Here is a 131866-nt window from a genome sequence, read left to right on the forward strand (position 1 = left end):
AGTGCCACTTAGGCATTGGTGTTTATTGAACATTAAACCACTGTTTTGTTTAAATGTTTATCAAATAAACGTTAAAAAATAGAAACAATTGGATTTATGTGCATTAATTGTTAGGGAAAACTTTAAATTCCGATTTCTCCTACCGGCCCGATGTTTATTGAAATGCAATCCTTACCTACAGTCGATATGGCATCTTAAATGGAAGGGCTAAGAAATGATTTGGTGTTTCATTGATCCAGTGCATCGCGGATCCATCTTGCCCTATTCAATGTTATCATGCAATCAATGTTAAGATGTTGGTTATGAGTAATTGATGTGATTTGCCCACAAAATCTCTCATCAATTTCAGCCATTAAATATATGTGATGAAGGAAGATTTGGCCTGACCTCGTAACCACTCAACACGTGGCAAAGGCAACAGCTCGGCACAACAGCATGCCAAGGCGCGAGCTTCGAAAGGAGGAACCAGTGGTCTGAACTCCCGGCAAGGAGCCTGAACTCCCCGTAAGGAACCCGAGCTCTCCCTTAGGCCCCGAGCCTTACGAACACAAAGGGCAACAACCCAAACTGGCCTACCCCATGGTAGTTCAGGCCACACCTCTATCTGAACTCAAGACTTCACCTCGCACACCACTCCAGCACTTCGCCTCCAGGACGCCGAACCGAACAACTGTACCATACCTGACCGAAGGAGTCCGTACCCAGGGGCGACGCACCTGACTGACTCGAGATTTGACGCGTGACAGCCACACTTCAACGGCCACCTGCCACTGCCACCTGCCACCGCCATCTCCAGTTACAGAGACGACTCCGACAAAGAGAGCAGTGGCGGTTCTACCCCAGCAGAGGCAATCATACTTGACCCGACATAAGCTTAGGAGTGAGTGCGCGAAGTGGTTATAAAAGGCTCACTACCCCCCAAGAACAAGGTATGTGAACTTTGCATCATCTGGTTTTATCTTGCCTTTGAGAGAATACTAACTTGAGCTTCGGAGCAATCTCACCGGGTTCCTCCCCGAAGATTCCCCGCTTTCTTCTCCGTTTCAGGCCCCCTATTGCTCTAGTCAAAGGCAAGGTCGTTGACAGCTAGGACCGGCCGGATTGCGCACCATCAATTGGCGCCGTTTGTGGGAAAGCTTCTAAAAGCCTCCCTCTAAAACTCTCATAACCTCCTTTTTTCCAAAAACCCAAACACGCATGGCTTCTTCCAGCAATGCCGGACGTGGCACGGAGATGAACACCACCGGGGAACAACTTCAAGTCCCCGTGGTGTGCATCGGACAGTTCACCATCCCCCTTCGGTGGATGGGATACCCAGCCTGAATGCGCCACGAACAATGGCGCCCATAAACCATCCCGCCATGAACGTCCCCTTTCCTCTCCCTGTCGAAACAACCTTTACTGAGCCAATTGTTGTCCCCCTAGCGACCAGCCAAAACCAGTTGGACGACCTGATGCAATGCATGCTGGCAATGCAAGCCCAAATGCAACAATTCCAGCAACATCAACTCCAGCAGCACCAAGTACTGCACCACATCTCTCAGTATCACTATCAGCAGCAGTTCCCCAATTGCCTCTGAACCAACCACTGCTTCCACCTCGGCACCCTGCTCCAAACCCGGTTAAGCCCTCCCCTCAGGGTGGACGCCATCACCGAGGAGAATCCTCCCAACTTCAGAACCCCCACAAGAGCGAGGCCTCATCCCTGGGCAGAGGGGAAAGAAAAATCACCCCCGCCTCGCAACTCGCCAGCGGGTCGGGTCGGGAACCTCGCCCGCCAAGTCAGTATCTCGGCACTCCAAGTCTGAACTCCCGCTGACAGAGAATCAATTCAGTGTCCTGGCGGCAGACTACCAACAGTCCGGGCCCATCGAGCTCGGCAACTCAGAGGCCAGCAGCGCAAGTACCAGGCGCACTCAACAACGAAGACGCCAGCGAAGTTGCCGAACTGCCACCCGTGTCCTACTTGAGCTCAGAGGTAAAGAAGAGACAAGCTCGAATGAGGTAAAAGTTGCCCCAATTCTCTCAGTTCCTTCCCCCCTCGCATAAGAACTCCTTGCGGTCCCCATGCCCAGAGACTTCAAACTCCCACCTTTGGACAAGTATGATGGGTCCTTCGACCCCAACGACCACGTCGATGCTTTCCAGTCCCAAATGCACCTAGCTAGGGCCAGCGAATCGTGCATGTGTGTGGCTTTCACCACCACCTTCAGGGGGTGGCCCGCACTTGGTACAGGAACCTGGCCCTCGGATCGATAAGAAGCTGGACCCAGTTCGTGCAGGTTTTCACCGCACACTTTGTTACCAGCAAGCGATGCCCCAGAACCGAGGAAAGCATATTTGGAGTAGTCCAAAGGGAAGGAGAGTCCATCCGGGGCTACATCAAGTGGTTCAATGATGCGTGCTTGCAGATACCGCGATTGGACCCCGCGGTGCAGCTCGCGGCGGCCAAGAGAGGAGTAACACACAAGGAGTTCAAATGGCACATGGTAGCTAACCAGCCCGTGACCGTAGCCGAATTTCTCAAGCTCGCGGATAAGTTCATGAGAACAGAAGAAGAGATCAACCAAAGGACCGAAAGCGGGATCGAGAAAAGAAAGAGGGAAGGCGAGCCCTCCAACCCAGTCGACAGAAAAAAAAAACCCGGCCCAAGAGCCGAAGCCGAGCCAGCCGTTCCGAGCTCCCTTAGCAGTTCGGATGGACTACACACCGTTAAACACGAGGCGGATTGAGATCTTGATGACGATCAAAGGCACCCCATACGTAAAATGGCCACCTCGCCTAAAGGAGAACCCAAACGAGAGAAATAAAAACTTGTACTGTAGTTTCCATAGAGATCACGGTCATAGTACCGAGTAGTGTAATAATCTCCGGGACGAGATAGAGGGACTCATCCGTCGCGGATACTTGAGAAATTTTATACAACATAATAATAATAATAACAATAAGGCAGGTCAGCAAGGGGAGCACGGAAGGGATGCCCCCGAATCCAGCAGCAGGCCAGACGAACTGTTGCAACGACAGCCTCCGGAAGAGAGGCCAATTTGGGGAACCATCCATGTGATAGTGGGAAGTTCGGTGGTAGTAGGTTGTACTTCGGCAGCGGCCCGAACGTCGGTTCGCGAAGCAGCCCGAGAAGAACAGAACCCTCCAAAGAGGCCGAAGACTGAAGAACCAATTTTCTTCACGGAAGACGATGCGCGAGGGGTCCACTACCCCCACGATGACGCGCTTGTCATTAAACTAAGGATCAACGACTTCGAGGTCAGGCGCGTACTTGTGGATTCGGGCAGCTCGGCAGACATCCTCTTCAAGTCGGCATTTGACCAGCTGCAGTTGCAGAGAAGCGAGTTGAAGCCCGCGAACACTCATCTGGTGGGCTTCAACGGAGAGGAAGTCAGGCATCTCGGAAAAATAACAGTACTTGTGGAAGTCGACACATGGCCTTGTGCGGTCAGACTCAACCACGATTTCCTGGTGGTTGTGACCCCCACCCCATACAATGCCATAATAGGGCGGCCAAATACGCATATCCTGCGAGCAGTGGTCTCCACCTACTATTTGGCAATGAAGTTCCCTACAGACTTCAGTGTGGGGGTAGCATGGAGCGACCAGCTTGAGTCCCGCAAGTGTTATGTTGCCGCCCTGAAGGGAAAAAACTAAGGCGGCTGACGACCTCGAACTGGAGCGGCCCACGGAGCAGGGCGAGGAATGAGCTTCGCCCACAGAGGAAACGGTCGCAATTCCAACTTCGGCTACGGACCCGGCTCGAACGCTACAGATCGGTGCTTCTGTCAAGGAACCTCTACGAACCGAACTGATGAGTTTCTTACTTCAAAATTTAGATATTTTTGCAAGGTTCGCTTCCGATATGCCCAGAATTGACCCCAGCCTTATAACTCACAAACTTAATACTGACCCTGTAGTCAGACCCATTAGATAGAAGAAACGCAACTTAGCCCCAAAGCGCTAGAGGGCGGTTGACGAAGAAGTCGAAAACCTCCTCGCAACAGACTTCATAAGGGAAGTTCATTACCCGAGATAGGTAGCCAACATAGTGCTGGTGAAAAAGGCAAACGGCAAGTGGCGCATGTGCGTCGACTACACCGACCTGAACCGAGCTTGCCCGAAAGACTGCTTCCCCTTCCCCAGAATTGACCGCCTAGTGGACGCGACCTCGGGACATGAGTTGCTAAGCTTCTTGGACGCCTACTCAGGCTACAACCAAATCAGGATAGATCAGTCCGATGAGGATAAAACCAGCTTCATAACCGAGTTCGGCCTGTACTGATACAAGGTCATGCCTTTCGAATTGAAGAATGCTGGGGTGACTTTCCAAAGACTTGTGAACAAGCTGTTTCGGCCCTTAATTGACACGAAAATAGAATGTTATGTAGACGACATGGTCGTCAAGACGCAGTTTTCACAAGAATTAATACAAGACTTAGATTCTGTCTTCCAATTCCTGCGTCAATTTAGCATGAAACTAAACCCAAACAAGTGTGTCTTCGGTGTCACCTCGAGTAAGTTCCTAGTGTTCATCGTCAACCGGCGCGGTATTGAGGCCAACCCGGACGAGATAAAGGCCATCCTAGATATGAGACCACCCCGAAAAGTAAAAGAGGTTCAGAGGAGGTCGCTCTCGTCCTTGAAGCAGAGCCGAGCTGGATCGACCCACTCGCGAGCTTCTTGCTAGATGGAACCCTCCCTGCGGACCGCAATGTAGCCAAGAGGGTGCAGCGCCAGGTAGCCAAATACGCCATAACAGACGAACGGCTGTACCGACGGTCCTACACGCTGCCCAACCTGCGTTGCTTGCGCTCTACTGAAGCGAGCTCGTACTCCGCGACACTCATGAAGGTCTGTGCGGCGGACACTTGGGAGGCAGTGCCCTCGCTCAAAAGGCACTTTGACAAGGGTACTACTGGTCAACGATGAAGGCAGAGGCCGTCGTGCTCATCAAGAAATGCGACAAGTGTCAGAAGCATGCCAATATCCACTATCAGCCTGCCGCCGACCTCAAGTACCTCACCAGTCCATGGCCCATTGCGCAATGGGGCATCGACCTCCTGGGGCCATTCCCGCCAGCAACAGGTGGGAGGAAGTTCCTAGTGGCGGCGGTAGATTACTTCACAAAGTGGATAAAAGTTAAACCTTTGGCAACAGTTACAGCCTGAAATGTACAGAACTTCTTTTGGAAGAACATAGTATGTCGCTCCGGGTTACCTCGGGTACTGATCTCCGACAATGGCAAGCAGTTCGAGGATATCAAGTTATAGGAATGGTGCCAAGAAATGGAAATTTGACAGAACTTCACATCGGTCGCACACCAGCAGACAAATGGTCAGACAGAAGTAATGAACAGAGCTATCCTCTGCGGACTGAAAGCGCGACTAGACCGAGCTAAAGGGTTGTGGGCGGACGAGCTACCAAGTGTTCTATGGGCTCACCAAACTACGAAAAAAACCGCCATGAGAGAGGCCCCCTTTAACCTCACTTATGGCACTGAAGCGGTAATCCCGGCGGAGATCGAAGTACCTACACTGCGACTAGAAGCATATGACAATCAGACAAACAGAGACAAGTTACGTACCAACCTCGACCTACTGGACGAGGTAAGAGACCTCGCGTACATCCGGACAGCAACTTTCCAGCAAAAAGTAGCTCGGTAGTACAATGCCAGAGTAAAGAAGTAGAACTTCCGCGTCAGCGACTTGGTTTTCCGTAAGATCATGGCACCCGAACCCGGCGTGGGCAAACTTGGACCAAATTGGGAAGGGCCCTACAGAGTAAAGAGAACACTCGGGGGGGCATACGAGCTCGAAACCTTAGAGGGCAAACAAGTACCCCAAGCGTGGAACGTCATTAACTTAAGGCGATACTACCTATAGACCACCAAGCGAAGTGGACAAAGTCGTTACCAGAGCCTAGGGCTAGGATGCCGAGCTAACAAAGAACCTCGGCATAGGCAAGCAAAGGCAAAAAGTGCCAACCAAAGGCTCAGGCAAAGTGCTGACAACGAACTAATAGAGGCATCGGCATATGGTCAGTTCGGAGGAAAGAGCGACCAACACTTAATCAAATGAAAAATCATTCCATTGCAAAATACTTTGCGTACTTTTCACAAAAAAATAATAATAATAATACTGTGTACACTTAATCAAAAGAAAATCACAGGCTCGGAGGTCTTTCTTCACCATCAGAAGGCACTTCAACGATACCCGAAGGTCCTGCCTCGCCCTCAGAATCCGGCTCACCATCAGCGGCGTCGGCCATCTCCTTAGTAATGCGCGAAGTGGATATGACACTAATATCGAGCTCGGGGTACATATTCCGGATCATCCACCGGCTTAGTTTAAATCCCCTTCTGTACGAGTCCACCATTAGGTCATCAAAGTGCGATGAGGCGATGTATTCATCGACGACCTTCTTCTCGGCATCCTCAATGCCTTGAGAAAATATCTGTGTCATCTCCCTAATATCCTCTTGAAGGTATTCAACCTGATGCTGCAAATCCAGCCTCAGGTCCGCCATATGCTTCACCACAACTCTCATGGCCTCGGCATCTCTCTGAGACCTCGCTTGCCTGGCCTGTGTTGCGCGAGCAGCCGCCTCAGCAGCTCGGGAAGCCGCCTCGGCAGCACGGGAAGCCTCTTCGGCAGCTCGCGTCTGCCTCGAGCTCCTTTCCACTTGGGCCGCCAAGGCATGGATAGAAAAATTCACCTACCAAAAGGAAAGAACAAATGATCAAAAGAACGACAGCAAGAAAGATAAAAGCAAAGAGCCTGACAAGAAATCTGACTTACCACCATGGCATGAGTGGCAGCACGACAAGTTACCTGGTTCAAAGGAAGCTCGGTTCATGCCACGACCTCCTCAGGATAGATGGCCTCCCTACTCTTCTGAAGAGCGTGGTTCGGCAACAACACGCTCCTGAACTCGCCTTGGGCTCCCGAGTCTGAGGGCCCAGCTCGCGTATAAGCAGACTCAGAGTAAGCGGGAGCCCCCGTGTAAGTAGCCTCGGCATAAGGGGCCCCTGCCGCTTCATGTACCGGAGGGGCCATCTCGGGCTCCCTGGGCGGATCGACTGACGGGTAGTCTGGTACCTCGGGCTCCGCATCTTGGGGCAGCTCGGCACGAGTTCGTTAGGAGACTCGCTTCCTCCTCTTCAAGCCGTGAAACAGGTGCCCACCACGAGTCCTCTCTAAGTCCATCACACCTGCAAAATGAGCTTGGCATCAGGAAAAAACGAAAGAACAGAGAAAAAGAAAAGACAAACCTTTGAGTAAAGAACCTACCCGAACTAAGACCGGCCTCAATGAGCTTGGCCTCCATCAGATAATGATGGCATTTTAGCCCAAGCCGTGCCCATTGCCGGAGGCCCTTCGCCGTCTCCTTATCAAGCGTAACACCGGCGTCAGAGGCGGCCATCCCCCACCCGGTTTGGAACGGCCACCCCAATGCAGTTTGCACCCCGAAATAGTCTCGTTTCCACGCCGGGAACTTGTTGGGAAGTTCGTGTAAAAGCTTAAAACCCGGGCGAGGAGACAGGTAATACGCCCGCCTACACCCAGGAAGGGGACCCGCTTGTTTCTTAAGCATTAAAATGGAAGAGAAGATCTCCAGGTCTAAAGGCAAGACCTGTTCGCAAAATAGGGAGATTGTCCCCACCAAGTTACAAATGGAGTTCGGGTGAAGCTGACCGACAGTAACGCCGAAGTGGTTCATAACTTCGACAATGAGGGGGTGGAAAGGCAGGCGCAACCCCGCAATGAGTTGCTCCTGGAATATCACGATCTCATCAGGACCGTGTTCCCCAGGGAAACTGCCCAAGGGTATGAAGTCGGTGTACTCCCTAGGCAAGTTGAACTAGGTAATAAGGGAGTGAAACCCCTCAGGCATCATGGTCGAGGGCCCAAACTTGTCTAACGTCCGACCTTGACGAGAGGAGGACGCCAAACTACCCGAGGTGACTCGACTTACGGGTTCGAATTCTTCCTCGAGTTCTACCTCAGGTTCACTAGGACTGTCGGAGGATGCAACTCGGTTCGTAGAACTTGCATCCGACCCCCTTGAAGAACTGTATGAGCTATCCGAGCTAGACATCGAAAGGAGAAGAAGAATTCCAGGAAAGTACTCACTCGGAAAAAAGCAAACGGACTACGGGAATGTGAACGCGAGCTGAAGAAGCAAAACGCAGGATAATGACAACGACTGGGGTCCCCCACTATTTATACCCACAGTAACCGAGAATCAACGGTTCAGATCAAAGCCAAACCAACGGCCCGCAGTCGCGCTGACCGCACATCTCTTGAGACCGAGACGTGACTGGCACATGTCTCTTGGAACTGAAAAGAGCGTCAGCGCACGTCTCCTCGCATTAAAGGCGGTAGCGGCGCGATTTTAAATTTGAAAAGACGCCCGCTGTCACGTCTCCCAGCGGCGCGATTTTTGAATTTTAAAATAAAGCGCGCGCTGTCACGTCTATCAGCATTTATAGGGAGATTGGCGCGTTTCCTGTCTTTTTGGCGCTCGAGAAACCCGAAAAAATCCTGATGATGCGCATCTCACGCTATCAGTCAACCAATTCAAAGTACGGGAAAAATCCACCCGCCACCTCATAAACTCCCTGCGCCAGGGCAAGACCCTTAGCGCGAGTAGTGGGGAACAATTGATGAAGGAAGATTTGGCCCGACCTTGTAACCACTCAACACGTGGCAAATGCAACAGCTCGACACAACAGCACGCCAAGGCGCGAGCTCTGAAAGGAGGAACCAACAGTCCGAACTCCCTGCAAGGAGCCCGAACTCCCCGTAAGGTGCCCGAGCTCTCCCTTAGGCCCCGAGCCTTACGAACACAAATGGCAACAACCCGAACTGGCCTGCCCCATGGCAGTTCAGGCCTCACCTCTATCCAAACTCAAGACTTCGCCTCGCACACCACTCCAGCACTTCGCCTCTAGGACGCCGAACCAAACAATTGTACCATACCTGACACCGAAGGAGTCCGTATCCAGGGGCGGCGCACCTGACTGACTCGGGATCTAACGCGTGACAGCCGCACTTCAACAACCACCTGCCACCACCACCTGCCACTGCCATCTCTAGTTACAGAGACGGCTCCGACAAAGAGAGCAGTGGCGGTTCTGCCCCAGTAGAGGCAATCATACCCGACCCGACTGAAGCTTAGGAGTGAGTGCGTGAAGTGGTTATAAAAGGCTCTCTACCCCCCAAGAACAAGGTATGTGAACTTTGCGCCATCTGGTTTTATCTTGCCTTTGAGAGAATATTAACTTGAGCTTCGGAGTAATCTCACCGGGTTCCTCCCCGGAGATTCCCTGCTTTTTTCTCCGTTTCAGGCCCTCTATTGCTCCAGTCAGAGGCAAGGTTGTTGACAGTTAGGATCGGCCGGATTGCGCACCATCAATATATATGAGTACTTTAGACCATTAGATGAGCATGATGGTGCTCCAATATAGATAAGCAATGTCACATTGTATTGTTTTATGGGGTATTGCTTGAAATGCCCCAATCAAATAATAAAAATTAAAAACATTTATTGTAAATTGAGGTGGCAGATGGCATCATGAAGTGTTACTGGAAGCACTCAACCAAATAACAAAAAAATATATATGTTTAAAGTGACGTTTTTTAATAAAAGTAATTTTTCAAGAAACACCCATCCATAAAACGCCCACAAAACTAAACACATAGATAAATGTGATTCATTGGTGTAACCTTTGGAATCAACAGTTTTTTTCTTATATCGAAGCCAATGTTTTTTTTGGTATTTTTCCGGGGTTGAAAAACATTTTCATTTTTCATGCCACGTAATGGGTTGAACAGTTTGACCAGCCGGGTTAATAACGGATCACATTGTCATTATATGCATTTAGAGTTTATTTACATTGTACAACTAATTCAAACATGTGTATTTGCACTTAATATATTTGTATTTGCATTATTGAAAAACAGTGCAAATAAAATATATGTACAGTACAAATACAATGTTTATAAATACTGTATTCATGGTTTTGCATTATATATATTTGTAAATTATAGAGTTCGAATAAAAAGAATAGCTGCAAAAGAGGGAAAAAAAATTTATAACCCAATTTGTGTCGGATTAAGTATAAGTTGGGCTTGACCACTTGGGTTTGCAAATTTGAACTATACCATCTTATTGGATTGTTTTGGGCCATTGGTCTATACATTGATGTTGGAGTTGCTTGCCCCAAATTTGAGCAAATACAAATAAGGTAAAGCTTTTAGGGGTGAGCAAGAAAAACCGAAAATCGAATCTAACCAATTTGATGATATCAAACTAAAAATTCCAATTAATCGAATCGGTTAGTTCGATTTCGGTTAACAAATATAAAAAATGGCAGTTAATCAAACCAACCGGTATACATATATTTTTATATATTATATATTTTATATTATCTATATATTATAAATTAATAAATATGTATTATATATTTATAATATAATATTTTGCATGTATTTATAGTTGTTATTATATATTTTATAATATACATTACAAATATAAACATTTGAAAACCCGATAAACCGAATTAACGGTTAACCAAACTGGTAAATTAGTTAATGGATCGGCTTTGATTTGGTTTCATTTACTGGTTGTCCATAAATTGATAGTACCAACTCAGTTTAAAAAATAAGCCCACTGTTCGATTAATTGAGCCGTGAGCACTCCTAAAAAGGTGTATCATTTAAATGTTTATGAAATAAAGAAAAGGGTAAATTATAAAGACCCCCACCCCTGTACCAAGGGGTTTGTGTTGATTACCCCTCGTGAACTTTCAATTTACAACAAACCCCTTTGGCCATTAAGTTAGATGAAGGAATGCATTAAATTATCAAAATACCCACCTAGACTTTTCTTTAGTCTCTTTCCCTTGCCTTTTCTCTCAAACCCTAATCGACCCCAAAAGTACCTCAATTTTGTTTCTTTAGTCTCTTTTTTTTAATGTAAAAATTATCTACTCCATTCTACAATAAATTAATAAAAGAGCAAATTTGTTAATAAGGTTTAGGAAATTGACTAACTCTGCCCCTACTATTCCAATAGTCTTAAAATATCCCTACTATTTCTAACAATCGACTAGCTCTACTCTTACCGTTAGCACCTGCTAATATTCCGTCAAAACTTGTACACATGTGACATATAACTTTTTTATGACCCATTTTTACCCTCACAATCTTCTTCCTTTTAGTAGTCTCAAACCGAGCCAGCTCGGTCCTTACCTAGCTACGGGGATAGCCCCCTCCACTTCCAGTCTCTCTCTCTCTCATGTTTCATCACTCTTCTCTTCCTCACACCAAAGAAGATGTAGAGAGAAGAAGTATAGGTTTAAGGGTTCCAAGATTGGTTATGGATCTTCTCCTTGCTTTTCCCCGACAACTTCTGAAGTATGTCTGTTTCATATGTGTTCGATCTATCAACCGAATGGCAACGAAGACTCCTGATTTCGAGAACAAAAAGAGTGAATTGGGTGAAGACTTACCAGATGTTGTGTTTGCAAGAGAAAGTATCGTTTCTACATACCCTATTTAGGTTTGAACCAATCAAAGACCACTGGATTGGTGTGGTGGAAGAGAATTTGGTCAGTGGATGAAAGCATGGAAGAAGGTAAAAGGGAATGGTTTGAGATCATAGCGGGGCCTCGATGGAATAGAGTGAGAGAAATAGAGTGAGAGTACATAGCAATAGAGTGAGAGAAAAAGAGGTCAGAGGGGAGAAGGGAGTACTGCTGCTCCACTGTGTCAAGATTGAGAGGGTACAGAGCGCCAGAGCAAATCGAGAGAACACAGGTAGGGTACAAAGTGCCGTTGGGAATACCCCTAATTTGATTTTAAATAGATCGGCGGCCATCTCTTTGTGGAGACAGGTAGTGGTCGTCTGACGATGAGATTGATGGCGGGGCTAGATGATCCTGATCAGACTGAGATGTTCCTAATGATCCTACCCAGCGGTCAGCGACGGCCAACTCTTCTAGCTTTTCTCTTACAGGATGAACGCCTGACGGTGAGATTCATGGCGGGGGCACCGCCAACCGCTGCTGCTGGAAGTGAAGACCAAACTGAGTAAGACGAACGGGAGCTTCGGATTTCATTTAAGGGCAAAACGGACATTTCAGGCTTTTCATCAATATTTTAGCGGCAACAGTAATTTTCTAAAACAGTAGAGATAGTATTAGACAATAATCAAACAGCAGTGATATACTTAATCAATTAATTTAAATATAAGAGTAGTTTAAAAAAACTGCCCTTAATAAAAATCGAACTAAACCTTAAATTTATATCCATAAAAAATAAACCTCTATACCATTTTCATTTAAATACTAAATCCAAATAGAAATTAGTGAGGATTTATTGGAGAAACCAAGAAGATTTCATTATTATATTTAGAAAAATAATCAAACCATAAATTATTCAAATAAATAAAAAAATAATTTATGAATTAAAAAAATTAAATAGCTGAATAATCGTTTTTGAAGTTAAATAGCATAACTCTAAAAGAGGGGTATTTATCGCAAAGTGAAAATTGAGGTTCAGGGGTAAGTCATTGAGCCCGATATAGTGGTCGCGATTTACCTAAGATAAATATTTGTTTGTTCTTCGCGTCTGGATTTTCTTCATAAATAATCATTGAACACAGAATGATGCACCAATATCTCTTGACCCTCGAGGCCTTGATTACCAGCTGAATCATAGATTTTGATTGAAGACTTTAATTTTTATTTTTTAAAGTTCATGGGCCGGGCTCGGGTTTGTTTTTATTAAAATTTGAATGGACCCGAAGCCCCGAGCCCGAAGTAGCGTAAAATGTTCATGGGCCGAACCGCCCGGACCGTGAACAGGTCTCAAATTCTCAATTCGGTGTCCTGGTCGATATAATAATACGAATGGTACCCGAGGCACGGAGACACCGAGAGTAGGATATATCATATAACATCCTCTTCAGAAAAACCCTAAACCCCTCGTAAAACGACTGAGCATGTCATTACCTCCAAAACCCTAAAACAACCGGAGAGCAGGGGAAGACAACTTTTAACACCTATTTCTACCCCTCTGGAATCGCTGGTTGCTATCTGTTCTTCGCAATGGCGTTGTATGCACTATTTGAATCTTCCTCTGGGTACGCCCTCTTTCTGGCACACGGCATCGATGAAATCGGACAGAACACTGAAGCAGTTCGGAGTTCTGTTGTGGATCTAAATCGGTTCGGGAAAGTGGTCAAGCTTGCAGCATTCTATCCATTCGAGTCTGCACTTGACGCTCTAAACCAATGCAACGCTGTTTCTGAAGGTGGAAACTTTGAGCTATCTAGATTTTGTAAATTTTAGATATGCATGTTCAGAGCTTGCTACTATTTCTTTACTTGTTATTGGTTTTAGTTGGTGGCCTTGTATTTTTTTACATGTTGTCAAAGATTTTGTTTTTGGTAAAGTTCTTTTAGTTGAACGTCACATGGTTTTATTGATATCTGTATGCTTCACCTGAGCTTTACAGTGTTAAATGCAGTTGGTTTTCTTGGGACCTACAAGTGTGTTGTTTCAAAGTCTCCCATGCTCGGGATCAATGATCAATATATTGTTTTGGCGAATTTTCTAGGCTTTTTGAATATATAATTACATATCCATTGAAGTTTAATTGTCCAGGAGCCTTTGCTTCTTGTGTATTGCATCTTAGTGTGGTGTGTCTCCAGTGGCTCTAAAACAGCTGATATTTAGCCCACCTCAGCAATAAAAACAATAAACCGAAAAGTTATGGGTCTGTTTTCTATTTCCTTCATTTATTCTTTGATTTAGCTGTTGTGATTCAACGGATGTTATTGTTGTTTTTATTTGGTAAGGCAACATGCTTAGTTGCTTTTTTCCCTACTTTCGGTAATTAGTTGCTTGGAAATTTGGTGCTACTAGATTGTTAATGAGCCAATTGTTTATTCAATATCACTTTTGACTTTTGAGTACATTGCCCGTTATCCCTCTATTTTTAATAACCTTGACTCACATTGAAAAATTATGACATTTTGCTGGTTTGTCTAATAATGGTTTTCAGGACTTATGACCGAGGAGCTGAGGAACTTTTTAGAACTCAATCTCCCTAAAATTAAGGAAGGTAAACAGGTCAAATTCAAACTAGGAGTTGCTGAGCCAAAGATTGGGTCACATATTTCAGAAGTTACTAAAATTCCTTGCCTGAGCAATGAGTTTGTGCTTGAGATTCTTCGTGGTGTTCGATTGCATTTTGACAGGTTTATCAAGGACCTTAAGGTGATGCACTCTGTCACTCTCTCCAGATGCTGTATTGTAGGTGGTATTATATTCTCTGAATTGTTCAGCTTTCTGATATTTCTAGATGCCCTCTGTTCATACAGCCTGGTGACTTAGAAAAGGCTCAGCTTGGTTTGGGGCACAGTTACAGCAGGGCAAAGGTTAAGTTCAATGTGAACAGAGTTGACAATATGATTATTCAAGCAATCTTCCTCCTTGATACTCTTGATAAAGATATCAACTCCTTTTCTATGCGAGTCAGGTTTGTTGTCCATCTTTGTTTTCTAGTGGCCCTTTTTTGTTTGGTAGTAGTCTAAAGTAAACTTTAGTCTTAAATATACTTCAAATGATGTCACAAACAGTAGCTTGGTTCTGTCACTAACACTATCAGATCTTATTTGTCCTCTCCTTGTTCACATTGCCTAGTTTTGGAATGTTTTTTATGCTACGTTTAAAAAAAACACATAGTAAACTCAAGGCCATAAACTTTGCATCAAATTTGGATGACATTGAAATAGTTAATTGCCATTATTAGGGTTTATGGGTCTTGTGTCTGTTATCTGCTTATATGTTGTTTCTGGTATAGAAAGGATGCAGTTGATTTTTTTATCTTTAAATGATTAATTTACTGTGATGCTGTCCTGCAGAGAGTGGTATTCATGGCATTTCCCTGAATTAGTGAAGATTGTCAATGACAACTATCTTTATGCCAAAGTTGCAAAATATGTGGAGGACAAATCAGAACTATCTGAGGACAAAATCCCGGGCTTAGCTGAGATACTTGGGGATGAAGACAAGGCAAAAGAGATTGTTGAAGCAGCAAAAGCTTCAATGGGTAAACATAATGAAATTATTTTATATGGCAAGTCTATTTCTCATCTTTTATTCATATTTTGTTTTTAATTTATGCAGGACAAGATTTATCCCCAATTGACTTGATTAATGTCCAGCAATTCGCCCAGAGGGTTATGGACCTCTCTGAATATAGAAAGAAACTTTATGAGTATTTGGTGACTAAAATGAATGACATTGCACCAAATTTGGCTTCTCTAATTGGTGAAGTTGTAGCGGCTCGTTTGATTTCTCATGCTGGCAGTCTCACAAATTTGGCCAAATGCCCAGCTTCTACTCTTCAAATTCTTGGTGCTGAGAAGGCACTCTTCAGGTATTTTATCAGCACCTTCACTTCCAATAGAAAGTGGTAGTGCTTTAGTGGAAATAAAAAAGCCTCAATGGTAATACCCAATGTTCTGAAAATCACAATCGTATCGAAAATCGTAAAGGTGTTTGAATCGAGCTGTATCGTAAATCGTAAGATTTTTTCTTATTTTTTCAAAAGCTGTTAAAAACTCTAAAATATACCTAAATCTCTCAAAAAATAGAAAAAATGTCTTTGCACAAGCTTTCTAACCCATAAACATCTTATAAACATATAGTAATGACAGAGTTATAGTTACATTAGTGTCAATAAAAAGTAATATATTTAATTATCTTGATATGAAATATGAATTAACCACAATTTTTTAAAAGGAACCATAATGTTTTCTAGAGTCTATAATCTACAAGTATAGATTCTTGTTTCTATTGTTTTAAATTTTAACTTTCAACTGTCAAGTGTTCAACAAAGCAACAAACAACGCATATCAATTCATCAATTAATAATTATCCATACAATTTATACAATAGTGAGATAAACCCTACAAATGAAAGTTATACAACTAAAGAAATTAATTTCTCTGAAATTAATGAGTATAAAGAGATATCATGTGTATGGGGCGGAGCCACTGTTTTAATAAGAATATTGAAAGAAAGAAACAAATGAACCTTGTTTTCATGTTAGAAAAGAGTGAAAAAATAGAATATATCCCTGTTTTTCATAAAAACTGAGAGTGAAAATAATGGAATGGAACCTATTTTAACATTAGCAAAAAAAGGAAGCTATTTTTGCACAATAGAAAGCAACCTGTTTTAACCTACAAAGTGCGAATACACCTTTGTTTTTGCATAATACAGTTTTATTTTATGTGTAAAAAAGAATGAAGAATGGGGGTGAACCCCTGTTTTATGATTAGAAAAAGGGTGAGGGGAATATATCAGGGCTAAAGCCCTATTTTCATGCAAGAAAACAAGTAAAAATATTCGGGACAAGCCCCTGTTTGTGCATGGAAAGAGGGTTAATAGTAAAAGTGCGGAGCCCCTGTTTTTATGCAAAAAAATCAAGATAAAATATTATGAAACAAGGGGAAAATGTAATAGGGTGGAGCCCCTGTTTTTATTCAAAAAGAAAGAACAAAACTAGGTATCCTTAGCTTTCATGCAAAAATGAATGAAAAACATGGGACGGAGCCCCTGTTTTCAAGCCAAAAAATGATTGAAACAAATGGGGCGGAGCCCCTGTTTTTATGCCAAAACACCGATTGAAATAAATAGGGCGTAGCCCCTATTTTCATGCCAAAAAACTGACTAAAATAAAGGAGAAGACAAGAAGACAAGAAGAAAGGAGGAAGAGGAGGAGGAAGAAGAAAGAAAGAAAGAAAAAAAAAACAAACAAATTCTCTTACCTTTCAACACAAACAACTGAAACAAGTAGAGGAGATTTTGAGCTTCACTGAAACAATGGAGGAGGGTTTCTTCTCTTCCAGTCTCCCGCCGAAATCTTTTCCTTCAATGGTAAGTTGATCGACCAAAGTGGATATTCTATGTTTTATAACTAAAATGACGATTCTGCCTCTCTATGTAAAAGAGAAACTTTTAAAAGGAAGAGGGTTAAATGGTAACTTAATCTTAAGCTTTCAAACTCTAATCGCATGAATCGTCCAGGAATCATGAATTACGATTTACACTAGTGATTTGCTTACAAATCGTACAATATATATATGATTTGTATTGTTTTAGCCCCGATTTGATTTGAATCATACGATTCAAATCATGAATCTCATGATTTGGAATACCACTAATCCTCTGCAATGTCAGCTGTTGGTTTTAGAAATAAAAGAGTACCATTTCTCTGTTGCTTTTTGGAAACAAAGTAGTGTATGATATACTTTGTCCATATCATTGCAATGGAGTAATTACCAACAAAAGGCATTACTTCCCCCATAGTTTGGCGGTATTCTTTTGCCACTTCATGTTGTAATAGGCCAAATGAAATGATCAGAACACCTTTGAAGTTTCTTCTATATGTTCAAGAATGTATTGTTTATGACTTGAAAAAAGAATTCATTCTTAAATAAATTTTCTTGTTTCTTAGATGTTGCCACCACCATGGAATTAAATCCCCGTTCAGGAAACTTATATGTCCATTGATCAATTAGAAAGAGTGAACCCATTTGTAGTCATTTGTCATCTGATCACATTAATTGCAAATACTTTATTTCTTAAATCTAGTTTCCTTAATTCAAGTTTTTGCTATTGTTTTCAGGGCATTAAAAACACGAGGGAACACACCAAAGTATGGCCTCATATTCCATTCGTCTTTTATTGGCCGGGCATCTGCTAGAAATAAGGGTCGTATGGCTCGGTATCTTGCCAACAAATGTTCTATTGCATCTCGCATTGACTGTTTCTCAGGTAAATTTCCTATGATGTCAGATATGATGGCTTCATTCCCACTATCTGTGGAAGTATGTTTTTTGGATAACCCATAAAATATTTGTAAATACAGAGATGAACACTACTGTTTTTGGAGAGAAGCTCCGTGAACAGGTTGAGGAACGACTTGACTTTTATGACAAGGGGGTTGCACCTCGCAAGAATGTTGATGTGATGAAAGCAGCTATTGAAAGTGTTCAGAACAAAGGTGAGCATATCAGAAAGCTAATTAATTAATACACACACCAATTGGTTGTAAGCCATGGTTTGCATAGGATTTTGAATGCACTTATGATCTGTTATGAAAAAAGTATTGTGTATGTATATATATATATATATATATATCAATTATGTTGCAATTGTTTTTGGTGCCCGGGTGATCTCTCTTTCTTCAGATCTTTTTTCACTGTGTTTTCTTCTCTATGCAATGCATTCACAGATGATGAGGATACTGCGCCAAATACAGAAAATGCAGATGGTGAAGTTTCTCTAAAGAAAAGCAAGAAGAAGAAATCTAAAGATGAAGCTGCTGTGAATGGTGAGCCTATGGTGGTGGATGAGGCTATGGCTGTTACAAATGGAGATGCTTCACCAGGAACAGAAAAGAAAAAGAAAAAGGAGAAACGTAAGTTGGCACAGGAGCAGGATCATGTTCAGGCTCCTGAAAGTTTAGGTGCTGTGAATGGGTTCAACTCAGATCAGGAAGGAACAACCAAGAAGAAGAAAAAGAAGAAGAGCAAAGACGTAGACACGGAAGATCAAGATATCCAGAGTGCAAGTGAAGTGAAGAAAAAAAAGAAAAAGAAGTCGAAAGGTGACGATGAAGAGTGAATTCTTGATAAAGATGTTGCTTAGTTTAATTACGTATCCTTGTAGACTGCTGCTTTTATATTGGATTTTTCTGGGTAACTCCACCTTTATCCTTGATGATTTCTTCAATCAAATAGTCAGCCTGCAGCTAGGTTAACATGCATTCCTAGCAGTTTAGCTTTAAGTATTTGACCTTTTCCTTGGCTAGCAAGTGATAAAGCAGACGGTGAGTTATTCTCTAATTACTATCTCATGACATTTGTTTCATTATTTTATTCCCAACGGACGAACGTTAAATCCCCATGGTGTTGTATGATGTATCAGGTCGAAGTATAACGGTGTAAAACAGACGAGCAAAAATTCCTAATATGCTTGTGTGTATTTTTTTTCTGTTGTCTTTGTATAAAAAACAGAATGAAGTTCGCCATGTCTCAACTTTTTTAAATGCATTCATTCTTAGAGCAAATCCTCCAGTGTGTTTTGGGCGTACGGGGAAGGTGGCTTTTTTCGTGGGCCATTTGATGAATGGACATGCCACGACCGAACCCAAAAAATCAGGTGTTTTAAATTTAGAACGAACGAGGAGTCCTCTCTGTTTTACTGGGTATTGCAACAAATAGCTGCATTGAACTAATGCATGAGTCATCCATCTCGAACAGTTCAGTTAGGTCTCTTGAGGCGCAAGCGCAACCTCCCTCCGCTGAGTGCTGATATTATCGCTCGTGCCTACTTGTTCTTTTCGGCTTTCAGTAAAAGCCTAAAAGAGGGTCACCTACGTGGCACATCAAAGCTCAAGACAAGAAAAAAAGTTGACGCTTGGCACTACTATGCATCCAAACTAGTATAAAGCTAGAGGTCACATTGGACGAAATCTTCAATTCAACAACCAACAAGCTTGGTTTTAGCAGGGTGTCCTAATGGGAGGGCCGGAATCAGCAGTAGGGTATAAGGTCCGATGGACAATAGTTGTAATTCCAAGTCTTTAGGAGTGTTCGACAAGATGGTTGGTTTTGTAAACAACTGCTATATTTTTACACAACTTTGATGTTTTCAGACTCTGTTTTTGGCAAGAATAGACTTGTTTATGGGCTGGGCCTCTTTATCAACAGAAAATGTGCAGGCCCAAGCCCGAGTCCGGTCCAACCATCAGGCTTAGATCTTGAGTCCAAAGCTTGATTCCAAGCCCGAAGCTTGATTTGTACACAAAATGTCTTATTTTCAATGTATTTTTACAAACTAATATTATATTAATTTAGTAATAATTTAATAAATTAATAAATTAATTTGTATTTCCTAATAGTAAATTAATATTTATTAATAATTTAAGAAACAAATATATATTATAATTATATATAACATAAGTATTTTTTTATTATAATAATAGTATTGGGCTGGGTTTATTTGAGAAAGCCCGAGCCTAGAAGCTTGAAAGTTTGTCCAAGCTCGAAAAACAATAGGCCGATCCATCGGGCTACCCGGCCCATGAACAGGTCTATCTTGAATATACATACAGGCATGGGGTGAGCGGTGAGCCAATTATATTGGTGTGGTCCTTGCCCCCCAAACTTTTTTGTTAAAACCATTATTTACAGGGAGAATGACTGTTCAGCCCACCTCAGAATTTTTAGGCCCACCGTACAGGTGGGATGAATCATGACCATGATTTATGCCAAATCCACGGACAGGATGCGGTTTATAAGGGGGCTACTAGTAGACTATAGGGGGCTGTAATTTCAGAATTCTACAGTGGGCTGTAGTGTACTTCTCCGTTATTTATATGGTTACTTAATATAGGCTGGGTCAAAAACATAATAAAGTGGGTCCTTAGCCCCCTTCAAAACTTAAACTAAAATGTAAAAGATCACTCTCTAAGTTCCTAAAATGTCCAAAATAAAAAAAAAAAATCTTTAAAAATCTGTAATAAATCCAAACATTCTTAAGCTATTTTCCCCAAATCCTATTTGTTCTATTGCCTGTTTCATTTTTTTTTTGTTTAACTTGGCCCACCCTAAAGAATATTCCTGGCACATACGTGCATAAAAAGTCTAGTTTGGTTCACTATTAAAAAAGTCTTCTATATGATTTTTTTCCCGGTTTATATTTTAGGAGCATGAGGTCAACGGGTCAACATGTTTTCGACTTCAACTACTCTTCGCCTGTCTGGATCCAATCTGAATACCAACTTCTGTCGTGACAGAAGTCACGGAAAGAGATAGGGGGTAATAGGATGGCCCAACGTATTGACATTTGCAGATATGGAATTAGAAATCTATTCTGGTTTATGAGATTTAAGAATTTTATCCAAGACATAAAATCTTAGATAACATCTATAGCTAATTAGCTATGAGAGGGTGTTCGAAATTACTACCTTCCCAAAGTCCGAATGGATTTCAAATTTGCATGAATTGGCGGGATTTAACCGCTTTTGGAATTTACTAAATTAAAATTCCATGCTTCATCTAATGTCCACAAATTACAAATTCAAACTAAGGTAATGGAATCCATGCCATTTGAAATCCTTGGTGGTTCGTATTCTGCCTTCGAGCAGCCTTATATATTACATTAGACTTTTGAATTGATTGAGTGCCCATTGTGGGTTGTAATCGATTCCTGGTTACTTATGGCTGTAATCTTCATATATTTGTTCCCAAGTTTTGGATCGCTGTCACTTGATTCTCTGAAGAAAGAGAAAAGGTTATGACTTAAAAGGTGGGCTACCTGATTAAAAAGAGAAAAGAGAATCATGGAGATTATTCCAAATGACATAAAATCATATTTGCTTAAAGTCGGGGACTCTAATATACAAGCAAGAAGCAACATGAATGGTGGGGTTGGGAACATGGATCAATTATCGTCCGAAGAGAAATTCTTATTCTTTCTCTGTAACAAAGAGCCAACTCAGTTTTAAATTCATGGAAGCCACCTTAAGTAAATTGCAGAGACAAAAAGAGTTGATGACGACATACAAGTGTAGAGGCGCCTGAACAATTTAAAAACAACCAAGCTTCTTGCAGGGAGAACAGTTCTTTCCTTTTTTGTTTTCATAAAAAACAATTGTAAATTTGTTATCATCTGCATGGACCAGCTTTTGTATTTCTGATTTGCTTGGTGCTTCAGGTAGATTCGTGGTTTTAAAAGATTATAGCCCATGGGACCCTATTTGAAAAGCGGGGCTCATGTGTTGGAAATATGGAGGACAAATGGATTGAGCTCCACCCAATCTACAAAGCAGCTGGAACGAATATGTCCCATGCTCTGAAGGGTTTCCTTTTTTTCTCCTTTGATTTTGTATTTCAATTAGAAATTTTTTATATGAGTTGTTGTTTTTTTTTTTTTTTTTTATTTACTATTGAGATTGAACATATAAGTTTTTTCGAGTCGAGCCTAATTCGATCTAGTATTTTTAGATCGAAATGAGCTTGAGCCCAAATTCAAGCCTTATGCCCTTTCTTATCCAAACCGAGTTCAAATAGTTTAATATTTGGCTCATCACGGCCCATATCCACTCCTATTTGTAGTCAACCCAATATGGTCGGAGAGCGGATTAATTGGAGACAAAAACATTCACACCCGGCTGAACTATCTATCACGGTTGAACACTCTAGTGTTCAGTATAGCTGGGTCCCAGTTGGGGCCCGCAGTGAGTATTGGCGTGTTTAACTGTGATAGTAGAGGTGGATTTGAGCCGAGCCGAGCCGAATAGTATCAGGATCGAGCTCGGCTCGAGACTAGTTTACAAGGTTCGAGCTCGAGTTCGAGCTTGGTTCGAGCCAGAACCTTGAGCTTGAGCTCGGCTCGAGTCAAAAGTTTATAATAAAATAAAAAAATATTTTATTATAAAAATATTTAGAAAAAATATTTTATAAAAACAAAATTTATTTATTTTTATTTTATATTTAAAAAAGTTAAGAATTATAATAATTAATAATTATAATATTTTATTATATATATATATATAAAGGCTCGCGAACCGAGCTCTTGTAGGCTCGAGCTTGGCTCGTTTAATAATCGAGCCACTAAATTGGGCTTGATCTCGGTTGAAATCGAGCCAAGTCGAGCTTTTCACGAGCCGAGCTCAAGCAGCTCGTGAAAAGCTCGACTCATTGCCACCCCTATGTGATAGGTAGTTCAACTAGGTGTGTATGATTTTGTCTCCAACTCATTCGGACTGGTATAATTGGGATAAGGCTTTGATGATGATGGCAATGATTTCATGAAATCACAAGTTGACCTATTTTATTGAGAAGGAAATGTGATTTATGTTTAAAACATTGTTTTTTTTTAGTTGTCAGTGTTTTTAATCCCTTAGTCATGTCAACTAATTGGATTAGTTGACTTGTCATTATACTTGTTCATGGGTTGGGCTCGGGCCAAGCTTTCACTCTGTATTAATAGATTTTTCTAAGGCCCGAGCCCGAGCCCGATCTGAACAACGAGCCTACAACTTGGGCCCAAGCCTGGCCCTCATAAAAAGTCCGAAGCCCGGGCCTGGGCCCGAGCTCGAAATTTATCCCATGTTGTTACTACTGCTAAAGTGGCTGAATAGAGAGAGAGAGAGAGAGAGTGAGTGAGAGAGAAATTATAAAGAAAAAAAATAAAAAATGTATATATTAAATTATAAATATATATTTCAATAAATATTTCATTATTTATATATTTTATATATTATATAAAATACATATTATGTATTTTATAAAATATATAATGCTGAGTCGGGTCGGGCCAGGCTCGGTCTGGGCTTTATTGACAAATCCCGAGCCCGACCCGTAACATAGTCGGGCTTACTGTGTTAGGCCCGCGGGCCTAATTACATGACCAAGCCCGACCGGGGTGCAGGCCAGGCCGGGCCAGGCCATCGAGCTACCCAGCCCATGAACAAGTCTACTTGTCATCCAACTAAAAATTTGGGGCTATTTACAACTAAACTGATTGCGTATAAAAACACCAATGACTTGATCAACAACACAGATTTAATTAAACTTTCCAATCCAATTAGTAGGGTCAGAGGTTGGATGTTGTCTTTTTTTTTCCTAATTTTGTAGTTTATTTCCATCTTTCATAAAAATAATTTTTATTTATCACATTTATCTTCTAATATGCTTATATATTTTCAGGCATGTCCCCATGTTTTTTAGAAAACTTCTATATATTTTTAATTTATCACACTATCTATTTTGAAAATTTTATTATTTAATTATGAAATCCAGGGTTAACCCATTTGAGTTAGATAGTTGAATAGCTTAGTCATCACCTAAAGAGAAAATTTGTTTTTCTTTTTGGTTGATTTTAAACTTTGTATTTCATTTTCATCATTAATAAAAATAATTCTTATTTTTCACATAGATTTTTGTTTATTATGATGAATATATAATATTATAGACGTGCTTAATTGTTTTCTACATTTTTTCATGTTTTATTATTTATGACATCATAGGTTAATCCATTTTATGCAAAATGTTGGATTGGATTGAACCTGGTCCATCTACTGAATTTATATTAGATCGGGTTGGATTGAGTCAATATTTGGTCCATTGATAGAAGATAAGAATATAGGTGTCAATAGGCGGTCTAAACATTGAATTGGCCCAGTTCAAAATGGTCCAAAATATTCATTGGATTGGATTGAACCTGGTCCATTTGTAATGAATTCACATTGGACTAAATCAAATGCAGTCCAATTGACACCCCTACATGAAATATATGCATTATGTTATATTTAATTTATATTTTTAATGCACTTTAACCTTTTTATTTGTAACAAATATAAAAAAGTGGAATTTTTTGTAAAAACGTTTTTTTAATGAAAATAGTGGGACGATACACCTATAGCCCCTTTGGATGCATAGATCTTAAAAAATTATTTAAAATAAAAAAAACTTTTAAATTAAATATCAAAATGCAAAAATTATGATATCTAAAAATTTAGATGCACATTTAATGTATAACCTGTGACTCTTTCATCGAATCAAGAGGTCAATGGTCCAACAACCTGGATTAAACTATTTTTAACCAATTCTCAGGTCTTAGTAAAATCGGACCCAAAATCATGAATAGATGATGATTCGAACCATTTAACCGGTTGAATCAATGGCATATTGAAAATACTAATTAAAATTATTATTCTATCTTTACATTAGAGAAGGGTCAAGTTGAAAAAAAAAGGTATTTTAATCGAGGAAGAATCGAGGAACATAGTGTTTTTTTTTTTTTTGATATATAGGAAACATTGAATAGTTATTCTCATTTTTTTATAGCAGTATATCATAGATGTGTCATGGAGCTGTAGTTGGGCTTGGGCACATGGCGAAGTACTTAAGAAGGTTCACGCCATACACGTGTCCCTGCAACTGATGTTTTGGGCAATGAACCCTGGCCCTTCCAAGATTGTATATTCGATTGACAGAATGGGCACTGCTTGGAGCAGACAAAAAAAAAAACGCGTGTCAGCTTCAAAGAAGAATGACCTAAAGCTGAGAGGGTCTACGTACACACCAATACGCCGAGTCATGGCTTCTTGTCGTTGGTGGGAGATTGGGAGAGGGATTCATCATCATTCATCAAAGGCAGAGGTAGGGCATTAAGTCATTCAGTTAAGTTCGGTAATTCCAACTTCATCAGACGGCCTCATATCTCCACGCAAAGGAAGGGAAGATAGTCAGAGAGGTAGTTTCAATGTTCCACGCATCACATGAAAGTCACACAAACTACTGGACTTCGGCGGTTCGGCCTAGGGTTTGCGTATTCGACCCTCTCTGCTATTGTTCATCCTTGACGAGCTGTCAACCGTTAGATCGAAAAGAAGGCTAAAACTGATATTTTATTTTTAGCCGGCCCACGTTTCACTGGTAAGAAATTCTTTTGGGACGTAACATAAGTTCTTGAGTCTTGAGTTGACGAATGACGTCTCCCTAGTTTGTCACTCCGTCCCTTTGGATCATTTGCTCTCCTTCCCTTCTTATTGAGTCTTGACTTGCCGTCTAAGATATTGAATGGATTACACTGTTGACCCCTTACTCTGTTGTCTTCTTTATACTTAGCATTTACTTGTTTTATTTCTCTAAGTTCGGAGCTGACAGTGCCGGTGATGCTTTTAAGATGCATGGATTCATCTCTTTGTCTCAAAGAAATAATAATTGTAACAGCAAATACTAATCACCCCTTATTTTATAACAAAATTAATCGTAATAAGACGAGCGATTACTTCAAGATTCCGGACCTGTGTTTCTTCTCTTTTTGCTTTGAACGAGGCAACAATCTATCACACTGTAACGGGGGTTAATAAAGTAATTATATAAATTATAGAAGCCCGATATCCACATGTCCGTACACCACTCGTGTGAGTTGACTAGCTGACCCGATATCCACGGCCTATCTCGCAAGCTATTTCGCCTGCGACTCCGGCTTCGTTCCGCCTCAACTGCCTCGCGGAAGGGATACAATACACTAAGAAGGGTGTAGCGTGATGAATCCTGACCCTCAGATGAGGCCCCAGCCCATCTCGCACTTCGAAAGAAAATTCCTCTTTAAATAACAAAAAAAAGGTAAAATAAAAAAACACTTGCGTGCGAGTGGCGACTTGCGAAAGTTGGCCCACCTTGTCCAAAGCGTTTTCGGTTTTCTCTGATCACCCACCATTCGCTTTTTCTTTCTTCGACAGTTATCACCGTTGAAAAAGTTAGATATTTCGGTCAAATCTTGACTCATCTCAATCCCCACCTCCATGGACCCACCCAGTGGTGATTGGCTTCAATATCACTCATCCAGCGCTTTAAAACCTTTGACGGGCTTGATGCACGTGGGTACTCTCTTTGGATATCAATCAACCGGTCCATCAGGTGTCTGCACAATTACAATGAAACTACTGTTATGCCTTGCTGTTTTGTGATTTAGACCGTCTGATTGGGACTTCTGTTATGGGAGATTGATAATATGCATTGACACTCCACAAGCATGATGGTGTTTCTACTTGCTATAATCCTTAACCAAAGCTCTTTGTAGGACAGCCTAAGGAGGGCGGTGCGAGGACTCCGAATCCTAAAATTTTGCTGTATAGATAGATAGATAAACTGGTCGCCGTCTGATTCAATCTTTTTTCACAAGGATGATGGGACCCAGTGGGTTATACTGTTATGGATTCGATTGGCATGTGCTCTGCAAGGACTGTTACACTCTACCCTACACTGCAGAAGCACACAGTCAAAAAGACTAACCACATCGCTGCTTTTCTGTAGTCTATCTGTATATTTTAATTTTAACAATTCTTCCTCTCGTCAGTCAGATCAGGATCACTGAATCAGGTAGTGTATATACATATAACAAAAACTCCAGATTGGTGGGCCCCATTTCAGTATGGTGTATGGAGAAGAAGATAAAAAAGAAAAACCCTAACCCTCCGGGTTAATATTTTTTAACCATAGTCAAACATCACCAATAAAAGGCACGCCATTCCCTCCCCCTGGCTGGCGCTCACTGCTTTCAAGTTTTCCTCACTTTCTCTCCCAAGCCTCAACTCTGAACTCCCAAACCGGGAAACAGGGGCAAGACAGATATACACAGAATAGCCAAGAAAGTGCGGGAATCCATGCCAGCTCTCTGGACTTCCGGCGCCTGAAGTTGCTGCTTGATTAGCCGGAAAACTTGTCAATCCATCTCCAAAAGAATGACGGTCTTCGGTCACTCCAGTGGAGGTTTTCTCGCTGGGAAGCAAGTCTTTCCGGTCGATTACGAGACAGAAGTCTCTCAGCGTCTAGTTGAAGCCTCGCACTCTGGAGATCTAAAGTCAGCATTAGAATGCATCGCCGATTCTTACGTAGATGTGAACTTTATCGGTGCCGTTTGCCTCAAGTCGCGGAAGACGGAGGTTCTACTACATGATGAATCCGCCGATGAAGTTCGGATCGAGTACGAGGAGTTCAAGACTGACGTGACGGCGTTGTTTCTCGCAGTTCATGCTGGAAATCTGATACTGGTGCGGAAACTACTGGTAAGCCATTCGCATCTCTCAAGCTCGTTGCATCTGTTCGTTTATCACTTGTATTGTAAGCAGAGGACATTGGCGATGTTGGAGCATTCCATTCCTTTGCTACCTGTTTTTTTCTCTGCATTTTTCTTTGACATTTGTTCTCTGGACAGAATTTCATTTTTCACTTCTGCATGTTCTGCGGGAATTAGGATTTCTCTGGGGTTCTTTCTGTGCTTCCCTTGGTTTTTCGCATTTGGCCTTTTTAGTTGGGGTTTCAGCTCACTTTTCACGCGGAAAAGCATTTTCTGTTTGAATTCAGAAATTTTGAAACATGGTGATTTGTTCAAATTTTGAATTAAGGTAGGTTTTTTCTACTTAAATATTACAATCTTCTATTAAGCTTGAATGTTTGGACTCAATTGCCGGGACAAGATTTGCTAAAAGTAGGAGGTTTTCATGCGTACTTAATTCTCCTGTTTTGCTTTTAAAAGTTGAAAACGACGGAAACTTTTTGAGCTTAAGGTTTAAGTTCCCACGAACAATTTATTTGCATTTTGAAGGTCTTTATTCCTTCTTTTTTTTCGTTGTCGGGGTTCTATTGTTCCTTTTTTTTTCCTTGTTTCCTCGTCCTGTATTTTAGATTTGTCAGGCGATCATGTCTCTTGAGTTCTAAGATAAATCCCTCTCTCGCTGTCTCGCTCTCCGCTTTCCTCTTTAATCTCTCTTTAGCTCGTATTTGACTAGAAAGTTGGTTGTTTTAGTTTTATGTATGTTCACACAAATATTTCCTTAATTATACTCACACCACACACTCCGTTGCTGAATGCTGATACTGGCCTTGATGCTTGAAATTTTGTGTTTATCAGTTACATCGAGATTTTGGTGATAAAACTAGTTAAATTACCAATGTAAAGGAATCATCAATCTAATTTTCATAATCTTCTAAAAATATTATTCAAAAGTGTTTTCTATTGGGTCCTCTCGATTAGAACTTTGGGGGTTCCTCTTTAACTATCACGTGTCTCTTCCATGAACGTTGGGGGTCCACCTCCAATAGGTTCCATTTCAAGTGATTGCCTCCATAACTTCTTAACATCACAACTTTATTTTTCTAAATTTGTATTTTACCTCCTCTTTCTTTTAAATCATTTCTTGTTTAAATGTGGAATGTACTCGTCAAGATCCAGCCTACATTGCTGCAGATATGGTATTAAATGTTAAAATGTGGTCCTAAATGTTAAAATGCGTGACTTGACGCCTTTCATCAGTCTTAAGGCTTTTAGCATAGCATAGTGATGAAACATGTACTGAAGCCAAGAGAGGCTTCTGTTTGTTTCTTCTTGATTACAAAGTTACCTTTGATTAAAAAAAAAAGTGATGAAACATGTAACCCATGGTATCAAAGCCCATCACCAAGTCTGAAGTTCGGATCATGGAGAAGGCTACCTGCCGAAAGTGAGAGCTACCCAGAATGCAATGAGAGGTTGGCTGAGGAAGTGTCGTGGTTTGCTACTTCCTAAGTGTGGTGGTTTGACACGATTCATGGTCTTAACTCTTTACGCTTTTGACGTATTGGTCAAACAGGGAACAGCTGTGTGTTGAACATGGCAGAGTGAACTGTAACAGTAAGAAAACAATCTAATAATAATATGACAGCATCTCCTGATTCGGGTGACCTTTTGCTCTAACAGCTGTTCGATTCATAACATATGCATCCAGGAAAATATACGTCACCAGTGGGATACATACCATTTTGTTTTATTGTGGATCTATCATGTGTTTCTATGTGCAATACAGAAGCACCAGAGTTTCTAATTGCCGTTTTTGGGGGGTCGGTGGTGGGGCTAGGATCATCTCTAGCATGAGCATCGAGATCATTGTTTTGGACATTTTTCATAGACATGTTCCAGTGGCTAACTCAGTGTTTTGATTAAAGTTATCTGTGATTTTTTTAAAAAAAATGGACCATCAGTCTTGCTTCTAATTGCAAGCTTGATCTTTTGATTAAAAAATAAAAGAAAATAAAAAGCTATGTATAGTGAATCATGCACGGATGTCTTGGTTCTTTGCTATTTCTTTTTTACTCCATTTTCTATCATTAAATTATGTTATTTATTTTCTTTTTTAACTATTTTCATTAGACTTTGCCACATCGTGATATGAACCCTGATATTACTTTGCCGCGTAAAAGTTTGTCCTTGTTATTGGGTAACCTATATTTAAATTAGTGTTCAAGACTTTAGGCAATGGCTGCAAAGCATATATGTGTGATCGGCCAACTCTTTTGGCATTGCAATATCCCATCAGGCCGTCACTGATGTGCAAAAACCCCATTTCCTATCATCTCTGACCTGAGCCAACCAAATATTTGATGTCCTCTAAAGTGAATGGCAACATCCTATCCAAGTACTAGTATTTAATAAGACGTCTCCTTGCCACAATGCTTGCGTCACTAATCACTATCACTCCTTCCTCTTTTCGTCGTACATGAAAATGTCCTCTTGTACTCTTTAACAGTAATCCAACCTATCATCTTATGATGCTAGTTTTCCTCTTGTACTGTTGAGTGTTGACAGAATTCAAACTATCGTCTGTGATGCAAGTTTTGTATTCACCATCTACTTGAATTTTTTCATTACAGAGTGTGGGGGCCGATGTGAACCAAAAGCTATTTAGGGGCTATGCGACAACAGCGGCAGTGAGGGAGGGCCACCTTGAGATCTTGGAGATCTTGATCAAAGCTGGGGCATCGCAGCCGGCATGTGAGGAGGCATTGTTAGAAGCCAGTTGCCTTGGACGGGCAAGGCATGCTGAGCTTCTCATGCGTTCAGATCTGATCCGGCCCTCTGTTGCAGTCCATGCGCTAGTCATCGCATGCTGCAGAGGGTTTGTGGATGTAGTGGACACTCTCATGAAGGTAAACCATCCTTTCTTCCAGAACCATCGGTTCTATCATTGTTACTTCCGCTTTTACATTCAACTAGTCTTTACCACTCACCTAATTGATGTGTTATTCTTGATGTATTCCAGTAGTTTGATGTATTGCAGTGCATTGTTTTGGATTCAATATTGAATAATTCACTGCATTGGCTTTTTTTTTTTGTTTTGTTTTTTAATCGTATTCTCTACAGGGGGATACAGCCCCATGAATGTGGGCTTACCTAACATCTATGTGGGTACCTAATCTAAGGGCCATTTTGTACATTTAGAACCTCTGGCCATGTAAGACGTGTAATTTTGCTGTTTTATATTTGTGGATAGCTGTGGCTTGCACTGCCCCAACTGGGATGGGCCTCTCTTTCGGGGTTACATGTTATCTTTGCATAATTAACAGCTCAAGCCCCGAGATCTTTACACACGTCCCACCTCGGTGGGTCTCTCCATTTTTTATGCATTTTTTGTTTTGGGAAGCTTGTCTGTTTTGACACGTTTGTGTGATGATTAGGGCTCTATCCAAAGATGCCTAAATGATCTCCTTTTTGTTTTTTGTTTTAAGCTCCGGTAGAGATCTATTTTTTCTAATTTTAACTTTTATTTTGAGGATATTGTTTTAATAAAATTCTACTTTTTTTTTTCTCGGGCAAATGGCAGTGTGGAGTAGATGCGAATGCCACCGACCGTGTGCTGTTACAATCGTCAAGGCCTTCGCTGCATACTAACGTGGATTGTACCGCTCTTGTGGCGGCCATCGTCAGCAGACAGACATCCGTCGTTCGTTTGTTACTACAGGTAATTCTACCAGTGTTCTGTTGTAACGAGGCAAAAGATTTTGAGTCCAATGAAACTGGTGCTGGCTCCGGATCTGGTACAAACATGACGTGTAAAACAGGCTACGTAGCCCAATCATGAATAAACACGTCAATTGCTGTATTTCTGATAATTGTACGGTCGCTGATGTGTTTATTCGTGATTGTATTTGTACACGTCATGAGTGTCAAGCCGGTGGGGCTGCTGGGCTGGTGTGTTTTTTGAATAATAATGGGAGAATGACCAATCAGCCAGATCAATTTTATAGTCCCAATCAGGGGGAATGCATCTGACCTAGAATCGATGTTAAATTCACGGGCAGGATGTGATTTATAGGGGGAGGGCGAGTAGTAGGGGGGGACTGGATCAGCATTGCAGAATAACCATATTCCGATTTTGCGAATTTGGATTTTGGTAGCTGGACGATTTGCTGCAGAAAATTAACAGCACCGTCTGAGCACTCATTGTGAGAAAAGATTAAACTCCCCTTCAACGGGCTACATTCCCAAGCCTCACATGAACTGATTTGATCTCATTGGGACTTGGTACGCATTGAGTGGTCTGTCAGGATTGGCGTGTCTGATGATTGTTCGTACATTTTCGTCCAAATCACTCATTTGGACAGTGTCATAAAATTCCATAAAACTCCTCTAAAGCTCGAAAATAATAACGCCTATATCAGATGGTTAAATGACCAGAGTATCCTCTAAATAATATTTTTTAGGGTCAGCAATCTGCATTCTAATATCTTTTGGTTGCTAAAATGAAGGAAAAAAATAAATGGTTCTTCGGATATTGTTATTTTATGCGGTTTGGTTGTATTAAAACTTTAAAAGTTAAATTTATTCTATTTTTTGGCAAGTCTTTTGTTTGAATAAAGGTTGATTCTCCTAATTCATGTATTGCAATGTTATTATATTTTCTATTATATATTTATGTTCGTTTTTTCAATTGAAACAAAATATGTTAAAAATTAAAATATGATCGGTTGTTCCATTTGAAGAAAATCATTTGTTTTGTTTAGACTTGTGATATAATCTGATTTAGTGAATTTTCTTATTGCACGCTGGAAAAAAAAGGCGGGCATCAGAACGGACACCAAAGTGCGATTAGGAGCCTGGTCCTGGGACACCAATACGGGCGAGGAAATCCGGGTGGGGGCTGGACTAGCGGAGCCGTATGCTGTCACCTGGTGCGCAGTCGAGTACTTCGAATCCAGCGGTTCTATCCTTCGCATGCTTCTTCAGCACCACTCTCCCAACACTCCCCACTTTGGGAGGACCCTCGTTCATCACGCCATCCTCTGTGGTAATGCAGGGGCACTAGATGTTCTCTTAGAATGTGGCGCCGATATAGAGTTTCCCGTGCGAACAACCAGGAAGACTGAGTTCCGTCCGATACACATCGCTGCACGACTTGGGTTACCCAAGATCGTGCAGGTCTTAATAGAAGCTGGCTGCAACGTCAACTCCCAAACAGGTTCTGGCGACACAGCTTTAATGATTTGCGCAAGATACAGGCAAGAAGAGTGTCTCAAAGTACTGGCTTCAGCTGGTGCCGACTTTGGCCTGGTCAACTTAGTTGGTCAGTGTGCAAGTTCGATTGCTGGATCAAACAGGTGGTCGCTCGGTTTCCAGCGTGCATTACTAGATGTAGTTCCGGCTGGGAAGATTATTAGATCGAGCAATGTATCCGTGTTCTCGCCTCTACATTTTGTAGCTGCAACAGGGGATGTTCCGGCCTTGAACTCAGTAATTAATTGGTCAGATATCAGCTTAGACTTTCAGGATGACAATGGTTTCTCTGCTGTGATGGTTGCCGCCATGGAAGGCCACGTGGATGCCTTCCGGTCGCTTGTTTATGCCGGAGCTGATGTAAAACTGTGTAACAAGTCTGGTGAGACAGCACTGACGCTATCTGAACAGAACCAGAAACGTGATCTCTTTGAGAAGGTAATGCTTGAATTTGCCCTTGAAAAGGGTAACCTTGGGGCTGGCGGGTTCTGTGCCCTACATTGTGCAGCCCGCCGTGGAGACGTAAATGCAGTTCGCTTGCTAACAAGCAGGGGATATGATGTAAACGTTCCCGATGGGGATGGCTACACTCCACTCATGTTAGCCGCAAAAGAAGACCATGGGTGCATGTGCCAATTGTTGATCTCGTGTGGAGCTCGATGTGACATCAAGAATGTAAGAGGTGACTCTGCTCTCTCAATTGCACGAAAGAATGGTGGCGGAGACGCTGAGCGTGTGATATTGGATGAGCTTTCTCGGACACTTGTGTTATGCGGGGCTCATGTGCAGAAACACACCAAGGGTGGCAAGGGAGCTCCACATGAGAAATTGATGAGGATGGTGGGAAGTGCAGGTGTATTGAGTTGGGGAAGGTCGAGTAGGAGGAATGTGGTCTGCGTGGAAGCAGAGTTGGGGCCGAGTTTGGCCTTCCGTAAGAATCGCCAAAGGAAAGGTGATGCCGATGAGCCAGGAATGTTTCGAGTGGTAACAAGCAGGAATAAGGAGGTGCATTTCGTGTGTGAAGGTGGGGTCGAAATGGCTGAGCTGTGGGTGAGGGGGATTAAGCTTGTGACCAGGGAAGCTGATTTTGGCAAGAAACCGAGCCATAGGTGAAGACTAAGGTTTTGTGCTTGGGTGTATGTAGCGAGGTTTGGAGTAATACTTCCATCTCGAAGTATGCTTCTGTTATTTTTCTTTTACTTGTAAAGGTTTATGATCCTCCCCCTTTATGTAAAATGTTTTTGCCGGGTGAGCAGAAAACGGAAGTTGTAGGGTTGGTTTTCTTGTGGGAATGTGAGATGCGTTTCCTTACACTGCTTTTTTTAATGTTTTGGAGTTTAGACTTATGGGTGGGTATGGGGAGTTCGGCTTCCGTTGGGTAACCGCCCGTTCGAACGAGCCCGGATCTCCTGCCCATAGAGGGGCAGGGTTCTCGTGGGCAGGAGATCCGGAGTCAGTTCGAACAGCCTTTACAACCTTGCATTGTGAATATCTCTCTACTCGTGTGCTTTATTTCATGATGGGATCTGTTTCTCACAAATGGGTGCCTCACAGGCACATCCACCGTACATTGGGAACATCTTCCATGAATTATAATTAATAAGTATGGGAGATGTTCGCAATGCATGATAGGATGTGCGTGTGAGGTGCCTACGAGGCACTAGGTGTGAGGAGCAGATCTGGTCTCCTTTATTTCATAAGGAGATATTCCCGATGCAAGGTTATAAGAGGCTTTTGGGACAATGTAAGTATGGGCTTGCCTTGACCAAAGCCGATCTCGAGTATGGGTAATTACAAGGGCATTCTGTGACCAACTTGGATTTATTGGTTGCATTGGATCCTTGTTGCATTTGGAATTGGTGTAAATAAAAAATGGTGTAAAACTTTACACCGGTTCGATTTTGTCTACATTTGGAAGGCCAATGTAATCATGATCGATGCAAAGCTCCACTCTTGTTTAGTTTTGTATTCGTTTAGATGAAATGGAGTTTTACGTCAATAATCGATGTAAAACCTATTAAATATAAAGCTTTACATCGATTATTGATGGCAGATAATTTTGCCCGACTTATTATCACACAGACACGTGGAATGACCTGATGATTAAATGACAACTCAGCACATTCCAACACTCCTGTTGGCTAGGTCAACTCGGGCATCTCGGGAACCTCGACCAAGACGGAGGTTCGAGTAGCTCGTGGTGTCCCAACTTGTTGAGGTGCCATGTAGCCCACTTCGGGAAGCTAACTAGTTGTCTTTGACCTTTCCAGGATCATATTGCATGTTTGCGAACCTTATCTTTATCCCGCCCGATCGGACGAACTCAATAAGCCTTATTAGTTCACACGACGTCCATCTTCGGGTGCGAAACGGACTTCAGGTAATATAGGCCGGAGATCTCGGATACACTTCGTGAGGCCTAGGGTTGCTCGCCTATATAAAGGGCTCACCTCTAACCTTAGAAAGTATGTGCGATTTAGCTCTCTAATCTCTTACTCATAAATTTTCAAGCTCACAACTATATTCTTCGCTAACTTAAGCATCAAATGCCCACTTCGAATAAAACACCTCGAATCCTCTAATCGTATTTTCTTATAGTTCGACTAACCACATAAACAGATCGATGTCCAAACTATCATCCAAGAGGAACCTACGAGATCGTACATCATCAATTATCAATATAAATATTACATCGATAAAATTTTACAATCATTTTAACGGTTGGATGTAAAATGTAATGGGTTTAAAACGTTTTACACTGATTCCAAGCTTAGCCTTAGCTGCATCTCCGTCACATAGATTATTACGGTTTATATTTTACAGAATTACACAATCGAAGGTGTATGGTTTACCGAGGATCCAGCAACGGATCCCGCAAAACGGGGAACCAGCAGATACCGACGGTGCAGCCACAAGAGGAGATACCATCCGCGTGAAAAACTAAAAAGTACACAGAAGGACATAAACTGTACAGACTTGGTACGAAGCGGTGTTGATGCTACGGGCAGTGTCTAGGATCAGTGAGTCACTAGCAGGTAGCAGCTGGCAGCCTGGCACTAACTAGTCTAAGTCGATAACACTAATGCGTCGTATTAGGTGTCGTTTTCACGGATGGGGACGTGGGCAGTTCAACCATCCTGAGGGAAAATTACTTCAAATATCTTAAGTTTTAGGAAATGTAGTATCTCTATCCTCATTATTTAAAATTTACTTAAATATTAACTCAGCTAAAGATTTTGTTAAAATATGTAAACTCTAAAACTAGAGGCTAGAGATTTATGTGGGAGTAAGTGAGAACATAGATAAGAGAAGAGGGTAGCTGGATGAGGATGTTGACGAGAGTGCAAGTCATAGCATTTGATTATGTTTATGTTTTTCTAGAGAATATTGTTTTGAAAACTGATGAAAGGCTAGTTTTTGTTCTGATTTAATTACATTTCACATATTTGATGAATTCTAGCTAGTTTTTTTTATTATATCTATAATCCCTTATCTTGTAGACCGGATCCACCTTCACCGATTTTATTATCACCGGAGAAGTGATTTGTAGCTGCTATGACTGCATTCAAATTAAATTAAATTGGAGCGACTGCATATTTTTGGTTTCATTACCATCTAAAATTACTGATGGGAAAATGGTCTATCCGTCTATGTTGGAGATAATCTGTGCAAAAGACTTAAAACATATCCGACAACGGTCTCAACGTTATGAGACAATCGGACTTCCAATCAATTTCCGTTTTTTGGTTTTCATAGGTTATAAATACCATTTTGAAAATTTAAAATAGAATGAAGGATAAAATAATCTTTTCCATCTTTTCAGAAACAGTTAGCGACAATTATCCATTGTCATAAAATTTGAAGATGTTTAAAGCAATTTCTGAACAGTGTGGCTAGAGTTGATCCATTTTCTAAAACTTGGGGCTTTTAAGGGATTTCTCCTCATCTCTGCGGAGAAAGTATGGTTGTGTGGGCATTGAATCCAGCCACGGCGAATGGCGACAATCCTTTAAATGAGTCATTGAATTCAGCTAATGGCATAGTAGCAGAGTTAGGTGTGAAGGGACTGATGCCCATCATGCCCTGACCTGGCATCAACCGAATCGGAGAATCCACCATAAGCCATCTAATTCTATGTGCTAAGTGGTGGTCGGATCGGAAGATACAGTACAGAAATGCAGGGCCAGCTTCGTATGCATTTAACAAAGATTCGTCTGTTATAAGCGGGGCCTCTATTTCTCAGCTCACTTTTCAAGGTGTTGTCTCCCACAATTAGATTTTGCCTTGGGAGCCACACGTAACATTTTGATATCACTTCTCTGATGCTTTCAGAGGCTGCAATTTCCTCAGAAGTTCGTCTCTAGACGTTTTACCTTATTGTTGTTATTTGCGAGGAAAAATGGTTCCCGAAACGATTTCTGGCTTACATTAATTTCCAGTGGTATGCTTCTTGATCAGTTCAGCCTTCAGTGCTTCACAAACACAAAGTGGTGATCTGGTGGGTTTCATGACAGACGGAGTATTATTTTATCTCGGGTATCGCGTTTCATACTTTAATATCTAATGGCCTCCATAGTTTCAGATCGAGCTTGGAATTTGCTGTTAACGTCGTTGTTCTGCAATCACCGAGTGCCAGCTATTTAGACTCTCTTGAGTGTTGGTAAAGGCTAGAACTAGCAGAACATTACTCTAAAATAGCTGTGATTCGGGGGGATTTTAGCTTATGTGGACTCGAAAACACTCGCTTCATGATTCCGGGTTCGTCAAACTGTATCTACATACGCTTCCCTTGAACAACCAAATAAGGAGCTCGGGTTTGCTGCCCTCACAGCTCTATGCAACGGGCTCTGTAATACCCAACACCAGAGTGTCCAATAACACCTTTTCTGGTGTCAATACTCCTGTCACATTTTCATTTAAACACCCCCCTCGTTTCAACCCATTCACAGAGTTCGGATCTTATCCGCAGATCCGGTTTTCCATTCATACTTCTTTTAGAGTCCAGATCTGTGTAATTAACAGTACACCTGTTCATGGGCCGGGCCGGGCTTTTACTTTACATAAACAGGATTTTGTTAGGCCTGAGCCCAAGCCTGAACCCGGCCCGACCAGCGGGCCTACAATTTGGGCCTAAGCCTGACCCTGATAAAAAGCCCAAAACCCGGGCCCGAGCCCAAAGCTCGATCTATAGAAAATATTGATTATGGAAATTTTTCTAGTGGGTTTTGATCAAACCCAGGCCAGACTCTTCACCTAACAAATTTATTCTCTCCACTCCGTTACTTGCCACTTGATGTAATACAACAAAATGGCAAAGAGGAGTCATCGTTGGTGACTGTGTTCAGCGGTGCTGAATTTGTGATGAGCGACAGCGAAAAGTGAAGTTAGTTCACATCTGAGAGAGAGAGAGAAGACTCATCGTCACCACTGGTGCCTGTGTTCGTTGCCTCACCAGTGCCTAAGTTCACGTCTAAGATTTGAGAGAGAAGAAGTGAGAACTAAGAAGAGGAACGAGAGAGAGAGAGAGAGAGAGAGAGAGAGAGAGAGAGAGATCACATCGGTCTGTCGGAGTTTACTGGTTGTGCTGGTGAGTGTTCGCCGGTTCTATGTTTGCCTGAGAGTGTGAGGTTGTGAGTCACTCTGAAAATTAAGAAAGGTTCGGCTAACTGGCTTAGTCAAGAAAGAGATGAATGAAAAGAGGGGCTAGGATATTATGGATTTTTAGTTTAACCTATAGGTCGGGTTGGGCTGAGTTTTTTTAACAAATCCCAAGTCCGACTCATAACATAGTTGGGCTCGGGCTTTTAGGCCCGAGGTCAAGCCCACGGGCTCAAATGTGTGTTCAAGCCCATCCAGGAGCCAAGCTGGGCCGGGCTGCCCCGTCAGACTACCCGGCCCATGAACAAGTCTACTTCACAGCCCCATCTTATTATTCATGGGAGATGTTCCCAATACACAATGGAATGGAATTGGAATCTGCTCCTCGCACGGAACTCACAGTCACATCCCTATTGAAAACATCTCCCATGAATAATAACAGATGTTCCAATTACATGGTAGGATGGGGCTGTGAGGTGTATAATATATTAATATATTAAATATGAATATATAGCAGGTTTATTGTAATCGGTTCAGACCCGATTATTCTGAAATTCGATTCTGGGTCTAAAAAATACAGACCCTATGGGATCCAGTTCTGTTCCTGATCCTTACCCTAGCAGCCTTAGTTTAATCGGACCACAGTGACTCCCGATCTCCGTCGTAGGCTCGTAGCTTTGTGGCACTTCTAAGGCAACTTCTGCCACTGATTAGAGGGAGCTTAGATAAAAGATGTAGAGTTTTGGTTACCCGAGTTCTACAATTCGGAATTGTTGATGAAAAATAAGATCTGGTGACAAAAAATCAGAGGAGATAAAGCTACAGCCATGGCAGATTTCAACAGTTCAGTTTCTGTTGATATGGAGATGATATCTCTTGGTGGAAAGTTTGGGTTCTTCCCTGACCAGAGAGGGAGACAAAGATGCAGAGTTCCATTACCCAAGGTTTGCACTTCGGAATCATTGATGAAAAATCAGATTTGGTGATTAAAGAGACGAAGTGGAAGATGAGTTTGAGGGTTTGTTCCATTATCTCCAGAATTTGACCAGGAAAACCAATTCAGTTCTTTATTTTTGTTCCCTCTTTCTCCGGATATGTTGAACTCAAAATTTTCTATATGTAGTATTATGGATTGCAAGACACATGAGGATTCTATAATTGAACCAAGTTGCTACAGAAATCAAGACTGTTCATCTCGTAGATACCCCTCTTCACCCTGAATCTCAAAAGAAAGCAACTTATACCAAAACTCAACTATTAACTTCTGAATCTACTTCCGAAGTTGTAGGCTTAGCAAATGAAATCTGTCAACCGGAGCCAGGGGAGGAGAGAGATGAACAACCGTTTCACCAACCAAAACTGTTCCCTGGTTCAACAGAATTAATGCTCGCTCTCTCTCTCATATCCTGCATGCCTTGTTTACTCTTATATATCTGAAACTCTCATCTTGCATTCTTGCTTATTTCAACCTGCGCACACTTTTTTTTTGTAACAGCAATGGATGCAGAGATGGGTTTTGACGAACAAGGTTTAGCTGAACTCTCTTGCTGTTTGGTGGGCCGTGGAACCACCGATAAGATTCTATGTATTTAAAGTTTAGCTGAACACTTTAGTTATTCATCAGGCTGTGGTAATAATGATGCGGGTCTCATATATTTAAATACCGGCGTGGTATCTTATTATTGGTTCCACATCCCGTTGAACAGTTAATTTGAATTATTTTAACTTATCAATAATTCCACAACACGCTGAACAGCAAAAGCATTTAGCTAAAGCTCTCAACTCGGATTCAGATTAGTTGATCGCTTTGGCTGTTCAGCTGCCTGTGGAAGTGGAACTAATCGCAAAGTTTCATGTCAGTAATAAAATACAAGGGGCTCACACTGGGGTGGATAAATTTATTACTGACTTAGAATCTCATAATTGGTTTCACAGGGCACAAACATGGTTCTTTGCTCTTTTCGAGTCCCCCATCCGATCTATTTTAGATCCTTCGCTCGTAATTAAGTTGATTTTTCTCTATAGGCTTAATTTGAAAATAGGATAAATATAAATATATACAAAATACAACATTTTGCACTCTATAAATTTGTATTTATATTCCTTTCAAACTGAGGCATAGCTTCATTTTATTTTCTTACAAGTTTGTTATTGTCTCGTTTGATTTATTTTTGTTGCCACGTCCGTTTGTGTTTTAGGACATTTGTTGTGTTGTCAACTCACAATTCTTCGCTGAGCTTTAAGCTACGGTTTTGAGAAGTGTATGGGAGGTGTAGTGTAAGAGTCGGATGATTATGGATTGAGCCGAGCTTTTAGGCCTGAGGGTATGGGCGGGTTTAAATTATTGGTTATAAAATATTATAATAATTTATATAATTATGTATAAATTTTAATTTATACATTATATAATATAAAATAACGTATATGCATAAATATAAATTATAAAAAAATACTGATATGGCCATAACCAACCACAAGTCAGAAACTATCAAGTGCTAAAATGTTGGGGAGCAAAATTGCTAATTGATCAGGCCGAGCTGACTTGACTTGAAGAGATAATTTGATCGGGCCCATATGATCTAGTATCAGTTCATAACATGCACAAGCAATGCGTGTTGAGCTGATCAGCACATCAATCCCAACATATTTCATATAAGTCCATTACCTATTACATCCATAAAATGTGTACACAATATGCACACAACGTGTCAATCAAGGATATGTCAAGTGGACTGAACTCTATGTATTAGAGATGTATCAATTCTTGGATGAAGCTCCTCTTTTATGAGCCCCTCATTCGTTTGATACATAATACAACATTGCATTAGACTATTATATGCAAGACACGCTAGACATCTCCACGCACATATAACAAGCTCTCTAGCTCTCTCAGTAAACTCTCCAACTCACCTTTTTTTCCTTTGAGTTATTGACTTAATTATCAGAATCCACACCTCTGGGATATCAACCCGGGGCTTCTGATGTCTCTTATAATTGCAAGTGTCCCTTATCTGCCAAGGTGCCAAGCCGAAATAACACCCTACTCCAACAACTTCCCATCTCCGCCTCATGGCCAATTTTAACGTCAATAATTACAGATATAAAATAAATGCGAGTTGGACCAGAAGTATTATGCCCAATGCCCAAGTAAGGCCTGAACACCCCAAAAAAACCCTAACCCTAAGTAAGGTCTGCTTGATGTAAGTAGACAGGAGTGTCAATGGATCGGTTTCGGGTGTCCGTCCGATCGAAAGTATTATGGACAGATTTGGACAGTCCTAAAATTGATATGGATTCGGACCGGTCCAAACATGAATCGTCCATTCATAGAATAGACCAAAGTGGACAAGGCCAAAAGTTTCAGACGAGCCCATTGGTCTATTTATTTTCGTTTGAAGTTTGAATGTTGAAGGTTTGAAGCATGGAAACTTTCGAAGGCTAGTTTGCCACCTCTGTCATTCCATCTCAAAGTCTCGCCGGCGCTATTTCGTTTGAAGCTTCGAATGAACTCCGACGGTATTTCCCCCTCTCCGGCTATCTTCCTCTCACCCTTAATCTGTGCACCTCCCACCTCTCCATCTCTGCACTCCACCATCGACGTCTCCGCCACAAGCGCCTGACACGCCACCGACAGGCTGGCCTCCATCTCTTTTCCGACCACCGGCCCTTGTTTCTAGGATCTGGACTACATCTCTCTTCTGGCCACAAGTGTCAGTAAACTCATTACCGCAGCAGGCTTATCACCTGACTCTTTCACTCTTTCCCGGTTTCTGATGAATCTATGGGCATCACAAATAGGGCACCGATTTGATGTCGATAAACCAGAGAGAGAGAGAGAGAGAGTGCTCACTAACCTAACTCTTTCACTATTTCCTAGTTTCTAATGAAGCTACAGGCATCACAAACAGGGCACCGATTTTATGTCTAGAAACCAAAGAGAGAGAAGAGAAAGTAGTTGCTTTGTAGGGATGGAGTCATACAATTAATTAAGTACATTGGATCTTAGCATGCTACGTGGCAACTGGCGAGTGACAAGTGATGCCACCGGCTACGACTGAGATTTCTCCAAATTTGTAGGGACGGGCGGTGGGATATTATCGGGGGAGAGGGCGAAGTTTTTAGCCTTCTAGGGTCCGTATGTGGTAGAGGTATACATCAGGTCGTGTCGCCCACGTCCTGTGATAAGGCACGGTAAAACAGCCCACGGGCTGTGCCAGGCCTGGCATGATGGTCCATGTCGTGTTGGGCTGTGCCAATCCATGGGACGTGGCAGGACGACCCCCAAATTTTTCATCAGGGAGGGCGGTATGGCCTGTGATAGCCTGCGAGCCAGCATGGCATAACCCGCACTTTGCGCAAATTGCCTGCAGGCCATGTCATGCCGGCCCTACACAACCCACTTTACACCTCTAATATGTGGCTTGGAAGGAATGTTGCTTTACCAAAACTCTCAACCAATGAAAAAACGACACATACGCGTTGAGAGGTTGTCGTATGCTGATTTTTGTTGTTATTTCACCGTTGTGGACTCTTATGGACTGTGAATAGGGAAAATATTTTTTGAGGAAAACATTTAATTTGGACCAGATTGGGTCCAATCCAGTCTATTTGCATTTCAATTGGACTAGACTTAATTTAATTTGTATGAGATTTGGACTGAATTCGGTCCAATCCAATCCAATCCAATCTATCATTGGTCCATTTACAAATAAATTGGACCAAATCAGTCCAATTGACAGCCCTATAAGTAGTGGATGAGGGGCTGTCAAAGAGTTGATTCTGCCCGATTGTCCAAACCAAACCGAACCGATTATGTTAGTTTTATTTCTATGATTTAGTCTCAACTTAATATTGAGTCGGTTCTGGTTCTTGTTTGTCGTGAACTGATTATTTAATTAAATATATAATGTTTTTGTAATTTTATAATAAGTTTTATGATATTCTATGTTCGAATAAAGGGTAAATTTGATAAATAATATCAGTTAAAAACATTTAGTTTATTAATATGTAAATAATTTAGTATTTTACTATCATTTTTATTAAGATTATATTATCAAAATTTACATTTTAAGTCATTAAATAAATATATTTTTCAGAATAATTGGGTTTATCAGTAAGATTCAATAGAAGCTGACTATTGGCCAAAATGGCTTTGGGTCTGCTTTTTTCTCCGAATTAATATTCGGCTCAAAACTGGTTCTGCCTAGACTCGACTTGTTGATGACATAAATATAATAGGTATTACAAAACATGCGGATCCAAAGAGAAATTCCTTCCAAGTCCAAACCAATGTTTTGAAAACCAACCCATAGGCTGACCCACATTTCCCAGGTCACAGGTCATCAGTTTGACCATCTAAGTTGAACGAGTCATATCGTGCCACATCATTAAATCTATCTATGTGTGTATAATTATGTATTTTATCATTAAAAAATGTATAATTATTTTTATGATGTAATATATATATATATATATTATTTTATGTTTAATTTATATTTTTAATTTATTATTTGTAAAAATATAAAAAAGTGCAATTTAAGGCTCCAAAATTGAACATCAAAGTGCAAAGTTATGGCCTCTAGAAGTATACATACATTGACTGTACAACCCACAACCTTGTGATTGGGTCAAATGGGTCAATGGTTGAACCGCTTAGGTTAGATTATTTTTTACCATATCAATATTTTTAACCAACAATTGATTTTAACAAAAACAAACCCAAAATCAAAGCCAAGTGACGATTCAAATGGTTCAACTAGCTAGGTGAATGACAGGTTGAAAACATTGGTCCAAATGCAATGGATCCAGCGTTAATTGTAGGGTTGCAAATGGATCGGATCCTGATCCGAGATTCGATCCTATTTGGTCAAATTCATATCACCCCCTGTTCGTATCTTCAGATTGGATCGGATAATATGATCTCATCAGAAATCAAATCGGATTCGGATCACCCCTATCTAATCCAAGAAGATTCGATCTGATATATATTATATATTTATAAAAATATATAGAATTTATGTATGTGTGTATATATATATATATATGTTATTTATTTATAAATATCTTTTTTATATTATATTTTTATAAATTTGTTATATTATTTATTTTGTATAAAAACATGTATATATGATGAAAATACTTAAAAAATACTTATATTTTTTACTTTATTTAAATTTTCTTTTAATAATTTATTAATTAAAAAAAACAAGTTAGAGCGGATCAAATTCGAAGATCTAACTTACCATTCAAATTCAAATTGAAACATATCATATCCGATCGGATTGAATCCGATATGAACAGTGTCAGATCGGATTCGAACCCGAGCCGTTTGCATCCCAAGAATTTGTGTATGTCGTGGCTTCTAACCGTTGGGTTCGTATTTGACTGAATTATCAAAGATCACAAACTTTGCGTAAATTTCATTGCCCCACGTGCGATACGCACGTGAATGACTCGTCCTGTAGATATCTCAAGTCTGATATTAAACGGGAGACCGGAGCCAATACAGGACCATATCCAAGACTACACCACAAGGATATTCATTTATTTTTTATTTATAATTTTACAAAAAATGGGAAGGATCTGAAAATGGCGGTTCTTTTCCATTGTGGTATTTCATCTAAAGCCTGACAAGACAGTTCGCAGCTCAAAGAAGAAGAAGAGCAGAAGAAAAACTTGAAGCCTCCAAACCAGAAAGAACCACTGTAGAGAATGAGAGCTTTCTCTGCTATTTATTCCGTCGAGCCGACATCATTATCTAGGGGGTTTCTACCTGTCAGAAGGTAAACAACCTAACATCTACAATTTTCTTTTCTTTAATCTCTTTTGTTCTCCTTCAATTTATTTCGTGCTTTAGTTTGAATCTGATTTTTCGCTGGCAATAAACTGATCTCATTAGGAACTAGTTCTTGCCTGCTATCTTCAAATTATTACTTTTGGGCCTGGTTGCAGTATGGAAATGATAAACAGGGAGTGAAAGGATATTCTTCTCAATGCCATTGGTATCTGGGAAATGTTTGGGCAGGATTTTCTTCTAAATATGTTTAAGGGCATTTCTTTCTGATTCTATCTCTTTCCCTTGAAGAAATAGGTGGTTTATATGTTAACTGATCCTAGTATTTCCTACACAAGTTTAAAATTCAATTTCAATCTTCTATGCATAGTGATTGGTAGAACATTTTTTCACTGTATAAAACTACATACAAAAAGAAGATTTTGTTTCAGTTTTCATCCTTTCTTTTTACAGATATAATAAAAAGACTTCTAATCATATTCATAGCTATAGTTGGAATGACTTCAAGCGTAAATAATTTCTAAAAATTGAGTTTTTGACCCATTACAGATTTGACACAAACTTTTAGCAAGGAAAGTAAGGAAACACCTTTAAAAAATACCTACCAAAATAAGTCTTGAAGAGCTTTGATGGCAACAACATGTTTAATTCATGTCCAATTCCAAATACATGGTCCTTGGTTTGTTGGGTTGATTATTTGACAAGCTTTCTACTGACAATTATCCAACAAAAAAAAAAAAGAAGCTTTCTACTGACACCAAAGTCAAGCCAATCTAATGAGTTTTGATGCTCAAATTTTTGTCTGCAAGTAGAGTGATGGGCTTGAGATTTTTTATCTGCAGTTTCATTTGAAGTAGTTCATCTTCAACTTTGAATTTGGGACCAGTTACTTTTCTTGGCATTGGTTTTGTTTGTCACGGGCAACTACCTATTTGAGATTAGTTATTCAACTTTGGATATGAATTAATTGTCAACTCTTATTTGCATTAGTTTTTGAACTTGAGATGTTTTATCTATGATTTCAAAATTATGAGTGGCAAGGCATGAAGAATTTTGTGAGTTAATGTTATCAATTTATGTGTCCAGGATTTGTCTTAGTTTTCCCCAACGTGTCTTCTTCTGCAAAGCGAAGTCTGGTAAGCAATTTTTGTGGTCATTTTTTGTGACTATGGCTTCTATAATTCCGAACCCATCCTCAACCCAGAACATAAAAGCAAATAGGGTTGGCAATGAGCTAAGTGGAACTGAGCTTTGCGCAGCTAGGGTTGCCCAGCTGGTGACATCTCAGTTGGTCTTGGACTTCTAATGTAGTGAACTCATGCTAGGATTGGATCAGCTCACTTAGGTTCATTTTCAATATTCAGCCTATCCAAACCAAAAAGGTTTATAATACCACTAAGCCATAATCCTAAACTTGCTGCCCAAATTTATTAAAATAGAAAAGATGTATATGATATCTAAACAAGTCAAGCCCACAGGCTCAGTTCCAAACTCAAGCTTCCACAAACTTAAACAGTAAACTCAGACATTTTTTTCCTTTTTCTTTTTCTTGGTTGTCATTGTTTTGTTTCTTCTTGTACAAGAATAATCAACATGTTCTAATGTGATGGCAGCTGAATTTGGGCCAGATGGATCTCTCAGCTTTAGAACAGTCTCTCATACTCTGTTAGTAGCAGAAAAAGAGGAGGCCAAAGCTGTCCTAACCTTGTTCTTGAGGAAACAAGGTCTGAGCAATGCAGTTGCAGCAAGGATAATCAACAAGTCAGACCTTTTTATTAACCACCTTGTATCAAGACTCCATTCTGTTCATAAATCTCGATATCTAGTAGGTTCGACTTCAAAAGCATTGTCATTTTTTATTGATTGTATTGTCTAGCTGATAGCCCATATTTTGTGACCTGGCTGATCAAATCTTGGAACATTTGCAGGAAGAGAGCTTACCACCCTTGAGATCAGAGATGCTCTTATTCCATATCTTGAGTCTCTTCTTGAGGAACATGGAAACGTTCTGGTAGATGTGGTTGAAAACTTTCCTAACCCACCTGGGAAAGAAAGATCAATTGTTCCAGCTTCTCCAAGCACTTCAAATCTTAGCTCCAAGAAAGTGAAGGCTGTGGCCCGGGTAAGTGAGATAGGCCCTGATGGGCAGCTGCCTGCACATGTACTCTACCTCATAGACCTAGGGATCGAACTTGAACAGATTAAGGCAATGACTCGCAAGTTCCCAGCTTTTGCCTACTACAGCTTGGAGGGTAAAATAAAGCCAATTGTTGAATTTCTCCTTGAACTTGGAGTGCCCAAATCAGACATCCCTACGATCCTCATCAAAAGGCCTCAGTTGTGTGGTATCAGTATCTCTGAGAACCTCATCCCAACCATGGCATATTTGGAGAACTTTGGTGTTGACAAGAGACAGTGGGCGAAGGTGATACATCGCTTTCCTGCGTTGCTGACTTATAGCAGGCAGAAGGTGAAAGCATCTGTAGATTACCTGTATGAATTGGGCCTCTCAGCAGAGAGTGTAGGTAAGATCCTTACACGTTGTCCGCATATCATAAGTTATAATGTGGACGATAAATTACGGCCCACAGCCGGATACTTCCGATCAATGGGTGTTGATGTTGCTGTTCTTCTCCACCGATCCCCACAGACTTTTGGTCTCAGTATTGAGGCCAATCTGAAGCCTGTGACGGAGTTTTTCTTGGAGAGAGGATACACAGAGGCAGAGGTTGGGACCATGGTTTCAAGGTATGGAGCTCTATACACTTTTAGTCTGGGTGAGAACTTGATACCAAAATGGGATTTCTTTTTGACCATGGATTATCCTAATTCGGAGCTGGTAAAATTCCCACAGTATTTTGGTTACAGTTTGGAGGATAGGATTAAGCCAAGATATGCTCTTGTGAAAGAAAGTGGAGTGAAATTGTTGCTGAACCAGGTATTATCTCTTTCAGATATTGAATTTGGTAAGGTATTAAAGAGGAAAGTGAAGAAGATGCTTGATGATTAGACTTCACTTAGTGTAACAGACAGCGAAGATCATTGTTCAGACCTAGAAAGAAAGAGATAATAGTAATGTATAGATAACAAAACTCTGTATGCCCATCTTGAGGAAATAGTTGTAGATTGTCAGATCAGACACCAGTTATTGCTGCAGCAGTGGGCAAGAAAATTGTCCGATAATTGCATGTAATTTTTTTAGGGGTTGGAAAAATGTATACAGATTGTCATCCATTTTTCCATTTTAATTTAATATAAGCTAAGCCTGTTGTCTTTGATGATGGAAATTGTGCTTGGTTCATGAGCAACCATTGCCATCGGAATGTTTCATGTACATTGTGGCAGCCAGGGTTTCAACTAAAAGTTCTTTTCTTACTACTACAAGCCGCTGTAGCTATATTGTGGAGCATACTTAAACATGCAGAAATCAAAAGGACTTCAGCTTCAGAGATGTTATATGTTCAAAGAACGACTGTTCTTGCCTTACAATCTGATCACAGTGTCCCCATTGGCATCACAAACAACATCCATTGCATCAGAACACAAAATGATCAGTGAAACTGTTGTCAACAATGCCCACCGTAGCGCCTTGATCACAGCCCATATTTCAGCATCAGCGGCTCTGGTGGCTTTGCAAAGCTGTCGTCCGACAACTGCAATAAGAGAACTTTGTGATGTGATAGCAAAGCAAAACCAATAGTTGCATGTATTCGATTATGATTAAAAGAGCCATCAACAAACATAAAGCAATCCTTGTCTGACGCAGATGCGGATAAGGGATCGTGTGTGGGCTGCTACCTGTTGGTAGTAGATTTTGGTTCCCCACCACCACGTCGTAGATACTTCCATAGTTCCATACATCTTCAACTACACCTCCGGGATTAGGAGAGACATGATGGGAGAGTATTGCGTTCCTTTGGTCCCAGATTAAGCGTGTAAATTGTAATGATCACAAATTCACAATGCAGATTATCTATTTCCTCCTTATTAAGCATCAGATTCCTAAGCCAATCATGGACCACCAAAGGCTTTGAACACAATTTGTTCTTCCTAGGAATGGTCTCCCAATACTGTTTCCATAAAAATAATTGGAAACAGTACGGATTATGGAATGTCAAATTTCCACGATGACCCACTCGGCCTCCTTTTTTATAAGAGGAAGTGTGGGATCAGACGCGCAAATCCACAGGCTCTCTGGCAACCGGCAAGGTTTTTAAAGCCGGTCTGGGGACTGGTTTCCGGGTCGAACGGATGGTCTGTTCTGACTTAAAAAATATAAAAAGGGCTAAAAACTGTTATCTGAGTCAATGGTTTGACCACCCAGGTCAGTGGGTTGTTGACCAAATCAATGGTTTTTGGCCAAAAAAGCATTAGGGGTGCTCATAACAAACCGAAAAACCAAAAAATCAAACCAAACCGAAAAAATGCAGTTAACTGAACTGATCAATTTGGTATTTTTAAAAAACCAAGGGAATCGGTTTGGTTTTCGGTTAACCTAGAAAATAAACCGGTAGTTAACCGAACTGACTGATATATGTATTTATGTGTATATTTTATATATATTTTTAATATATCTCACATATTATTTATATATTATATATAAATATATACATATTATATTTATAATTATTTATTTATATTTATCTATTTAAAATATATAATATATTATAAATATATTACATATATTATATATATTTATTGTATTTATAATATAATATAGTATAATATAATATAATATTTATTTATTTATAATGTATGTTATAAATATAAAAAACCAAAACACCAAAGAATCGAACCATTCAAAATTCGAAACCAGTGATATCTGTTCAATTTCAGTTTGGGGATATGGAAAAATTGGTAGAACCACTTTGATTTCAAAAAAAAAAAAAACCCTTATGATTTGGTTAACTGAATCGTAAGCACCCCTAAAAAGCAGTTTTAGGGTGAAACATAACCCGTTACCTGACCAGTTCCTAGGTTTTCTGGTCCGATCCGGTTTTGAAAACCATTCTCTTTGTGGTATGGTTAGTGGCATCTTGCTCTATCCCTATCCCATGAGCCCCCTCTCATGTTTGTTATGTAAGACCCAAAAATGGCTACAAGTACAGAAAACCAACTTATAATGTTTTTCTGTCCATTTTCTTCATGCAGATCGATTTGCCTATACATAAACTACAAAATGGTTTAACTTGCTAAGCAATTCTCATGCTTTGCTACCTTGTCTAAACATGTGATTCAAATTTTCAAAAACCAATAAAAGAATGACCGAAAGTAAATTGATTTACATAAAAGGCTTTTATGTGAATTGGGGCTGAGTTAGAATTTCGTCTTTACTTATGTTTAAAATCAAAGTAGAAATATAGATGATAGTAAAGTTGATTATCCAAACAAACAAATAATGATATTCCAAATCCAAATAGGGCATAAATAAATCCATGTTTTAGGAAAAATTTTCTATTAGTATCATGTACTTTGGGCCTAGTGTGACTTTGTGTCCAATAATTCATTACCCGAACTACCAAAACATATCAATCTAGTACATGTTGTTAATCAGCCGCTAAATGGCATTTGAAAAGACACAAATGTCCATCGAGTGTCATCTAATTCTCTTTATCAACCTTCCAATGTTGAAAAAATTGAACAATCCCAAATCCTTGCTTCTTTTATTCAAGGTGGTTGGTTGCCTCTCTTATGCTAATACCTCCAAGGTGGGCCGAGACAAATTCGCCCCACGCTCTCGTAAATGTGTGTTTATTGGGTACTCTCAAGGACAAAAGCAGTATCGCCTTTATGATTTACAAACTGGGCAGATATTTGTATCACGGGATGTCATCTTTTTCGAAGACCAATTTCCATTTGCTGGACATTTATTTGAAAATGGTTACTCTTCAGATATTGTGATCCCATTACCAGCATGTGATGATGCTGATATGAGCTTACAACAACCTATGGCCCAACTATTGATATTGACTCACCTTGTGAGATTGATTCACATATTGATCTTGTAACAGTCTCAGATTTGTTCACACCTACCTTGGGCAGACCCACTTGCTCTCGTCATTCTCCATCCCATCTTAATGATTTTGTATGTCCTACATTATCATATACCAACACACGATACCCCATTTCCAATTATCTCACATATTCACCCTCAGCTTTCTAAATAAACCTTATGCAAATACCCACTGAACCAAAGTCATTTGCCCAAGCACATCAGTTCCCTTGTTGGCACCAAGCAATGGTTGATGAGCTTGCCGCTTTAGAAAGAACTAATACATGGACCCTCACCGATTCGCCGCTTGGAAAGAAGCCTATAGGTTGCAAGTGGGTTTATAAAGTCAAGCACAAGGTGGATGGCAGTGTTGAGTGGTTCAAAGCACACTTGGTAGCAAAAGGCTACACGTAAACCAAAGGCGTGGGTTACACTGACACATATGCTCTTGTCGCAAAGCTTGTCACTGTTCGATGTCTATTGTCCCTTGTTGCAACACATCACTGGGAGCTTCACCAAATGGACGTCAACAATGCTTTTCTACATGGAGCATTGCAAGAAGAAGTCTACATGCTACCACCACCAGGAGATGCACGTGTATGTCGTCTTAACAAGTCCATATATGGCCTGAAACAAGCTTCAAGAAATTGGTTTGATACCTTAGCGCGAGCATTAAAGCAATGGGGATTTGTGCAATCTCTTGCTAATAGTACACTCTTCACCATGACCAAGCTGGGATGCTTTCTTGTTGTGTTGGCTTATGTTGATGACCTTGTACTAGCTGGGAATGATCCTTCCGCCATCGCAGCCCTAAAGTAGTATCTTAGCGATTGCTTTCCCATCAAGGACCTTGGACCTTTACATTATTTCTTGGGCATTGAGGTATCTCGTGATGATCGCAACATATTTCTTAGCCAACGTACATACACGTTGGATATTCTAAAGGATGCTGGAATGCTTGCTTGTAAATCCAACCTATTTCCCATGGAACAACACCACCACCTTCAACATGATTCTGGACCACCCATTGATCATCCAACTCAATGTAGAAGACTAGTTGGTCACCTCATTTGTCTAACTATAACGCGACCCAATATCACTTACTCAGTGCACATCTTAAGCCAATTCATGGCTGCTCCGCACCAACACCATCTGGAAGTTGCAATGCATATACTGAAGGGATGAGAGATCCATCGTATGGACGCCCAAAGATTGCGGAATAAGGGGGCGAATTTCAAAAATTTTTCTCTCCCTTCAACTGGGAATCGCATTCCCTATTTTAGAAAATCATATTTTCAAGGATCATTCTTGAACCATAAATTAAATCAGATCTGAATCAAAAGGAGTAGGAGAGGATTATACCTGATACAGATAAATAGTATCTCCCAACGAAGGTGTTCACGCCCAATGAAGGATCCAAAGATTGCTCCCACTGAAGATGGCGCAGTGCAGGATGGAGCAGAATCAGCAGTGTTCTTCTCCAAGATCTGTCCTTCGCAAGAATCAACAGGATGGCACGTGAGCACAACTTCCTATCAATTCTTTCTCAAAGAACTGATGTCAAGATCGAATCTTGATTTCTCCCACAATTGGAGATCGAACTGGCAAACAGGGCGGCAAGAGAGTATTCGCAGGGTGCAGAATTCTCTCTTCTTGTAATTTCAGCACTGAAGAAAATCTGATTGTGTGTCTCCTAAAGGCTGCCGCCCCCTCCTTTTGTTAACCTAAAAGATCAGCTCCTAATCCAATTAGGAGCTGCTTATCCAAATCATATTTGGATAAGACCCCTTTTAAGTGATAGGGATAAACCCTCATCTTATCTGCAGATTAGATTAGCTTTCTCCTAATCTCATTAGGAGGTTTCTAGATCTGAATCACATTCAGATCTGGACTCTATGAGTGGATAGGGTCAAGACCCTATCCTGTCTGCTAATCCATCTCAGAATTCGCCCCATTATTAACTAATAAAATAGCCCAGTTCGAAATGGGCTTTAGGCCCATTAAGCTTATGTGCTCACTTAACCTTCCTAACTGCTGCCCAGTTGGGCTTCCTTGTATGGCGTGGGATCCAAGCATTGATCTACACATCAGCCACATGGGTTCGGCCCAGCCTTTGTTACAAGGCCTGACCGAATACACTGCTATGGACAGTGCACCCCCTGAAACCCATCAAATGGGCTCTATGGGCCCAACACTTACCCTAAGTGGTCCCTGGGCCAAGCCACCTTGTAACACCCATGGACTGTGGGCAGATGCAAGATTAGCCCATCAGGTATTATCCTCAATGGTCTTACACTCAACCTCTCAGTCCATAATGATCATACACTGCCCGACAAGAGAGGACATCTCCCTCAGCTGCAAGGAACAGTGTTGCACTCTCTACTTATATGGATCCCGGGAATTAAAACCTTATTGCAAACATTTTAGAAACCATAATATATATTTTTATATCTCATAAAATATACTTTGCAAAACAAATCTCAACGGTTGAAATCGGCTGCCGGCAGTTTTGGTTTCCATCAGTGAGAGTGCATCCCCGATAATTACCTTTGTCTGACAAAGGGGTTGATCCTGTCACTATGATCACCCACTCAGATGAATTCTCGGACTGTCCCAACATACCCAGATTTTGACCCCCGCTAAGGATCTCACTGAATGGTACATCAAAGACAGCCAAATCCGACACCTAGTGCAGTATCATAATCGAGTCTAGGGGTCGGGTGTAACTTTCCAGTTTTGCCCATCAATCTCCAAGGTCCAGGGCAATACTGAAAATCTGGTCCAGTTCATAGATTCAATTAATCCTACACTGTATGTGCCTAGGGTCTCACCCTGGCAGTTGAGACCGGCCACCCCAACCAACTTGGTGGCACCACAGTGTCAGCCTTGTCAAGATAGATTTCCCCAGACCGACCCACTGGCTGTGAACATTCTAAACTAACACGAACCTCAATAAGTGTCCAGTTTAAGGGTATTACACAGAAACATACCAAGAGAACATGAATCAAATATGCACTTTTATTCATTTACAATAAACTCATAAAGTACATCATGGCTGCTCCACGCCAACACTATCTGGAAGCTGCAATGCATATACTTCGTTATTTGAAATATTCCCCAAATCCTGGCCTTTTTTTGCCTTCACAAAATGATATTATCATACTGGCTGCTCGACTACTTGTCGATCCACCACAGGATACTTCACCACCCTTGGCTCTTCTCCTCTTTCTTGGAAGACAAAGAAGCAATCGACTGTATTTTGTTCCTTTGTATGGCTGCAACCACTGGCAAATTATTATGGCTGAAACGTCTCTTTCATGATTTGGGCCTCTATCATCTAGAGCCTATGCACACATCTCCTACAAGTTACCAGCAGATATTGATGGTCTTGGGGCGTGACCAGTTTCAAGCTTTAGTTCCTAAGTTGGGCATCACCCAAGTTCATGCTCCAACTTGAGGGAGCGTATAGCAGCATGTGTAAATCCGTTGGAACAAATTCTGTTAGTCCAGCTGTCTAATTGGACTGACAGGTTGCATTAGTTAGAACACTTGTCTCAAGTCGATTTATGTATCTATATATACGGGACTCTGTAATAAACACAAAATACTCTTTCTCTGTTTCTCAGTTGCATCTCGCAATTTTATAGTTGGTTCCGCAACAGTCCGCAGTTGAGCGAGGGAAGAAGCATCAGATATTCTTTTAATTCTTACTTGGTTATTTAGCTACGCTGCAAGTTCCATCTCTCCTTTGGGATATACGATGGCGGTTCTTCCAATTCTTCAGTTTGAAGAGAAGATCATTGAAACGGTGAAGCAAAACCCTGTCGTTGTTATAATCGGAGAGACTGGTTCAGGGAAGAGCACGCAGCTCTCGCAAATATTGCACAGAAATGGGTACACCAAATCTGGAATCATTGCTGTCACTCAGCCTCGCCGAGTTGCCGCAGTCTCGGTTGCGAGGTAATTTCGTCTAACTCCTTTCTCTTTTGCTTTCTTTTTTTTCCCTTCCTGCTATGACAGATCCTTTACTCCTCTAAATAGTTTCGAATTGAAACGTTGGAATAGCCAGAACTAGGTTTTCGAGTTGGATATCAGGTACAATTGGAGTTTATGTGTCTAACATTTGGAATCTTTTTTATGTTAGTTTATGAGTGTAAAAATCAATAAGTGCAACGGAGCTTCACTCATGGACTTCCAGATGGAATTAGCTTTCTTTAGCTTCTTTGCTACTTACTCTTGTAATTTATGTTCTCCTGTTATTGAATTCAAAACGATAAAATTTTTCAATTAACATCCTGCTTTAGTTGATCATTAACTAGTAAAGCTGATTTGCTACTCCTATGCCATTTTCTTCTTCTAAGTCAACCGAAGAAGCTGAAGGAGGATATCTGTTCAAGTCTGTAGATAGTAGATACAATGAGGACAGTTTTGGTTTCCTCATCTCAAAATAATTTCTCTATTTGATTTCCATTTTTGGCCTTTTCCACTCATTATAATAATAAATTTGGTTTGCTTGTCAATTACAATATTCAGTTATTCACCCGTGGGAGTGGTGAACGTAAATATCATGTTACACTGCAGATTTTTTAAATTAAACCATTTGACTTCTTTTCTCATTGGTGCACAGGCGTGTTGCACATGAACTTGGCGTTCAGCTTGGTGAGGAAGTTGGCTATGCCATTCGATTTGAAGACAGGACATCAGAGAAAACATGTATCAAGTAATGCCATAGATTCTTATTTGCAAAACTTAATATTATATTCTTTCCTTTTTTTTTGCCTTTTTAGTTGTTAAAATATTGGCATCTTATGCATTGTAACTTCAACTTGGATTTAAACTTGTGGAATCCCAGATATCTTACTGATGGTGTTCTCCTTCGTGAGAGCCTTTCTGGCCCAGAGCTAAATCAGTATTCAGTAATTATTTTGGATGAAGCTCACGAGAGGAGTCTAAACACGTAAGTTTCATTCTCTATATTTCTTTAATGTTTCCTGCTGATGGAATGCAGTGGAGTCCCTGTTGCTTCTTCATTTTCATCTTTGATACCCTAAACATTTAGGGGAAGAGTTGTATTGTATTTGCTTCTGAGATGTAACTCTTTTTTAAACCAGATTCATGCATTACTTTGGAGAGCATATAGAACATTCCATGCAATGCTGAATTATTGATGTGGTTATAATCAGGACCTCAACCTAATAAATTCAACACCCCAATACTCAAGACACTGTGTCAATACTTTGCACTTGGCATTTCTTTTAACATACTGAGGATGAAGTCATAAGTGTTAGGACCTAACAGTGGCATGAGAATGAAAAAATCCAATAAGGCAGCAATACTTTGATTTGCCAATTTTTTTGTTTATTATTTTTACTATAATTTTATATTGGTTATGTCATTTAATGTTTATGTATGGCCAAGTTGTTATGCCATAAGTTATGTATGGCCAAGTTGTTATGCCATAAGTTCCAGAGGTTTAATATGTTGGATGCCTAAATGCTTGTCACCCATGTCAGGTATGAAGGTAGAAGTGATATGAGATTTGTTTCTAGATCTGTTTATGCATTTATATTTTGCATGTATGTAAGGGTGCTAGACTGCTGGTTGGGTTGGGAATTTGTTAAATTTTTATTGGGTCTGAACCCTAATCTGAGCCCAGTTTAATTGAAATTCTTCAAGTTGAGCAATCTGCCTCACAGCCCCATGTATGAGGTTCAAATGCTATGCTAAATTTGTTTAGTATTATATTGAGTTTTTCATTTTGTGCTACTGTGTATTTAAAGTGAGCTAGATATTTAAATGCATTTATATGCAGTGATATATTGCTGGGATTGATGAAGCGCTTGGTTAAGATGCGTCTCTCTAATCTGAAGGTTTTGATCACTTCGGCAACTCTGGATGGTGAGAAAGTTTCAAGATTCTTCTCCAATTGTCCAATACTGACTGTCCCTGGAAAGTTGTTCCCTGTGGAAATCCTATACTGCAGTGAGCGTCCTACAAGCTATCTTGAGTCTTCTCTAAAAACTGCTCTTGGTATGACAATAACTTGGATCCATACCTTGCATTAGCAGTTTATGACATGACTTTTTTCACCCTTGTATAGATAGATTGGTAATTATTGTGTGATTTTGTATGATACTGCTTAGTTGTGCCTATCTCTTAGAAACCTGCATAGTTTTGTGAGCTTTTAATCTCTATTTTTGTGGTTTTGTTCCTTGTGTTCAATATTAGATTGTTCCTGGTATTCCAATGCATTAAAGATGATATACATGTTATTTGTTGAATATTAAAATAATGATCATTTTAAGGAGCTTCAATTAAAATAGCTTCACTGTCAATCTGTCCAATATAGTGGAAGAGAAAGAGAAACACATACATAACAGAAATGGAAGTAAATACACCTTACCAGTGAGGCTGCTGTCTTGTGATTATTACAACTGCCCATTTGATTTTCTAGAATTCAGTGTTAGGCCAGGTCTTGCTTTGTTAAGATGGTCCTATACCCTCAGATGCTTTGCTTATTCAGGTCTGCAACATGGAGCTTGGAGGGGCCTTTGATGGTAAAGCAAAAAGTTCTCCACTATTTACCTGTGATTCTCCCTTGAAGGCACACGGGTATAGGATCTGGTGAATTCAGACTTTTGAGGTTCGGATCTGAGATGGAGAATCAAGAAGGCAAAGTTGATAAAATTTTCTGATCTGAGTTACTTATAGAAAATGATGTAATAAACTAATTTTATTGTAAAATTTCTGCGTAGAAATTACAGTGTCTAGAAATGATACTTCAGAGAGAAAGGAGAAGCAATACCATACTGATATGCAGTATAGAGTAATTTCAGCAAAAAGGAGATGAAAGAAAGAGAAGAGAAGAAGAGAGGGAAGGACAGAAAGAGACTGATAAATTAGAAGGTACTTATAGACTCAAAAGTTAATTCAATTCCACATTTCAATTCTAAATTCCATAACAAAAAGAGGGTGCCTATTTATAGATTTAAATCTATGGGGTCAGCTCTTTACTTCTAAAATAAAATAAACCAACTAAACTACTAAAAGATTATTGATATAAAACTAAATAATTAAATGATTCCTAAGCATCTAACTACTTGACCCTTAAGGATACAATGCTGTTTCCAATTAAAACATTACAAATAAAATGGATGCAACTTTCAAAATCAACTTAGGTTCGCAATATCTTGGTAATTTTGGACTGGTTACTGACATATCATAATGATAGAATTAAATTATTTCAGTCGAATAAGTTTTGATGGATCAAAACTTAGAGCTGCAAGAAAAGTGATATGATCACAACCCTTTAAAAAACCCTAAGAACCCACCTATAGGATTCTTCTGACTGTTTTTGACTATTTAGACCATTAAAGCTATTCCTGCGATAGTTGTAAATAATATAATTACTCAAAAAGGGACCCATAATTGAAAAAATCCTAGAGTTACGAAACTGCCACTGGAGAAAGAGAAACCGGGAAAAGCTTGATTTTCTTCATTTTGCTGTATTGCATTATTCTCTGACAGAGCTGGATTGATGTCTTTATGGGGTTTGGTGGTTGAGAGGTTCCACAGGAAGCTGGTCTGATCTGATAGAAATTGAGATATTTTTGCTAGGTTGTAAAATTGTTTTGATTCTTAGTGCACCATCAACCTTCCTATCTTATACTGCCTTGTATCCAATTGGATCAGAATATACTAGAAGGGTTTTCCTGATTGCCCTGAATTTCCTAGAGAGCAGGCATCAAATTTAGCTTTGCTGCACCCAAGGAAGGTGGAAACCAGCTCTGAATTATGGATGGTTTTTCTTCTAGAGTTAGCTATAGAAACAAAATACCAGCCTCCAAGAATGTCTTCAACAAAGAACTCTCTGAACTTGTCATTGTATGCATCCAATGAGCCACTTCACTGTAATGATGTCATTCAATCTCTCTGGCTGTGCACCAAATTCCTGACAATTCTTGCATTGCTTTCCACCTAAACCATCCATAGAATCATTGCCGGGAAACATCTCTATAAAATCTTTCCTTGCTGATGAGGAGAAGAAACAAGTTTCAAAGAAACTTATGGAATTAACACCCTCTGGACCTGTGGTCCAGAAGTTTCTGGACCATCCAATATTTTTTGCCATATTTCTTGAAATTTTGCAAAGATAAAGAGTTTTGTGTTTTGAAATAAAATTTCAGGAAACATGGAGTCCACTTCTGGGTGGGAGTCCAGAGGATGTGAGCTCAACTTATGGGTGGGAGTCCACTTCTCCCCCAAGGTGAAGGTTTGATGAGTTCATCCAAGAAACATGTTCTCAGGCCAAGTAACCAAAACCTCTGAAGAAGTGTAAATTTTGTATTTTTCAAAGATCCTAGGAAGAAACTGAACTGTCATTTCTACTTCTGGTACTTCTGGGTATCTGGTAGATCTTCAAAGTTGGGTAACAAGTTTGTTATTTCATGCAGTAATACCATGATAGAAATTAACTGGCTGTTTTAATGTTAAAGCAGAAATGCTAGTTTTCTTTAATTGCAAAATCTCTACTCTAAGTTTGAGCGCAATGCAAAATATAAAGGCTAGGTTCTTCATTGAAGTGGATTGCATATATTCTCATTCTTTCTGAAACTGCTAGTTGTATGGAATTATTCTTCCATATGCACGCTTTGTGCTTTGAGATTCTGCACTTCTGGGAATCATATAGAACTCCTGTCATTCTAGTGGACAAGAAGGGAAGGCATTCTTTTTAAGTTTTCGTTTTCACTTGGAATTGTTTACAGTGCTAGATCTTAGGGTCTCTCTTCTATTACCTTGAAATATGTTCTTTTTTGGTTGTAGAGACTAATTTGTGAGGTTTATCCACTGAACCATTCGTTTCTTCATAGATATACATGTTAGGGAACCAGAAGGAGATGTCTTAATATTCATGACAGGACAGGTGAGAAATTTTAGTTTTCTTTATGAATGTACCTATTAAGTACTCAGGAATTTTGCATTTTGGTACTTGAGAAACTTTTAGCAACATTTTCCTGACAAAATTCATGGGGACCCTTACAGGATGATATAGAGAAGTTGGTAAGAAAGTTGGAGGAGAGAGTGCAAGGCCTGGATGAAGGGTCTTGTATGGATGCTATAATCCTTCCACTTCATGGCTCTTTACCACCTGAAATGCAGGCAAGCTTTCTCCATTTTTGTTTTTAATTAGCTAAAATTTGTAGATGAAACCCATTGTCGGTAGCTTTTGTTTTGCTTTTTTAAAGAAACCTACTTCTGTGGGATTGTTTCAGATCAAAACTCACTGCACACACATGCACCAGTTAAACGGTAAACCCTATTTGTGATAGGCACATGGAGAGCCTCATAACCTATTATCTATGCAATTAATCTAGTCATACTTCATATATTTCTTGAAACTTATTTATCTAATTAAAGTTATGCACTATAAAAGGGTGGGATGCCAAACTCAGGAGAAATCCAAGATGGAAAGATCATAAAGGCAGGACTGGAGCTAGCTTATATACCTTCCTTCTCTAGATCGGGTTCTGTAGTGGTGAGCCATAGGCTGGGAATCTGGGATAGTTGTATTTTGGAAGTACAGGCAACAATTGGAATAGTGGCTTGGGAATATAAGAGTTCAACGTGCTATTTAATGAGAGGGTAAAAGTTAGTTTTGAAAAATTAAGAGAACTCTAAAATGTAATTACTGAGACATCAGACATGGGAGATGGTGTTAGGCCAATGGCAGCAGCCTAAGCCCAGAAGGGCAAGCCTCCTTCCCTGGTGAATCATTTCCCATGCTACAACATTGTCTATGACAGAGGGCCCAGGCACCAGTTCATCAATTCAAGTCAGACCGTAGTTAGTTACAAATGAAAGAGTTTCCAAGTTCCTCTCCTTGTTCTAGAAAGAATTTTGGCATAGAAGGCTGTGCTAAGCTATCTTTATGGACCATTTTTAAATTAAAAAATTGAGGACTTAGAGGCCTCTTATCAATCAAACAAAATTCCATTCTGAAGTTTGAATAGGTGATGTAGGATTGGAGGAGAACATGCTATGGGGATTAATATGGTGGTTGAAGAAAGGGAAAATTAGGGATTTGAATTATGAGAAGAAGAGATTCAGATCTTCGATTATCAAAAAAAAAAAAAAGAGATTCAGATCTGAAATAGAAAAGAGAGAAAAGAAATAATGCTCTTTTAAAAGAAAAGAGAGAAAAGAAAAAGATCATGCCATTAGCCCCAGGAAACTTCAAAATAAAATATTATTCCATTAAATCATCTCTAGATTTCCAATTATAATGATTCTGTTTACAGACTAAATGTGAGAGAATGGGTCTCCCTTTGAAGAATCCAATTTCAATTATGAAACTGATACACAACAACTTCTAACTGCTATAAAACTAAAACCCATAGGTAACTGATTTTGATCAGAAAAGAACGGTGAAGGAAGGAGAAGAGGAAGGGAGAAGAGAAGAAGAGAAGAAGAGAGAAGAGAAGATTGGAGTCCAAAGAAAAAAACTTGGCTGGCAGTGCCAGTCCTTCTATTTATACATTAGGGCGACCATACAATAATAAAGAAAGATAAAAAGACAAAAGTGCCCTTGTGGCACATAACCAAGATTACATCACTCCCCCTCAAGTTGGGGCGTAGATATCAATCATCCCCAACTTGTCACAAAGATTATAGTGTCCCAAGGAGTTTAATCCTTTGGTAAGGATGCTTGCAAGTTGTTCCTCAGAGCTGATGTAGGGAGTGCATGCTTCTCCTTTTTCCAATTTTTCCCTGATGAAGTGTTTGTCAACCTCTATGTGTTTGGTTCTATCATGGAGAACAGGATTGGCTGCAATGCTGATAGCAGCCTTATTGTCACTATAAAGTGACATAGGATCACTGAGAGGAAAGCTCAATTCACCCAAGAGACTCTTTATCCATAGTAGTTCTGCCACACCATGAGACATGGCCCTGTATTCAGCTTCTGCACTAGATCTGGCCACCACACTATGTTTCTTATTCATCCAAGTAACAAGATTTCCCCCAACAAATGCACAATAGCCATTAGTGGATTTTCTATCGTCCACAAAACCTACCCAATTTGCATCGGCGTAAACGTCAATTCTCATATGCTCATGTTTTTCAATAGGAGTCTTGTCCCAGAGAATTTCTTCAGGTATCTAAGAACTCTGTTTGCTGCCTCTAAGTGTGTGGCCTTGGGAGCATGCATAAACTGGCTAAGAACTCCCACTGCATATGCAATGTCAAGTCTTGTCATAGATAGATAGAGAAGTCTGCCCACTAATCTTTGAGATTGCTTTGTGTCTGCTATGGCTCATCATTGCAGTCCCCAACCTGTGGTTTACATCTATAGGTGTGTCAATAGGTTTTGCTCTAAGCTTCCCCGTATCTTTCAAGAGATCCTGGATATATTTCCTCTAGGAGATGAAGATACCTGATTAGAACGGGCAACTTCAATCCCAAGAAATAATGTAAAGACCCCAGATCCTTCACTTCAAATTGAGTGGCTAAGAATCTCTTCAATCTCTGCATCTCTGAGTCCCAATCACCAATGATAATAATATCATCGACATAAACAATCAAGGTTGCCATTCTTCCTTGTTCTCTCTTCACAAAGAGTGTGTAATCAGACTAGCACTGCTTAAAGCCCATCTGTTGGACTGCCTTGTAGAACCTATTAAACCAACTCCATACATCTGTAAAAAACCTTTTACAACTGCCCGGGCCTTGTACTTCTCCACTGTGCCATCCGCCTTATGTTTCACAGAGAATACCCATTTGCACCCCACGTCCCTTTCCCTCAGGCAGATCTACTAACTCCCATGTGCCATTTTTGTGAAGGGCATTGATCTCCTCCTTCATTGCATCTGCCCACTCAAGAACAAGTAAAGCTTTTGCAACACTCTTAGGAAGGGGAACATTGTCAATAGCAGAGAGGAAAGCACAGAAAGAGGGTGAAACATTCTCATAGGATGAGGAATGAACCATTGGGTGGTGTGTAGTGCATGATCTGACACCCTTCCTCTTAGCAATAGGAAGATCCATATCACACTTGGAAGAGTCAATATCAATGGGTTTAGGAATATCAACTAGAATAATAGTACCTGGATGTGGTGATGGATTCAAGCCTTGAGAGTTCAATGGCTAGGTTGCACAGCTTCAGGATGCTCTGTGTCTATTGAACTTTGTTGACCCCGGCCTTGGCTTTTGTACTGCTGTCTACGAAAGACCCGAAATGGAGGAGGGTTAGGAGGAGAAGGCAACAAAACCTGTTTTTGTTTCTCCTCACTTGAACTCTCCCCCTGAGGAGAAGCAGAAAAGAAAGGAACATCTTTAAAGAAGGAGACACTAGACATCCATGGATACAAAGTACTTTTTGGAAATAGGATCAAAGCAACGATAGCCCTTTTGGGAGAGAGGGTAGCCAAGGAAAACACAAACGATGGCTTTGGGATCCAACTTACCACGGGTAGGAGACAAATCATGGACAAAACACTTACACCCTAAGACACACATAGGTATAGGAAACAATAGAGCTGTAGGGAAGATGAATTGATGAGGGGACATGTACTCCAAGAAACGAGATGGCATCTGGTTGATAACATAAACCGCAGTCATAACATCATCCACCCAGAACCTTTTGGGAACATTCATGTGTATCAGCTACCCCAAGCAACCTCTAGAAGATGACGATTTTTTCTCTCTGCAACCCATTCTGTTGAGGGGTTCTGGCACAAGAGCTACGATGAAGAGAGCCACAAGTTTCAAAAAAATCTGTGAGGTCACCATGAAAATATTCTTTAGCATTGTTTGATTGGAAAATTTGAATCTCTGTTTGAAAATGTGTGTATACTATATGTTGAAAAGCTTTCACAAGTTTAGGGACTTCTTCTCGAGAGTGCATAGGGTAAACCCACGTATATCGAGAGAAGTCATCAATGAAAGATATGAAATATTTGTAGTCATTTTTTCGTTGAAATATTTACAGGTCCCCAAACATCAGAATATATAATGGAAAAAGGAACTTCTGATCTTTTATTACGTAAAGAAAATGAAGTTCTACAATGCTTGCTTAGCTGACACACTTGATACTGAAAATTATTTACTGACACTGACTTAAACAATTTTGGAAACAAGTACTTCAAAGACTCAAAGGACATATGACTCAAATGATTGTGTCACAAAGTAACTTGACTCTTATTTGACTGACTCAAAGACTCAGAGGCTACAAGACCAACTTTATTCTCCAGCACATAGAGACCATTCACCATGTTCCCTTTACCAATCGTCCTCCTAGAGGCCAAATCCTGAAAGACACAGGATTGAGGAAAAAAGGTTATTGAGCAGTTCAAAGAGTGTGTAATGCTGCTAATAGATAACAAATTAATAGGCAACTTTGGAACATGTAAAACATTTGATAGAGGTAGGCCAAATGGAAAAAGATATAGATCCTCAACTAGCAATGGAGGAGAAGGATCCATCAACTAACTTCACTTTATCTTTGCCAGAAAGAAGGGTGTATGATTAGAAAAAGGTTGACTTACCAGTCATGTGATTGGAAGCACCATAATCAATAATCCATGGAGATTCGGAGGTATCAGTAGACACATGGAATGCAAAAGCTAAGTTACCTAAGGAAGAAGCAAAAGAGGTTGAAGGAGTTGGTCCAAAATCATCTTGTGTGAGAGCCCTACCATATTTCTCCAAATGGTCACAAAAGGCATTGATAATATTATCCTTGAGATCAGAACTAGGGGGGCAATCCTGGGAGTTCACAACAGTACATCCACTCTGTGGCTCATGAGAGGCCAAGTTAGCCGAGGTGAACTTCTGATTTGGTTTCTTTTTTGTTCTTGTGCTGATTTTTTACTTGGGTCTTGTGCCCACTTTGGCTTTCCATGCAATTCCCAACATGTCTCCCGTGTGTGTTGGGATTTCTAACAATGAGTGCACCATAATTTATCTTTATCATCAACCCTTTTCTGACCATCTCCCTTTCTTGCTGAATTGGTATTACCTCTTACGGCTAAAGCAATGGTCTCCCCCTCAAGGGGATTCATGGCAGATTTTCTACTTTCCTCAGATTGAACTAGTGCATACACCTATTGGACAAATGGAAGATCCTTGCTGCCCAAAACCTGAACTCGAATGGGTTTATACATGGGATTAAGCCCCAACAAAAAAGCAAACACTCGCTGCTGTGAAACTAACTGTTTGTAAGCTTTGGCATCCTTCTCACTCTCCCAATCAATGTTTTGATAGTAATCCAACTCTTTCCAAATAGATGTGAGGGCAGAATGGTAGGTGGATAAGCTTCTTTCCCCTTGTTTACATGTTGCAGACTCAACTTGCAATTGATAGATTCTAGCATAGTGTCTCTGCTTGGAGTAAGTTGACCTTGCTTGTTCCCATATTTCCTTGGCTGTCTCAGCCCACATAAAATTCTGCTTAACCGATGGTAGCATAGTAATCAAAAGCCATGACATAATCACACAGTTCTCCTAGTCCCACTTATCATATTCAGCAGTACCAGCCCTAGGCTCCTTCACTTTTCCATTGATATACCCCGCCTTACCTCGGGCTGTGATGTACAGCTGCATCTCCTTAGATCATGTCATATAATTTCTACCATCTAAGGGAGTAATAATTGTTGGAAAACTCATAGAGTCATGACTACTGTTCATTCCTCCTGGAGTGAAAGAGGTTCTAGAAGTTGCAGTCCTCAGAGGCCATAACAGAGGCTGCTATCAGAAGTTTCAGACCTACAACTCTTCTCCCGCAGTCCACGCACTCAAAAAACACACAGCCCTCACTGTAAGGTTTAAAAAAACTGTAAACACAGTAACACAGTGCCTGCTTTCACAGGTTCACAGGTCTAACCGACCTCACGAGGGCTAGGTTAAGCCACATAATATTCACAGGTCTAACCGACCTCACAAGGCTAGTTTAAGCCACACATAACATCTACAGCTATTCTGTTGTACCTTTCCATCTAAACCAGGTCACACATGACCTACACAGGTTCTTCACCCACATAGATTTGGATCACCGACCCACAGGAAGCAACTCAACAGGCTTACACCATTCAGCTAAGGCAGATTTTAGTATGTTCTTGGTGACAGTACCAAGAACCAATAATAAGAACACTTCAGTCTATGTTTCTGATCAGTTCGACTGACTTCTGGAAGTTACAGTCCAGAGAAGAATGGAAGAGAAGAAGAAAAACAACCACCGACCTCTAAGAAGACCTCAATCAATCATCTGCTGCTCTCTGAAAGTGTTTTTTCCAAGTTTCTGTTTAAAGATAATGGAACAGGATCAACTGAACAGTTCTCAGGGCAAGGTCGAACTTGTCTTCTTCATTCACAGTCCAGATATGTGATTGGAATAGTTTCAATCAGATAAGAATACTTTTACAGAGCACTGTCCCTCTCTGATACCATGATTTCGATCAGAAAAGAACGGTGAAGGAAGGAGAAGAGAAGATTGGAGTCCAAAGAAAAAAATAAACTTGGCTGGCGGTGCCAGTCCTATTTATATGTTAGGGTGACCATACAATAATAGAGAAAGATGAAAAGACAAAAGTGCCCTTGTGGCACATAACCAAGATTACATCAGTAACCTATAGGGACACTCAAATAAGGACTCTAACTCCTAAACGAGTCTGAATACCCATTATTAATCCTACTAAAACTAGCTTATATTGTAAAGACAGCAGACATTACTTAAAATAGTAAATCACAAATTTCCTATGAATAATAATTAGAGAATTATTAGAAATAGCATGTTTGACAATTACTGTAAATAGTAATTTTGATTTATCAGCAACAATAAATTTCTAGATGGTTACCAATAAACTAGAAAACAAATTTGAAGACTCAAAGATACCAAAATCAAAAACACCAAAAACTATGAAATTTCATTGGATGAGGAATTGGGACTTGGGAGAAAATTGATTTCTCTCTATTATGGTTCTTTCCTTGCTTCCGTGCACGCATCAATAGCACTGATGTGGATTGGGACATGAGAAGAGGAAGGAGGATCTCATCTTTTTTTTTAATTTTTTATTTTTGTTTCTTTATTTTTATGAAAGATGTATTATATTAAGAAGAACGAAGATGCATAACACCAGTTGAGGGGGGGGGGGGGGGGGGGGGTTGAGTGAAGAGGCTATTAGCATTGGTCACAAAAGAGATGGTTGGTCATGACCAGCCGAGCTGGGATTGGGTTTCGAGCTTGATCTTTGTTCCTAACTGTATCTGGAAGAAAAGAAATATGAAGTTACTGGTTATTAACCAGAACGGTTCTCAGGATTGTGGATTTTAGTATTTTTTTTTTGCTGTTTAGGTGTTAGTGCTAAAAGAGTCCAACAGGTTCTATGAAGTCTTGAGTGTTTATTATTGTTCTCTTTGAATTTTCTAATATTTTGGGAGAGCAGCCTTAGTCTCTTTGTGTAATTGGGGTTTTATCTTTTTTGTTTGTAATTAAACTTCTTTGACTACAAATCAATATATATATATATATATATATATATATATGACGAAGTTCCATTTCTTTCTTCATTTGCTTTCTTTGGTTTTATTTCTGAAATGGCATTTGTCATCTACTGCAATTGGTCAAGTGAATTTCTGCTTATTGCTTCAGTCTTGGTTCAAAATATATTATCAGGTTATGAATTGGGTACAGAAAGCACTACATAAAAAGAGGTTATTACCCAATGTTGGTCCCAACCATCTGGGGTCTTGGGAGGTGGACTTGATATGGACCTATCCATTGGCATTTTTTGGACAAAGTGGTTTCTCTTTTCTGGGTCCCTTCTTTTTTTTTCTTCATTATATTGATTTGTCTGGATAAAACCCAGTTATTTCTGTACAACCAACTTGGAGTTTTGATTTTAACACAATAATATGCCACTGTAATGACCTTAGAAGCTATTAGGTTTCATAATTATTTTTTATGTTGATTGTGCTTTGTTTATTTTGGTCCTAGGTACGTGTATTCTCTCCAGCACCTCCAAATTGTAGGCGTTTTATTGTTGCCACAAACATTGCAGAGACTTCCTTGACTGTGGATGGTGTTGTGTGAGGATTCGTTCTTCTTTTTCTTCTACTTAATTACAAGTTAGTTTATATGGTTTCTTCTCATAAAAAATGTTTCTGATTCACCTTCTTTTGAGCAATTTTGTAGAAATTGTAGTCATGTAATAAAATGCAGAGAGACTATAAAATAATAATAAATCATAGAGTTGAATTGAATTAATTTGTGTATTGTATTGTAGGTTGTAAGGTTATTTGAATTTTTCTAGAAAATTTTCAAACTATGATTTTACCACATTTTCAATCCACACTCACCATAAGTAGGGGTGTAAATGGAATTTGGTTATCCGATTTCGACTTCGAGATCCGATATAACTGAATCGAATTTGGATAATCCAATTAATTTAATGGTCAAATTTGAATGTATGCTGATTCAATTCTATAAATATTCAAATTTGATTAGGATATAAATATAATATATATTAATTAATATAACATATATTAATTAAACAACACACATATATAATATTAGTTACAAGTGCCCCATGGGTATCAAAAAAGTTACTGCAAAAGTCTGCAAAGTGCGAACATCTCATTTATTGATAATCCAAACTCTTTTGTCACTTTCGATAATCTTCCTTCTATCTCTTCTCTCCCGTTTTCCCTCCCTCTCTGCAACTCTTAGTCGATTTTGATTTTCATGTCATTCTGATGTTCACATCAATGTTCCAACTTCTCTACAACTTTAGAACTCTATTGTTCATGGTGTTTCAATGTGGTCTTAGTCAATGTTCATGGTGATGTTCTGATGTTCATGGGGATATTCTGTGTTGCAATTAGTGAATTGGCTGCTGATGTAATTTTTCTGTTGTGTGTTCTTGTTGATTATTGTTTGTTACTTATAAAAAATTTCCTCCCAGCGTTCTGATTTTCTGTTGTGTCTTGTTTTTGTTCTAATGGTATAAATAAAATTTTCTTATAACAAAATTTCCTCATGGTTACATCCAAAAATTGTAAGCATATTCACATAACTGTCCCTGACAATGGTGATTTGTGGGTCAAAGTGGTAGATGGGTATCAAACAACAATTCTAATATGTAAAGTGGCATTTCTAGCTTCTTTTCCTCTTCTCATTTTACTCAAGTATTCTCTTACCCAAAGGAGGAGTTTTCACAATAATGCCAATGTGGCATATTTTGGACTAATACTGCTTATTTCTTTTGACATGTCATATCCTTTCAAACCTTTTTCCCGTGTTATAAATGAAGCCTGTGCAATTCAATGATGATGTAACATATTGGAATGAAACAAGTTCTTGTTCTAATGAATTTAGAGTCCTTTGAAACCTTTTTCCTCTTCAAAAGAAAAGTTTATTATATACAAGTACGGAGTGCCATCTGCTTTGTTCACCATCTAATTTCCTGTTAAGTTAGATACTTTTCTAGTTTTTTTATGCCTTAATATTTGACCTATGACCTTCCAAAAAAATTTCACCTGTTGATCATGCTCAATCCAAGTTATTAATTTTGCTTTTTCAAATATGATAGGTATGTTATTGATTCTGGATATGTGAAGCAACGCCAATATAACCCATCAACCGGCATGTATTCCCTTGATGTAGTCCAAATCAGCAAGTAAGCAATTTCATTGACATTTAGGTTGATGCTCCAACAGACATTGTTCTTAACTCTCTATGTTATTATCCTTATTGCTTCTATTATGATGTCAACGTTTGAATGATTTTCTCATTTATTCTGTTTTCATTTAAAGCTTTTTTTCCTGTGTGAAAGGCATTCTCCTTTTCAGTAAGGTACAGCAGTCTATTTTATTAATCATTGGAATAAAGTTCAATGTGTTCAAGTATGATCCATATAGTCCTGTACAACAAGTTACTACAGATAAAGATTTCAATTGACTCACCATAAAAATACAAAACAAGAAGAATGTAGCTTAAAAGTCAAAACACATGATCACACAATATATGTCCTTTTTATCAAGATCCAAGTGTACATTGGTTCAATGATTCTTATCAAATTGCATCCTCTTGATTGGGATTTATTGAAGATATGGCTGTTTCTTTCCTTCGAATCTGGCCATACTTCGAATCTGGCCATCTGCTTTGGTTCAATGTGTTCCAAACTCTCCACAAGCTCCTTGATGGAAAAGGGATTGATGTTGGATGGGTGGGTTGAAGAGGCTGATTTATGAGTGAGAAAATTTAAGGTCTGATAATGGATTCATAGAGAGGGTATATATGGTTGTAGAGACAATGGAGGCATTTCAGATTTGTAAACTGAGAATTAAAATGATGTAATAGATGTTTAATGCAAAAAATTCTGGATGGCATTAGGCTAGAAAAGGTATGTAATTAGAAGAGGAAGAAATAATTTAGTTGCTGATGTTAGGGCCTGTTTGGCTAATTAAAGTGTTTTTTTATTTCGTTTTTTCTTTCTGTTATGTCTGTTATTGTACTCAGGGGCACAAGGGTCTTTTCCCTTGTTATTTCTGCCGCCCTATATATATTAAAATAAAGGCTGTCGCCGCCAGCACTGTTACATTGCAAAACCCTTCTTTCTTCCCTCCTTTCTTCTCTTTTCTTCTTCTCCTCTTCTCTTCTCTTCTCTTCCTCTTATTTCTGGCCGGCCTTACTGTCAAGATGGTATCAGAGCGGGAATACTGATTAAAGAGAGCAGATCGAACAACCTTACTGAGAGAACAGATCGAACAGACTAGCAGAACCTGGGCGGAACAGAAATCTGATTTGGGACTGAAAAACAGCTACAACTGGTACAGTTCTCCCTGTTTTTCTCTTCTTTACCCTCCTTGGTCATGTGCTGAGTGGAAACCCTATGAGTCTGGGCGGCTGAATGCTGTCGAATCTGTGTACCCCCTGTTTTTTTGGATCGTGTGATCCTGTTCATGTGTTAAGACAACTGTAGGTCAAGGATGACCTGTCTTCTCAATGGTTTGATTTGACTATAAGTAAGAAGGATCTCTCCTGCTGATTAGTGGCTGTTAGACATTCTGGAATTCTGGTAGGTTGGGACTATTAAAACTATACAGGTCTAAAATCTGCCAAATAGTACCTCTGTTTTGTGTTTGGGACTGATTTACTGTTTGACCATGTCGACTGAGAATTCTGCTACTTCAGAGATTTCAGGGAGCCACAATGGAGTGAGTGGGGGAATGGACATGAGCTTTCCCATGGCTGTTATTCCCTTTGATGGTCTGAATTACCTTGAGTGGTCTAGGGGAATAAAACTCTACATCACTGCTAGGGGGAAAATAGGAAACATCAATGGGAGAGTGAAGAAACCGAAGTATGTGTTAGACAGTTTTGTATGCCCTTAGCTTCAATCCGATTTGATGTACTTTTGTTATTTAGTGGAAATAAATAAAGTGCATGTTTGATTCATGTTGTTTGGTACAATTCTGTGTAAGACCCTTAAACTAGACACTTATAGAGACTCGTGTTAGTTTTAAATGTTCACAGCCATTGGATAAGTCTGGGGAGATTTATCCTGCCAAGGCTGATATTGGTGTGCCACCAAGTGTTGGGATGGCTTGTCTCGGCCATCAGGGTGAGACCCAAGGCACATGCAGTATGGGATTACTCGAATCCCTGAATCGGACCAGATTTCCAATATTGCCCTGGACCTTGGAGATAGATGGGCAAAATTGGAAAGTTACACCTGACCCCTAGACTCGATTATGACACTTCACTAGGTGTCGGATCGGGCTGTCTTTGATATGCCAATCAGTGAGATCCTTAGATGGGGATCAAAACCTGGGTATGTTGGGACAGTCTGAGAATTCATCTGAGTGGGTGATCATAGTGACAGGATCAGCCCCTTTGTCGGACAAAGGGTAATGATTGGGAATGCACTCTCTCTGATGGAAACCAAACTACCGACAGTTGATTTCAATCGTTGGAATTTTGTTTTGCAAAATCATATATATATATATATATATATATATATATATATATATATATATATATGTACGGTTTCGAAATGTTTGCAAATGGTTTTAATTCCCGGGATCCATGTGAGTGGAGAGTGCGGCACTGTTCCTTGCAGCCGAGGGAGAGGTCCTCTCTTGTCGGGCAATGCTTGATCATTAAGGGCTGAGAGGTTAAGTGTAAGACCATTTAGGATAGTACCTGATGGGCTAATCTTGCACCTGCCCACAGTCCCTGGGTTCTTATAAGATGGCTTGGCCCAGGGACCACTTAATGTAAGTGTTGGGCCCATAGGGTCCATGTGATGGGCTCAGGGGTTTACTGAGTTTTTCAGTGAATTCGGCTGGGCCTTGTAATAAAGGCTGGGCCGAACCCATGTGGTTGGTGTGTAGATCAAAGCTTGGGTCCCACGCCATACAAAGAAGCCCAACTGGGCAGCAGATTGGAGACTAGTTAAACACTGAACACTTAATGGGCCAAAAGCCCATTTCGAGCTGGGCTGATATGATCACCCATCTATGGGGCGAATCTGAGATTAATGTTAGTAAAAGGATAGGGCCTTTAACCTTATCCACTCTGGGAGACCAAATTCAAAACAGATTTGAATCTGGTAACCTCCTGATAAGATCAGGAGTAAGCTAACTTAATCTGCAGATAGGATTAAGATAATCCTATATCCAAATACTGATTTGGATTGGGATAACTCCAAAATAGGAGGTTTCTTAATCAAGAAGAAAAAGAGGAAAAACCCTAAGAGAAATATATCAGATTTCGAACCAAGGGTTTGTGGTGCAAGAAATTATCCTGCAAAACAGAGATTAGATCTCATACAAACTCCAGAGAGAAGAGAAGCAGTTCAGCCATCTTCGTCCCAGGAGTTCTCCTCTAGCCGTTGCCATTTCCCTCTTGCAAGATCTGATCTTTGCAGCAATAGGGAGTCAAGAAATCAGTTCTTGACATCAGTCTTGCGAAAAAGACTGAGATAGATTCAGTGTTCAGAGTTTCCAGAGGATTCTTGCGAAGGATCCAGTGTGTAGGACGCACCCTGTTGGTTCCGTTCCATCCACAGCTGTGTCATCTTCAGCAGGTGCGGATCTTGGTTTCTTCTTTGGGCGTGAACACCAACTTTGGGAGATACTGCTTCTCCGGATCAGGTATATTCCTCCCTTTTGCTTTTTGGTTCAGATCTGATTCGATTATGGTTCAAGTAGGATCCTTGAATATAGTATTCTAAATTCAGGGAATATGATTCCCAGTTGGAAGAAGGTAGGAAAATTTTTGAAATTCGCCCACCCATTCCGCAACCTTATTGGCATCCATTATATGGATCCTACCATTCTTTCAGTATGGAAGTGCTGAGCATGATAGGTGGAACCAAGAGAACAGTATGGTGATGTCTTGGCTCTTGGTTTCAATGCTGCCACAAGGAAGACTTTTATGTGGGCTGAAACTGCTTGTGAGATATGGGAACAAGCGAAGTCCACCTATTCAGAGTAGAGACACTATGCCAAGATATATCAACTACAAGCTGAATCCTCTACTTGCAAGCAACGGGAGAGGAGTCTCTAGATGTACTATTCTGATTTGACATCAATATGGAAAGAACTTGATCACTATCAGAATGTGAATTGGAAGTGTGATGAAGATGCAAAGACCTTTAAGTCACTTGTATCTCAGCAACGAGTGTTTGCCTTCCTCCTAGGGCTGAATCCGTCACACGAGTCCATCAAGGTGCAGATCTTGGGTAGTAAAGACTTGCCATCAGTTCAGGAGGTGTATGCCTTGGTGCAGTCAGAAGAAAGAAGAAGTGTGATGAATGGTGTAGAATTGGAGTCAGTTGCCCGAGCTGTCCGGGGAAATTCAGATACAAATGTCGGAGGTGGTTTTAAAAAGGGTGACACTCAAAAAAATCAGATGATAAGAGCAAGCTTTGGTGCACTCACTGCTAGAAGACACGATACACAAAAGATACATGTTGGGATCTCCATGGAAAACCTAAATGGGCACAGGATTTGGGTAAGAAGTCAGCACCTGATTAGGGCAAGAAACCAAGCCAGCAGAATAAAAAAAGGTATAACTCAGCTAATATGGCATCGACAGAGACTAGTCCTTCAATAACTTAGGAGAGACATCCCAGTTCTGACCCTAAGGAAGATATTATCAACTCCTTCCGTGAACATTTGGAATTGTATGGTAGGACTCTCTGCCAAATAGATATGGGCCTACTCCTTCTACCTCGTTTGCGTCTACATCAGGTAATGCCACAACCTTCCATGTGTCATCTCATACTACTGATTCTCCTTGGATTATTGACTCCGAAGCCTCAAATCACATGACCGGTAAGTCTAATTTGTTTCAGACATATAACCTTCTCTCTGGGAGAGATAAGGTAAGACTGACTGATGGTTCTTTTTCTACCATAGCTGGCCGAGGCACCATACCTCTCCCACTTGGTGTTACTCTTCCTAATGTACTACACATTCCGAAATTACCTATTAATTTGTTGTCTATTAGTAGTCTGACTCACTCCTTGAACTGCTTAGTCACTTTTTTTCCGTCTTCATGTGTGTTTTAGGATTTGACCTCAGGGAAGACGATTGGTAGAGGAAGCATGGTAGATGGTCTCTACGTGTTGGAGAATAATGCTGGTCTAGTGGCGACAAAGTCCACGAGTTCGTCAAGCGAGAGTCAAGCCTATTTATGGCATAGTCGTTTAGGTCATCTTTCTTTTGAGTCGTTAAAAGTTATGTTCCCAAAGTTGTTTGAGTCATTGTCAGTTACAGTGTCAAACTTGTTAGTTGAGTAAGCATTGTAGAAGTTCTTTACCTTTACGAAATAAAAGATTTGAATGTCCATTTCATATTGTTTATTCTGATGTTTGGGGCCCTGTTACTCTACCTACTGTGACTGGCTATAAGTACTTTGTTACTTTGATTGATGATTATTCTAGATACACTTGGGCTTACCCTATGCGATCTCGAGATGAAGTGCCACAAATTGTGAAAGATTTTCAACGCATGGTGTTCACTCAGTTCCAAACGGAAATCCATATCTTCCAGTCGGACAATGCAAAGGAATATTTCCATAGTGATCTCACGAAGTTTTTTGCTTCGAGTGGGTCACTTCAGCGAAGCTCTTGTGCCAGGACACCCCAACAAAATGGTGTGGCTGAACGGAAGAACCGTCACCTTCTCGAAGTTGCTCGTGGCTTGTTGATTCATATGAATGTGCCAAAACAGTTCTGGATGGATGTAGTCTTGTGTGCGACATATATCATCAATCGCATGCCCTCTCGACTACTAGAGTATAAGGCCCCACATCAGCTCTTGTTCCCTATAGCCCCGCTGTCCACCATTCCGATGCGTGTTTTTGGGTGTCGTTGTTTTGTCCATAACCTGTCCCCTACTCGTGGTAAGCTTGATCCTCAAACTATTCCTTGTGTTTTTCTTGGTTACCTTTTATCTCAAAAGGGGTATCGTTGCTATGATCCCATTGCTCGCAAGTACTATGTTTCCATTGATGTCTCATTCTTTGAGAATCAACTCTTTTTCTTGGTTTCTCCTCAGGGGGAGAGTAGGGTTGAGGAGAAACAGGCGACGACTCAAATTCAACTACCTCCTTTACCCGATCCTCCTCCATTCTGGGTTTTTCATCGTCGCCATAAGAGCCAGTAGAGTTCAAGAGCCGTGGAGCCTGACACTATGCAACCAACATCATCGGATTCACCCAATGCAGATCTGTCTCATCAACCAGGTACACTTGCTCCCATTGATATATCTGCTCCTTTAAACGTTGATTCACCTGTCACCAATGATCTTAATATTCCTATTGCTAAGAGAAAGGGTGTTAGGTCTTGTACCACTAATCATCCTATCTCTAATTTTGTGTCCTATGAGCATGTTTCGCCTTCGTACCGTGCCTTTCTCTCTTCTGTGGATAGTGTCTCCGTTCCTAAGACTGTGGCAGAAGCTTTGTCAAAACCTGAATGGACAGATGCAATGCAGGAAGAAATTGATGCATTACACAAAAATGGCACTTGGGAGTTGGTAGACCTTCCTGAAGGGAAGGAACCAGTGGGGTGCAAGTGGGTATTCACAGTGAAACACAAGGCTGATGGAATTGTTGAAAGGTACAAGGCTAGACTGGTAGCAAGAGGCTTCACACAGGTATATGGAGTGGACTATGCAGAGACTTTTGCTCCAGTAGCCAAGATAAACTCTATCAGGATTCTTCTTTCCTTGGCAGCAAATCTTGACTGGGATCTTCACCAACTGGACATCAAAAATGCCTTCTTGAATGGTGACTTGGAAGAGGAAGTGTACATGACCCAACCCCCAGGGTTCTGTACCAAAGGCAGTGAACAAAAGGTGTGCAGGTTAAAAAAATCCCTATATGGGTTGAAACAATCACCTCGGGCTTGGTTTAGTAAGTTCCATTTAGCAGTTCAACAGATGGGGTTCAAACAATGCCAGTCAGATCATACTCTGTTTGTGAAAAGAGGTGAAGGTAAAATTGCAGCTCTTATTGTGTATGTGGATGACATAGTGATCATAGGAGATTAGGAGGCTGAAATCCAGAGACTAAAAAAATTCTTAGCCACTAAATTTGAGGTGAAGGATCTAGGCCCCTTACGATACTTTCTTGGAATTGAAGTTGCCCGCTCTCACAAGGGCATCTTTATTTCCCAACGAAAGTATGTACTAGATCTCCTAGAAGATACAGGCAAGTTGGGGGTAAAACCATTTGATTCACCTATTGAACCTAATCACCATCTGGGAGACAGTCAGGGAGAGCTTCTGAAAGATGTAAAGATGTTCCAGAGACTTGTGGGGAGACTTTTGTATTTGTCTATGACCAGGCCTGATATTGCCTATGCAGTGGGTGTCCTTAGTCAAATCATGCACAGCCCTAGGACAACTCACTTTGAGGCTGCAGAGAGGATCTTGAGATATCTCAAGAAGTTTCCTGGAGCTGGTTTGTTGTTCTAGAAACACAGTCACTTAAAAGTGGAAGTATATACTGATGCAGATTGGACAGGAGCAGTCAATGACCGAAAGTCTACCAGAGGGTATTGTGCCTTTGTAGGAGGAAACCTTGTCACATGGAGAAGCAAAAAACAAAGTGTGGTGGCTAGATCCAGTGCTGAAGCAGAGTATAGAGCGATGGCTCATGGGGTTGCGAAAATCACGTGGATAAGAAATCTGTTAGGTGAACTGGGTTTCGCAGTAAGCAATCCTATGTCACTCTACTGTGACAATAAAGTTGCCATCAATATTGCTGCTAATCCAGTTCTGCATGACAGGACGAAACACATTGAAGTGGACAAGCATTTTATTAGAGAGAAACTTGAAAGTGGAGAAGTGTGTACACCATATGTCAGCTCAGAAGAACAACTTGTAGATATCTTCACCAAAGGTCTCCATCATGTGCGGCACAAAGATTTGTGTGACAAGTTGGGCATGACTGACATTTATGCTCCAACTTGAGGGGGAGTGTTAAAATAATGTAAAAATAATTTAGTTGCTGATGTTAGGGCCTGTTTGGCTAATTAAAGTGTTTTTTTATTTTGTTTTTTTTTTCTGTTATGTCTGTTATTGTACTCAGGGGCACAAGGGTCTTTTCCCTTGTTATTTCTGCCGCCCTATATATATTAAAATAAAGGCTGGTGCCGCCAGCACTGTTACATTGCAAAACCCTTCTTTCTTCCCTCCTCTCTTCTCTTTTCTTCTTCTCCTCTTCTCTTCTCTTCTCTTCCTCTTATTTTTGGCCGGCCATACTGTCAAGAGATAGGATGGGAAAAGTTTTAACTATGAGAAGAATTGGATTCCATGATGACACATGTCACTTGGCACAGTACTTATTGTAGTTTGATGGTGCTCTGAGCTGAAGTTTACAGAAAAACTTTTGCCATTGGCATCCATATACAGGGTGTCATGAGAAAGGTGACATCCAATGAGAAGTCCGTTCTTTGATTTACCTATTTTTACTACTACCAAATTATTTATGTAACTAAGTATTATTTATAGCTGTGTCACTGTGGAATGATTTTTTTTGACATGCTATTCACCTGTAAACACCTATTTCTTGGAATGTTTTCCACATACTTAGCGAACATTGGATAAAACTAAGTGAAGGATGATTTGATAGGAAAAGGAGAAGAAAAATAGAGAAGTTAGTTAGATATGGGCGGATAAATTGTGCACAACTGGTATCTAGAAGAAGAAATTTCAAACTAAACCTTTACTCAATTTCATTCATCACTAACTGAGGAAATCTACAAAACATTTTTTTAATCTATAACCTAGAATTGTATTAATTAAAAATGGAAACTTCTCAGCATCTGAAAGGATGGAGAGAATACAGTGCAAACAGTTTAAAAGTTTAGAAGAGTATAAAATGTTATAAGAGACTTCTGTATTCCCCAGAAAATATGGTTCCTGGTACTCCGCCTCTTGAAAGACTCCAATATAGTCTTATATAGACTTTAGTATTGTTGTTTTTTCATGACCAGTCGTCCACTTGTCACCAGTAATATGTTCTTGAAAGTACTACATTTTCTTATTATTATAAAGTTACTAATTTATGTATGTATAAGTGCAGAGTTCAAGCCAATCAGCGTGCAGGACGAGCTGGAAGAACATGCCGTGGAAAGTGTTACCGGCTTTATCCTTCCATAGTTTACCATGATGACTTTCTAGATGTGACAGTCCCCGAAATACAGCGGTCTTCTCTTGCTGGAAGTGTCCTTTATTTGAAATCATTAGACCTCCCTGACATGGATATTCTCAAATTTGATTTTCTTGACCCTCCTTCACGTAAGAACAAATCTTTGTTTTCTTTCTCTTGACTTTTTATTTCTAAGTAACTAGCATGCTTTATTTGAATCATATGTTGTCTGTAATTAGGAATGGCAACGAGGCAGGGAACATACTCCCCATCCCTGACCCCGACTTTGAAATAAATCCCCGTCCCCAACCCCGATCCCCGTTGGGGATAAAAGTGATCATCCATCCCTGATCCCCAATGAAAATGGGTTCCCCATTGAGGATCCAAATCCCCAAAGTTTTAAATTATTTTTTTAGAAAATAGATTTGCTTAAAATAAGGATTTTTTAAATATAAAAATATTTTGATATAAATAATATAAATATTTTTATATATGTATATATTTAATATAAATAGATTTAGAAAATATATATGTATATATTTGATATAAATAATATAAATATTGTTATATATATATATGTATATCTTTAATATATAATGGAGTCGAGGTGGGGTGGGGAATTCACTCCCCATCCCCGTCCCCATCCCTGGTTGGGTATCACTATCAATCCCTGTCCCCATCAAGGTAATTTCCATCCCTAATCCCATTGGGTCGAGGAAGCTGTGTACTGACGGGGACGGGGAAAATTGCCATCCCTATCTATAATGTTTCTCTTTGCTTTCAGTATGCTCCTATTTCTCTCTGTCATTGTTACTAAGCAGTCCTTAATATTGACCATTACTGCAGGTGAGTCACTGGAAGATGCTTTAAAACAATTATATCTTATTGATTCTATAGATGAAAATGGTTTAGTTACACAAATTGGGCGAAAAATGGCTGGTAATGGCTTAGCTTCCCACCAATATTTTTTTAGTGTTGCTATATACTTATAGCGGAATGTTATTATTTTCTGGTATGATTTTCAAAGCATCATGGGTTTTATGTATCATATCCTCGTTATCTTAAGGATTTCATTTTCATTATCTAAGATTGGTTAAATGAGTCACTTTGGCTTTCCTTTCCTTTTTTTTTTTAAATCTAGGGCCATAATCTTCAATCAAAGCGTGACTTTATTGCTTTTTAAATTTTAACACTTTTTGAATAATGGCTTTAAATTCTTGGAATTACCTTGATCACTGTTTTTTATTAACTATGTCGTTTTAGAGCCTTTAATTTTGCATCCTTCTCCACAATGATGTCAATGGTCAAATAAAAGAGTTTCTGTTTTATTAACTATGTTGGTTTAGGAGGGCTTTTGAGGAATTTGAAAGGAGGAGAGAAGAAAAGTTAAATAAAAGTTTTTGGGGAAGGAGGTGAGATTTGGGACGAGGATGATTCAAGCCAGGAGGATGGGTTTGTGGAAGAGGATTGAGGGTAGTTTTTTTTGCAAGGTGTGGCTTGGTTTTTTATCAGGTCTCCGGTTGGTGGATTTTTTTGATCTACGCATGAGTCTGGTCTATTGTGGCTGGATGCTCGTTGAGTCGGTTGTAGTCTTGATGTTATTAGGAGGATGATGAAGTTGTTTAGTGAATCCAGTGATTGTGTCTCTGATAAGCCCCCAATTATCCTCACGTATGCCAGGAGAGGGAAAGGGCAGTGCAAGCCAGGTCGGCAGTCGGTTGAGGGAAATGTGTAGATATGCCAGCTGGGCATGGCTGGAGGGAGTTAGTTATGATATCAAGAGGGAATATTTCTGGAGGGAATTAGTTAGGATGTCAGGAGGGAATATTTCTGGAGGGAGTTAGTTAGGATGTCAGGAGGGAATAATATATGGGAATTTCTGGATAGGGGGAAGGGGGGTGCGGTGAGAAACATTTTGAGTGTTTTGGGAGAGCCGGCGGTCTCTCGAAGAACCGACCACTGTTATTACTCTCCATTGAATGAATACAAGTTTCTTTTCATTTGAGCTGTGTATTTTCACTGAGTGCCTGTGAATTGTGTGTGAGATTTCTGGGATATATTAGTCTCTCTCTCAGGTGATATCTTTTGTACTCCTTTCGTCTATTTATGAAATTTTCTCTTTATTCTTCAAAGACAAAAAAAAAAGAAAGATGTCAATGGTCAGTCGTTGCTTATGAACAAAATCATCTTTGTTGAAGTATCCCATGTTGTTTGCTATCACCATGCTACAACTATAATATTAGTACAGTGGCTATATAAAACTGAAACTGAATCAGAAGAAGCCTAATCAGAAGCACCCTTCTCCATAATGATGCCAATGGGCAACTGTTGCTGTGGCTGGATCCATCAATATTCACAATTAGTGATATCTGGAGGGGGACTAAACTGACAGACTGACCTCATTTAAGGAACAAAAGCATTTCAGTTGACTACCATGAAAAAAATCTTCTCAATTTGGTCTTACTTATTTTCCTCTCATATATATTCCTTCTGTTGAATGCATGGTTTTGTGATTTTGTTCTTCCTATATTTGCTCATTTATATCGTCATCCTCATTTGGGTTATATGTACATAATTGATAATTCTTGATTTCCAAGATTATGCTGCATATGCAACATTTACAGCTATTGCTGTCTTACCAAGAGAAAAAGGCTTCCCACAACCATAGCCCAGAAAAAAACATATACATTAAATAACCTGCTTTATTGACAATGAAGGGCTGGGAAAAATCTTTGTGTCCACATTTCTCTTCACTAGGCTAGATCATTGGCTAGCTCAGTAGCTTAGTTTGGTTTCCAATTGAATGAGATATTACATATTAGACATGAAGAAACATGCCCCAACGAAATAATTGGATGAACACCACAGACATAAAGGTGACTCAATCACCCAATCAATGGTAAGATTGTAGAGACAATGAGCGCCAAAGGGTTATTTTGTCTTTTTATGCTTTCTTGTACATTAGATTATTTCTTATTCTTTTGTACATTATTTGTATATTGAGGACATAATGGTCCTTTCACTATTATAATATAAATACTCTTACCTGGGTGTCGACTGCCACTTTTGACACACCCAACAATTGTCTTCTTCTTTTCTCAGTCTCATTATCTGACTCTGACAAAGATAACCAAGGATATGAGAAACAATCTCATAATCAAGTTTGTTGGTAATTATCAAAAAAAAAATCAAGTTTGTTGGTATTCCTTTAAATTCATTGCTTTTCTAATGTGTTGTTCTAAATACATAAATAATGGAAACCTAAGGAAGTTTGATACTTGTCACCTCGCACATTGAATGGGATGAATACAATATGGGAAAGCATTAGGATTCCTCTCCTCCCATAAAATGCAAATAACAACCAGAAAGAGACTCCCCTTTGAAACTCTTTTCGTACCTCTGTGTAAGGTACAAAACGCAAGAAAAAACATTATTTCAATAATATCCTCTGCAAGGAGCAAACTAACTAAGTTGATAAAGTCTTAGGGGGTTGGAACCAGCTAGGATTGAATCCAGCCTTCATCATTCTAGCTACTGAGTACTGACTACTAACCACTGAACCATTGTTTAGCAAACAAATTCCAGGGGGGGGGGGGCTTGGAGAAATGAATAAAATTATTGATTACTCTTGCGGATCCAAAAATAAAAATAAAATAAAATTATTGAGACTGCATTATTGTGCCCATAAAGTAACTAGAAAAATCAGAGCTCCCATGTATTTATGAAATCATTTGGATCATAATCTTCTCATTCATTTTACAATCTTTGGGCAGTCAAAATGTCACTTCATAATTGTTTTTCTAGCCAATTTTCGCCTATCATGCCCTGGGGGTTATTTTGAGCTTTCTTGCTTGCTGCTTTTGTTGTCACTAGTCACTAAACTCTGGAAATTATGCTCTTTCCACTGAATGTCTATATCTATATTCTTACTTGAAATAGATCTGCAATGCAGTTTGAATATTAAATTTAATTAATACGTGGTGTTACAATTTTCTTTAGATATATAACCTTTTCTTTTCTCTGAGCCTTGGCATTGTTACTGAATCTTGTGCAGAGCTCCCATTAGAACCTTCACTTTCAAGAACATTGTTAGAGGCAAATGAATTAGGATGTCTGTCTGAGGCTTTGACTGTTGCTGCCATGTTATCTGCAGAAACCACATTGCTTCCTGGTCGAAGGTTAAACTTATTTTATATTGTTGTATTTCATTATTGATAAGTTGGTTTCATCTTTATGTATTCACTAGGAGAAAATATTTTTCACTGCTGAAATCCTATCCCCTAACTTCGACTATTTGCAGAATAACGGTAAAGTAGGACTAATCAACTTGGAATTTGAAATTGAAGTTATATGTGCTACCTTGTTCACAAGTTTCTATCACTAGGGAATAATATTTTATCAATATCTTTAACAGATGGTATATTTTCAGGAAGCACATTATATAAATAAATTACTTTATTTCATTATCTCCATAAATTTTACTATATGGAAATGAAGTCTTCAATCCAGGATCAGGATGTGCTGGACTTTATTTTCATTTCCTTCCAGAGATGGTTTAATTATCTTATCCTTATTTAACTGATAACATGATCTTGTAGTTACCATCCATTATCTGATTTTATTTACCAAGTTTTATATGCTCATCTGTTTTTGACATGCTTAGGTTATGTTGAAACCTTACGCCATATGCTCCACTTGCAGTAAAGGTACTGAGAAGAAAAGAAAACCCACTCCTTTGGACTTGCCAGATGGTTCTGGATGGGGTGATCACATTCAGTTACTCCAAATTTATGAGAGTTGGCATCGAGTTGACTATGATTCACGTTGGTGCAAAGATAATGACTTGCAGGTATCTTTCTGTAATCAATTTCAGATACACTTTTAAGAACCGTGCTGAGGTGACATAGAGGAGATGATATTCAAAATTTTTTGCAAGTTACTTGGGTCTAACTTCAAAGTGGAGAGAAAACTGTCTCAAGTTATATTACTTGACTTACAGTCTAAATTTGTGGAAAATTCCCATTTGTCTAGATTTGGGTGCTACTAGATAGGTCATTCACTTACTCATCAACAAGACTAAGATGGTGCTATTTGGGCATCAATAGTTATTACTGATTTACAGGAAATTGATGCCTCTGTCACAGTTTCTATTTTTCAATTTTGAGTTTTGAGTTAGAGCAATAGTAGTTTTAGGATTTATTTTAGTAGGTATTTGTATTTAGAAGTTATTTCCTTTTTAAAATTGTATGTCAAAATTTGTAATGGGTCAAAAGTCAATTTTTCTAACATTCTTAGGGTTCTATATTTTGGCACATTAGTTGTATTCCCTGTTTCTTCCTGTTTGTCTCTAATGATTTATTTTTTCTTGCAACATGCAAAACATTTGTTATGAAAAACACATCTTAAACTTGAGTCCATTTAAAAGATATGTGGCTGGCGGCACCTAGGTTAGTATTTATACTTGGGGTGACAACTTATAACAAATAGAGGAGGAAATGCCAAAAATACACCTACGCTAGTACAGAACATGTTACAACACTCCCCCTCAAGTTGGAGCATATATGTCAATCATGCCCAACTTGTCACACAACTCATTATGCCGCAAATAGTGAAGACCCTTTATAAGGACATCAGCTAATTGTCCCTTGGAACTGATGTAAGGGGTACAAACTTCTCCCTTTTCAAGTTTTTCCCTTATGAAATACTTGTCAACTTCAATATGCTTGGTCCTGTCATGAAGAACTAGGTTGGTCGCAATATTAATGGCAGTTTTGTTGTCACAGTAGAGAGACATTGGACCATCAACAAAGAAGCCCAACTCTCCAATTTAAATTCTTTACTCAAAACACTTCAGCAACTCCATGCGCCATGGCCCTATACTTGGCCTCAGCACTAGATCTGGCCATTACACTTTGTTGTTTGCTCCTCCAAGTGACCAAATTTCCACCAACAAAGGTACAATATCCACTAGTTGACTTTCTATCATCAATTACTTTGGCCCAATCTGCATTTGTGTAGACCTCCAATTGGAGTGGGAGATTCTTTGAGGGCTGAGATACTAGTAGCCCTTGAAGGGGTACAAAGGGTCAAGGACATGAATATTAATAAATTGATCATAGAAGGAGATTCTGAAATTGTGGTGAGCTGGCTAAAAGAGGACAACTCTAGGCTTTGGAATTATAGCAATGAAAAGAGGAAATTTAAATGGCTGACTAAGGACATTGAAATTCAATGTACATGGGTAAAGAGAAGTGCAAATTCATTGGCAGATGGTCTAGCTAGGCAAGGGGTGAACAGAAACTCTATGTTTTGGGCTGTGTTGTAATTGCTTTACATTTTGGGTGTACATTGGTTGTATACGGGAGTTAAGATTGTTTAGCTCCTTTGCTTTGTAATTTTCAATACTTTAATAAAATTCACTATTATTGATAAAAAAAAATCTTGAATAATAACCCAGTTCTTGGATATTTCTTTAGATATCTGAGCACTCTCTCAGTTGCCCCTAAATGGGAGGTTGTTGGCGCATGCATAAACTAAGGACACCAATAGCATAAATTATATCTGTCCAAGTCATTGATAGGTAGGGAAGTCTTCCTACCAATCTTTGAAACTTCTTAACATCTGTCACTGGTTCTCCAGTACAATCACCAAGACTATAGTTTTCATCAATAGGGGAATCTGCAGGCTTTGCTCTCAACTTTCCTGTGTCTTGTAAGAGATCTAGGATATATTTACTTTGAGAAATGAAGATGCCCTTTTGAGAGCAGGCAGCTTCAATACCAAGGAAATAACGTAGCTGTCCCAGATCTTTCACCTCAAACTGCACAACAAGGGATTCTTTAACTCTCTGAATCTCAGAGTCCCAATTCCCCGTAATTACAAGGTCATCAACATACACAATCAAGACCACAACATCCTTTTGGTTCCTTTCGATAAATAAAGTATGGTCAGACTGGCACTGCTTGAACCCAATTTGTTGAAGAGCCAAGTGAAATCTACTGAACCAAAGCCCTCGGGGATTGTTTTAAACCATATAAAGACCTTTTTTTTTTTAATTTGCCAACTCTCCCTTCACACCTTTGTGCTACACACCCAGGAATACTTCTTCTTCTAGATCCCCGTTCAAGAAAGAAATTTTAATGTCCAGTTGGTGAAGTTCCCAATCGAAGCTAATGGCCAAGGATAGTATAATCCGAATAGTGTTCATTTTAGCAACTAGGGCAAATGTTTCTACAAAATCAACCCCATACACCTATGTATATCCTTTTGCAACTAACTTGGCCTTATACCTCTCAATTGACCGATTTGCTTTGTGCTTTACAGTGAATACCCACTTGCACCCCACTGGCTCTTTGCGTTTAGGAAGATCCACCAACTCCTAGGTGTTGTTTTTGTGTAGAGCAAAAATTTCTTCCTTCATTGCATCTGTCCATTCAGGTATAAATAAGGCTTCTGCAACACTTTTGGGAATGGAAACACAATCAATGGTAGTTAGAAAAGCACGAAATGAGGGTGAGATATTTTCATAGGACAAGAAGTGGGTAATAGAATGCTTAGTAGTACATGATCTAACACCCTTCCTATGAGTAATTGGGACATCAAGATCATTGGTAGAATCATCAATAGCAATAGGTAGTAATGTCAAGGGGAACAAGTATACCTGGATTTGCCTTAAAGGAATCTGATGATGCCGGATGTATAGCCTCTAGCTGCTCCACATCCTTTGAATTCAGTTGTCCCTTACGACACCTCACGAAAACACGAAAAGGAGAGGAGTTAGGAATAGAAGGGAGAGAAACTTGTGGAACTTGCCCCTCCTCCACACTACTCTCCCCTTGAGGAGAGGCTTGGAAGAAGGGTTCGGATTCAAAAAAGGACACATCCATCGATACAAAGTACTTATGTGTGACAGGATTAAAGCATTTGTAGCCCTTCTGAAAGATGGATAACCCCAAAAAACACATGGAATAGACTTGGGGTCCAACTTACCCCGGTTTGGAGACAGGTCATGAACAAAGCACTTACAACCAAACACACGTAGAGGAATAGAAAATAAAGGAGATTGAGGAAAGAGAAGTTGATGTGGGGCCTTGTATTGCAAGATACGTGATGGCATACAGTTGATACCATAAGCCGCGGCCATCACAGCATCAATCCAAAACCGTTTTGGATTATTCATGTGTAGCATCATACTACGAGCAACTTCAAGAAGATGTCAATTCTTCCTTTTAGTAACACCATTCTGTTATGGTGTTCTGGCATACGAGCTTCTATGAAGAGATCCGTGAGATGAAAAAAAATCAGCTAAGTCATGATGAAAGTATTCCTTTGCATTATCCGGTTGGAAATTTTGAACTTCAACATGAAATTGAGTAAAGATCATGCGGTGGACATCTTTCACAATTTTGGGTACTTCTTCTCTGGAACACATAGGATATATCCAAGTGTATGTAGAGTAATCATCAATGAAGTTGATAAAATACTTGTTCCCACCCTTAGTAGGTATGTTCATAGGGCTCCAAACATCAGAAAAAACATGGATAGGCAAAATAGATCTTTTATTATTTGATGGAAAAGTTGTTCTACAATGCTTGCTCAATTGACATGTTTGACATTGCAATCTAGTGACAAACACAGATAATGGGTCATCTTTGCTTCTACATCAGGTAAAGGGTGCTTCTACATTTCATGTGTGTACCTCTATTCCTGAGTCACCTTGGATCATTGACTTAGGGGCATCAAACCATAAGAGCCGACCTATCCATCTGTCCAAGAGTCCTACCGTATAGTTCCAAATGATCTCTGAAAGAATTAATGATGTCTTCCTTAGGGTCAGAACCACCAGGATGCTCTTGGGAAGTACCAGTGGTCTGATTATTAGATTGGTAATCTTGTGCAACCAGATTTGTAGAGGTAAATTTCTTCTGAGGAGGCTTCTTTGATGTGTCTTGATTCTTGGTTGCCCACTTGGGATTCCCCACTAGCTCCCAACAGGTCTCTCGAGTGTGTCTAGGCTTTTGGTAGTGAGTACACCACAACTTGTCCTTGCCACCATTTTTGCTTGATTCTCCCTTTTGTATTCCAATGTTACCCCCTCTTGCAACCAGAGCAACTAGTTGCTCCCCCTCAGAAACATGCATAAGATTTTTTTCTGCTTTCTTCAGATTGAACTAAGGCATATACCTCCTGAACCAAAGGAAGTTCTCTACTTCCTAACAACTGTACCTGAAGAGGTTCATAAATAGGATTCAGCCCCAACAAGAAAGCAAACACTCGTTGTTGGGAGACAAGTTTTTTGTATGCTTTAGCATCCTCATCATCCTTCCAGTCAATAGTTTGATAATGGTCCAGCTCCTTCCATACAGAGGTAAGGGATGAATAGTATGTAGATAGGCTATGGTCTCCTTGCTTACAAGTAGACGATTCTGTTAGACAGTGTATGCCCTTAGCTCCAATCAGAATGATGTACATTATGACATTTAATGTAAATGAATAAAGTACATATTTGATTCATGTTATTATGGTGTGTTTCTGTGTAATACCCTTAAACTGGACATATATGAGACTCGTGTTAGTTTAGAATCTTCACAGCCGTTGGATAAATCTGGGGAGATTTATCTTGCCAAAGCTAACACTGATGTGCCGCCAAGTTGGTTGGGGTGGCTTGTCTCAGCTACTAGGGTGAGACCTAAGGTACATGCGGTGTGGGTTTTCTTGAAACCCTGAACCGGACCAGAATTCCAGTATTGCCCTGGACCTTGGAGATAGATGGACAAAACTGGAATATTACACCTGACTGCTAGATTCGATTATGATACTAAACTAAGTGTCGGATTGGGCTGTCTTTGATATGCCAATCAGTGAGATCCTTATGGGGGTCAAAACCTGGGTATGTTGGGACAGTCCGAGAATTCATCTGAGTGGGTAATCATAGTGACATGATCAACCCCTTTGTTGGACAAAGTGAATGATCGGGGATGCACTCTCTCTGATGGAAACCTAAAACTGCCGGCTGTCGATTTCAACCATTGAAATTTGTTTTGCAAAATATATTTATATAGAGATATACATACATATATATATATATATATTATGGTTTCAAAATGTTTGCAAAATGTTTTAATTCCCGGGATCCATGTGAGTAGAGAGTGCAACACTGTACCTTGCAGCTGAGGGAGAGGTCCTCTCTTGTCGGGCAGTGTTTGATCATTATGGGCTGAGAGGTTAAGTGTAAGACCATTGAGGGTAGTACCTGATGGGCTAATCTTGCATCTGCCCACAGTCCTTGGGTTTTCATAAGGTGGCTGGACCCAAGGACCATTTAGTGTAAATGTTGGGCCCATTAAGAGCCCATGGTGATGGACTCAGGGGTTCACTGTCTCCTACAATGAATTCAGCTAGGCCTTGTAACAGAGGCTGGGCTGAACACATGTGGCTGATGTGTAGATTAATGTTTGGGTCCCACGCCAAGCAGATTAAGAGGATAGTGAGCACATAGACTTAATGGGCCTAAAGCCCAATTCGAACTGGCTTAATAAGATTAATTAAATAGGGGCGAATCTGAGATTTGGATCAATAGATAGTATAAGGGATTATCCTTATCCACTTAAAGAGTCCAGATCCAAATAAAGATTTGGATCAAAGGAACTCCTAATTTGATTAGGAAGGCTGATCTTTATCTGCAGATAAGATAAGGGATTATCCTTATCTCTTAAAGAGAGTCCAGATCCAAATAAAAGATTTGGATTGGATTATCCCTACCCAGTTCGATCTCCACCAGTGGGAGTGATCAAGAACGGTTCTTGATATTGCCTTTTGCTAGAAGAGGCAATCTGAAGTCGTGCTCACCAACCCTCCATCATATTCTTGCTGAAGAGCCGTCCTGCTGATTCTGCCTCACCTCACGCCGTGTCATCTTTGGTGGAAGCAGTCTTTGGTCTTCTCCTTGGGCGTGAACACCTTCGTTGGGGGTTACTGTTACTTTGTATCTGGTATATCCCTCTCCTCCCTTTTGGTTTCAGATCTGGTCCGGTTTGGTTTTAAGATTGATCCTTGAAAATGTAGTTTTCTAAAATAGGGAATGCGGTTCCCACATGGGAGAGAGAAATTTTTGAAATTTTGCCCAACCTTCTTGCAGGGTTCGGCCATCCATTTGATGGATCTCTCATCCCTTCAGTGGTATCAGAGCCAAGTTCAAATCTTGAACCGAATTAAGCCAAATCTAGATCTGCGCAAATGGGCAGAAGGCGTTCTACCCGATTTGCGCAGTTAATGTTTTCTTTGGGAAATCGGTTCCCAATTTTTGGGCGGTTGATCTGAAATTAAATCTTTATTAATCTGATTAATATTTAGAACTGTTCTATATATTTTTCTTGATTTTTGGACTGTTCGTATGGTGGAGATCGAATTCTTTAATGGCGCAAGAAATCTATGCACCTACTCTTCTATTCATTCATGGTTTGTAATTAATTATTTTTAATTTTTAGACGGAATGTGTAGGAATTCAATTCTGATGTAATATTAATAGAAAATTAGGTTTTCTATTTTATTTCATTCGAAGATGAAGCAGAAAGCGCAAAGGAGAGATTTCTGCAGATTTGGGTTCAGCCATCTGCGATTTGCAGTTTTGGAAACTGCATACTGCGAACTAACCTTTGTTTCACAGGGTAGCAAACTTACGAGCAACCCTCCTACTGATTCTTGATTGTCTTGTATCAGTTACTTAATTTCAGATCATCATCTTGAATTAAATCTTGAAATTAAACATCAAATCCTAGACCCATTCGAACTAGATTGGACCAAACTGGTTGGACCGAATATGTGGTTCAATGGGGGCTGTTCTTAGCCCTAAATTCTTTCACATGGGTCGAGGGATTGATGGTTAATTGCAAGATGCAATTTGGCCCACAGCTATAAAACCTAGTTTTAATCTGTTAAAACTGCTTTAAGCCCAATTCAACACAAAAGCTATATGGGCCAAACTGCTCTTTGCAGTTCAGCCCATATACTTAGATAATATTAATGGTAATATTATGAAAATATATGGGTTTTACAGTTATTTAATTGATTGGATCAATTATGGATTTCATGCATGTGATGTATGGATGTGTGTGATGTGCTATGTTCATGGGCCATAAGCACTTGGCCTTTGTTGATTCGATAAGTGTCTCTTACGCACACCATGGCTGAATGCACATCATTGTCATGGTGTCCTTAAGATCATTGGATTATCTCTCTTCGTGGTGGGCCCCACACCAGTTTCCTTCCCAAGAGGAACCGTGCGGATCCCTAGCCGTTTAGGGCCCATCTAAATCTGGCTTTGAGAAAGTCAGTGGGAGCCACTTTGGTTTGTCCTAAATAAAACTAGGGCGCAATATTTCATTCCCTCCACTGAAATATGAGTGCATGTGATAGGGAGATTCATGTGATGAACTCTCTAAAGGCCTTCATCATTAACATGAAGATGGGTCCTTCAGTAATGAGGAAATGCATCATAAAATCGGGCTATCCATTTGTTGCTGGATTTGTTGGATTGTTTCATAAGATGATAGGGGCGTCATAGACCGATGTGGGAGGGGCTTATCCTAAAATGGAAGACTCTCTCATGGTACCTTGGCGTTCACGAATATGATGGGTGAGTACTCACTGGACAGAAATGTTTAACCTAAAATGGCAATGAACCTTGTCTGACAGAGGCCAAAGGGAAAGCTCATAAGATGAGTGGATATGATCCTTCACAGAAAGTGGTGGGGTTATGCAGCTGAAACAGTTGGCTCCATGCACCCTATGTGATTTCCCACATTTCCAGAGACATAATTCGCAATCTCCGTCACTGAGATAGGAGGGAAATCTCAAAGATGAATAAATGGAAATGGAACATAGATTAAAAGCCATATCTATGTAGATAACATGAATCAAATAAGGTTGTGGACTAATATTTGCTTTGCCCTTTATCAGAAATGGCAAACGGACAATTCGCCAAACTATTGGACGACAATAAGCTTAAGGGCCCAAATTACGCTGACTGGTATCGTAACCTTATGCTTGTCCTAACGTTTGAGAAATTGGACAAGGTAGCTAAGAACCCTGCTCCGGATCGTCCGGGTGATGGGGCTTCTAAGGCCCGCAGGAGGGACTATCAAGAATGAAAGGAGAAAATTCTCTTGCCCAATGCTATATCATAGCCTCCTTAGACAATCAGATACAACGACAATTCGATCCAAGGATATCTTGGATAGTCTAAGGACAATGTATGAGGAGCAAAATCATTCTACTCGTCATAAGGTCCTGAAACAGTTTATGACCGCACAAATGTCCAAGAACCAACTAGTTCATGACCATTGTCTTAAGATGATGGGGTACACCAATGAACTGGAGGCTCTTGGATCTGGGCTAGATCATGTCACCAAGGTTGATGCCATCTTGAACTCTTTGCCCCCTTCCTTCAATCAGTTCATCATGAACTATAACATGAACAAGCTAAATGTTAGCACTCAGGAACTCAGCAATATGTTGCGGAGGGCCGAGGAACTGATAAAGAAGGATGAGCCCATTGCCATGCTTGTTGAGGGTAGCAAATCGGGCAAGAAGAAGAGGAAGGCAAAGAAGAAGCTTCAGAAGAAAATTAGCAAGCCCAAAAGGCAGAGGAAGGACAAAGCATCAGATGCTTGTCACTTCTGCAAGCAGGCCGACCACTGAAGAGGAACTGTCCTCAGTACCTGGAGACCAAGAAACAAGGTAATTTTGAATCCTTTGTCATAGAAACCAATATGTTGGTGACTTCTGCTTCCTGGTGTATTGACTCCGGGGCTTCTACTCATGCATGTAATACATTGCAGGGGTTCATGACAAGCAGAAGACTGAGTGACGGAAATGTGATTCTTTACTTGGGGACTTTTGCAAGTGTTGCAGCTATAGCCATAGGAACTGTAGAATTGTATTTCAGAGAATGATCAATTACATTAAAAGATTGTCTTTATGCACCAAATTTGAGAAGAAATTTGATTTCTGTTTCAAAATTGTGTGCAGATGGATATTTTGTTCTCTTTAGTAATATGATTACTATCAAAAGAAATAACAAATTCCTCGCATACGGAGAACTTGAGAATGGTCTCTATGTTCTCCATCCTTTTCTAGAAACAAATATAACCGAAACTACATCGGATAATAACCCCAAGAAAATAACCCGTGATACAGTTAATCCCACGTGTCAGTGGCATTACCGACTTGGCCACACTAACATAGATCACATCACAAGGTTGGTAAAGGATGGTCCTTTGGATTTTCTAACTGTAGAAGATCTTCCAACCTGTGAACCTTGCCTTCAGGGTAAAATGACGAAACGGCCATTTAACGGTAAGCCTAAAAGATCAATAGGCACACTTGACCTTATACATACTGATGTATGTGGTCCCATGAATGTTAGGACATGTAACCAGCACGTTTATTTCATAACATTCACCGATGATCACTCTCATTATGGTTACATGTACCTAATGAGACACAAGTCTGAATCACTTGAAAAGTTCAAAGAGTTCAGGCAAGAGGTCGAGAAATAGTTGGGGAGACACATTAAGGCCCTTCGATCACATCGAGGAGGCGAATATTTCTCTAACGAATTCAGGGACTACTTAAAGGAAAATGGGATAGTATCACAATTAGCTCTTCCTGCTACACCACAATTAAACGGTGTATTAGAAAGGAGGAACCACACTTTATTGAATTTGGTCCGATCACTTCTCGTACACTCGGAATTACCCACATCCTTTTGGGGTTACGCATTAGAAACTGCGATATACGTGTTGAACCGGGTTCCAACCAAATCTGTTCCGAAGACTCCCTATGAGCTTTGGACCAACAAGAAACCAAGTGTAAGACACTTGAAGATTTGGGGTTGTCCAACACATGTTAAAAGAACAAGTGCAGACAAGTTGGAATCCAAGACCAACCGTTGCCTATTTGTAGGTTACCCAAAAGGCTCTATAGGGTATTTATTCTATGACCCAAGAGAACAGTTCTGTAGTCGAAATGCCCATTTCTTGGAAGAAGATTACATCCTAAACAATCATCGTCAAGAAGTTGTTCTTGATGAGGAGAGCCTAGGTGTAGTGAGAGATGTCCCACAAGCTCCAGTTAATAACCAACCTAGGAGATCTACCCGGGATTCCAGGCCTCCAGTTCGTTACTGCTATGACCAAGAAAATTACTTGGTGGAAGTCACGACCAGTGAGGAGGATCCCGTGACTTATACGGAAGCTATGTTGGACACAGATTCCTTGAAGTGGGTAGATGCCATGAGAGCAGAGATGGACTCAATGGAGACCAATGGAGTCTGGACTCTAGTAGATCCGCCCCTTGGGGTAAAAGCAATTGGTTGCAAATGGATCTATAAGAGGAAGAAGGGCCCCGATGGTAAGGTTGAGACCTACAAAGCTCGTCTTGTGGCGAAAGGGTACACTCAGAAATAAGGAATCGATTATGAGGAAACCTTTTCGCCCATGGCCATGCTTAAATCCATTAGGATCCTACTAGCTGTAGCAGCATACCATGACTACGAGATTTGGCAAATGGATGTCAAAACTATGTTCCTGAATGGAGATCTTACTGAAGATATTGATATGCAGCAACCGCAAGGTTTCATAGCTGTAGGTCAGGAACACATGGTATGTAAACTCAATTGATCCATATATGGACTTAAGCAAGCTTCTAGGAGTTGGAACATCCGGTTTGACTTTGAGCAAAATCCGGATGAGCCCTGTGTTTACAGGAAAACCAGTGGGGATAAGGTTACGTTCTTGGTTTTGTATGTAGATGACATTCTACTAATTGGGAATGATGTAGGAATGTTAACTACGGTGAAAGTATGGCTTTCACAGCAATTCTCCATGAAAGATCTTGGAGAAGCCTCCTACATATTAGGTCTTCAACTCTACAGAGATAGATCGAAGAGGATAATAGGATTATCTCAATCTGTTTACATTGACAAAATAGTCAAGAGATACAGCATGGAGAACTCCAAGAAAGGAAATGTTCCTTTTAGGTATGAAGTCACTCTCTCCAAGGGTATGTCTCCCCAGACTCCCGAAGAGATTGAGAGCATGAAAGAGGTTTCCTATGCCTCAGTCATAGGGAGCATCATGTATGCCATGTTGTGCACTCGTCCTAACATTTCTCAGGTAGTGAGTGTGGTAAGCAGATACCAATATAACCCAAGGCAGGAGCATTGGACTGCTGTGAAAAACATACTAAAGTACTTTCGAAGGACAAAAGAGTTTTGTCTGGTGTTCAATGGTAGTTCACTACAGATCCAGGGGTATACTGATGCCGATTTCCAGTCAAATCCAGATGATAGAAAGTCTACATCTAGTTATATCTTCACGATAGGATCGTGTGTTGTTTGCTGGAAAAGCAGCAAACAGGGGTCCATGGCGGATTCCACAACCGAAGCCGAATACATTGTCGTAAGTGAAGCTGCCAAAGAAGTCGTATGGATGAAGAAGTTCATTCAGGAATTAGGAGTAGTTCCATCCAGCACATCACCCATTCCATTGTTGTGTGACAACACTGGAGCCATTGCTCAGGCTAAGGAGCCACAAGCCCACTTGAAGTCGAAGCACATCGAGAGGAAGTACCATGTACTGCGGGAGATAGTTGGAAGAGGGGATGTCTTGATTCAGAAGGTAGCATCAATGGAAAATGTAGAAGACCCATTGACTAAGCCACTGACACAGAAAGTGTTTAAGAAACACATGGAAAGCATGGGACTCCGGCTTATACCCGATTGGACCTAAGTATAAGTGGGAGCTATTAAAGAGTGTATGCCCTTAGCTCTAATCAGAATGATGTACATTATGACATTTAATGTAAATGAATAAAGTACATATTTGATTTGTGTTATTATGGTGTGTTTCTGTGTAATACCCTTAAACTGGACACATATGAGACTCGTGTTAGTTTAGAATTTTCACAGCCGTTGGATAAATCTGGGGAGATTTATCTTGCCAAGGCTGACACTGATGTGCCACCAAGTTGGTTGGGGTGGCTTGTCTCAGCTGCTAGGGTGAGACCTGAGGTACATGTAGTGTGGGTTTTCTTGAAACCTTGAACCGGACCAGAATTCCAGTATTGTCCTAGACCTTGGAGATAGATGGGCAAAACTGGAATGTTACACCTGACCCCTAGACTCGATAATGATACTAAACTAGGTGTCAGATTGGGTTGTCTTTGATATGCCAATCAGTGAGATCCTTAGAGGGGGTTAAAACCTTGGTATGTTGGGACAGTCCGAGAATTCATCTGAGTGGGTAATCATAGTGATAGGATCAGCCCCTTTGTCGGACAAAGTGAATGATCGGGGATGCACTCTCTCTGATGGAAACCTAAAACTGCCGGCAGTCGATTTCAACCGTTGAAATTTGTTTTGCAAGATATATTATGGTTTCAAAATGTTTGCAAAAGGTTTTAATTCCCGGGATCCATGTGAGTAGAGAGTGCAGCACTGTACCTTGCAGCCGAGGGAGAGGTCCTCTCTTGTCGGGTAGTGTTTGATCATTATGGGCTGAGAGATTAAGTGTAAGAACATTGAGGGTAATACCTGATGGGCTAATCTTGCATCTGCCCACAGTCCTTGGGTTTTCATAAGGTGGCTGGACCCAAGGACCATTTAGTGTAAATGTTGGGCCCATTAAGAGCTCATGGTGATGGACTCAGGGGTTCACTGTCTCCTATAGTGAATTCGGCCAGGCCTTGTAACATAGGCTAGGATGAACCCATGTGGCTGATGTGTAGATCAATGTTTGGGTCCCACGCCATACAAGGAGAACCAACTAGGCAGCAGATTAAGAGGATAAGTGAGCACATAGATTTAATGGGCCTAAAGCCCAATTCGAACTAGCTTAATAAGATTTATTAAATAGGGGCGAATCTGAGATTTGGATCAGCAGATAGGATAAGGGATTATCCTTATCCACTTAAAGAGTCCAAATCCAAATAAAGATTTGGATCAAAGGAACTCCTAATTTGATTAGGAAGGTTGATCTATATCTCCTTATCTCTTAAAGAGAGTCCAGATCCAAATAAAAGATTTGGATTAGGAAACTCCTAATGGGATTAGGAGATCCTCTCTTTAAGGCTATAAATAGAAGAGCAGGGCGAACCTCCAAAGACATAACAACAGAACAGAGTTCAAAGTTTGCAGATCACAGAGAGAAGACATTACAGTTTGACTGCTCTTTTCTTTCCCACTCTTGCCGCCCCTACCCAGTTCGATCTCCACCAGTGGGAGTGATCAAGAACGGTTCTTGATATTGCCTTTCGCTAGAAGAGGCAATCTGAAGTCATGCTCACCAGCCCTCCATCATATTCTTGTTGAAGAGTCGTCATGCTGATTCTGCTTCACCTCACACCGTGTCATCTTCGGTGGAAGCAGTCTTTGGTCTTCTCCTTGTGCGTGAACATCTTCGTTGGGGGTTACTGTTACTCCGTATCAGGTATATCCCTCTCCCTTTTGGTTTCAGATCTGGTCCGGCTTGGTTTCAAGATTGATCCTTAAAAATGCAGTTTTCTAAAATAGGGAATGCAATTCTCACATGGGAGAGAGAAATTTTTGAAATTTCGCCCAACCTTCCTGCAGGGTTCGGCCATCCATATATGATGTATCTCTCATCCCTTCAGATTTTGCTTGGACCTGGTAAATCTTGGCAAAATGCCTTCGTTCAGAGTAGGTTGCCTTGGCTTGTTTCCAAATATCACAAGCTGTATCAGTCCATATGAAGTTTTTCTTTACATGAGACATCATGGAACCTAAAAGCCATGACATAACCATACTGTTTTCTTGGTCCCATCTATCATATTCAGTTGAACCAGATTTTGGTTCTTTAATCTTTCCACTTATTTAACCAGCTTTCCCCCTAGGTTTAATGCCTTTGGACCATTCCAGATAATTTAGGCCATCAAAGGGGGTAATAGTCATAGAGAAATTCATGCTGTCCATCCCCCCATTAAGGTTACATTGAGGGGATGTAATACCAGAGGTTGTTGAATCCTCAGTAGCCTTTTTACCCAATGTTTTACTCTTGATTTTCCAAGAATTAACTGATAAAGAAGTTATGTACTTCTACAGCACTGTTATTGGTACATATAGTAGGCAAACCAACCACCCAAACAGAGAGCAGCACACTAACCAAGGAGGGCAGCAGTACCTCCACCACCTGTAATTTAAAAATGGCTCCAAAAACAGGTTCAGTTGGACTGTAGGTCAGTAAAACCCTAGCTGAAAAACACTTCAGCTTATAGGAAAGGAGACAACCAGCTCCTACAACCCCAAACTGTGACATTCACAGTAGTCACACACTTAAATGTGAATGTAACAGTACATACCTGGAGTACAGTAGTGATTCCACAACCCACAGTCCATAAAAAACTAGGTGCAAACCCTAGAAATACTGCTCACTGCATTTGGTTGTCACCACAATCACCACAAAGCCTCTTCTTGGTGCAATGACCAAGAGAGAAAAAAAAAATAGGAAGACTAAAAGGCTAGGTCAGTCCGAATGAGTTTTCTCTTCCTCTTCCAATCGAAAAACAGAGTTTCAGATGGAGAACTCGATCTGATAAGATTAGGCCCAGATCAGCTCTCTGATACCATGTAGTCCAGCAGAAGAAAAAATAAAATAGAAGAAGAAAAGAGAGAAGGAAGAGAGAAGAAAAAGAGAAGGAGAAGAGAAGAAGAAGTTCTTATTCAAAAGATGTGGCTGGCGGCACCTAAGTTAGTTTTTATACTTAGGGCGACAGCTTATAACAAATAGAGGAGGAAATGCCAGAAATACCCCTACACTAGAACATAACATGTTACAACATATTTGTTTGGGGTTTGTTCTTTGTTGCTCTCTCTCTCTCTCTCTCTCTAATATATATATATATATATATATACATATGTATGTATATATATATATATGTATATATATATATATACACAGACACATGTATGCATATGATTTTAGCAGAAAAAAATCTATAGCCTTCTCATAATTGGTTATAAAGTTAACCAACACATAGAGAGGGGGTAGGATTTCAGTGCATTTTATGGTTCAAGAAACTTTATGTTTTTAACCTTGATGTAGGTAAGAGGTATGATGTTTACCAAGGATGTACGGAAACAGTTATCTCAGATAATGCAGAAAATAGCAAAAGGTTAGAATTTACTGTTTTTTAAGAGCTTATACATTTCCCATACAAATATTGCTGTCTTGGTTCCTTCTATTCCTTTCCAATAATCTTATTGTTGTTGGTTAGAACTTATCACTACAATTACAAAACCGATTTTCTTGTCCTTCTCTGATCTTTTACTCTTTGCACATCATTTAAAATTTCAAATATAAAAAATGAATTTGACATTTCTTCAGGAAATGTTCATGGTTACACTTACTGTTATGTTTTCTACTTAAGGTTATTGAAAAAATCTTTGGTCACTATGACATGTTGCTTCAAAAACCCCATCATTTTAGTAGTGGAAATTTTTAGCAAACTGTGGAATCATGGCTCAACTATTTTATTTAATAAGCATTCCTTAATATATATCATCTAATTTCATGTTTTTGAAATGGTGTTGTTTCTTTTCTTTTTACCTTATTTTAGATAGGTGTTCCTCCTGCAAGGACTCGAAGGACCTCTTTTGGAAGAAAGATGGAGAGTTGTTTTAGAAAAGGAATTCGAGTAAGTAGAGGTCAAGGAAGCTATTTTTGCCATGGATCAATCAAAAGCTCCTTGCTTGGATGGTTTCACTACGACTTTCTACCAAGAAGGTTGGGATTTTGATTAAGGAGGATCTCATGAAAGTGTTTGAGGAGTTCTATCATCGAGGGGTCATTAACCGAGGTTTAAATGCCACTTTTATTGCTCTGATCCCTAAGAAGACGAGTGCCAATCATCCTAAGGAATTCAGACCAAACAGTTTAGTGACTAGCCCCTACAAAATATTAGCTAAAATGTTGTCTTTGCGATTGAAAAAGGTTCTTCCCTCAATTATTTCTCAATTCCAAGGGGCTTTCATTTAGAAGAGGCAAATTAGTGATCAAATTCTTATTGCCGATGAATGTGTTGAAGCCTTCAAGAAATCGAGCAAGAAAGGAATTGTGTGTAAATTGGATTTAGAGAAGGCTTATGATTTTGTGGATTGGGAGTTTCTGATTGAGATTATGGATAAATGGGGCTTTGGTGCAAATGGATAAAGGGATGCCTGAAGACATGTCATTTTTCAATGGTGGTGAATGGGAGAGTAGAGGACTTTTTTAGTGCCCTTAGAGGAATGAAGCAAGGGGATCCATTGTCCCCATTCCTATTTACTCATTGCGGAGATGCTTACAGATTGATCGTGAAAGCGGATGAGGGAGCACTAATAAAGGGATGGAGGATAGGAAGAGATAGGGTTAGGGTGACCCATCTACAATTTGCAAATGACATCATAGTTTTTTGTGAAAAGGGGGGAGAACATGATGCGAGGAATTTGAGATTGTTGGTGAATCTTTTTGAGAAAGTGACACATTTGAAGGTAAATCTGAGCAAAAGTGTGGTTGCTGGTATCAATTTGAGTCAAGATGAGATTGAAGATTGGGCTAGGGAGTTAGGGTGTACTTCAAGTGGATGGCCATTAAGATATTTGGGGCTACCCTTGAGAGCGAATCCTAGAGTGTTATCCTTTTGGGACCCGGTGGTGGAGAAATTTGAAAGGAATTTAGCGGGACGGAAGAGGAATTATATCTCCTTGAGAGGTAGAATAACTCTTATTAAATTCACACTGGCTAATCTTCCAATTTATTACCTTTCAGTCTTTTGCATGCCTCAAGCCATTGTGAAAAGAATTAAAAAAATAATGAGGGACTTTCTTTGGGAGCCTGAGGAGGAGAAGAAAGATCACTTAATTAGATGGGAGGTGGTATGTTGGAGGAAAGAGTGGTGGGATGGGTTTGGGAAGGCTGAAGGAAAAGAACTGGGCTCTATTAGGCAAATGGCTTTGGAGATTTCCAAGGGAGATAAACAAGCTATGGCATAGAGTGGTAGACAGCATTCATGGACTTTCAGAGAATGGTTGAGATGCTGGAATATCTAACAGAGCTTCTAGTGCTTCTCCTTGGAAGGCTATTTACAAAATTCTTCCACACTTCTTGCCTCATATCGGGTATGATACCAACTCGGGAAACAAAATCAGATTTTGGGAGGATCTATGGGTTGGAGAAGCTCCTTTAATGGAGTCTTTTCCTTCTCTGTTTGCTATTTCATCTTTCAAAGGTAGACCCATTTCTGAGTTCTTGGTCCATTCCCCTTCTCAGTCTGGAACTGGTTGGAATTTGGGTTTCTGTAGGAATGTGAGGGATTCAAAGTTGGACATTGTGTCACAATTGCTTCTTTTGCTGGATGGTGTTTTTATTGATAATAGCAGAGTGGATAGCCAATTATGGACGGGTAATTCCTCTGGAATATTTACTTGTGCCTCATTCTTTAAATTGCCGGTTCCCTCTCCTTCACTTCCTATGTCTTTCCCTGTTAAGGAAGTGTGGTGTCATCCAATCCCCCCTAGGGTGAGTGCTTTTTGTTGGGAGGTTTACCATGATGCAATTAATACTCATGATTTTTTACAAAAGGAGGAGACCTGGATGGTGTCTAGCTCTAAACTGGTGTGTCCTGTGTGAATCAAATGGTGAATCTGCTCATCACTTGTTCATTTCCTGTCCTTTTGCTTGTTGTATTTGGGATTGGTTTTTTTTCCTTGTTTGGTTGCAGGTGGAACACTCCACTTAGCTTGGATAAATTTTTTGATCCCTCAACTTTCAGCTTACCAAGAAAAAGGGGAAGATTACTTTGGAAGTGCACAATAACTGCAATGATCTGGACATTGTGGGAAGAAAGGAATAAGAGAATTTTTTAGCAGGAGAAAAGAAGTAAACAGGCTTTGATTGAAAGTTTAATGGTAAAGGTGACACATTGGGTGAAGAACTAAAGACAACTAAATTGTTTCTTGACTTCACATTTGATGACATTTTAAGACAAAGGCGCACAATTGCTGTATCATCCTCAGCTAAGAAGAAGCAAATGACAATCTGGAAACCTCCAAGTGATGATTTTTTCAAGTTGAATTTTGATGGGAGCTATTCCGGTAATCCGGGGGTTGCTGGAATGGGAGGGGTGATAAGAAATAGTGAAGGAAAATTGGTGTTCTTGTTTTCTGGGCCCATAGGGCAAGGGGACTCAATGGGTGCAAAACTAAAGGCTGCTGTTTTTGGGGTCCAAAAGGCATGGGAAATACGGATCACAAAGTTGTTGCTTGAAGGAGATTCAAAGGTGATTATCAGCTGGCTGAAAGATAATAATAAAACTCCATGGTATTTCAGAAATGAGATTAAGAAGTTTAAAAGATTCTCAAGACATGCAGGTGAATGTGCAGTGGGTACCTAGATCAGCAAACAGTTTGGCTAATCATTTTGCTAAGCAAGGGGTCAATAGAGGAATTGTTTTTGGGCTCAGCTGTAACTGTAAGAATATGGTTATGCTATTGTCCTAAGAGTTTCGGGTAGCTGAGGCTATGCATATTATAAATTTTCTTCCTAAATTAATAAAAGAATTTTTCTGTTGCTGATCACAAAAAAAAAGAACTAGAAAAAGGTGCTATTGATTGGTGTAATGCCAAAATCTCAGGCTGACAAGTGTAAGAATGCAGGTTTGACTTTGAGTCAGAGTGTGGCCACTTTGTGCAAAAAATAAATACATAAATAAAAGGCCAAATTTTAGGTTTGTATTCAGTTCACCCCTCCTAAGACCACAGATAGCTGGGATCAGCATTTAGGAATGGCAACGGGGCAGGGACCATATTCCCCATCCCCGACCCTGATTGTGAAACATATCCCCGTCCCCGTACCTGACCCCGATCCCCACGGGGATAAAACTGACCCTCCATCCCTGATCCCCAACAGAGACGGATTCCTTGTTGGGGACCCAAATCCCCAAAATTTTCAAATTAAAATTATTTTTTAAAAATAGATTTACTTAAAATAAGGGAAATTTGTTAAAATATAGAAATGTTTTAAACATACTTTGATATAAATAATATAATATTATATATGGATATTTCTGATTTTGAAATACCCATTCTTCTAGTTGTTCCTTGTCTAATTTAATTGGTTTTTGAAAATCAGGGCCTATGGAGGTACAGACAAATAAAAGGTGGAAAGATGATCAACAAGATTACAAGAACTTGAGGAGGGCTCTGTGTGTAGGATATGCAAATCAGCTAGCTGAGCGGATGATTCATCACAATGGTTATCGAACTATAGGCTACAAGCCTCAACTTGTTCAGGTGATGGTTATAATGATCATAATCACTAATTATTTCACAGGAGGGTGGGCCTTGGAGCAATGGTTGGGTTGCTCCATTGTGACCTGGGTGACTAGGGTTCAAATCTTGGAAACAGCCTCTCTGTATGTGCGGGGGTAAGGGTGCGTAAATCTGTCTCTCCCCAGACCCCACATTGGCGGGAGCCTCGAGCACTTTATTATTTCACACATGGACTATGGGATAAGGAAAGATTAGATGGTGAAGAACATGCTATTTGGCATAAGACCATTAAAATTTTATCGGTTTATGCAACACTACTATAAGTGCACATGCCGTTTCTAAGACATTTAGTTTTTGAAGTTTTTTTACTGTATTTTAATTGATTGGACTTAAAGACTAAAATGTTTGGACAACTGCCGTTTCCAAGTATAATTGATTGGACTTAAAAGATCAAAATGTTTGGACAACTTTCGTTCCTAAGTATCGGCATTAATATAGCATAGATTATTCTTGTACATAACATATCTTTGAGATGTGGGGATTAATTGTGATTTGAGAATGACATAATATCCGATGGTTAATTTATTCATTGTTTCAGGTGCATCCTTCCTCGGTGCTCAGAACAGATGAAGATGGATTGTTACCAAATTATGTCGTGTATCATGAGCTTATTGTGACTTCTCGTCCATTCATGCGCAATGTGTGTGCAATAGAGATGCCGTGGGTCATGCCCATCTCGAAGAAGCTTGACAAACTGAATGTAAATAAGCTCAGGTAAAAAAAATCGATTACTCTGGGGTGTTTTATATGGAAGGAGGTTCTATGTTCAATGTCATGTGGTCTGAATACTTGATGATTTGATGGATCAGCGGCGGTTTTGATGCTTTAGAGGAGAGAACAAATGGAGAATCACTAGTCTTGGCAAAGAAAGAGACTGAAGTTGTAAAGGCTCTTGATGATCGTGACAGTAGAATACAAGCTGCACGGGATCGTTTTCTTGCTCGTAAAGCAAAGAAATAGCCTGAATTGCTTGTTCATGCAATTTGGAATTTTTGATGAACTAGTGGGATTTGGCATACATCGGTCGATCTTCATTCCCTCTAATCGGTAACAAGGTAATTCTCTCTTTGATGGTTGGAACCAACCAATCATACTGGATGAATGTTGGAAGCAGTTAGCCTCAGCCTACTTAATGTGTTCCAGAGAAACAAAGATTCTCACCAAATGATAGAGCTGGACAGGGTCTAAATCTTTGTTGTCAAGCTGGATCTTCTTCATTGATCTTTCCCATCATGATCAAGGTTTTAAATTTTGCAATGTATCGGCCGATACGAGCTAATACGTATCATTTCAGAAGAGTTTTGATACACGGAACATGTATAATTAGATGGTTTCATATTTTTTCGTCCGTATCAAACTGATACAAATCCGTATAGGACCATTTTGGGTATGTATAGGCCGATATAACCCGAAACGCACTGATATATACCCAGGCTGATACGCATTATGTATTAGTTGAATTTAGTTTTCTTCTCCCTTTTAAATTTAAATTTAATTTAGCTCTTCTCTCTTTCACTGATATCAATTTTAATTAAGTCTTAAAGTTTGAGACGTCACTAAATGTTAATATAATTTAATTAAATGCTCATTTAAGTTACTTTTAATTATAACGTTTAATATGTCATTAAATGTTATTTAAGTGAAATAACTTACAAGTTTCAAACCCAAGTCATTTGTTTATAATAATAATTAATTAATTATTATGTCAATCTTAATTGTTTATTAGAACAATATGTTTTTTATACTTAAAGTAATCTTTATTGTCTTGTGGATGTTTTCCAACAAATGTTATAAATTTTATTATTAATATTTATATGATAATAAGATGAATATAAGTTGTATTCGTTTATTAAAAATTAAGGTATATATTAATTTGTATACAAAATAAGTATTATCTAAATCTATATATAATAAATATTAATTAATTTAACTAATAAATATTAACTAATTATATCCTGATACTTTATATAAATCATTAAAGAATGGGTTTTATGTTTAAATTAATTAATTATACTTGCATAAAAATTTATTTTTATTATTGTTCATATTTTTTAAGGATTTTGTTTTGAATTTTCTAGTGTATTCATGCGTATTTTTATTTTTTGAAATGTATTTCCAACTATCTTGGAGATAGATGGGCAAAATTGTAATATTACATCTGACCCCTAAACTCGATTATGGTACTACACTATGTGTCAAATTGGACTATCTTTGATATGTTAATCAGTGAGATTTTTAGAGGGGGTCAAAACTTTGGTATGTTGAGACAATCTGAGAATTCACTCGAGTAGGTGATCATAGTGACAAGATTAGCCCCTTTGTCGGACAGTAAATAATCAGGGAATGCATTCTCTGATGGAAATCTAAACTGCTGGTAGTTGATTTCAAACATTGAAATTTGTTTTTACAATATATATATATATATAGTTTTCTAAATCAGGGAATGTGATTCATAGATAGGAGAAAAGAAATTTTTGAAATTTCGCCCAATCTTCCTGTAGGGTTCAGCCCATCCATAAGATGGATCTTCCATCCCTTCAAATTGATCCCTGAGAATTAAGAAACACATCTCAAAGATATGTTATGTACAAGAATAATCTATGCTATATAATGCCAATACTTGGGAACGACAGTTGTCCAAACATTTTGATCTTTAAGTCTAATCAATTATATTTTTTAACGGTAGTTGTCCAAACATTTTAATCTTTAAGTCCAATCAATTAAAATACTGTAAAAAAACTTCAAAACCTAAATGTCTTAGAAACGGGATATGCACTTACAGTAGTGTTATATAAACCGATAAAATTTTAATGGTTTTATGCCAGATAGCATGTTCTTCACCATCTAATCTTTCCTTATCCCATAGTCCATGTGTGAAATAATATAGTAAAGTGCTCGAGGCTCCAACCAATGTGGGATTTGGTGAGGAACAGATTTATGCACCCTTACCCCTGTACATATAGAAAGGTTGTTTTTAAGATTTGAATCCTAATCACCCAAGTCACAATGGAGCAACCCAACCATTGCACCAAGGCCCACTTTCCTGTAAAATAATTAGTGATTATGATCATTATAACCATCACTTGAACAAGTTGAGGCTTATAGCCTTTAGTTCGATAACCCTTATGATGAATCATCCGCTCAGCTAGCTGATTTGCATATCCTACACACAGAGCTCTCCTCAAGTTCTTGTAATCTTGTTGATCATCTTTCCACCTTTTATTTGTCTGTACCTCCAGGTAACTAAAATTAAACAATGAACAATTAGAAGAATGGATATTTCAAAATCAGAAAAACAGAATCACAGAAAAAGATTCATATGACCAACCCCATATGGTTGGGACAAGGCTTAGTTGAATTGATTCAAGAACGTCACATTTCAACTTGTCAAGACTCCAAAAAGAAAATACAAATTTTGAAATGACACCCAAAAACTTTAGTGCCCTTCCATTAGACACTAAAAGCTTTGTGCGATGTAAACCTGGTCAGTGAGAGGCCAAATATATAAGTTTGGTTCTATAATGTACATGAGAACAAAAAACTGTCTTCTTTCCCCAAATTATTCTTTTTTTTTTCTGGGAAAAGGATAATGGAGAGTAACTGGAGTTCATCTCACCAAACAAAACCCTCATAAATACAATGGCCTAAGAAAGTTCTAGAAGGTAATAATAAGCACTAAAAGGCTTTCTGTTTCTAAATAATATTTCAACAAGTAATCATGCTATTGAAAATGCTCCAATCAAACTAAAAAAAGCTCACTACATATCAACTGGTCATCATCCTAACAATTTGAGGTATACTGCCACCATATTAGTAATGTCTATTATCATTTCTATAAACTACTTGCTTTACACAAATTGCTATAGGATTTGCACCTAGATTGAGAAAGTTGAAAGTGGAAAATTGCATTATTTGCATGTTTTTAGGTGAAAATGGAACTCTGACAAGTAGGGATGTCAATGGGCCAAGTTGATCAGGTAATCCACCTTGCCCCTGTTGTGACAGGTTTGATATGTTCCAAATTGGGCAAGGTCCAGGTTCAGGTTGTAAAATGTCAACACCTTGCAGGGTTTAGGTTCTGGTGTGTATATCCTTGGATTGCCATATCATGAATATTTCGTGTGTTTTTTTATATAGATTCAAATGTTCATATATATTTTTTTATTTGTTTTCTTTCTTTACCTTTTATATTTCATCTCACCACACGTTGCATGTTTTATGGTCACCTCTATCCTTGAATGCGTGGAGGGTTTGGATTCTTAAAATCCAACCTGCTGCGGGTTTTGACACAAGTACAGATTGGGAGGTTCAAGAAGGTGGATAAGGTCTAAAATTTACAAAACCCTCCACGTTGCCATCCCTACCTTTATGCCTGGGCCCTGACTTATATTTTCAGTCCCATGCTTAACATAGGTGCTAAGTCTTGCCCAGCCTAGCGCATGATCACATCTACGAATTCCACATCATGTTTGTAAATTGGGGCAGTCAATGGATTATGGGTTGTTTTTCCTCATCTATAGAAAAAAAAAGATATAGATAAATTAGTACTGATCTAGATTAGGCATTTTGATTCGCCCAAATCTTTGATCAATGACATTCTGATTAAGATACAAACTCCCACATTGCAAAATCACAGGCTATGTTTGGTTGCAATGCAAATAAATTTGCACTGCTGCAAAACTATGGCAATGCAAAGATTTGAATGTAAATTCTGACATATTTTTGTTTCAAATTTTTATTTATTTTGTTTGATTATAGTATAAATTAAGTAAATTAAGAGATAAAGTAGAATAAAATAAAACCCAAATCAAAATTAAATGAAAATTTACATTTTTTTTTAATTTGTACTCTCATACATTTATACTAATGCAAATAAATTTACACTGCAACGCCCAAATCTCATAAGTACTGATTTACATTAGGAACTGGATCGCTTAAAATGAACATTATGGCCTTATGGGTGTAGCTGCCAAAGTAAGTCTAAAACATATTCTTCATACATATCGTATTTTTGGTTATTACCGAATCTGAGAGGTCAATGCCCTGAGAAATGAGAGGAGGGTAGGTTGTTGGGCCTGGAAAAGGCAAAAGCAGCTATTGTTGAATTAGGTGCCTCACACCTACCCAGCTATCGTATCATGGAAAAGAAGATAACAAGAGTTTGTCAAAAGAGGCTCACACTTCACATCCGATGTGCTGCTCGTGCTCCTTAGTTGTTGTTGTGTTGTTTACTTGTCGTAGTCGGTTCGTTGCTCTTTTTCTTTTTTTATTTAATTATTATTAATAATAATGGGACATGACTAGGTGTATTTGATCCACTCCACTCTTTCACGCTTTATATGCATCGTACGACGTATGGTAGACGATGACTGACAGATCCAACTGGTTCCACCGTAATCTATTTGAACCGGAAATATGGAAATTTTTGAAATGTCCAAAACTAGAAGAGAACTCAAATATTAATCAATTTTATAATTATCAAGTAATTAAATTAAATTAAATAGTTTTGATTATTGACCATTGACTCCATAACCCCCCCGGCCCCCCCCAACCATCAACCAATCGACCTACCAAATAGGAACGGGAGATGGTGAGAACGAGGTGAATTGACATTAATATCCTCGTTCTTCTGTGCCCTAATTCTTCGCTTCAAGGGTTAGTAACGTCTTTCTCGGATAGTGAGCTATAGCTTGGAAGGAGCCGTCTGTCGCTGCTCATTCTCTCGTTCTGTTTACGTTCGCTGCTTTGCCTGGACGCTGAGTTCGGGAGGAGGAAAAGAAGGGAAGAAATAAGAATGGCGAGCTCCTCCGCAGTGGATTTGGCGGATATCCCATCCGTGGATCTGATGACGGAGCTCCTTCGCCGCATGAAGTGCTCCACCAAACCCGACAAGCGTCTCATTCTCATCGGTAATTCTCTTTTCATTTTCCTTTTTCTCAGTTTTCATGTTCTCTTTTCTTCTGAATTTCGCCTTGGGTTCTTTTTCCTTATTAATTTTGCAAGTCTTCGACGTTGCGTCCAAATCTAGGGTTTTACTGTAGATTTCATTGTGGATTTTTTTCCTTCAATGAATTTAGGGTTTTATTCTTGAGGATTTTAGTCATTTTTATTTTTATTATTAGTTTTTTGTTCTTTTATGTTGGATGCGTTTAAATCTCCTAGAGGCTGTTTGGTTTCTAAGTTGAATTTTTGGATGTTGTGATCTGGTGTATCCGTTCGCCCGTGGTCGTACGTTTGATTCTCAACGAACTGACTGCAATGCAGGAACTGCCAACTACTCTGATTTCTGAGCGTGGCTGTGTCCAAGCACCTGTTGATTTTCCTCCATCTCGGTGGATTTTGTACTGCTATTTTGTTTCTTAGGCTCACTTCGTAAAGAGTGCTAATACAAATATGTACAGTGCAAATACATAGAAAATAATACAAAATACAAGGTTTCGCGCTCTAGATATTTGTATTTGTATTCCTTCCAAACTGAGCCTTATCTACACATTTTCCTGTATTTTACTGAGTTTTGTTTACGAAGTAAAAATCCATGAAGCTACTGAACACGATGGCTATGAAACCAACAAAGCACCCTACCTCAGCCATAAAGTGTATATGAATGAAATAAGCCTTACTAAAACTAAATTGATGGTATGCCGGGTTTCAATTTCTATTGCCCTTAAGGCTCCGTTTGTTTACAGTACAAATTTTATTAGCACTGGTGAAAGTGCATGGGACTGCAAATGGGGGGAATTGAAATTCTTTTCCACTGTTGTTACGACTTTTACCTTGCTTCTCATGTTTGAGGTGCAAATAGGGGAGTTCAAAGAATATAAATGCATAGAAGTGCAAATAGTCCCCAATTTATATGGAAGAAAATAAAGGCAAAGTACCTTTTATGAGTGCAAATGAGACAGAGTGCAAATTCTTATCAGGTACCGTATAGTTTCAAATAAATATGTGCATAACTGAACTAGGCACAAAATTTGCACTCAGTTCGGATTTGCACTCAAACAAATGGAGCCTAATGGATGGTGCTTCCAATTCTAGGTTAACAGACAAAATTTTGGTTATATTTGAATGTGTGGTTGCTGCATCTTGTATTCTTTTGGCTTGGTTGGTAACTGAGTTTTACCTTTACCTGCACCTGCTTAACCTACAAAATGATGCCACATATGGTTGACTGCTTGGGAAAAGGCCCTTTAGTGCTTTAAATGGAAAATAGACATTAAAAAAACAAAAAATTGGCTTTTAGAGCTTTTAGTCTATCTAGCAAGCTAAAATAATATCCAAAGTTGGATTATGGTCATTGAACAATACTAATCATACAAATTTGTTTTCTTGTATGCTTTACAAATTCACCATGGAATATAATATTCTGAGATCTGTGGTGTATGGTGAATATGTAAGGCATACTGGAGAGCTAACTTTTTATGTTTAATATTTTGTATGGTTGTATTATGCATCAATTTTATATATGATCAGCCTTTCCACCCCCCTTTAACTGTTAATACAATTTTAGAACAAAATTTTAGCTATTGATGATTTGGTTTAATTACTTTATATGATGATTTCCTATTAGGTTGGATGATTGTTTGATGTGCATAATTAGAACAAAACAATTTTTTCTTCTCAAAAAAAAAAATTGTTTGTTGTGCATAATTATCATGATTAAATGATTGGCAGGTCCTCCTGGATCTGGAAAAGGAACCCAGTCACCCATTATCAAGGATGATTATTGCTTGTGCCACTTGGCCACTGGTGATATGCTAAGAGCTTCCGTTGCTGCCAAGACCCCCCTTGGGATTAAGGCTAAAGAAGCTATGGATAAGGTACAGTGCCTTCAAGAGCAGAATTCTACCATGCACTCTGTTCTTGAAGGATGTCTTTCCAACAGCTTGTTTATTGAGTGTTTCAATGATTGAATTTATAACTATTTTTTTCTCAGGGTGAACTTGTTTCTGATGACTTGGTTGTTGGCATAATTGATGAAGCAATCAAGAAGCCTTCATGTCAAAAAGGTTTTATCCTGGATGGGTTCCCAAGGACTGTGGTACAAGCAGAAAAGGTCTCTAACCCCCTTATAGGATATATGTAGTTCTCATCTTCTGTACCCTGAAATCTCAGTTTTCAATTTATGGGCTTCTGCTCATGCCCCTAGTATGGCCCTTGATGCAGCTTGATGAGATGCTTGAGAAGCAAGGAACTAAAATTGATAAGGTGCTCAACTTTGCAATTGATGATGCCATCTTGGAGGAAAGAATTACAGGTCGTTGGATCCACCCTTCCAGTGGCCGTACATACCACACTAAATTTGCACCTCCCAAAGTTCCTGGTGTTGATGATGTAAGATAATGCTTATATTCTTTCAAGTTATACAGTTTTATGTACTTTAGGTATGTCATATGTTGATGATAAATTTGTTGAGTAACATCAAGTGGGCAGTGCCACAGATGCAAAGAAGAAAAATTAAGAGCCTCATTGAATGTTTTCCATGCAGAAAAGTACCACTTGGTGACTTGGTGTATATTGCGTTGCATTGTTAACTTCTTAACTTTGTTTTTGGGATGGTTAGCTGAACTTAGTACTTGAGAAAAATAGATCAGCATGGAACAATGAACTTGCTCTGGCAAGTAAATCAGCAGCTTGGTCACATTTTAAGGGTGTAGATGGAATTATTTGTATGCACACAAAGGTCAATTATTAGCTTTAATATGGTTGTGAATTCTAGAATTTGGATCTTCTTTTTTTTTTTTTTTGATAGATGGATTTGGATCTTCTTTACTTGTATACTTGATTACCCAACAATTAATTGGATATTTAATCTGCATTATGCCTTCCAGGTTAATAGTTGAATATGTTGTAAGAATCTTATTAGTTGTGATGCTTTCAATGAAGGTCACTGGAGAGCCTCTGATTCAGCGAAAGGATGATACTGCAGCAGTTCTCAAGTCTAGGCTGGAGGCATTCCATAGGCAAACTGAACCGGTATGGTTGCCCTGTTTCCTTTGAAATTCATATGCGTTTTAAAATGATTCTATTTCTAGAAAGAAATTTTATGTTCAATATGAAGATTTTTTCTGTTTCCCCAGTCTATCATGCAGTAGCTCTCTTGCTTTGGAACTTGTTCTGAGTACTGGGACCAATCTAGCTTATGTGTGGAAGTTTGAGATAGAATGGTTGGCTTTATATGGATTTCCTAGTTCCATATCTATCTTCCTGAATATCTCTGTCTATTGCTATCTTTCAGTATCAAAAACCCCATGTTCTTTGTATTGCAAACTTGAATATACAAGTTCCTTGTAAAGTTGGGGTGACAAAATAGAGTGTTTTTTCATAAAATATGGTTAGTAAAACTATAAGTTAGCCTTTTTTAAGTCCCAGTCCAGCAATTCAATTTATTTTGGCTGCATGAATGTGAAACTTGTTTTCAGAGATAGAAGATTCAATTCAAAACTGGGATGCGTCAGTAAGAAGATTTTAATTTTCAAGTTTTTACCCAATAACCTTTCCATCGTATCCTCGGTGAAAGTTTCTTCTACTTGTTACACATTGTATTTGTTAAAATGTGTGGCCTTGCAAATTGAACTGCCTGATCTTGTTGTAGAAGACCTGAAATCCACGTCACTTCATTGCATGTTCTTTTTTTAAAGTAGGTTTTATTCCTTTTCTTTCCCTTGATCTTAATCGATCTTAATCAACATTCTTTAGTATCTAAGCCATATTCTTTGTATTTGAACTGTCAGGTTATTGATTACTATGGCAAGAAGGGTGTTGTTGCACATCTTCATGCGGACAAACCACCAAAAGAGGTTACCAATGAGGTTCAGAAGGTGCTCTCTTCGTAGAGATGAACTCTTCAATTTTAATCTAAAAGATGGAACTTTCTCAAACCTCTCTGGGTTTTTGCTCATTTGTAATCCGATACATTATCGGATCGGCTGATCCATTGCTTTTAACTTTAACCCCATCCGTATGACTGTATCTGACCGCAAGATCCGGCTGGTTCCGTTAACTGCTGAGGTGTTACGGAATTTATTCCCAAATAAAAGAATGAATCATAATTTTTGAGTAAAACTTAGTTTTGTCAATAATTTAGGCTCCTGGGCTATGCATTCTAGTTTATTGGGTTTAATTATTTGAATGAGTTTGCTATATTGTTGGACGAAGAATCACTTTTGAAGGAAGATATATATCTGAACGGGTGCTGAAAGATTTTTGGATCTGCTACTTGCATTCATAACTCAAAGCTCTAGCCGTCTGGCCATGCGTAACCATACAAATACCTCTTACATGGGAAACGTATGAGGAAGCTATATGCCTATCGGTATGTCTGCAAATGCTTATTTTGTTCTCAACCCTAACTTTTACTCCTCTCACGGAGTTTATTCACTAACCTATCTCTGAACGGTCTTGAACTGGAAGTCTTTGACACGGTTTGTTGAAACCAACTATTGGGATGGGTAGAGGACCCTCTCATCACCATCTTCCAAGCCCTAATCCAACTATATGGGGATGACTACATGAATCCTGTTTTGCCGGATTTTTCGGTCTACCCTTTGCCCATCCCCTTCAACTTGTAACAAACCAATTCTTCTTAGTGGTTTTCTATTTACATGATCAAATCATTTTAACCTATTTATTTTTATTTTAGGATAAAATACAAAAACTTCCCCTAAAGTTTCTGACAATCATAAAAACTTCCCTCATAGTTTTATTTTAGCAAAAACCTTCCCTCTAGTTTTGAAAATTTTGATGAAAACCTCCCTTTTGTTAATGGCAAGATGGAAAACGTTAAACTAATGATTAATTTTTTCAAATACCCATTTTACCCTTTTGTATTTTAGCCTAATAAATAATATCACAGGTTCGAGATCAACACGGGCCAGACCACTCCACTAGACTTCATGCTTCAAAATAATAGAGGACGTGGCATAGGGCCTGGCATATATAACATTAAGCATCTAGGCTCGTTCACGGCAACCTCAAGTCCTCCAAGGTAACTCTTGGGTCCCGACTTTGAGGCTTGTCTCACCGGTTACTACCTTGCCATGCTCACTGATACCTCCTCCAAAGATGAAACCCCTAAATCCGCCGAATATAGGGCCCCTGAGGCCTGTAAGTCCAGTCATCGAGCCACCTCCAAATCCGATGTCTACTCCTTTGGCGTTCTCTTGTTAGAACTTTTGACTGGAAAACCTCCATCCCAGCATCACCTGCTCATATTCAGTGATCTACTTAATTGGGTCAGATTCGTTAGAGACGACGATGGTGGCGATGAGAACCGGCTAGCCATGCTTCTTGAGATAGCCAGCACGTGAGACATCACCGGAACAGAGACCCAGGATGTGGCAAGTTTTGAAGATGCTCTAGGAGTTTAAGGAGACGGTGATGAGTTCAATACTAGGTTTTAGCTCAAAAAGTGAATCAAAGACCAATCACAACCAACTGACCTCTTTCTAGATCCCTAAAATTCTATAGAAATCCAAGACGAATCAATTGAGTGATTCATTTAATGAAGCTCCAAACAGAGCAATACTATTAAAATTCTACAAAACAATACTATTGAGAATTTGAATGAAAAGAGAGAAACCTTCTGGATGAATACGTATGAAAACAGAGCGATGAATACGTATGAAAACAGAGCAATACTGTTAAAATAATGATCGGAATCTGATAGAGGTAGATTTGGCCCGACCCCTTGGCCGTGCGACACATGGAAGCAATCGGGTATAACCTGGCAGGAGCGTCAGCTTGGTACAGCAACATAGTCATATCCCAAGAAGAGGCTTGAGCTTCCCAAAAAGGAACCCACACTTCCCAGAAGGTAGAACCCGAGCTTTCCCTAGAAATCCCGAGCCTTACAAGGAACCCCGCGAAGGGCGAAGCCCGGACTGACAGTCCGGGCCGCACTCCGATCCGAACTCAAGACTTCACCTTGGGCACCACCCCAACACTTTGACTCCAGGTCGCATGACTGAATAACCGTACCTGACAAAGAAGGCCGTACTCTGAGGCAGCGCGCCATCTCAGTTGTTGCAGAGACGGCCCTGACAGAGAAGATAGTGACGGGTATGCCTGCCCCCCATAGAGACGGTTACACCTGATCTAGCAAAGGCTTGGGAGTGAGTGCCTCAGTGTAGTTATAAAAGGCCCTCTTCCCCCAGAGTAAAAGTAATTGATACTTTGCGCCTTTTGGTCTCAGAATCTCTCATCCTCCTTGCCTTCTCAACTTGAGCATTGGAGCATTCCCACCGGGTTCCTCCCCCGGGAATCTCTTGTTTCCTCCCTGTTTCAGGCATCTCCTGCTCCGTCAGAGGCAAGGTTACCAGCAGTTAGGACCGACCGGATCGTGCATCATTAGAATCCATGTGCATTAAAACAAATCAATAATGTTAAAACAATGAACCAAAGATCAATGTCAAAATAATGACCAAAATTCATGTGCATTAAAATACTGTTAAAACCAAGCAATAATGTTAAAACAATGAACCAAAGATCAATGCCAAAATAATTACCGAAAGAGGAAGAATAAGAAATCAGCTTGTGCTGTGTTCACTCACTTAGCTAAATACGTCTGAAACGGGAAGAAAAAAATGGCAAGGAAAAAAACAAAAATGAAAAGGAAAAAAAAATGGCTTGTGTTGTGTTCCTCGAAACCCTTGTGTGTTCGTTCCTGCATTCATTCCTCCTATTTTTCTCCTCTTCAAACTGGAAAAATAGAAACTAGGATAATAAAAGAGGTATAATATGTCAATAGGGGTATTTTAGTAAAAATAGAAACAAACTAATTTGTAAAAGGGTAAAGTAGGTATTTAGAAAAAATTAATCATCAATTTAACGTTTTCCATCTTGGTCATTGACGAAAGGGAGGTTTTTGTCAAGTTTTTAAAAAATAGAGAGGAGGTTTTTGCTAAAGTGAAACTATAGGGGAGGTTTTTATGATTGTCAGAAACTTTAGGGGAGGTTTTTATATTTTACCCTTCATTTTATTACCTATTGGAGTCAATGTTCAAAATATCGATATGTCCGATACGTCGGTAGGGGCATATCAGGTGAATTAATATTGCTTTTTTTATTTGTTTTTCGCAATTGGTTTAGGGGGCGATTTAGGGCTCCTCCACCCCCTGAATCGGTCAAACCCCCAATACACCCCCTGTAGAGGCGTATTAAAAGGTCCCGAAATGATATATATCAGCCGATACTTTGAACCTTGATTGGAATTATTTCTAAGTTCCTAGGCAAGATTTTATTTCTAATCTTATACTTTTTAGTTTTCTATCCATCCAGCATATGCATTTCTTTTTGGGTATATGGGGCTGAAGGACCAGAACATAATTATTACTGTTTATTAAAAGGGTCATACCAGTTGTGGAAATCACCATCTTTGATTTTCACATACTAGCATTTTCAATTTTCTCTATTAAAATTAAAGAAAATATAAAGAGATTCATATTTGCTATTATTCGGTTAGGACGGGTATATTATTACAATTATGCAAAGTATAAAAGGTGAGTGAGAGTGAGACACTCGTTTTAATTTTATTCTTAACCATTGAAAGAGCACAGATAAAGGGATTTGGGGAGAAAATAGTGGGTTGGATTATGGAATGTATCATCTTAAAGACGATGTGGGAACCGCTCAGAACGCTGCATTCCACTTCAAAAAATTCCATTCGCAATTAGAATATGACATCAAACATGTTTCTGTTCGGCAGGAACATCATAAACACAAGAAAATTCCCATGGAATTATGTCAAACAGGGCCTTGGTATCTTATAGGATTCTCATAAGTCTTGGCAAAAAGGTCTATCAAATTAGAGGGCTTAGATAGAGAGACTCACGTTCACCTTATCTATTCCTGATTTACTCTAATGTGTTTTTTACTATGCTTAAAAATATGTAAGATGAATGTATTATCTTGCTGCTCATCAAAGTTGCAACTTCTAACAATTGCTCATTTATTACCCATCTCTTCTTGGCTATGACTACATCCATACCTGTTTATAACTATGTCCTGCTTTCTATTGCCCTCAAGATTATATAAGGAGATGGTCAAAATTATCACAAGGTGTTGGTAGGGGGAGGAGGATGGAAAGAAGAAGATAAATCGGATTAGGTGGGATCAACTGACAAAGAACAAACATAATAGTGGATTAGGTTTTAGAGACATTCATTGCTTCTGGACAATAGCAGAGTTGTTTGGATGTTTTGTCATGATTCCAATTTTTTGTGGGCTGAAGAAATAAAGCAAAATACTTGGGGTTCAATAGCTTCTGGACAGCTCCTATAAGTTCAAAGGGGCTTGTGGGATGGAAGAGCTTATTGGCAGGAAGAGAGATTCTGAGACAAGGAGGGCACTGGGCAATAAATGAAGGCTTGACCGATTGAATCCCGGATGCAAGGTTAAAAATATTGATAGTAGGGGTGTATCGGGTGATATCGATGCTGTTTTTTATATATTTTTTATTTTTTTAAATCGGTTCAAGGGGTGGTTTAAGGCTCCTTCACCTTTTGAACTGGTCAAAACCTCGATACATATCAGAAAAATCCCAAAACAATAAATATCAGCCAATTTAGATCAATACATGTCGATACTTTAAAACTTACCCGGATGTTATTGGTTTTAAACCAATGGCCCCCGTCCAATCACAAACAATATTGAGTCTGTCCATAACCTTATTAATGCGGACACTAGCCACTAGGTGATCTTCCTCCAACCTGTTATAGACAGCATTTGAAAAAATTATATCGGCTTATGTGAATGCGGAACAGAAAAGGAAGCTTCTCTGTAAAATCGGCTTTACTCTCAAGTACAGCTTTAGAGCTATCAAGAAAGCATTGGAGCAAAATCTGGTCGTTGGATGTTGAACAAAAAATTATAATGCATGCTGGGAGGACAAATTTGGGTCACAGGGAGATGTGGAGAACCAAAATTGCCTCATCTGTGGAACAGAGAAAGAAACTATAATGCATGACCTTTTCTTGTGTAACCATGCCACATTGCTCTTGGTTTGCAAGCAAGTTAGGTTTGAGGGTAGATCCGTAGATGGGTTGGACAAAAGCTCTAGTTTTAATTTCTCTTTTGAATATTCTGCAGTAATGGTATAATTAATCTGGAAAAGTAGAAATAACCAAGGTTTTTAAAATCGATCTAGAGACCAAACTGCTCAGGGGTCCGGTTCCCAGGTTGAACGGTCTGACCATTTGAACCCAACAGTCGGTCTGTTCTGATAAAAAAATAAAAACAGTCAAAACTGTTAAACGGTTCAAACAGTTCAACCACCCAAATCAGCGGTTTGCTGACCAAATCAACGTTCTTTTGCAAAAATCTAATTTTGGGGAAAAACAGAACCGATCACTTAACTGGTTTCCGATTTTCCGGTCTCACCATCCAGTCTGATCCAGTTTTGAAAACAACGAAAATAACTTTGTTTTCTCGAATACTAATCCAAATCCTCCATGTTTAATCTTTCATGCTGATGGATATGTGAAGGTTTTCTCTCAAGCCAACGGGTCAGCCCGGGTTCTTCCTTCAGGTTAGTGCTAAATAAAATAAAATAAAATTGGAGTCCACAGGGTCCAGAGTGTATAAAAAGCAAATGTAGATGGAGGTTTTTTGTCTAATGGTTCATATTCTTTTGGTTTTTGTACTAAGAAATGAAGGAATCCGGAATTTGTCCTCAGAAGTTTGGTACTCACACAGTCTTCACACCATATCCAGCCATACATTGAAAACATCTTCGTATCTGTATATTTTCATTCATGGGAAGACGTGTGGGAATTCATGTATGAACAATTGAAGAGAATTTCACATTGAAAAGGAATTAGAAGTATAAGGGACTTATTTGCAAGAGTGGCATATAACCTAATAGTTTAAGTTTTTGGGTTGTATCTGGTATCCCTCCCTTATGTGCAAATCCTAGTACCAAATTTGTGAGGATAAAATTCAATATCGAAATGAATGATGGGATCTTCTTTGCAACAAAGTATGGCAGGCTGAATGCAATTTTCCCCCAAATGCAGAAGCCCTAGATATTTTGGAATGTTAAAAATTCCTTAAAGACCATTTGCGTTGAAGGGGATCGTAAGGCCTTGATGTCAAGCATCCAACAAGATGGAGATTAAAAAGGAATCCTGGTTTGTCCTCCAAGATATTCAGAGGCTAGCTAGGGAGCTTAATATCTGCTTTGAGTTCGTTGGATGGGAAGCAAACAAAGCTGCTTACACTGTTGTTAGTGGTGACCTGACTAATTCATGTCTTTGAGTGGATCAAGCCCCAGAGTGGTTTATTAGTGTTCTGCTTCCTGGTTTAAGTAACAGCTCTCTTACTCTTAAGTGGAGTCTTTGTCGTAACTCCCAGTTAATTTTAAGGGTAAATCATTGAAACTTCCACTGACTGGCTGTTGTTGAAACCCCCTTTGAAATCATCTCCTTTGAACTTTTTGATATAATTGTAAATAGGTAGAATCTTCTTAACAAAACAACGCATGAAAATGTCTAAAATACTCATACAGTCCAAAATTTCTCTTGGTATGATTCACTACCCCAAACCCTTTTGATCTCTTTTTTTAAATTAATTTATTTTCCAATTTTTTCCTTCATAATTCATCTTAATCACTCAGGTAAAATTGTAATTTTAAATTCTTTTTGTTTTTGTTGTTCGTAAAATTTATATTGTTTTATTCTTGTAGAAATCATCTCAATAGTAAATTAATAATTACATGGGTTTGGACATTTTCATGTCTTTTTTAGAATATTGTACGAAAGGGGGTCTACTATTAGAAAATTCATAGGAGGCGATTGCAATTACTAAACTTCAGGGAAGGTTTCTAATGGTGCGCAATCCGGCCGGTCCTAGCTGTCAACGATCTTGTCTCGGGCTGGAGCAGAAGGTGCCTGAAACGGAGGAGAAAGCGAGTAATCTCCGGGGAAGAACCTGGTGAGAATGCTCCAAAGCTCAAATTAGTATTTCCTCAAAGGCAAGATAAAACCAGATGGCGCAAAGTTATCACATACCTCGTTCTTGGGGGGAAGAGAGCATTTTATAACCACTTCGCGCACTCACTCCTAAGCTTCTGTTAGGTCGGGTATGATTACCTCTACGCTTTTGCTAGTTCGGGTGTCATCACCTCTGCTGGGGCAGAACCGCCACTGCTCTCTTTGTTGGAGCCGTCTCTGTAACTGGAGATGGCGGTGGCAGGTGGCCGTTGAAGTGCGGCAGTCAAGCGTCAGATCCCAAGTCAGTCAGGTGTGCCGCCTCAGGATACGAACTCCTTCGGTGTCAGGTACGGTACGGTTGTTCAGTTCGGCGTCCTGGAGGCGAAGTGCTGGAGTGGTGTGCGAGGTGAAGTCTTGAGTTCGAATAGAGGTGTGGCCTGAACTGCCATGGGGCGGGCCAGTTCGGGTTGTTGCCCTTTGTGTTCGTAAGGCTCAGGGTCCAAGGGAGAGCTCGAGGTCCAAGGGAGAGCTCAGGCTCCTTGTGGGGAGTTCGGACCGCGGGTTCCTGTTTTCGGAGCTCACGCCTTGGGCGTACTATTGTGCCGAGTTGTTGCCTTTCTACGTGTTGAGTGGTTACGAGGTCGGGCCAAATCTTCCCTCATCGATTGCCCCCACTCCTCGCGCAAAGGGACTTGCCCTGGCACGGGGAGTTCGCGAGGTGGCGAGTGGATTTGACCCGTACTTCGAACTGGTTTGACTGATAGCGCGAAATGCGCGTTCGTCAGGATTTTTCTGAGTTTCTCGAGTGCCAAAAAGTCGGGAAACGCGCCAATCCGTCTATAAATGCTGACAGACGTGACAGCGCGCATTTATTTCAAAATTTGAAAAACGCGCCGTTAGGAGACGTGACAGCGGGCGTCTTTTCAAATTTGAAAAAACGAGCCGTTGCCACCTTTAACGCGGGGAGACGTGCACTGGCGCTCTTTCAATTTCAAAAGACGTGCGGCCAATCATGTTTTGGTCTCAAGAGACGTGCGGTCAGCGTGACTGCGGGCCGTCGAATTTGCTTTGATCAAAACCGTTGATTTTCGGTTACTGTGGTTATAAATAGTGGGGGACCCCAGTCGCTTTGTCATTCTCCTGCGTTTTGCTTCTTGAGCTCGCGTTCAAGTTCTCGTAGTCCGTTTGCTTTTTCCGGGTGAGTACTTTCCTGGAATCCTTCTCCTCCCGATGTCTAGCTCGGATAGCTCAGACAGTTCTTCGAGGGGGTCAGGTGCAGGTTCTACGAACCGAGCTGCATCCCCCGACAGCCCTAGTGAACCCGAGGTAGAGCTCGAGGAAGAGTTCGAGCCCATAGGCCGAGTCGCCTCGGGTAGTTTGGCGTCCTCCTCCCGTCGAGGTCGAATGTTAGACAAGTTTGGGCCCTCGACCATGACGCCTGAGGGGCTTCACTCCCTTATTACCCAGTTCAACTTGCCTAAGGAGTACACCTATTTTATACCCTCGGGCAGTTTCCCTTGGGAACACCGTCCTGATGAGATCGTGATATTCCGGGAGCAGCTCGTTGTTGGGTTGCGCCTGCCTTTCCACCCCCTCATTGTCGAGGTTATGAACCACTTCGGCGTTACTGTCGGCCAGTTTCACCCGAATTCTATTCGTAACATGGTGGGGACAATCTCCCTATTTTGCGAACAGATCTTGCCTTTAGACCTGGAGATTTTTTCTTCCATTCTAATGCTTAAGAAGCAAGCGGGTCCCCTTCCCAGGCGGGTGTATTACCTGTCTCCTCGCCCGAGGTTTAAGCTTTTACACGATCTTCCCAACAAGGTCTCGGCGTGAAAACGGGACTACTTCGGGGTGCGAAGTGCATTGGGGTGGCCGCTCCAAACCGGGTGGGGGATGGCTGCCCTTGATGCCGGTGTTACGCTTGATAGGGAGACGGCGAAGGGCCTCCGGGAATGGGCACGGCTTGGGATAAAATGCCACCATTATCTGACGGAGGCCAAGCTCATAGAGGCTGGTCTGAGTTCGGGTAGGTTCCTTACTCAGAGGCTTGCCTTTTGTTTTGCTCTGTTCTTTTGCTTTCTTGATGCCGAGCTCTTTTTGCAGGTGTGATGGACGCAAAGAAGACTCGTGGTGGGAACCTGTTTCACGCCATTAAGAGGAGGAAGCGAGTCGCCAAACGAACTCGTGCCGAGCTGCCCCGAGATGCGGAGCCCGAGGTACCGGACTACCCGTCAGTGGATCCGCCCAGGGAGCCCGAGATGGCCCCTCCAGTACAAGAAGCGGCAGGGGCCCCTTACGCCGATGCTACTTACACGGGGGCTCCCGCTTACTCTGAGTCTGCTTATACACGAGCTGGGCCTTCAGGCTCGGGAGCCCAAGGCGAGTTCAGGAGCGTGTTGTCGCCGAACCATGCTCTTCAGAAGAGTAGGGAGGCCATTTACCCTGAGGAGGTCGCGGCATGGACCGAGCTTCCTTTGAACCAGGTAGCTTATCGTGCTGCCACTCATGCCATGGTGGTAAGTCAGCGATTTCTTGCTGGGCTTTTTGCTATTATCTTTCTTGCTATCGTTCTTTTGATCATTTGTTATTTTTCCTTTTGGTAGGTGAATTCTTCTATTCATGCCTTGGCGGCCCAAGTTTAAAGGAGCTCGAGGCGGGCGCGAGCTGTCGAAGAGGATTCCCGCGCTGCCGAGGCGGCTTCTCGCGCTGCACAGGCCAGGTTGGCAAGGTCTAAGAAAGATACCGAAGCCATGGGAGTTGTGGTGAAGCATATGGCAGACCTAAGGCTGGATTTGCAGCATCAGGTTGAATACCTTCAAGAGGATATTAGGGAGAGGACAAAGATCTTTTCTCAAGGCATCAAGGATGCCAAGAAGAAGGTCGTCGATGAATATATCGCCTCGTCGCGCTTTGATGACCTGATGGTGGGCTCGTACAGAAGGGGCTTTAAACTAAGCTGGTGGATGATCCGGAATATGTACCCCGAGCTTGATATCAGCGCCATAACCACTTCGCGCATTACTCAGGAGATGGCAGGACCTTCGGGTATCATTGAAGTGCCTTCTGATGGTGAAGAAGTATCTCCGGTCCTGTGAGCTCGATATATATGTATTATTATTATTTTTTTTATTTTTTATTTTTGGAAATGTACACGAAGTATTTTGCAATGGAATGATTTTCTTTTGGTTAAGTGTTGGTCACTCTCTCTCCCGAACTAACCGTATTGCCGAACCGACCATATGCCTAATCTGTTTTGCCCGGGTTACTGCACACATGCGGCCTGTTTTGTCTTTGCTTGCCTATGCCGAGGTCCTTGTTAGCTCGGCATTCTAGCCTTAAGGCTCTGGTAGCGACTTAGTCCACTTCACTTGGTAATCTATAGATAGTATCGTCTCAAGTTAACGACGTTCCACGCTCGGGGTACTTGTTTGCCCTCTAAAGTTTTGAGCTCGTATGCCCCCCGAGCGCTCTCTTTACTCGGTAGGGCCCTTCCCAATTCGGTCCAAGTTTGCCCACGCCAGGCTCGGGTGCCATGATCTTACGGAGAACCAGGTCGCCAACACGAAAGTTCCGCTTCTTTACTCTGGCATTGTAGTACCGAGCTACTCTTTGCTGGTAAGCTGTGGTCCGGATGTACGCGAGGTCTCTTACCTCATCCAATAGGTTGAGGTTGGTACGTAACTTGTCTCCGTTTGTGTGATCGGCATATGCTTCTAGTCGTAGTGTAGGTATTTCGATCTCCGCCGGAATTACCGCTTCAGTGCCGTAGGTGAGGTTAAAGGGGATTTCTCCTGTGGTGGTTTTTTCCGTGGTTCGGTGAGCCCATAGAACACTTGGTAGCTCGTCCGCCCACAACCCTTTAGCTCGGTCTAGTTGCGTTTTCAGTCCGCGGAGGATAGCTCTGTTCATTACTTCTGTTTGATCGTTTGCCTGCGGGTGCGCGACCGATGCGAAGTTCTGTCGAATTCCCATATCTTGGCACCATTCCTGAAACTTGATATCCTCGAACTGCTTGCCATTGTCGGAGATCAGTACCCGATGTAACCCGAAGCGACATACTATGTTCTTCCAAAAGAAGTTCTGTACGTTTCGGGCTGTAACTGTTGCAAGATGTTCAACTTCTATCCACTTTGTGAAGTAATCTACCGCCACCACTAAGAACTTCCTCCCACCTGTTGTTGGCGGGAATGGCCCCAAGAGGTCGATGCCCCATTACGCAAAGGGCCATGGACTGGTGAGGTACTTGAGGTCGGCGGCAAGCTGATAGTGGATATTGGCATGCTTCTGACACTTGTCGCATTTTCTGACGAGCTCGACGGCCTCTGCCTTCATCGTTGGCCAGTAGTACCCTTGTCAAAGTGCCTTTTGGGCGAGGGCCCTGCCTCCCAAGTGTCCGCCACACAAACCTTCATGAGTGTCACGGAGTACGAGCTCGGCTTCGGCAGGTCGCAAGCAACGCAGGTAGGGGAGCGTGTAGGACCGTCGATACAGCCGTTCGTCTTTTATGACGTATTTGGCTGCCTGGCGCTGCACCCTCCTAGCTGCATTGCGGTCCGTAGGGAGGGTTCCATCTAGCAAGAAGCTCGCGAGTGGGTCGATCCAGCTCGGCTCTGCTTCAAGGACGGGAGCGACCTCCTCTGCCCCACCGAGAATGCTTGGCCGAGGTAAGTCCTCTATGTACACAGTTCTCATGGCGTTGTGACTCATGCTGGCTAACCTGGACAGGGCGTCGGCCTCAGTGTTCTCTGACCTCGGGATTTGCCTGATGAAGTGTGACTGGAAGTTGAGCAGAGCCTCCTTTACTTTTGCCAAGTAGGCGATCATAGTCAGCTCGCGTGCTTCTTATTCGCCCGTAACCTGGTTGATCACAAGCTGGGAATCGCTGCAGATAACTATATGTTTTGCTCTTACCTTTTGCGCTAGGTTCAGCCCGGCTATCAATGCCTCATACTCCGCCTCATTGTTGGATGCCACGAACTCAAAGCGTAGTGTGTATTCCAATTTCGTGCCACCCGGGCCGCGCAGGACTATTCCAGCCCCGCTGCCCAGTTGGTTCGAGGAGCCATCTACGTGAAGCATCCAGGGTTCCTCATCCCAGTTCGCGTTTGGCCTAACTAGGAGAGATGCCACCCTGACTGCTACTTCAAGGGGTTCAGACTCTATTGACTTGGGAGCTCCGGGCTCACCCGAACTGGGGATCTCGGGCTCAACCGGCCTAGGGACTTCGAGGTTGAACGTGCACTCTGCGATAAAATCTACTAAGGCTTGGGCCTTAATAGCAGTTCGTGGCTTATACTGGAGGCCGTACTCGCTGAGCTCGATGGCCCACTTCGTCAGCCGACCGGAAACCTCGGGCTTGAGTAAGACTTGCCTCAGAGGTTTGTCAGTCAAGACAATGACAGTGTGAGCCTGGAAATATGGGCGGAGTTTCCGAGCTGCAATTACTAGTGCGTATGTCAGTTTTTCTATATGCGGGTATCTCGTCTCTGCTCCCTACAGAATTTTACTAACGTAATAGATGGGTCGTTGGACCCGATCTACTTCTTTTATTAGTACCGAACTGACCACCTCGTCGCTTGCCGAGAGGTACAGTTCTAAGACCTCGCCCTCCTCGGGCCTGGTTAAGATCGACACACTAGCGAGGTAGTTTTTTAGCTCGTCGAACGCAAGCTGGCAGTCTCGGGTTCATTTGAACCCTTTGCCTTTGCTTTAAAGAAAGGTAGACAGCGGTCTGCCAACTTGGACATGAAGCGGCTTAGAGCGGCTATGCGACCGTTTATCCTCTGAACCTCTTTTACTTTTTGGGGTGGTCTCATATCTAGGATGGCCTGTATCTTGTCCGGGTTGGCCTCAATACCGTGCCGGTTGACGATGTACCCTAGGAACTTACTCGAGGTGACACCAAAGACACACTTGTTTGGGTTCTGTTTCATGCTAAATTGACGCAAAATTTGGAAGATAGAATCTAAGTCTTGTATTAATTTCTGTGAAAACTGTGTATTGATGACCATGTCGTCTACATAACATTCTATTTCCGTGCCAATTAAGGGCCGAAACAGCTTATTCACAAGTCTTTGGAAGGTCGCCCCAGCATTCTTCAGTCCGAAGGGCATGACCTTGTAGCAGTACAGGCCGAACTCGGTTATGAAGGTGGTTTTTTCCTCATCGGACTGGTCCATCCTGATTTGGTTGTAGCCCGAGTAGGCGTCCAAGAAGCTTAGCAACTCATGTCCTGAGGTCGCGTCCACTAGGCGGTCAATTCTAGGGAGGGGGAAGCAATCTTTCGGGCAAGCTCGATTCAGGTCGGTGTAGTCAACGCACATGCGCCACTTGTCATTTGCCTTTTTCACCAGCACTGGGTTGGCTACCCAGCTCGGGTAATGAACTTCCCTTATGAAGTCTGCTACAAGGAGCTTTTCGACCTCCTCGTCGACCGCCCTCCAGCGCTCTGGGGCTAAGTTGCGCTTCTTTTGTCTAATGGGTCTGACTACAGGGTCAATATTAAGTTTGTGAGTTATAAGGCTAGGGTCAATACTGGGCATATTGGCCGCGGACCATGCAAAAATATCTAAATTTTGAAGTAAGAAACTCACCAGTTCGGTTCGTAGAGGTTCCTTGACGGAAGCACTTATCTGTAGCGTTCGATCCGGGTCCATAGCTGAAGTTGGGATTGTGACCGTTTCCTCTGTGGGCGAAGCTCGTTCCTCGCCTTGCTTCGTAGGCCGCTCCAGTTCAAGGTCGTCGGCCGCCTTGGTTTTTCCCTTCAAGGCGGCAACATAACACTTGCGGGACTCAAGTTGGTCGCCCCACGCTACCCCCACACCGAAGTCTGTAGGGAACTTCATTGCCAAATAGTAGGTGGAGACTAGACCTGTTCATGGGTCGGGTGGCCCGACGGGCCGGCCCGGCCTGGCCCAACCCCCGGACGGGCTTGAACAGGCTTTTTGGCCCGCGAGCTTAACCTTGGGCCAAAAAGCCCAGCCCGCATAAAATTCGAGCCGGGCTCGGGCTTTGCCAAAATAGCTCGGCCCGAGCCCGGCCCGACCTATAGTTAAACCTAAGTAAAAACCTTATGTGATGTCCATTTGAATAAATTTTTTGATTTGAGAAGGTTGTTGATTCACTTGTAGGCCCATTGTTCATTTAAATAGGGGAAAAAACATCTGAATTAAAATAGATAATGTCTATTTGAATAGGGAAAATTTTGATTTTCTTTTATTAGGTCGGGCTTCGGGCTCGGGCTTCGGGCTTTTTATTAGGGCTGGGCTTGGGTCCAAGTTGTAGGCCCGTTGGTCGGGCCGGGCTTGGGCTCGGGCCTAACATTTTTTTGTCAATAAAGAGTCAAAGCCCGGCCCGACCCGGCCTATGAACAAGTCTAGTGGAGGCCACTGTCCGTAGGACATGCGTGATTGGCCGCCCTACTATGGCATTGTATGGGGAGGGGGTCGCGACCACCAGGAAATCGTGGTTGAGTCTGACTGCACAAGGCCATGTGCCGACTTTCACAGGTACTGTTATTTTCCCGAGGGGCCTGACTTCCTCTCCGCTGAAGCCCACCAGAGGAGTGTTCGCGGGCTTCAACTCGCTTCTCTGCAACTGAAGCTGGTCAAAAGCCGACTTGAAGAGAATGTCCGCCGAGCTGCCTGAATCCACAAGTACGCGCCTGACTTTGAAGTTGCTAATCCTTAGTTTTATGACAAGCGCATCATCGTGGGGGTAGTGGACCCCTCGCGCATCGTCTTCCGTGAAGAAAATCGGTTCTTCCGTCTTCAGCCTCTTCGAAGGGTTCTATTCTTCTCGGGCAGCTTCGCGAACTGATTCTGGGCCGCTACCGAAGTACAACCTGCTACCACCGAACCTTCCACTATCACGTGGATGGTTCCCCGAACTGGCCTCTCTTCTGGAGGCTATCTTTGCGACGGTTCGGCTGGCCTGCTGCTGGATTCGGGGGCATCCCTTCCATGCTCCCCTTGCCAACCTGTCTTATTATTATTATTATTATTATGATGTACAAAATTTCTCAAGTACCCGTGACGGATGAGTCCCTTTATCTCGTCCCGGAGATTATTACATTGTTCGGTACTATGACCGTGATCTCTATGGAAACTGCAGTACAAGTTTTTATTTCTCTCGTTTGGGTTCCCTTTTAGGCGAGGTGGCCATTTTACGTATGGGGCGTCTTTGATCGTCATCAAGATCTCGGTCTGCCTCGCGTTTAAGGGTGTGTAGTCCGTCTGAGCTGCTAAGGGAGCTTGGAACGGCTGGCTTGGCTTCGTCTCCCGGGCCGGGTTTTTTCTTCTGTCAACTGGGTTGGAGGGCTCGCCTTCTCTCTTCCTTTTCTCGATCCTGCTTTCGGTCCTTTGGTTGATCTCTTCCTCTGTTCTCATGAACTTATCCGTGAGCTTGAGGAATTCGGCTACGGTCGCGGGCTGGCTAGATACCATGTGCCATTTGAACTCCTTGTGTGTTACTCCTCTCTTGGCCGCCGCGAGCTGCACCGCGGGGTCCAGTCGCGGTATCTGCAAGCACGCGTCATTGAACCGCTTGATGTAGCCCCAAATGGACTCTCCTTCCCTCTGGACTACTCCGAAGATGCTTTCCTCGGTTTTGGGGCACCACTTGCTGGTAACGAAGTGTGCGGTGAAGACCTGCACGAACTGGGTCCAGCTTCTTATTGACCCGGGGGCTAGGTTTCTATACCAGGTGTGGGCCACCCCACTGAAGGTGGTGGTGAAGGCCACGCACATGCATGATTCACTGGCCCTAGCTAGGTGCATTTGGGACTAGAAGGCATCGACGTGGTCGTTGGGGTCGAAGGACCCATCATACTTGTCTAAAGGGGGGAGCTTGAAGTCTCTAGGCATAGGGACTGCAAGGAGTTCTAATGAGAGGGGGGAAGGAACTGAGAGAATAGGGGCAGCTTTTACCTCGTCCGAGCTTGTCTCTTCTTTACCTCTGAGCTCGGGTAGGACACGGGTGGCAGTTCGACGACTTCGCCGGCGTCTTCGTTGCTGAGTGGGCCTGGTACTGGCACTGCTAGCCTCTGTGTTGCCGAGCTCGATGGACCTGGACTGTTGGTAGTCCGCCACTAGGACGCTGAATCGATTCTCTGTCAGCGGGAGCTCAGACTTGGAGTGCCGAGGTACTGACTTGGCGGGCGAGGTTCCTGACCTGTCGGCGAGCTGCGAGGCGGGGGTGATTTTTCTTTCCCCTCAGCCCGAGGATGAGGCCTGGCTCTTGAGGGGGTTTTGAAGTTGGGAGGCTTCTCCTCGGTGATGGCATCCACCCTGAGGGGAGGGCTTAACCGGCTTTGGAGCAGGGTGCCGAGGTGGAAGCTGTGGTTGGTTCAGAGGCAGTTGGGGGAACTGCTGCTGATAGTGATACTGAGAGATGTGGTGCAGTACTTGGTGCTGCTAGAGCTGATGCTGCTGGAATTGTTGCATTTGGGCTTGCATTGCCCGCATGCATTGCATCAAGTCATCAAACTGGTTCTGGCTGGTCGCTAGGGGGACAACAGTTGGTTCGGTAAAGGTTGTTTCGACAGGGAGAGGAAAGGGGACGTTCACGGTGGGAAGGTTTACGGGCACCACTGTTCGTGGCGCATTCAAGCTGGGGATCCCATCCACCGGAAGGGGGATGATGAACTGTCCGATGCACACCACGGGGACTTGAAGTTGTTCCTCGGTGGTGTTCATCTCCGTGCCATGTCCGGCATTGCTGGAAGAAGCCATGAGTGTTGGGGTTTTTTGGAAAAAAAGGGGTTATGAGAGTTTTAGAGGGAGGCTTTCAGAAGCGTTTCCCACAGACGGCGCCAATTGATGGTGCGCAATCCGGCCGGTTCTAGCTGTCAATGATCTTGCCTCGGGCTGGAGCAGAAGGTGCCTGAAACGGAGGAGAAAGCGAGTAATCTCCGGTGAAGAACCCGGTGAGAATGCTCCGAAGCTCAAGTTAGTATTTCCTCAAAGGCAAGATAAAACCAGATGGCGCAAAGTTATCACATACCTTGTTCTTGGGGGGAAGAGAGCCTTTTATAACCACTTCGCGCACTCACTCCTAAGCTTTTGTTAGGTCGGGTATGATTACCTCTGCGCTTCTACCAGTTCGGGTGTCATCACCTCTGCTGGGGCAGAACTGCCACTGCTCTCTTTGTCGGAGCCGTCTCTGTAATTGGAGATGGCGGTGGCAGGTGGCGATGGCAGGTGGCCGTTGAAGTGCGGCTGTCAAGCGTCAGATCCCAAGTCAGTCAGGTGCACCGCCTCAGGATACGGACTCCTTCAGTGTTAGGTACGGTACGGTTGTTCAGTTCGGCGTCCTGGAGGTGAAGTGTTGGAGTGGTGTGCGAGGTGAAGTCTTGAGTTCGAATAGAGGTGTGGCCCGAACTGCCATGGGGCGGGCCAGTTCGGGTTGTTGCCCTTTGTGTTCGTAAGGCTCGGGGTCCAAGGGAGAGCTCGAGCTCCTTGTAGGGAGTTCGGACCGCGAGTTCTTCTTTTCGGAGCTCGCGCCTTGGGCGTACTGTTGTGCCGAGCTATTGCCTTTCTACGTATTGAGTGGTTATAAGGTCGGGCCAAATCTTCCTTCATCATTTTCAACTTTCAACAAAGATTAAAAACTTGAGAGGAGGTTTCAGCAATTTTACTAATTTTAATTTATTTTGTTTGATAGTTTCTTTCACTAGCTCTATTTGGAAAGACTGCAATTAATAGAAGGTATAAAAATACAAACATGGACGATGTACAAAGTTTTGCATCAAATGGAGCCTATAAAAAGTACAAATACAAATGTGTAGAATGCAAAACCTTACATTTTATATTATTTTATATGTATTTATATTTATATTTATATTTGTATTTGTATTGCTTTCTTTGGATGGTGAATGGAATCGCTTTTCTACCATGTGAAAGTAAAACAGTGAGAGAATTAACAACCGTCTCGTCACGTGACGAGGACCGACCGACTCTTTCCTAGCAAAGAGTCAAAATCTTATGCACCAATTATGAACTTTTTTTGCTGCTGTCAGGACTGAGAAGTGGACCGGCCCAAAGGTTTGGTTGAGCTCCAGCCTCCAGCCTCCAGGTCCAATCCATCAGCAATTTAATTGACCGTCCGGTCCCTAACGGCTTCTTTTTGTTGGGTCATCCATTTTGATTTTTGACACGTTTCATTTGTGGCAGACCCCACGAGTCGAAACTCGAGTGGAAACACCGAGAACATTACCGTTTGCTCACATCCCGAAAAGATTATCACAAACCTGAACCTGAACACTCATGACTTGACTCATCTCAATGAAATATGAACGAAAATTGATGAACACAAACCCCATTCCTCAGCTTCTGTTGCTGTCGGTTCACCCTGGCCTTCTTATACCAACAACCAACCCCCGCTATTTGTTTGTTTCCACTTTCCATTACATTTCATCTCTCTCAGCTGATATGATTCTATAACAGTCTAACGTCCTCTGTGCTGTGCTCTGTTATTATCTTCCACTTTTACCGGGCAAATACAATTATTAATTATTTCATTTGAAATCTTCTCTTTAGCTCCCTTTAATTTTGATAGGTCTGAGCTCTCTTAATTGGGGATGGTCAAA

At 40.6% G+C, this 131866-nt stretch overlaps 5 protein-coding genes and 1 long non-coding RNA gene across 8 annotated transcripts; all 6 read left to right on the forward strand.

Annotated features, from left to right (window-relative positions):
- Positions 1–11320: 11320 nt before the first annotated feature.
- On the forward strand, positions 11321–18809 carry LOC104591672 (nucleolar protein 56-like). The gene is made up of 8 exons (XM_010250626.3): positions 11321–13328; positions 14082–14296; positions 14401–14558; positions 14944–15131; positions 15209–15461; positions 17718–17866; positions 17961–18095; positions 18327–18809. The coding sequence occupies exons 1-8, from the start codon at positions 13124–13126 to the stop codon at positions 18716–18718; spliced, it is 1695 nt and encodes a 564-aa protein (XP_010248928.1). The 5' UTR covers positions 11321–13123; the 3' UTR covers positions 18719–18809.
- An 8343-nt stretch (positions 18810–27152) lies between these two features.
- LOC104591671 (uncharacterized) lies at positions 27153–34231 on the forward strand. The gene is made up of 4 exons (XM_010250625.3): positions 27153–27680; positions 30301–30576; positions 31251–31388; positions 32486–34231. The coding sequence occupies exons 1-4, from the start codon at positions 27357–27359 to the stop codon at positions 34031–34033; spliced, it is 2286 nt and encodes a 761-aa protein (XP_010248927.1). The 5' UTR covers positions 27153–27356; the 3' UTR covers positions 34034–34231.
- A 10790-nt stretch (positions 34232–45021) lies between these two features.
- Positions 45022–48598, forward strand: MDA1 (Mitochondrial transcription termination factor family protein). 3 transcript variants are annotated; one of them, XM_010250624.3, is made up of 5 exons: positions 45022–45300; positions 46398–46447; positions 46925–47140; positions 47240–48059; positions 48166–48598. In XM_010250624.3, the coding sequence occupies exons 1-5, from the start codon at positions 45230–45232 to the stop codon at positions 48215–48217; spliced, it is 1209 nt and encodes a 402-aa protein (XP_010248926.1). In that variant the 5' UTR covers positions 45022–45229; the 3' UTR covers positions 48218–48598. The 3 variants fall into 3 exon arrangements, with proteins under 3 accessions (XP_010248926.1, XP_088758674.1, XP_010248925.1); XM_088902548.1 differs by having other exon boundaries at positions 45023–45300; positions 46940–47140; positions 47240–48598; XM_010250623.3 differs by having other exon boundaries at positions 45024–45300; positions 47240–48598.
- A 6310-nt stretch (positions 48599–54908) lies between these two features.
- LOC104591669 (RNA helicase family protein) lies at positions 54909–104852 on the forward strand. The gene is made up of 16 exons (XM_010250621.3): positions 54909–55263; positions 55931–56023; positions 56156–56260; positions 57116–57333; positions 60174–60226; positions 60346–60462; positions 68290–68381; positions 69884–69970; positions 78898–79112; positions 79810–79902; positions 83018–83141; positions 83665–83812; positions 99084–99153; positions 103149–103309; positions 103887–104062; positions 104158–104852. Exons 1-16 carry the CDS (start codon positions 55064–55066, stop codon positions 104306–104308), a joined length of 2103 nt encoding a protein of 700 aa, XP_010248923.1. The 5' UTR covers positions 54909–55063; the 3' UTR covers positions 104309–104852.
- On the forward strand, positions 86287–92981 carry LOC148791987 (uncharacterized). Its single transcript, XR_016085721.1, has 2 exons — positions 86287–92700; positions 92802–92981. It is a non-coding gene; the product is annotated as an uncharacterized LOC148791987 (long non-coding RNA).
- Positions 104853–109057: 4205 nt separating the features above from the next.
- Positions 109058–113410, forward strand: LOC104591668 (adenylate kinase 4). Its single transcript, XM_010250620.3, has 6 exons — positions 109058–109257; positions 111020–111165; positions 111282–111401; positions 111512–111679; positions 112232–112321; positions 113080–113410. The coding sequence occupies exons 1-6, from the start codon at positions 109143–109145 to the stop codon at positions 113179–113181; spliced, it is 741 nt and encodes a 246-aa protein (XP_010248922.1). The 5' UTR covers positions 109058–109142; the 3' UTR covers positions 113182–113410.
- The last annotated feature ends 18456 nt before the right edge of the window (positions 113411–131866 follow it).

Source organism: Nelumbo nucifera, chromosome 4 (assembly GCF_055504915.1).
Source record: "Nelumbo nucifera cultivar China Antique chromosome 4, China Antique-T2T, whole genome shotgun sequence".
NCBI classification, from domain to species: Eukaryota; Viridiplantae; Streptophyta; class Magnoliopsida; order Proteales; family Nelumbonaceae; genus Nelumbo; species Nelumbo nucifera.

Bases quoted from the DNA above. Each gene is read 5' to 3' on its own strand.
- LOC104591672 (XM_010250626.3), top strand. From the start codon at position 13,124: ATGGCGTTGTATGCACTATTTGAATCTTCCTCTGGGTACGCCCTCTTT. The intron at 13,329-14,081 runs GTGGAAACTTTG...AATGGTTTTCAG, and splicing joins ATGCAACGCTGTTTCTGAAG to GACTTATGACCGAGGAGCTG. The intron at 17,867-17,960 runs GTAAATTTCCTA...TTGTAAATACAG, and splicing joins TCGCATTGACTGTTTCTCAG to AGATGAACACTACTGTTTTT.
- LOC104591671 (XM_010250625.3), top strand. From the start codon at position 27,357: ATGACGGTCTTCGGTCACTCCAGTGGAGGTTTTCTCGCTGGGAAGCAA. The intron at 27,681-30,300 runs GTAAGCCATTCG...TTTTCATTACAG, and splicing joins TACTGGTGCGGAAACTACTG to AGTGTGGGGGCCGATGTGAA. The intron at 30,577-31,250 runs GTAAACCATCCT...GGCAAATGGCAG, and splicing joins TAGTGGACACTCTCATGAAG to TGTGGAGTAGATGCGAATGC.
- MDA1 (XM_010250623.3), top strand. From the start codon at position 45,230: ATGAGAGCTTTCTCTGCTATTTATTCCGTCGAGCCGACATCATTATCT. The intron at 46,448-46,924 runs GTAAGCAATTTT...ATGTGATGGCAG, and splicing joins CTTCTGCAAAGCGAAGTCTG to CTGAATTTGGGCCAGATGGA. The intron at 47,141-47,239 runs GTTCGACTTCAA...GAACATTTGCAG, and splicing joins TAAATCTCGATATCTAGTAG to GAAGAGAGCTTACCACCCTT.
- LOC104591669 (XM_010250621.3), top strand. From the start codon at position 55,064: ATGGCGGTTCTTCCAATTCTTCAGTTTGAAGAGAAGATCATTGAAACG. The intron at 55,264-55,930 runs GTAATTTCGTCT...ATTGGTGCACAG, and splicing joins GCCGCAGTCTCGGTTGCGAG to GCGTGTTGCACATGAACTTG. The intron at 60,227-60,345 runs GTGAGAAATTTT...GGACCCTTACAG, and splicing joins TAATATTCATGACAGGACAG to GATGATATAGAGAAGTTGGT.
- LOC104591668 (XM_010250620.3), top strand. From the start codon at position 109,143: ATGGCGAGCTCCTCCGCAGTGGATTTGGCGGATATCCCATCCGTGGAT. The intron at 111,402-111,511 runs GTCTCTAACCCC...CCCTTGATGCAG, and splicing joins CTGTGGTACAAGCAGAAAAG to CTTGATGAGATGCTTGAGAA. The intron at 112,322-113,079 runs GTATGGTTGCCC...TTGAACTGTCAG, and splicing joins TCCATAGGCAAACTGAACCG to GTTATTGATTACTATGGCAA.